This window comes from Orcinus orca, chromosome 17, assembly GCF_937001465.1.
Source record: "Orcinus orca chromosome 17, mOrcOrc1.1, whole genome shotgun sequence".
Taxonomy (NCBI): Eukaryota; Metazoa; Chordata; class Mammalia; order Artiodactyla; family Delphinidae; genus Orcinus; species Orcinus orca.
The window spans coordinates 18,075,220-18,205,397 of NC_064575.1; the positions used below are offsets into that span (position 1 = coordinate 18,075,220).

Here is a 130,178-nt window from a genome sequence, read left to right on the forward strand (position 1 = left end):
CATCACCACTCTCTATACCCCAAACTTTTTCATCATCCTCAGGGTCAATTCTGTAACCATTAAACAGTAACTCCCCTTTCTACCTCCCCCAGTCACTGGTAACGTGTCTCTGTCTCTGTGAATGGCTTATTTTGGGTACCCCACATAAATGGAATCATGCAGTAGTTGTCCTTCTGTGTCTAGTTTATTTCACTAGACCATGATTTTTCAAGGTTCATCCACTTTGAGGCATGTATCAAAATTCTGTTCCTTTCTGTGGCTGACTAGTATCCCTTGTGTGTATATACCACATTTTGTTTATCCATGAATCTGTTGCTAGACAGATTGTTTCTACCTTTTGGCTATTGTGAATAACGCTGTTAAGGACGTTGGTTTATAGATGTCTCTTTGAGTTCCTGCTTTCAACCCTTTGGGATATATACCTAGGATTGGAGTTGCTAGGTCATAAGGTAGCTCTATGCTTTACTTTCTCAGAAACCACAAACTTTTCCACAGTGGCCACACCATTTTATATTCTCCTCAGCAATGCATGAAGTTTCTAACTTCTCACGTTCTCACCAACACTTGTTATTTTCCATTAAAAAAAAAATTATAGCCATCCTAGTAGGCGCAGGTGTGAAGTGAGGTGTGCATTTTCCTAATGAGTTAATGATGTTGAGTATTTTTTCATGTTCTTATTGATCACTTGTATATCTTCTTTGGAGAAGTGTGTATTCGGATCTGTTGCACATTTTTAAATTGGGTTATTTGTCTTCTAATTGTTGAGTTGTAAGAGTTCTTTATCTTTCTGGATAGAAGTCACTTGGAAAACGTATAAAAAATGTATAATTTGCAAATATTTTCTCCCATCCTGTGGTTTTTTTCCACTTTCTTGATGGTGTCCTTGACGCACAAAAATTTTAAATTTTGATGAAGTCCAAGTTATTTAGTTTTTCTTTTGTTGCTTGTGGTTTTGGTATCATATTTAAGAAACCATTGCTTAATCCAAGATCATTAAAATTTATTCTGTTTTATTCTAAAAGATTAGAGTTTTAGCTCTTATATTAAGTCTCTAATTCATTTTGAGTTAATTTTTATATATGATGTGAGGTTGGGGTGAAACATTTTAAAAATCATCTTTATAAAACAAGAAGTTCTTCATTACATTTAAATGGTGTACATCCTCCCTTAGCTTTAGCTCATTTTCCTTCAGTAGAGAGTTCTTCATTCATTCACGTATTCAACTAATATTTATTGAGCAACTGCTTTGTGCCAGGCTCCAGTATAGAAGAATGCAAAGGGGAATAAGAACTAGTCTCTATTTTCAATGAGCTAACAGTGGAGAAGGGACACAGACAAGGCAACCAACAATTATTGGATGCTATGGCAATAGGAGGGGCACTTAATTTATCTTGAGAAGGTCGGGGGAATGTTTCTCTGGAGAAATTATGATTGACTTGAGCATTGAAGAATGAGGTCAAGCTTGTCAGGGGGAGAAGTGCAGGGGGAGAGAGATGACGTTCCAGGTAGAGTGAAAGCACATGTAAAGAAAGCCATGGAGCCCATGAGGAACTGTGGTACGTGTGTAGACAGGAACATGAGGTTGTTATTATGTGAAGTACCATATGAGGGGTCTGTATTACAATTCTGGCAGCAAAACACAAAGGTGAGTAGACGTTGTTCCTGGAGGCCTTTGTTATTATCCAGATAAGAAGTTATGAGAGGCTCAACTCTCATAATAAGAGGCAGTGGAAATGAAGCAAGAGGTAGATTCAAGGAATATTTCAGAATATGGAACTGATGAGAGTTGATGATGGACGAGATTTGTCAGTGAAAAGGAAGAGAGGCTTAGCATTATAGCTCTGGGAAACTGGGGAGACAGGGGTGCAGTTAATTCACTGAAATGATGAATTTAGTTAGGGACCTAAGTATGGATTGTAAACATCTGCCACATTTTAAGTAAACTTGGGCCAGGTCCAAAGCTTTCAGAAGGCTTCAAAGATGCTTAAGTGTTCTACTCTTCCTTCAAAGCCCAGTTCACTTTCTTCAATTTGAGCTCTCGAATAAGGAGTTTCTTATACCATTGCTAACACATTACTGGATCAGGCTCATGTTCCTTTCCCTCCCTCCCTCCCTCCCTCTTCCCCTAATTCCCTTCCTTTTCCAGTACTCTTTTGCAAGTTTGTATCGAGCTAGCCTATTGCAGGCAGGGGAAAGAAAGAACCCAGGACTTTCCAGCACTGCTTTTTTGCTCCCTCTGCATGTTGGGGAGCGCATCAGATCCCAGTGGGTACAAAGGAATTTGCTTTCCTGATGGTTCCCTTGGTAAGAGCACTGCATGGGACAAGCAGATGCCTCATAAGGAGGAAAAGCTGTTGTTGGAATAGGAAATGTGGATAATTGGCGTGCTTCCTTCATCTGCCAATGCTGCCCTGAAAACGAGCCTCCACGGAGCACAGCTTTTCCGCAGTGCAGCTGTGGCTCCCAGCACGCAGAGTCTGTTCTTTGGGAATTAGAAACACATTGATCGGAGCTGTAAAAGCTGATGGCTAAAAACAGTCCAATTGCATATGTCATCTGAGAGTTCAGTCGATGGGGCCGTCAGGGTGGTGAGCGAGCCAGCTTTTTGCCGCTGCTTTTGCTTTGCTGTGAACCCACTTTTCAATGGCAAGATTATGGGCACCTGTGCTTCATCCTCAGGCCCGAGAAACCCAGGGGAGCAGGAAGTCAGTGCAGGTTGGTCTCCTTTGCTAGGGTGCAAGCTGCTGGAAGTCAGGGGAGTGGAATTTAATTTTGTATTTCCCGTAGCACCTAGCAGTATTCTTCCAGGAGAAGAGGTAGGTCACGTCATTCCCCCAAGTGCCTTCTGGGAAGGCTGCAGCTTGGCTACATCCTTTGACCCTCTCTTTCCCGGCTCACCCTCAGGTGAGCTTGCGGGACTTGGAGCAGGCCTTTGGGCCACCACTTTCCCGGGATCTCTAGAGACAGCGGACAGAGGACTGCCTTCTCCCTGGTATATGGGGAGGGCTGAGGGACTAGTTGAAGAGGGGAGAACCTGCTTCGCCTTGGGGTCTGGGACAAACACTGACATTTCATAGCTGCCCAGGAGTGTCAAGTTGGAGCACTCCTGCCTACAGGAGTTCTCTCACCTGGAGGTCCTGATGACCCCGTTGGGAACACCCCCTCCACGAGCCTCAGGTGAGTGGTACTGATTGGCCGGCTTGTTTACCGAAGGCCCACCTTCAGCCCTTACTTGGTTTGCTCGTGTACCAGAGCCCACAACGGCCTGACTCGTCTGCTTGCAGGGCTGGGGTCGGGGTGTGGGACACAAAATCAGGAACAGGCCGAGAAAGAACCACAACCACTGGATACAAAAGCCAAGGTGGCTCTGTCCAAAGCGAAGCTCTTTCCACAGACAAGGTAAGAAAGAACTTTAACCAAAAAGAATCATGAAAATTCTTAAGGAGATAAAATTAGACCTTTCAAAAGGCTTTCTGGAACTAAAGAACTCTGGGTTTTGAAGACATTTCATTCAATAGGTGTATTTCGAGCTCTTATTACTGTTTTACAAACCTTATGCCGAGTGCTACGAGGAATACCGTGATGACCGAGATTATCCCTTTGCTCAGGGAGTTTACAGTCTATTGAAGAAAAAGTTATATGTAACTAGACATGGTGCAAAGGAGGGTGACGTGAGAGCTTATATGAAGTAGGAATGAAGTGTTTTTGCACATAGAAGGAGCCGTTAGTTCTAAATGGCAGGTGAGAGAAGCTTCGCGGAGGAAGCACTTTTCCAGCTGGGCGGTGGGAGATGGAAGGGGCTCAGCCTGGGGGAAGGGCGGGCAGGCAGCTCAGTGAATGCAGGGCTCTGGGAGCACCGAGGCCGAGGGGTGTCATGGAGATGAGGTTGGAAGATGGTGAGGAGTCCCATCAGAGGGTCTTGGACGCCACATTAAGAAATTTGAGGGCCATGGTGGTGGACGAACCAAGCAAGACTTGGGCCACCCCCGAGGGGTTTCGCAGGGGTAGAAACAGCGTGAAGGACCCGGACTTGGGCTCAGGCCGCACTCAGGGTTCAAGGCCTGTTGTCTCCCTCTCACCTGGTGGCCCTTCTGTTCTGGCATTGCTGATGTAAAAAGAGACATGTCCTGAGAACTAAGAATCATATATATAAAGTGTGTTTGGTACATCGTGGCCTCTCGGTGTAGGTCTGCTGCCTTAATAAACAACCCAGGGAGAGGCTTGGCTATGATAGAGCCAGGTTATAGTCGGCGTATTTGAGGCTGAAAGTAGCTTGTCTGAGTTGCCTGAGCCAGTCAGAATTCCAGTCCAGATCTGAGCCCAGAGCTCACATTCTGCCCCTTGAATAGCACTGCTCCGTGCAGACAGATGGCCGGCGCAGAGGGGTTTATAACCCGTGTGTGTTGCTGTCTTCGAGGAGTTTACCATCTGGCCTCTTTTAACACGGGAAGTTGGCCCTCGAAGCAGAAGCTGCCTCAGGGCTGTGGTGATGGGGGGGCTTTCCTGGAGGCAGCCGACCTCCTCGTGGACTTGGCTGAAGAGAGAGAGTTCCAGGGTGGTGGGTGCGCTGAGGTGCTGCCCGGAACCCGCTTTAGGAAGGAGGGACTTACTCCTTCAGCTGTTGCACGTGCTACAGGAAGATGGCCCTCAGCTGTCACCCTCTGGGGATTGCTTCAGCTGAAGAGAACTGCCTCACTCACTCAGGGTCCCATCTCCTTCCAGAGGAAGTCCCTGCGCAGTGACTGACCAAGGCCGGGTGATAGACCTGTCCTCTTCCCCAACCTGGGGCAACTTGGAAGGTTAGCTCAGCCCCCGAGCTCTCTGTAGGGTCCTCCTTGGGGCTGCATCACAGCTCAGCCTCTCCCTCTCCTGCTTCTCCTTTCCTGGTCCTTCCACAGGTGCTGACCCTAGAGCATCCCTAGCAGACATCTGCCTGCTAATCCTTGTCTCCGCTGGCTTCTTGGAGAACCCCATCTGTGACATCTGGGTTCAGATGATAACTTGTAGCTTTGGGCTGTAGCTGAGTCTACATGATTCAGACGTTCCCTGGGTGCTGTGTGGTGAGAGGGCAGAGATCAACGTAGAAGGTTGATGGGTCCCAAGAGCCCACCAGTGTGTGCTCTTCTAGGACCTGGGGCCTGTCCCTGACCCCCACCTTCTATCTACCCCCTTAAAGTTCTTGTCTGGGATGGACACATTCCTTAATGCCTGGTGGGACAGAGCTGAGTGTGTGTGGGTGGTAGACAGTGGCTGGTGGGGATGCTCAGGGGCACGGGAGGAGCGTCCAGTGGGGGAGGTACCATCTTCTAAATGCCTTTGCAGCTGCTCTGTCGCATGGAGAGAGGAGCAGAGCGTGGAGAGGATAGTTGGCAGGGACTGGCTGAGAATGGGGTTCCGTGTTGAGTGGGAAGGGAAATTCAAGCCTGGGGAGGACACCTAAGTGGTCTCAGTCTTTCTAACCTGTGCCCACTTTTTGATGGATGTAAAAAAATACCTGCTCGAAAAGATCACTAATATGCAGAATAGAGAACCCAGCATCTGCAAATCTCCAACCAGGAGAGTTCCATTGGGATTGATTTTCTGTCGTTTGAATGATGAAAGAAGCCTTATGCGTACAAAATTCTAAGTTGTAAAACGGAGACTCCGCCTCGGAAGCGCTGTCTTAGTAGAGCATAGCAGCCTGAGGTTGTGTCGATATGAAGCCGGAACGTCTGATGGGCTGGGGCTGTGGGTGCCCCATTGATGCTGAGCAGCTCCTGGAACTCAGGGACCCCAGGAACCCTCTTGCACACTAGTGACAGGAGGGCACATGCCTGACAAAATCTCTCCAGGCTGCCTGTCTTGCCTGTGGCTGTACACACACACACACACTTTCCAGTGAGTTTTCTGAGTGGCTCTCTGCTCCTTCTCTGGCCAAGTTCTCACGGCCAAGTGTCGGCCAGTTGGAAAGTCAAGACCCAGCAGGGGACTGGCTCCCATATACCATCCTCTGACAATTCTTCTTCAGATGCCGAGAACCTTGTATCGAAAGGGTCTGGCCTGGTTCCATGAATGCACAGGGGCTTGTTTCCCCGTCTCCTCTCATTTTCAGGGCAGTGAAGGAGCTGGTGTACATTCTCTAATAAGGAGGTCACAGGCTCAGAGCTAAGTTGGAGAAAGCTTTGGCTTTTGTACCTCTGGCGAGTCCTAGCAGCAGCGATAGAAAGGGCAGACTGGGGGCAGAGAGGCCGGTTCGGATGCTCTTGTCATCCATCCGACCAGCCAGTGGTCATGAAGAGCCGAGCTGGAAGGGTGGCAATGAGACTGGGAGAGAGGATCATTGAGACGAGCCGGAGGCAGAGTGGGGGGAGCTAACAGCAGCTCCAACAGAGAGAAGTCCGGTTTTAGCCCCGAGGGAATGGTGGCTGATAAAGCTGTGAAAAGAAACTAGGAAGTTAGTTCTCACAAACCCGATGAGACAGTCTTCAAAAATAGACCTGGTTTCAAATTCTAGCTCTGTTCCTACTAGCTGTGTGCAGACCATTGCGTAGACAAGTCTGATTTGTTGTCGGTTTTTCCTTTGTAAAATCTAGGATGACAATGACCACTTCATAGAGTTTTTTGTTGCAAAGAATAAATGGAGTGAGAAAATACCACGAAGCCTTTACAGTAGGCCAGCACACATCACACTCCGATGGTAGCGACTGGATAGAGTCTGATTAGCACAACTTACGAGGCGGTAGCAGGGAGGTCATCCTGTAGAGGAGAGAGGACAGTTAGGGAGGTCATCCTGTAGAGGAGAGAGGACAGTTCTAGCTGAGCTGGTTGGGGAAGGGAAGACCCGTGGAGGACTCGAGAATTTACACTGGTGTTTCTTGAGGCCTTTGATATTAAAGGGGTTCCACTTTCCCAAGCACAGAAATGAATTGATTTAGGAAACAGTCTCTTATTTTTCAGAGTAGATACAAATGACAAGCATGAATACTGTTGATAATCTCTTTCATACTTTCGTAAGGTTGAAATTTTTTTCTTTTACTTTCATTATAAGAAAAGCTGAGATTTTTTTAAACATATTTATTGGAGTATAATTGCTTTACAGTGGTGTGTTAGTTTCTGCTTTATAACAAAGTGAATCCGTTATACATATACATATGTCCCCATATTTCTTCCCTCTTGCATCTCCCTCCCTCCCACCCTCCTTATCCCACCCCTCTAGGTGGTCACAAAGCACCAAGCTGATCTCCCTGTGCCATGCGGCTGCTTCCCACTAGCTATCTATTTTACATTTGCTAGTGTATATATGTTCATGCCACTCTCTCGCTTTGTCCCAGCTTACCCTTCCCCCATCTCCGTGTCCTCTAGTTTTTCTAGTAGGTCTCTGTCTGTATTCCCGTCTTGCCCCTAGGTTCTTCATGACCATTTTCTTTTTTTTTTAGATTCCATATATATGTGTTAGCATACGGTATTTGTTTTTCTCTTTCTGACTTACTTCACTCTGTAAGACAGTCTCTAGGTCCATCCACCTCACTACAAATACCTCAGTTTCGTTCCCTTTTATGGCTGAGTAATATTCCATTGTATATATGTGCCACGTCTTCTTCATCCATTCATCTGTTGATGGACACTTAGGTTGCTTCCATGTCCTGGCTATTGTAAATAGAGCTTCAGTGAACATTGTGGTACATGATTCTTTTTGAATTACGGTTTTCTCAGGGTGTATGCCCAGTAGTGGGATTGCTGGGTCGTATAGTTCTATTTTTAGTTTTTTAAGGAACCTCCATACTGTTCTCCATAGTGGCTGTATCAATTTACATTCCTACCAACAGTGCAAGAGGGTTCCCTTTTCTCCACACCCTCTCCAGCATTTATTGTTTGTAGATTTTTTGATGATGGCCATTCTGACTGCTTTGAGATGATATCTCATTGTAGTTTTGATTTGCATTTCTCTAATGATTAATGATGTTGAGCATTCTTTCATGTGTCTGTTGGCAATCTGTATATCTTCTTTGGAGAAATGTCTATTTAGGTCTTCTGCCCATTTTTGGATTGGGTTGTTTGTGTTTTTAATATTGAGCTGCATGAGCTGCTTGTAAATTTTGGGGATTAATCCTTTGTCAGTTGCTTCATTTGCAAATATTTTCTCCCATTCTGAGAGCTGTCTTTTCGTATTGTTTATGGTTTCCTTTGCTGTGCAAAAGCTTTTAAGTTTCATTAGGTCCCATTTGTTTATTTTTGTTTTTATTTCCATTTCTCTAGGAGGTGGGTCTAAAAGGATCTTGCTGTGATTTATGTCACAGAGTGTTCTGCCTGTGTTTTCCTCTAAGAGTTTGATGGTGTCTGGCCTTACATTTAGGTCTTTGATCCATTTTGAGTATATTTTTGTGTATGATGTTAGGGAGGGTTCTAATTTCATTCTTTTACATGTAGCTGTCCAGTTTTCCCAGCACCACTTATTGAAGAGGTTGTCTTTTCTCCATTATATATTCCTGCCTCCTTTATCAGAGATAAGGTGACCATGTGTGCGTGGGTTTGTCTCTGGATTTTCTATCCTGTTCCATTGATCTATATTTCTTTTTGTATGCCAGTACCATACTATCTTGATTACTGTAGCTTTGTAGTATAGTCTGAAGTCAGGGAGCCTGATTCCTCCGGCTCTGTTTTTCTTTCTCAAGATTGCTTTGGCTATTCGGGGTCTTTTGTGTTTCCATACAGATTGTGAAATTTTTGTTCTAGTTCTGTGAAAAATGCCAGTGGTAGTTTGATAGGGATTGCATTGAATCTGTAGATTGCTTTGGGCAGTATAGTCATTTTCACAATGTTGATTCTTCCAATCCAAGAACATGGTATATCTCTCCATCTCTTTATATCATCTTTAATTTCTTTCATCAGTGTCTTATAATTTTCTGCATACAGGTCTTTTGTCTCCTTAGGTAGGTTTATTCCTAGATATTTTATTCTTTTTGTTGCAGTGGTACATGGGAGTGTTTTCTTAATTTCACTTTCAGATTTTTCATCATTAGTATATAGGAATGCAAGAGATTTCTGTGCATTCATTTTGTATCCTGCTACTTTACCAAATTCATTGATGAGCTCTAGTAGGTTTCTGGTAGCACCTTTAGGATTCTCTATTTATAGTATCATGTCATCTGCAAACAGTGACAGCTTTACTTCTTCTTTTCCGATTTGGATTCCTTTTATTTCTTTTTCTTCACTGATTGCTGTCACTAAAACTTCCAAAACTATGTTGAATAATGGTGGTGAGAGTGGGCAACCTTGTCTTGTTCCTGATCTTAGTGGAAATGGTTTCAGTTTTTCACTATTGAGGACGATGTTGCCTGTGGGTTTGTCATATATGGCCTTTATTAGGTTGAGGAAAGTTCCCTCTGTGCTTACTTTCTGGAGGGTTTTTATCATAAATGGGTGTTGAATTTTGTCGAAAGCTTTCTCTGCATCTATTGAGATGATCATATGGTTTTTCTCCTTCAGTTTGTTGATATGGTGTATCATGCTGATTGATTTGCATATATTGAAGAATCCTTGCATTCCTGGGATAGACCCCACTTGATCGTAGTGTATGATCCTTTAATGTGTTGGATTCTGTTTGCTAGTATTTTGTTGAGGATTTTTGCATCTATGTTCATCAGTGATATTGGCCTGTAGTTTTCTTTCTTTGCGACGTCTTTGTCTGGTTTTGGTATCAGAGTGATGGTGGCCTCGTAGAATGAGTTTGGGAGTGTTCCTCCCTCTGTTATATTTTGGAAGAGTTTGAGAAGGATAGGTGTTAGTTTTTCTCTAAATGTTTGATAGAATTCTCCTGTGAAGCCATCTGGTCCTGGGCTTTTGTTTGCTGGAAGATTTTTAATCACAGTTTCAATTTCAGTGCTTGTGATTGGTCTGTTCATATTTTCCATTTCTTCCTGGTTCAGTCTCAGAAGTTTTGCTTTTCTAAGAATTTGCCCATTTCTTACAGGTTGTCCATTTTATTGGCATAGAGTTGCTTGTAGTAATCTCTCATGATCCTTTGTATTTCTGCAGTGTCAGTTGTTACTTCTCCTTTATCATTTCTAATCTATTGATCTGAGTTTCTCCCTTTTTTTCTTGATAAGTCTGGCTATGGTTTATCAATTTTGTTTATCTTCTCAAAGAACCAGCTTTTAGTTTTATTGATCTTTGCTATCGTTTCTTTCATTTCTTTTTCATTTCTTTCTGATCTGATCTTTATTATTTCTTTCCTTCTGCTAACTTTGGGGTTTTTTTGCAGCTGAGATTTTTATTTAGCTATTTATTGATTTATAATTGACGTATAACTTTAGTTTCAGGTGTACAATATCATGATTTGATGTTTGTATGTATTGTGAAATGATCACCACAATATGTCTAGTTAACATTCATCACCATTAATAGGTACAATTTTTGTTTTTCTTCTGAGAACTTTTAAGATTTGTTCTTTGCAACTTTCAAATGTACTATAAGATAGTATTCTTAACTGTAGTCACCATGCTGGACATAATATTCCCCATGACTTATTTACTTTATAGCTGGAAATTTGTGCTTTTTGACCCTGTTCATTCATTTTGTCCACCTCCACCCCCACCTCTGGTAACCACGAATCTGGTCTGTTTCTATGAGGCTTTTGTTTTTGTCTGTAAGATTCCACATATAAGTGAGAGCATAAGGTATTTGTCTTTGTCTGGCTTATTTCACTGAGCATAATGCTCTCAAGGTCCATCCGTGATGGTTGCAAATAGTGAGATTTCATTCTTTTTTTTACGGCTGAATAATATTCCACTGTATGTATACGTGTATGTATATAGATACCACATCTCTTTATCCATTCATCTGTTGGCAGACAGTTTATTTCCATGTCTTGGCTATTGTAAACAATGCTGCACTTAACATAGGGATGCATATATCTTTGAATTAGTGTTTTTGTTTTCTTTGAATAAATACCCAGATGTGGAATTGGTAGTTTTATTTTTAATTTTTTGAGAAACCTCCATATTTTTTTCCATAGTGGCTGCACCAATTTACATTCCCCACAATACTTCCCAAGGATTCCCTTTTCTCTACATCCTTGTCGACACTTGTTATTTCTTATCTTTTTGGTAATAGCCATTCTAACAAGTGTGAGGTGATATATCACTGTGGTTTTGATTTGCTTTTCCCTGGTGATTAGTGATATAGAGCATCTTTTCATATACCTGTTGACCATCTGTATGTCATCTTTGGAAAAATGTTGAGATCCTATGCCCATGTTTTAATCAGATTTTTTTTTTTGCTATTGTGTTGAATTGATATATCTATATATTTTCCATATTAGCCCCTTATCAGATATATGATTTGCAAATATTTTTTCTTATCCAGTAGGTTGCCTTTCACTTTGTTGATGGTCTCTTTTGCTGTGCAGAAGCTTTTTAATTGTATGTAGTCCCACTTGTTTATTTTTGCTTTAGGTTTAATTTTTGCCTTTGCTTTTGGTGCCAAAATCAAAAGACCATTGCCAAGACTGATGTCAAGGAGATTACCACCTATGTTTTCTCCCAAGAGTTTTATGATTTCAGGTCTTACATTCAAGTCTTTAATCCATTTTGAGTTAATTTTTGTGGATGGTGTAAGATAGTGGTCTAGTTTCATGCATTTGCATGTGGCTGTCCAGTTTTCCAAACATCATTTATTGAAGAAACTGCTCTTTCCTCATTGTATATTCTTGGCTTCTTTGTCTCAAATTAATTGACCGTATATGCATGGGTTTATTTCTGGGCTCTCTATTCTGTTGCATTTATCTATGTTGCTGATTTTATGCCATAAAATGCTATTTTGATTACTATAGCTTTATAATATACTTTGAAATCAAGGGGTGTGATGCCTCCAGCTTTGTTTTTCTTTCTCAACATTGCTTTGGCTATTTGGGGTCTTTTGTGGTTCCATACAAATTTGGGGATTGTTTATTTCTGTGAAAAATGCCATAAGAATTTTGATAGAGATTGCATTGAACCTTTAGATCGCTTTGGGTACTGTGGACATTTTAACATTAATTCTTCCAATCCATAAACACAGAATACCTTTCCATTTATTTGCATCTTCTTCAGTTTCTTTCATCAATGTCTTAGAGTTTTCAGTGTACAGCTCTTTCACCTCCTTGCTTAAATTTATTCCTAGGAATTTTGTTCTTTTTCATGTAATTGTAAATGAGATTGTTTTCTTAATTTCTCTTTCTGAGAGTGTATAGAAGTGCAACAGATTTTTGTATATTGATTTTTGTACCTTGCAACTTTACTGAATTAATTTTTTCTAACATTTTTTTGGTGGAATCTTTAGGGTTTTCCATATATAGTATGTCATCTGCAAACAGTGATAATTTTACTTATACCTTTCCAGTTTGGGTGCCTTTTATTCCTTTTCCTTGCCTAATTGCTATGGCTGGGACTTCCAATACTATGTTGATTAAAAGTGGCAAGAAGTGGGCATTCTTGCCTTGTTCCTGATCTTAGAGGAAAGGCTTTCAGCTTTTCACCATTGAGTATGATGTTAGCTGTGGGCCTCTCATATATTGCCTTGTATTATATTATGGTGAGGTACATTCTTGCTATATCCACTTTGTTAAGAGTTTTACCAAAATGGATGTTGAATTTTGTCATAAGCTTTTTCTGTATCTATTGTGATGATCATATGATTTTTATCCTTTATTTTGTTAATGTGGTATATCACAGTGATTGATTTGTGGATGTTGAATCATCCTTGCATCCCTGGAATAAATCCCACTTGCTCATGGCATATGATCCTTTAAATGTATCATTGAATTCTGTTTGCTAATATTTTGTTGAGGATTTTTGTGCCTATGTTCATCAGAGATACTGGCCTATAAATTTCTTTTCTTCTGGTGTCCTTGTCTGGTTTTGGTATCGGTAATCCTGGCCTCTTAAAATGAATTTGGAAGTGTTCCCTCATCTCCTATTTTTTGGAAGAGTTTGAGAAGGATTGGTATTAATGCTTCTTTGAATGTTTGATAGAATTCCCCTGTGAAGCTATCTGACCCTGGGCTTCTGTTTGTTGAAGTTTTTCATTACTGATTCAATCTTGTTACTAATAATCAGTCTATTCAAGTTTTCTAATTTGACATGATTCAGCCTTGGTAGGTTGTATATTTCTAGGAATTTATCCATGTCTTCTAGGATGTCAAATTTGTTGGCGTGTAATTTTCATGGTTGCCATATAAATTTCATCTTTTATGATCCTTTGTATTTCTGTGGTATCAGTGGTTTCCTCCTTCACTTCTGATTTTGAGTCCTCTTTCTTGGTGAGTGTAACTAAACCTTTGTCAACTTTATCTTTTCCTATATGTAAGGTTGAAATTATTTTTTGCTACCATTTTAATAGTAGCTGAGATTTTTTAATGGGGATTAAATGATAATAAAAATTTACTGTTTACTTAACAAGAAAAGTTCAACAGTGTTATTAAGGATCCAAGCTCTTTCCAACTTTCTGCTCCCCTGTTCTTGTTGAGTTTTTGTTCTTATGCTTGTTCCCTCATGATTGCAATATGGTTGCCATAGCAAATAACATCACATCTACACCCAAGACAGAACAAAAGTGCATGTTGCAGCACCATTGAGTTCTCTGCTATGTATCTTTTTTTATCAGGAAAGCAAAAAGTTTTCCAGAAGATTCAGCAGAGTTTCACTGGCCAGAATTAGATCACATGGCCACCTCCAAGGATTAAAAAAGCCCAAGAAAGCAAAAATTTGGCAAGGAGGAACAAGATTGCCTGATAATCATTCCCTACCCTAGTGGAAGATTTTTAAATTTTTTATTTTGTGTTACACGGGCCTCTCACTGTTGTGGCCTCTCCCGTTGCGGAGCACAGGCTCCGGACGCGCAGGCCCAGTGGCCATGGCTCATGGGCCCAGCCGCTCCGCGGCATGTGGGATCTTCCCGGACCGGGGCACGAACCCGTGTCCCCTGCATCGGCAGGCGGACTCTCAACCACTGCGCCACCAGGGAAGCCCGGGAGATTTTTTAAGCAGCTGAGTTTTTGGAATAAGGTTTTTGGCAACTTAGAATTCTGGTTTATCCAGTGATTTATTATTTAACTGTAGATCAGTAGATATGTTCATGGGTAGGTAGGTAGTCTCTCTGTTTTCTAGGGGATAAGAGAAATGAAAGACCATTTTAGAAGAAGAGATGTTTTTGCCTTTTTGGTATCCTAGGGCCTGCAGAAGCCTAATTCCCTTTTTTTTCATTCCTTTTTTTCTCTTTTTAAATTTCAGTAAATAAATAGTAGCGCTCTCTATATAATGATTAAAAATGACTGGTGGACTTTAAATTTAAATTGCTTTTTGTTGTTGCTTTTTAAATTTATCTGTGAGTGCAGCAGTGGGCTCAATTGCTCAGGAAGCTGAAACAACAGGAAGGTGGACAAAGAAGCCAATTCCACCTCGTGCAGGAAGGGGCTTGTGCAGTAGTGATTAGCAGCTGCCCCTTTACTGCCCTTGGACTCGGTGGCAAAGCCTAGGCTCCTCCTTATAAAGAAAAACTGTCTTGACCCTTCATGGAAGATAGCTTAAGCATTCACAGATATTTATAGTAGTTTAGTCACCAAATTCCTTGTTATAGAATCGATTTAAATATTGTGCATTTGATGTGATATTCAGGGACCTCAGACTCAGTGATAAAACAAGTTATTATGGTAACTTGAAACACCTTTGTATTAAACCTCAAATTAGTGAAATTAATGACAAAGTAGTTATTGTTTTGAAGGGAGGCAAATTTTAAATATCTCAATTAAAAAATCTTCTGAAGATGGATCGTGGCAATGGATGTACAATGATGTGAATATACATAATGGCACTAAATTGTATACTTAAAATGGTAAACTTAGGTATATTTTGCCACAATAAAAAAAAATTCTGAACGTAGTCTTGTTGAGGAACCTACTCTAATGAATAGGTAGAATAATTTGTAAAGAGAAGAGCAAATAATTGCATATCAGTGGATGTTTTCCCTTTACGCTCAGTACGTATCTTGATCGCAAAGCGTTCTCTTGCACTTTGGACCTGTACACCCAATGGCGTTCTCTCCATTTGGCCTGTCTCACCAAACGCCTCCGATCTCAAACTGAATTCAGTGTCTTCAGTTTACCTGTGCACACCTGTTCCTCCTCCCACCTTCCCTGTCTTAGTTAAGGGGCCTAAGAAGCACCCAACTGCTCCAGCCTGAAACCTGGGTGTCGTTCTTGAATCCACATTTTCCCTCAACCTCCACACCCAATCAGACACCACTTCGAGTTAATTCTATCTCCTCAGTGTTGCTGTAATCTGTCCATTTCTTTTCACCTCCACAGTTGCCACTCTAAGGTAAATAAGGAATCAGGAACTCTTCTCTCCAAATGAGCTCCCAGCATCCATTCTGCCATCCGCTTATCTTAATGTCTGAAAAACGTTCAAGGTGTTAAGAAACACTTAAAAAAATCATTTTATTGTGGTAAGACCACTTAACGTAAGATCTGCTCTCTTAATAGATTTTAAGTGTAAAATAGAGTATCGTTATCTACAGATAGAATGTTGTACAGCAGATCTCTAGAATGTCTTGCTTTACTGAAACTTCATACCTGTTGATTAGAAATCATTTTCTTAACCAATAGATGATCTGTTGGTTTTCTTGGAAACATCATCAAATTGCTTAGCAAACTTTACAAAGGCACTCAGCCATAGTTTTTGCCAAATGGAAATGAGTGACATCTAAACTTCTAAAACTATCTAAAACTTCTTATTCTTCCACAAAATATTCACCCTCCCCCCCCATTTAGCATAGTAATATTAACACTGTAAGACAAAAAAAAAGGGGGGGAGTGATATCTTCAGGGCAAGTTGTGGAAGATGGCTCTCTTACACTAGTCTGTGAGTTGCCCAAGTGGGCAAGGTGATTTCAGTTTTACTAATTCACTTATCAGTCTTACTGGACATATATGTGTACCAGGCACTGTTGGGGCAGAGACATGGGACAAATTCCCCACCCATGAGGAGCGCACAGCCTAGTAGTAGAGACAGATTTGAAAACCAGATGATTTATGCAATGCAGTGCTAAGAGTCAAGCAAGGTGGTCTGGAGTTATTGAGGAGGGACATTCCATGGAACCCGGGAAAGCTTCCTAGAGCTGGAAAGTAAAGAAGATCTGGACTTGAGATCCAGTGCTGCCTCCAAATCCAGCCCTTTTTCCATTTCAGCTAAGAATGTAATCGATGTGGCAGGCACGGGATTTAAAAAATCTCATTATTTTCATTTGCATTTCCCTGGCTGTCCGTCAGGTTGAGCATCTTTTTATGTTTATTGACAGCGTATATTCTCCCTTCTGCGTATTGTCTATTTTTGCCATTTGTGGAAAATCCTAATGTTGAAAATAAACTCAGAGGCAGATAGGGGGCTTGTCTGACGCTGATTGTAGGACTGATTTCTTAAGTCCTACACACATCTCCTGACAAAAAATAAGGATCAGGATGTTTTCCTAACCACCCCACCCCCCACCCCCCGCTTCCTGCCAATATCTGTCTTCTCTCTGATAACTCAGCTTCCTCTTCTAGCCTGGTGGTCTCTGAGGAAGGTCGGCTGGACATGACGGAATCTGTAAGTGCAGACACTGTCATCATCTTTAACTGCGTAGTTTTATTCTTCTGTTAAGACGAGGGGAGAAAGTCTACACAGATGGACAGAGGGAGTTATGTGTAGGTTTGCAAATGTGAGCACTGTCTGATAAAACGGAAGTTTCTGAGTGTGCAAATCTTAGAGAATGAGGTCCAATTTCGTATCTGGTTTGAGAGATATATCTATAGATAAACTACTACATGGATCTGAGAATGACTCTCATTCATGTAACAGAAAATGCCTGAGACGTCAGTGTTTCATCCCAACTAATCCTGATGACTCAACCTCCAATGTTGTCTTGCCTGATGGCAGCCAGAAGGGCTCTCCACCTGCGCCCTGTGTTCTAATCTCTCGGTGGCCAGAGGAGAGAGCCGCTGAGATGTAGGGGAAGGGATATCCAGGACTTGGAGCCAGAGGCACCTGGCTGGGAGTCTTGGCTCTGCTCTCTATCAGCTGTGTTTTGTTAAACAATTCTCTCCACCCCTCTGGGCCTTGGTTTTCTCGTATGCAAAATGGGGAGAGCGCTTCGTAGTTCCCAGAGTTGTTTTACGGATCAAATAACATGATTGCTATACACACATTAGGTACGCATGTATTCTTTTTCACTCTTCTGTCTTCTCTTTGCCACAAGCCAAGGGCCTTGGCTGTAGTCGGTGCTTGACACATGTGTAGTGCTTGATTCCATACAGCAGTGGTTCTCAAAGTATGGTCCCCTGGTCAGCAGCATCTGCATCACTTGGGAACACGTTAGAAATGCAGAAACCCTGACCTACTCAATCAGAAACTGCTGTGGGACTCAGCAGCGTTTGACATCCAGGTGATTCTAATGCTCGTTCAAGTTTAAGAACCACTGCAAGTCTCCTTCCTGCTGTGGTAAATATGGAATGAGATTTGGTGAGAGGGGAAAAAAAGTGTTTAATGATATAAAAGCTATTTAAAGTCCCAGAAGGTGACTTTCATCTAATGTGAGGTTTTCCTTAAAATAGTGAATACAGTGTTTCAAGAAGGAGAACTGTTTCCTGCTACCCTTTGGAGAAAAGCAACCACCTTTAGCTTAATGCAGGGTTTGAGATAAGCTATCTGGACGTGGCTATCCACCGGCTTAGAGCAGATACCTTCTTACCCTCTTTTCCGTTCTTTTTCTATAAATATTAATGACAGAACTTATAAACTAATGGATGCTACACTAACTACTGAGCTCTGGGAGATCTGACATGATGCTGTTTTTGCCATGCTATTATTTCTGATTAAATATATTTTAATTTAAAGGCACAGCCACTTGCCTATGTTCATAACGACAGAGATTAAACATAATAGCAGGGCCCATTAACACACTTCTGGGTATCAGTGAAAATCTTGACGCTCTACATGGATCAGGAAGCTGGCTCCTACAGCTAAGAGTGTCATCACTCCGGCAAGCCTTTGTCAAGCTTGTTTCTAGTACGCCTTAACTGTATCTTTTATTATAAAGTTTCTGTGATTAACAGACACTAATGAATAGTTGTACCTAGTGTATATAACGAGTGTTCCGTATTATTAAATATTCCTAAGCTTCTTAGGAGAAACGCATCAATACTCACCAGTAAACCTTCTGATGATCATTATAAGCTTTGATTTTTAACTGTCTGCCCTTTGCTTTTCATAAGGAACTCATTTAAATGATTTAAAGTACAACTGATTCTCTATGCAGATACATTCCTTTGGGCAGGACCTGATACTTAATAGCCAAAGAATTTCATTTCAGTGAATGTAAACAAACATGAATTGAGTAATCATGAACAATAAAGAAAATAATTTAGGTGATACACACAAACTTTATTTTACACTTGATGAAGCATAGTTTTCTTTTGGAGAATTGCAAAATGGGGCAGAAGGTAGGAAGCTTTTATTGGATAAAGAATAAAGAACAAGGAAAAGAGAAATTGAACATATCTAATTGGCTGGAGCCGCAGAGTCAACTTTGGGGTGAGAAGGTCTAGGTTGGCTTGGTGTTTGGGGGTTGATTGGCTGACTGTATATATTGAGTTTCTGGTTAGGCGGAGCAGGGACTAGAAAGTTATCTACGTTTTGGTTTGCTGAACTGGTACCCTTGGCAAGAAAAGAGTCCATCTTGGGCCTAGGAGTTTATTAATGAAGGAAGAAGTAAACATTGCTAAGAAAGGTGAAAGTGTTAAGTGTAATCGTACCTGCTATATGTTGAGAGTCTACCAGGTGCCTCTCCTAACCTCCTAACCTCTTCTAACCTCTCCTGACTGAAGTTACCTATTTTGATTCTTACAAAAACACTATGAGGCAGATATTATTGTTCCCATTTTAGAGACACCAAAACTATCCTTAGAGGGTCCCAAAATGGACATGAGATGTTTGGTGTTGGCATATCCTATGAATATGGGGATGACTCAAAACGAAGTGTCGCTGGTTTCATAAAACTGCATCTGAGAAAGTGATGTGCCTGCTTTTGAGGCCTTCTTGTGCTTCTCTATTTGAATTAACATCCTCAGTTAAGTTGACCTGTTTGTCAAACTGCACTGGTGCGTTGTGTGTGTCTAAGCTTGCCCCTGGTGTGGGGAGCCTGATAAGGAGCCAGGCTACGATTAGGTGAGATGGAGAGCTGGGGACTCCCGGGGCACAGGGCATTGGGCAATGTACTGAACACACAGGTAGCGTGAAAACTCCTGAGGGCCTGAAGCAGGGCAGCAAATAGGTTTCGAGTACTTCCTTTATAATTTACTCAGGTAGTCTTTGGAAGTCAACACAAATACAGGTAAATTTATAGAGTAAACCAATAAAAACTTAAACATATAGTCTTCTAGGATCTATTCTGGTTAGTAATACTCTTTTGTGAAGGAAAAAATGGACATGATTATTAGAAAAAAATGGAAAGGTAATTCAATGCACAAAAATTCTAATAAAAGAAAGCCAAATTGCAAAGTAAGGAAATATTCTTAGTGCACGATGAGAAATTAAAAAAAAATTAACAATTCCTCACATTACTTGTTGTATCCTGACAAAACCAGCTGGATGTAGTTAACACCAAACTTTTATTTGAAGCACAAATATGTTTCATTCTTTAGTGCTTTCTCGTGTTGAGATTATTTCCCAAATTCTTGCTTGGTTTCAGTGGATTGATGAGTAACGACAGACTTAAGTGATACTTGTTTATCCTTTTGAATATTGTATGGATTTGTAGGTAACCTCTCCTAACTTTTATTTGGCTCAATTATCCGATTTAAAACTGCTTTTCAAATGCCACGTCTAGTTCTTAGGTGATGGGGTCCACCACCCCTTAGCTCCACAATGATGCTACATTTGAGCATCTTCTTGGCCTTTATCACCTTCAGAAACAGCTACCTGATTTCTAGGTATTTGCTCTAGCGGTCAGAGCGATTGTTAAAACATGCCTAGAACATGAGAAGATTAGATGACTTTGTGGCTTCTCACTTTTGCCTCCACTTTTACTGAATTAGGGACGTGATACTTAATCAGATTCTTTTCTTTCAAATATGTGCAGTAAGTGGCAGGAATGTGATACATATAGTCTTAAACTAAAGCCCTCTTCCACTGCTTTCCCTGAAGCAAATATCGTCATGAATTCCACTGAATGTTCAGTATTGTTCTTGATAATTTCCTGAATGAGTTTGCTTGGGACAAGGATGCAGACAAGGAAAGACTTGTACCTCAACGTTGTAGTCATCTTCCACTGATTTTATCTCTGCCTCCACACCCTCTCTCCAAAATTCTTTTCAAAGATGGATAATACTCTTCACCACAGTAAGCAAACAGCCTTATCAATCACTAGCTGACCAAATCTCTGGCCCTCACTTTCTGTGTTAATTCTACTAATAGTTTACCTAAATGAGACTGGGATTCGAGAGAATACCAAGGCAATTCTATGGAACACTAAGATAAAGTATTCAAAAGAACATCATGATATACATCTAAATCTTTTAGGCCTTCTATGTGCAGTTTCTGGGTTAATCCTGGAGATCAGGTTCAAACACAACCCATCCCAAGTTCATTTGTAAAATGCCTCTTACTCCAAAATACCAAGCAAGATAGCACTTAAGAACTAAACGTTTATTAATAATATTTAGTATTTTTTAAGGTTCAAAAATCAACATCTTATTGAAATACCTAACTAAAAGTTATGAAACTTAAATATACTTAACATTTAGGATTTTAAGTACCTTATTCAGAACTTTTGATAAAGTCTGTTATAGTTACATCAACTGAGTAGCATTCAGGAACTTACGGAAATGGGCTCATTCAACCCACACTGTTACCTTGAATTTCATCGTATTTTCTGCCTTTTCATGGCTGATCAGTATGACAGTCTGGCATAATGCTAGTCAATATAGGAAATGAAAAAGCACAGCATTTAGAGTCATATCTGGGACTCTGATACAAAAATTCGTAACTTTTTGGCTACATGACCTTGGGCAAGTCATTTACCTGCAGGAAATCGTTCACAGGGACCTTGTAAGACTCTAATGAGACGAGAAAGTTCTTTGTGTAAAGCAAATGTCTTGCATCCTACTATATTAAAAATCACATTTTAGTGTAGAGACGGAGCTCTGTAAGTGTGGCCTTCGATTTTCCCAGTGAGAGAGACTCAATGACTACCACTAAAGAACATCGTATGACCTATGGCATAATTAACCTTTATAAAGAGGCCTTTAGTGGGATCTTACTATATATTTTTTAATGTGTTGGAGACACAGGAATTAAAATTTCCCCTAGTTCTTCCAATTAGTAAAGGCTAACATGTACGAAGCAGTTCCTATGTGCCAGGTACTGTACTAAGCACTTAAGGTAAATGAGCTCATCTCCTCCTCCGATGAGGTCAGTGCTGTGGTTCTACCCATTTTACAGATGAGGAAACCAGGGACACAGATTAGAGAAGAATTCCTCCATCAATCATGACCACAGCCAAAACTTCACCCATATTCACTGCATTCTATATACGCTGATATTTTCTCCTACTCCCATATGTCAGACCCCTGTAGAGGCTATGACAGAATCCTAAGTCCTTTCTGGTACTTTGGGGGTAAGAAGGACATGCTGGACATAGATAATTGATACACCTGGGATCACTGAACATGGCCTGATGGATCCTTACACTGTCCGGGCAGAATACGCCACGTCCACAGCTGCCTATGAAGTTGGAGAGAAGAGCCTACACTGCTTTGCAAAGCCTTGGGGGGGGGCTGCGAGTGCACAGGTTGAGCCCAGGGAGCTGCTCACCACGACTCTTGGAATAGCTATTGTACGAAAAGGGCACGCAGAATATTTTCCAGATCTCCCAACCACACGGTCTTCACCCTGGCTTTGGCTCCAGCCACCGAAACCCGTGGTTTGGACACGAATCTGGAGTCAATAATCTTTCTAGCATCCTGTGCTTCTCCCGCCTGCTCCAAAGTAGTCTGTCCTGTGTTCTGTTCCCTTAGGATTTGCTAGGAGATGAATCACGTGAGTTGATAAATCCGTTAACACCTAGAGGCGATAACTGGGCATTGCTTACGTGGGGGTCTTCGATACCTCAGCCCTCAACAGGAGTGGCTAACTTGGGAATTCAAAAGCGCTGTGGCAGCTCCGTGGGAAGCTGTTCTGGAGAAGGTCCGTTTATTGTACTTCACAGGCTGCCTGCTGATGCGTGGAGCCAGCCGAGGCCAGCACCGAGGATGGCTTCAAAGGCTGCAGGTTCTAGTGGCAGCAAGTTTATTCAGCTGCACTTTGGACTTAAGCAGCAGAGGCCAGAGCAACATAGTAATTTCTTTGGGCCACAATGGTCAGAAAACTGTAACTGAAAAGTGCCCACGCAGGAGAGACTTACTTCATCTTTAAGTTTTCCTTAAAAACAGGAGCAGACTCAAAACCCGGGATAAGGCACTAACACAATTAACGAAGGCAGTAAAGCAGAGCGATGAATCTTACTTTGCAAAATGATTCCAAAGGCCTAAGATGAAAGAGACGAAGAAAAAATGGTGCAGCGTAAGACCTTCTGCCAGGTGGGTTCTTTGAGCACTGCGCCCCCCCCCATTTCTATTATTAATTTCTCAGCAGATCTTTCTTTCACCACCATCACCAGCCAAAAATTCCACATAACTCAAGACAGTAATTTACTCATAAAGGAAACACACCTGCAACTTTATTAATAACCAACTTTTTTTTTTTATTAGAGCAGATACAGTTGTGAAAACTGTACATTATACATTTTGGTTTCAAGGATTATAAATAACGGAACTCGCAGGTAGGGAGTTCTTTTTCACAGCAAGAAACTTTAAATAAACAAAGTCATGTTTTATTAAGTACATTGGCAGACTTCATGTGCTGTCCAAAATGTAGAGTACAGTATAACAACCCATTAGAAAGAGCCTTTCATGTAAAATACAGCTGTGCACATTTTAGAAAAATACCAACAATTTGAGCTTTGTTTTTAAAAAAGCTTATAAATCATACATACATTTATAAATGGAACCAACATGCTCACTTTATAAACGTATCCTTTATTATCTGTTACCCATTATTTTCCAAAGCATTACACATTCGAAATAAACACTTAAGATTAAATATTTTATTTAATTTTTTAAAAAAATCAGCTTTCCCAGCATCAAGAGCGATGGGGTGAGGAAGGAGCAGTGAGAATATTGAGACTGACACAGGAACTGAAACGTTTCTTGGGGAAAAACGTATACTTCCTAAATTTAAAAGTCAAAGCAAAATGTAAAAAATAAATAAATATACAAGTTGTAATTTTCATTTGCTCTCTTTCTGCTTTCTTCTTTTTTCCATATTGGTCACACCCAGGATTCTCAACATATTGTACTTCTGCAAAAAACACCACTGCGTTACCGCCCTGCAGGTGACAAAGCATTCAGTCCACACCTGTGCTAATATGGGAATTGTCTCTTCTGCGTCGGAACAGTAGCAGATAAGGTAAAAAGAATCTGATTAAACCATGCAGATCGTGAAAATGTTTAGGAAGAGCTCCCTCTCCTCAGTAACGTCTTACCAAGATTGGACAGATAACTTACCTCCCCTGATTTTCTTTTTAAATAAGTATTTTTATAAAGACCACGTAGTTTCTCTAAATAAGCATGCTTCTGAGTAATAAAGAATAAATTATAAAACAGCAAAAAAATCAGATTATGTCAGAATAACAAAGGACTGCAAAAGACAGATACTTAAAAATTGTCTAAGCCTTTAAAATGTGAAATACAATTACAAAAGGACTTTGAAAAACATGAAAGGCGTAAAATTGAGAAGCACTGATTTTAACAAAGCTTTATGCTCTACCTGAACGTATTCAACAAAAATTTAAGTTTGGGGAAAAAAAAAAAAAAGAGCAGTTATTAATAGCATCTTGCTTAACTTTCATGGGAATTAATATAGCTACTGACAAGATTTTATTTGGTTGGCAAAGTACGTCAGCAATGAAACTGAATCCTTTAAACACCGATTACTGCAATCCATGCAACATTTTGACTCTACTTCTTAGAATTCTCTTGTCTTTCACCTTTTAAAATATAGCACCTCCTAAGTGCGTAAATAATTCATCTCAGTAGTGTTAAAAATGTTTAAAGTTAAATTATTTTTAGGTAGGTGTAATGCCTTTCAAATTGCTAACTTTTAAATAGCCTTTTACAGGTTTAGGAAGACTAAACGACACGAAGAATGATGTATTGCTATCAAAATAAACACATTTTCTCTAGCATTCTGTTGTTTCTTTTCCTTGAGATGCGACACATGTGCTTCAGCCAGCCGGGACCGCATGTTGAAGATGACTATACATCGGATTTAAATAAACAGCAGAAATGAACATAATCGTGCACAAGCCAACGAAACCTTCTCTCCCGGGACGTTCCAGGAGATGAGAAAGCAGCAGGTCATGGCATAAGACTGGTGAGTGATGCGGCTACCTACTTCTTCTAATGAGACAGGAGTGAATGCTGGAACCACGGCCACAGCAACACAATCCTCCGACCGCATTCCTCGGGCAGTCGTTTGTTTCCCCAGCTCCCTACTAGAATCGTCAGATGGTAAAATAGTAAGGCAGCTGTTGACTTCCATCAAAAAAAAAAAAAAAAATGCAGCTCCATACATTTCCAGTTTAGTCACACTCTGCTAGGACAGATGGAGTAGCCAATGCCAGGAACTTCGCCGGATGGGGCTGCTTCAGCAGATTTTAAAAAAGAATGATTATTAAGTTTTGCTCTCCAACATGGCTGCTTGCTTCAGCTCCCAGAGGACCCCAAAGCATTCCCAGGGGGACCGAACGGGTCCTCCGGCTGAATTTCCCCAGTTTCATCGCTCTCTCCTCTCTCTCTCTCTGGTGATCCCATCCTAATTCCAAGCCTCCTTCCCTGTGTCTGAGTCTGACTGCGGTGTGCCATTTAAAGGGCTGATGACACCACCGCAGAGAACTGTGGGCTAACACCACTAGTTGTCATGACTTCACTGAAGGGTCAAAACAGTTACATCATTGAGTAACTATGTTGAATCGCATTCAGGCACAGCCACAATTAAAGTGAAGGACAATACGTAGTTGTTAAAAAAAAAAAAATTTGAATATGGGGAAAAAATGTTATATATTGTGATTTTATAGAGAAATGAAGGCTGTTCTTACCTTTTCCTAATTCCAATCAAGTTAGAAAGTGAACAAAAAGAATGGCCAACCCGATATTCAACAGCATGACGAGGACAATCATGATTGAATTAGGGCCCTGGAGACGAAATAGAACAAAACAAGTGTCACTTTTCCATGTTAACGGCAGTAGATAAGTTAGCTCACAAAACCAATTACGAAAAATATTTAAAAAGACCCAACACAGTTGCAGTAAATAAGGTATGAAGAATGACAGCAGTTCCAAAAGGTATAAACTAAAAATAGCTAAGCTGTATTTAAATGGAGCCGTCTCTCAACTTTCACTTAAAGATGAATCCAGTCTTGATTAAAGCTAAAAAATGACTTAAAAAGTAATCGACTTCACCTCGAAACACTGGGCAACAGTCTGGGTGAGACACAGCTCACCATAAAGGGTTTAAAAACTGATGGGAATTAGATACGCATTTTTGTTAAGGTGTATGTAAGTCGTCGGATAAAGAAGAATCATTTCCTCATAAAGGCAGTTAGAAGGGGAGAGTGAAATCTGCAGACAATGAGGCTGCTCTGGAAAAGTTCAGGAAAAACTCAAAATGAGGTTCTTTGACTCTTGCTTTTCCTGGGTTTCTTTTTGGATACTATCCCTTCCTTAAGGTGAAAGCTGCAAGCGGGAAATTGAGCCCTCTCAGAAGTTACCGTGCAGGTCTAATTTTTAATTCCTCTGCTTAAAGCCACAACGTTTCAGAAATCAGGTTACTTTTTAACAAATCAGAGTCCTATTTTGCCAAATACTGCTATAAATAAATACCACATAGCCCAAGGTACCCAAAATTTACTTTTTTTTTTTTTTAAAAAAAACAAAGAAACCTTATATGACCCATCTTTTTAGATCTGCCTGTGCTTGGCCATCTTTATTACAAAGATGCGATCTTGGTATTTACTATTAAAAGTGTCTAATTCTTAAGTAGCATTAAAAGTGTTCTAAAAAGTGTTCTAAAACTTGCCATATAAGAGAGGTTGGGTAGGTAGTTTTATTCTCATTCTACAGATGAGGAAACAGTTTACTATATTTGACTATCCAATGAGACTACAGTGAAACTGGGTCAGAGCCCTCATATGTCGTATTGATGTGATTTTTTTTGCGGGGAGGGGTGGGTAAGTGAGCAAGGGAGACCGGAACTGCCGCTGGTCCAGTGCTTATCTCGCAGGACCTAGGGCTCGAGTCTCATATCCTTCAAGGACATCTCCTTTCTGGATGAGGTCACAGCCTCCTTGGTAGAGGTCAGGGTACCCTGTTCTTTACCCTAATGCTTCACACTTTACTGTCGTTTCTTGTTAACTGTCATCTTTCCCCCTAGACTGAGTTCCACAGGGGCACTGCCTTGTTTACCACTCTATACCCACACATAAGGGCTGCCCAACTCATCCAGGCAACCAATATTTAATGAAAACCAATCTTTTGGTACTTTTCCAAGTGCTGTGGAGGTGGTGGTTGAACTGATATATTCACTGTATTAAATGAGGAACAGGGTGATTAATAAAATCAGGGTGAGAGAGAGGAGGAATAAAAATGGGTGCCCTTGATGTAGGGACTGTTAGGAAGAAGAAAAAGCCTAGTTCCTAAACCCCAAGTAAATGGGAGGAAAACAAACACTTAATTCTTCACGGTGACTATCAGTTCCATTTTACAAAGCTCCGAGAGGGTAAATGTCTTGCCCAAGGTTACTCAAGCCAGTTTGAACAAATTAATTAGAACTGGGATTAAACTTTAGTCTGTTCACTTCAGAGCTACATGTTCTTTTTATCTCTATTAAACCCACAGGCCTTAGTTTAAAAATAATTTCCCATCAACTTCTTTAAAATGGCATTTTCATCTACATCCTATGATACTGTAGTATCAGAAAAACATCAAATCTTGATAATGACCAGTGGTTCTTTTAGTAGAGTTGTGTTCTCAACCTATGTAACTCCTCAATCATGGTTAACTTAGAACATATCAATAATGTAGGAAACTCTTATAACTCAGAAAATAATTGAGATGATCTTTCAACATCATTACTCAGCATGGAGATTAAGGAAATGCTGTTACTACACAAACTGGTTAGATCTTGCCATGAATGTGTTAAGAATTTTGGGATCGTCTCAACTCTTTTGGGTTAGTGGATTTCTTTTCGTAATTCCTAAAGACAGTGATATGAAAGAAGATGAGGAAAAGTAACAGGGTCAGAGCAATACAATGTGGAGTTCAGTGACTTACACGGACGCTAGGAAAGCGGAATAATGGAGTACCTTCAGTAAAGCTACTTTCAAAGACTTAAGGTGTGCCTGGACCTTTAACTCCCATTTCATAAATCCTTATAAGGTTCTATGAATTTCTAACCTTTTTGAATTGGTTAGTATTTTGGGCTTGTGTGTGTGTATATATTTATATACCTAACACTATTGAACATGTATTTCTCGTATATATTCTAATATACAAATACATGTATATTTCTCCTACTAGTATAGCTCCATTATATAAAGCTATTTTTAAAGATGACTCAGTGAAGATGAGGGTAAACCAGCAATAAAAGACTCAAACAGCAACCAGGTAAAAAATAAGTTCTGGGATGCTATGTTTAATAGGCAGATACCAAGACGTCAGTGACCTCTGTGCTCTTCAGATACCTGGGCTGGGTACAGGGTGGAAAGCTTTAAGGTGAAGTCTCATAAATATGACTGTGGTGGCCAGTTGTAGCTTAAAATAGCAAAATGAAAAAAAAAATCAGTCTTGATTTTCAAGACGGACTGGGACAGGTGTAATAAAAGAAGCTGTGGCAGGGCAAAGTGCGAGTCTTGTTTGGAAGAAACTTTCAGGCAGTTAGAAAATAAAGTGCAGGAAGTCAAAATATGGAAAGACGTTGTAACTCAAAATTTTTTTCTTCAAGATACTATCGCTCATTTAAAATTGTGAAGAATTTTCTGAAGAGTTAGTATAGTTTATGTTAAACCTCAAACTTCTCCAAAAACATGGAAAAAGCAAAGTTTAATTATATGTATTTATGGAATGTGTGTGTGTGTGTGTGTGTTTCAAACCTGATCTAACAGGGATAGGGATGCCTTAGGTTTTCAGAAGAAAGGTCGGGTAAATCTCAAACTCTGAGGCTGATCGGTGTAATTGCTAAGAGAAAAGTGCAGGTAGTTTTCAGGAGTTGAGATTCCTAAGGAGAAGACTCCTCACTAGTCTATTTGATGATAAGGTTCTAACGATACCTCCACTGCCTCCTAGCCTAGCTGCCACACCACAAAATCCTACAAAAAATCCTGGCATCCCATAGAATTGAGTCCACAGGAGTCAGACTGAAGGGACGGTGCAGAGTGATCCTTGCCAGGGCTTCCCCTCCCCTAAGTGTCAGCCTGTGTCCCAGAAGAGTCTCTGGATTTCTAGGAGATCAATATCTAGGGTGATCCTGAGGGTGGGTCAAAACCTACTGGAATATTTATGAACTATTTATGCTCCAACTAGTGTTAAGGCAAACTCAGTAACAGTCAATGCTCTTTGAATACTTACTTTGTGCTAGGCACTGTGCTGAGAACTTTATAAAGTATCAACTCATTTAATCTTTACCACAACCCTTGATACAGGTACAGATGAAAAAAATCAAGTCACGGAGCAGTCAAGAAACTTGCCTAAGGTCATCGAGCTGGTAAGTAACACAGCTGGGATGTGAACCTGTGAAGTCTGGCGCCAGCGGCCACACCGCTAGCCACTAGCCTACCCTGTCTCAGTAAGCTGGCTGACTGAAATTGTGCAGGTTGTTTGGTCAGCCACCTTACACGTGGTGATGCTGACTCAAGGTGGATCTCTCACAAAGATGGATTCAGTCTGCTTCCCCTCAAATGTCTGCTTTAGTGTGAACTCTGCCATGAATTTCCACGTTATTTGTAAACTTCTAACTTACACAGTGTCTTTTTACCTCGAAATTGTATGCAGTGCTCTTTTGTTTTAAAGGCCATTCACTGCCTACCTTTAGGATGATTTTGTCACTTCCTAACTCTCTGTGAAGAAAACAGTTATAAGGGGTGCGAGAGGCAGCTTTATGTTATTAAGGAAGAGAAGGTTAATTGTGAAACTCTCCGCACGAAGGTGCCAACTCAGTCCTGCCTTGCAGCTCCCGACAGAGGTGCAGAGCTGCTGGCCTCCGTTCTCTCTTGGGGTGTTTAGGGGAACCCTAGAGACCGGCCTGCAGAGCTGCACGATGCTTGGCCAACTCCCAGAATCTGACTGTTTTGCACATTCGTTAAGACAGGTTCTGTTTCTAAACAAGAAGGCTGTGAATTTACCAAATATACCTATTAGTAACATTTTACAGAAAGACTACTAGGTAACTCATCTAATATGAGGAACACTGGGGCACACGCTTCCCCTTGGGGAGTTCTGGAAATCAACTGAACCCCACTACTGGGTACCCAAAGGTATAAACGGTAATAGCCTTGCATTGCCTGAATCTCCCCTTTGTAAATCAGGCAAACCAATACTAATACGTAGGTGAGGCTTTTTAACCTATGGCTATAAATGCTGAAAGCCAAATAAGAAGTGAGTTATCACACTTAACAAATTCAGTAGTTATGATATTAGCACAGACAGTTATAATATCAGGATACTGACATACCAGTGTTAAAATATTTTAAAAGATGAATGCTCACTGAACCGTCTCAAAGTTATTGTTTTGAAAACCATTTATCTATATGGAGGTTGACTGTCAGAAAGTTAACCTGATTTATTCATATTTAGATAATTAAAATGGTGAGAATTTTTAAAAGGTGGGAACCTGTGTTGATAGATATTAGCAAAATAAACCTAAGAAATTTCAAATCTAAGTTAATTAAAAAGTGAATTTCAATGTCTAACCCTATGAGTAGATAGAACAGTAAGAAAAATTTTTTCTTAAAGGTAAGAAACTGATGGATGTATTGTTGGCCAAAATATTAATCCACACCTTTATGCAAATATGCTTCTGAAATTACTAGTAAATACTGGGTCAGCTATGGCTTCCTCCCTAAATTACAGTCTTTTCCAAAGGCATATGACTAGGTCAACATATCAGTCAGCTTTTTATCAAAAATTACTTAGCTTCAGATTTTATAAATTCTACAGAATCTGATAAAATACTAATTCCTTTTATCATTAACAAACCTCATGGAATGAGGATGTGGGTATTTATCAATAACTGAAAGCTTTCTGGTTGAATAACAAAAACCTTAAATGCTCCAGACTCATAATAAAACTAGCATCTACCAGAAAACTGAAATTTTAGGAGAACTGACACTCGGAGGAGTTAAAGACCAAAGTGATTTTCTTAAACAGTTGAAAAATTTCACTTCTCATATGGGAAAGAAAAAGTTCTAGCTGCAAAGCCTGGCCATTAAATAAAATCCACACTATTTATGAGAATAATTCATAATAGCTAGAAAAGATGTTCTTTTGTCTAAAGATGCTGACCATTGTGGGTGCAGAGTCAAAAGGCAGGTTAAGGACTTAGCAAATGGCAGTGGAGCCCTCCTTCTGGTTAGAGCACAGGCACAGGGGGCAGGTGGGCTGTGGTTCCTTCCCAGCCCTCAGAATTAGCTATTGTTATGGACTGCATATTTGGATCTATCCCCTGCCCCCAAATTCATCCACTGAAGCCCTAACCCCCAATGTGATGGTATTTGGAGGTGGAACCTTTGGGAGAGAATCAGCTCATGAGGGTGGAGCCCTCAGGATGGGATTAGTGCCCTTCCAAGAAGAGACGCCAGAGAGCTTGTTTCCTCTCAGTCCCGTGAGGACACAGGGAGAAAGACGGCCTGTGTTCTATCGACCAGGAAGTAAGTAAGTGGCTTCTCACCAGACACTGAATCTGCTGGTGCCTTGATCTTGGGACTCCTGAGCCTTCAGAACTGTGAGAAATAAATGTTTGCTGTTTAGACCACCCAGTCTAGGGTAGTTTTGTTATAGCAGCCAGAGCTAATAAGACAGCTACCATGTAGTCCTTTTTTTTTTTGGTGGTGCCTCACAGCTTGTGGGATCTTAGTTCCCTGACCAGGGATCAAACCCCGGCCCTCGGCAATGAAAGTGAAGCAGGACAGAAGGGGGCAGGGCACAACCTTTAAAAGAATGATATAGCCATAGTACATGACAAAGACTGGTTAGAACCAACTAGGTCCAAGATGGCAGAAGATCTGACTTCCAGAAGACCTTAAGCCTCATTACATGCTCATTGTAATGTATCACCATATGCTAAATGACACATCCACCAGCGCCACGACAGTTCCGAGGCCAACCATAAAAGGTCAAAAAGTGGGCGGTGACCCAATTTCTGGAAATCCCCGGCCCTTCCCCCAAAGTTGGAATAATCCACTCATTAGCCTATGAAATTACCAGCCCATAAAAATGAACCACCCCATATTTCGAAGCCTCTTGCCTTCCAAGATGGCCCACACTCTGTCTGTGGAGTGTGTTTTTCTCTAAATAAATCTATCACTTTGTCTCCGAATTCTTTCACAACGAAGAAAGAACCTTAAATCCACCGGGAACAAAAGTGCAGAGTCCTAACCACTGGACCGCCAGGGAGTTCAACAGCTACCATGAAGCTCACCAAGAAGTGCTGGTAAAGGCTTGTAAAAGTGGAGCTGCAACAAGCTAGTCACGTCAGCCTACCTGCATGAAGCCTGAGGGTTGGCCGAGTGAGCACAGAGGAATTTCTGCCCGAGAGCCCACTGTGGCTCAAGCTACCAGTGCTAGGCTCTACTCTACACAGCCCGGTGCGCCCAGGGACTTTTGCTAAGCGTAGGTGCAAATCGTCATCATCAAGGCGCAGATGCCCCACGCTGCCACCCGAAAGAACCAAAAGGAGCAGAAGTGAGAGAAAAACACGTCTCGCACGACTTACCGAATTGGCTTCTTTTTCCAAAGAAGGGCACGAATCGTTGCTTGCTGGGTTCTTTGGTATAGCAAGTTCAGACTTCTTAGCTTTTGGCTCAGCTTTGCTTTCTTTGGCAACTGGTTTTGTCACAGATTTAGGGGGACTCCACCTGTTGGGCGATGGCTTGTGCACCAGCGCCGAGGAAGACTGGCTTGGCCCTTCCTCTTCTTCCACGTCCTCCGGGGGGTACTGGGGGGCGTTCAGTTTCACGTAGTAGCCGTGATACTGAGAGTGCAGCTCCCCGTTACTGGGGTTAGGGACGTGGTGACGGCCAGAGTACCTGGAGTGGGGCACAGCCGCTCCCACCTCCTTCGTGGGAGCCTTGGAGGTCAAGGGCTTATTGATGGTGGCCGTCACCTGTTCCTCGGCTGCACTCCTTTTGTCTTGGTTGAGTCTGGCCCCTGAGCTGGGATTCTGCTTCTTCACGGGCTTTGGGGAGGGAGAGCCGCCTTGTTTGGGACTTGCCTCGGGAGACGCTGGGGGTGTCGTGCCTTTGCGATAAAAATGAGGAGATTCCTTTGGTGTAGGTGGCTTTTCCGGGACCTTTTCTTCTGGGTTTTCTTTAGCATCTACACCTTCCTGAAATCTCTGTTTGACATAATCTGGACCTGGGGAGAAAGGGGACGACACGAGGGAAGGTGATAAAAAATAATAAGGCATAAAGGCTTGTTCCTCATGGCTACTCATATATTATTTTGCTAAATCAGCTTAGCCTTTTCTCTTTTTGTTTTAAACATATTTATTAGGCTTTGACTAAGCATAAGGACGTTTCATTCCCTGGGAGAAAAGATTATTTACTGATTAAAAGTTTTTAAGTTAATATATACCATTATGTACACTATTGTGATAGCCACAAAAGTTAAACAGTCCTGATTTTTGCTGCTGGTAGAATACAGAGGCAGAATTCATATGGCTAGAGCACTGGAGACAGCACCATAATTAATCTGAACGTTCCAATTTACATGGTATAACTAAAATACAGAGTATACACTCATATACAGAAATAAACTGACTCGTATGTTTAATATGTAATATATTAGAACACTTAAATATATTAATGTTTAATAAAGTCTCTACACTGTCGGTGGAGAACATGCAGATAACATATTTTTAATGACCCTTCATCAAAGGAGCATTTAAACTGCCTAGTTAGGAACAACTTCTGAGCTTTAGGTTACACTTTATAAGATGACTTACTCGGAGTCCCTTCACAGCCTGGGTTTGCATCAGCAGCGTTTCTGCAGGCATCAAAGTCAAGACAAGGCAGTTGTCTTTGGCTCTGTAGTCTCAGGATTTTTTTTTCTTTTTCTGAGTACTTTAGAATTGTGTAACAATCATATGTTATTTTCATAAATAGAAGAAAATTTCACTTAAAAAAAAGGGACCCTGGTGCCATTGTTATTTTATGGGTAGATGTTGGGGGGAGTGGGGATGTAAGGAGAATGTGCATCACAAGATGGTACTGGCAGTGAGCGCTTATTTAAGGAGGCCAGTGGTCCAGAAAAGGGCCTTTCTGGGGCCCTCAGAGACATGCTCCAAGGCAGTGCCCTTCTTTCTAGGCACTTTGCCCCTCAGCCCCTCCCCAGTAACCGGGTCCTGTGCATCCTTTGGCCGCCACTTCACCCATCAGCCATTTTTCATCACAGCAAGTCAAGGTCACACAGTCCAGCTGGCCCTCTTCTCTGCAAAGGGGCAGGAGCTGACAGTGTCATCTCTGGAGTACCCAAGGAAGAAATCACCCACCAACTTGCTTACAGGAGCTGACCAGCTCTTGTCAACTCCAGAGCACTGCATCTGTTCGCTTCCCTTCCTGTCTCTACTCCCACCTCTCAGCCCAGAGGGGCTGAAGAACAATTATCCTTAAAATTGTTAAAAGTACATACTGCCTCCATCAGCAGATGAATGGATAAAGAAGAGGTTTTATATACACACACGTGGAATACTACTCAGACATAAAAGAGAGCGCAAGTTTCCCATGTGCAGCAACATGGACGGACTTGGAGGGCATTATGCTAAGTGAAGTAAGTCAGAGAGAGACAAATACTGTGTGGTGTCACTTATGGAATCTAAACGATACAACCAACTAGGAAACATAACAAAAGCAGCAGACTCACAGATATACAGAGAACAAACTAGTGGGTACCAGTGGGGAGGGAGGGAGGGGCACTATAAGGTGGGGGAGTAGAAGAACTACTGGGTGTAGGATAGGCTCAAGGATGTATTGTACAACAAGGGGGGTACAGCCAATATCCTGTAATAACTGTAAATAGAAAATAACCTTTAAAAATTGTGTAAAAATAGGGCTTCCCTGGTGGCACAGTGGTTGACAGTCCGCCTGCCGATGCAGGGGACGCGGGTTCGTGCCCCGGTCCGGGAAGATCCCACATGCCGCGGAGCGGCTGGGCCCGTGAGCCATGGCCGCTGAGCCTGCGCGTCCGGAGCCTGTGCTCCGCAACGGGAGAGGCCACAGCAGTGAGAGGCTCGCGTACCGCAAAAAAAAAAAAAAAAAAAAAAAGAAAATTGTGTAAAAATAAAAAATTTCAAAAAGATAAATAAAAAAATTACATTACTACCGACTTGTAATTGCTCTTCCCATGTTGTGAGACTACCATTTATTATACAAGGCACTTTCCAAAATGTAAAGCCTCACCGAAATCTTAGGAAGCAGGCAATAGTCTGATTTCACTGATACGGAAACAGCTGTAGCAGCTGAAAAACCCAAAGTCACACAGCTCCTGTGTATCCTTAAGATAAAATATAATGCAACATGGAATACACTAAGCCCAGAAATGAGAATCCCCAAGGACCCACATTTATAGCTTGTACTCAGGGCCAAAAGCATAAGAGCATTATCTCATATTCCATCCTCCAGAAGACAAAGCCAAACAGGGTTCAAATTTCCCAAACAGGTCAACACCACCAACAACTGAGATTTCCTTTTCTAAACTTGGTTAAGTACCCCCTTTAAAAAAGTCGGCAATTTTCTTTTACATCCTCCATTAAAAACGGCAGTATGAATTCTTGGCAGAGATGTATCTCACTTGAGTGAAGAAAAAGAGGCAACTGCAATTATTCAAAAGGTGCTGTCTTTGTTTCTGGATTCTTCCTTGGTGTTGTGACTGGGACATACTACCAAGAGGAAGAAGCATCGGCAGCACCAGAAAGCGACATTCTTCATCAACAGGCTTGCCCCTACTTTCAAAAACCCATGAAGAACATTTATACTGGCCTTTCATGGAGAAGCCCCTCCTCTGCACCTCTGCAGTGTACCGTTTACATATTTTCCTCCCACCCCTCTACCCCAGATTTCATCAGAACTTGGTTTCATTTGTGCTTCTCTGTTATCCAACTTTAGAGCATTACTGAAATACCCATCTAGGCATGGTAGTAAGTGTTCCGTGCAAAGGTAATTAATAGTCAAGACTCTTGGAGCCAATCATGTTTCATTTAAGCCGCCTAACTCTGAAACACAAATTAGGAAGTACTTTTAATGTCTTCAGTCTAAGGGGTCAGTGCAAAAGTTAATTTTGCAAATCCTTCTCTCTTGAGATTAAGTCATATTAAAAGCTAATGTTTAAATACACACAACAGAAAAGAACGGGAAAAAATAATCTCTGGCAAACATGACTAGTTATGCACTCTTGATGTTGGAAGGAGAAGACAGTCACTGAACCACGAGAAGTAAAGCTGTCACAAAGCCTATGTGCTCCATTTTGAAAAGGTGAGACCCTAACAGAGACGCTTACAAGTTCAGGATTTATCTGGGTAACCACTGGTCTCACCTGCGTTTACTGCAGAAAGCAGACGAGAAGCTGAAATGGGAGCTGCTCTGACAGATCCCAGCAAGCACCAGCTGCCAGCAAGGGATGAGACTCTGCTGAAACGCTAACAGCGGCAAGAGATCGTTTATTTGGGAGGAAACTCAGGCAATTCAGTAAGAGCGGGTCCAAGAAAAATAATTTTTTAAAAAGTGATATGCTTTAGTTATCTGGAAAAAGAACAAAGACTTACAAATACCTGAAGACAAAGCACAGTTTCAAACGCTCTTTGTAAAGAGTAAGTAGAACTCTGCCTACCTCTTAATTTATGCTATCATTAATAGGCCAAGCAGAGAATGATTTGGCCACTGGAGGATTTTGTAGTAACCGACTTACGAAGCTTTATTTTGGATTCCATTGAATGTATTTATTATGTTTATGAACTCTCAAATACCGGTCTAACCACTCCTTTAGATCTTTAGAAATCTCATGCATTGCTCCTTTGCACAGTTTTCCTGTCTTAAATGTCTTAGGAAAGGCATTTCTTGTGCCCTATCTCCTAAGACATGGTTTTCAGGCGTATTCAATTCAGTTTTATTTACAGGGCTTCTGATGATATTCAAAACCTGTTGAGCTCAAAGAATTTACCAGCACCACCTTTCAGATGAAAAAATCCCCCCCAGCTTTATTATGCGTTAAAAATTGGCTGGATAAGGGAATAAAGGCACTCCAAAGCAGTCAGTCCACATTTGCTGCCCATCAGAGGTACCTGGGGTGCGATTCCCAGAGAATTTAATAAGTATGAATCGAAGCCTAGAAATCTTGATGTTTAACAAATGCTCCAGGTAACTCTCATGTACCCAGTATTGGCATTTAAAAGCATGGCAAATTTGGGATTGACATGTAAACACTGCTATATTTAAAACAGAAAACCAGGGACTTCCCTGGTGGTGCAGTGGTCAAGAATCCACCTGCCAATGCAGGGGACATGGGTTCAATCCCTGGTCCAGGAAGATCCCACATGATGCAGAGCAACTAAGCCCATGCGCTCTACTACTGAGCCTTCGCTCTAGAGCCCACACGCCACAACTACTGAAGCCCGTGTGCTCCAGGACCCGAGTGCTGCAACTACTGAGCTCGTGTGCTGCAACTACTGAAGCCTGCATGCCTAGAGCCTGTGCTCCGCAACAAGAGAAGCCACTGCAATGAGATGCCTGTGCACCGCAACAAAGAGTAGCCCCCGCTCACCACAACTAGAGAAAGCCTGCGCACAGCAACGAAGACCCAACGCAGCCAAAGATAAATAATAAAAAAATAAAAATTAAAATAAATAAAATAAAATAGATAACCAACAAGAACCTACTGTATAGCACAAGGAACTCCGCTCAGTATTCTGTAATAACCTAAATGGGTAAAGAATTTGAAAAAGAATAGATCCGTGTATATGTATAACTGAATCACTCTGCTGTACACCTGAAACTAACATTGTTAATCAACTATACTCCAATATAAAATAAAAATTAAAATAAATGAAAAAAAAGCACCTGGGCGAGACCTTGAAATAAAGACTTCTGACTCAAAAAAAAAATTAATTAAAAAAAAAAATTAAAGTGTGGCAAAAAGTATGTTGACTAGAGGTAGACCCAACTCCAGCCTCCCTTACCTGCATCCAGCTGGAAGTGGTTCCAGCATGGCGTAGTCAACTGGGGACTGGCCAGCTACCTGAGGATACACACTTAGATTTTACGGAGTAAGATTAAGTGCTTTTAAAACAAGATATTTAGTATAACGCAGAGGGCAAAAGTTTTTCCTGGACAAGTTTCTTGGAAGGCACACGGTGTGACTACTACTTGTCTGTGTAGTAATGTGCGTCAGTGTTGCAATGCCAAGCAGCATAAAGTTGATGAGATGCAGCAGTTCATTAAAAAGACTAGTCAGAATATCACCAAGGAGGGAAATTATGAGAAGTGTTGATAGCTGTCGCAGTCAGCATTTTTGTCTGTTTTTACAGACAGTATTTCTAAATCCTAAGGGATTTTTTTTCTCCCCTGGGGATTTAGTATTGGGACAATGTCAGAGACGGGTCACCTGCTCACTGACATGCCGCACAACACGAAACAACAACACTGAGCACGTGTCATGCCCACACAGAAAGGTTACACGTCACGGCTGGCATGAACGGCGGATGGAAACAGCAGGGCGTTCAGCTAGTTCTTCATAGGTGAGCCTCAGGGAAACGGCTGTGGGCAGAGGAAGCACCACGGAGACTCCTCCAAACAAATGTCTACCAGGGCAGTGCTGATGCCAAATGCTTTGTAGCAACATCAGAAGTCATTAAATAGATAGCAGGATTTTTCTGCGGAGACTGCCAATCAGTAAAAGAAGACCAGACTGAAAGATTTTTAAAAAAATTATATAACCGATAGCAGGATCCCTTTTATATTCTATGTGGAAAGAATGCTACATTCCCACAGGACTTTAGAGTCCCATCGGTAACAATACCGCAACTTCTGAGAACACAGCCACAGCCCTGTTGTCCGCAAGCCGTGGGACACCCAGCCCAGGGCCCCTTGCACATGGTGGGCTTTCAATACACATGTGTGTGGAACGGGATACACTGGAATGCCTAAGTGGTAAGAATAACCAGCAAACCCATGCATTATTAATTTCACGTCAACTAGTGGATTATTCAGTTTTCCTTTTTTTTTGGATTATTCAGTTTTCCTTTTTCTATGAACAAAAATTTATTCAGAATTTTGGGTCTGGAAAGTGAGTTTAGAAGGCATCTATTCCAGGATGCTTCTGTCTTCTTAACCAAAAGTATTACATATTAATGACAGGCACGGACAATTCTTAAGACTTCTAATCCATACCAGAAGTGTGCGCTTAGTTATCACTGTCTCAAAATAATCTAGACTAAAAGACTTCACTTTAAGTAATCAACACACTGTGTGTGTGTGTGTGTCACACCCTGTTTGTCTCCCTGCTCCTCACAAATTCATATGTTGAAGCCCTAACCCCCAATGTGATGTTATTGGAGGTGTGGCCTTTGGGAGATAGCTTAGATTAGTTCACGAGGGTGAGACTCTCACGATGGGCTTAATGCTCTTATGAAAAGAGGGAGAGACACCAGAGTTCTCTCTCTCCAGGTGCATGCACTGGGGAAAGGCCATCTGTGAGCCAGGAAGGTGGGCATCACCAGAACCCAACCATGCTGGCACCCTGATCTTGGACTTCCAGCCTGCAGAACCACGAAAAATAAATGTCTATTGTGTAAGCCACCCCGTCCATGGTACTTTGTTTTAGCAGCCCAAGCTGACTAATACACACGCTTAAACACAGAAAGACAAAGCTCGTTGAGGGTGCTGCCTAGGCCACCTGGCAAGAGGGCCCTACGTAATACATTTGCCACATTCTCTTTTTTTAACCCATGACCAGTGACCCCCACAACGGACAAACATCACTGGAAATTAAAAACAAAATAAACATCTTTATGGAAAGGTAATTGAAACAGTGGGGAAATGAGCCATACATAGGGTTTCCCAATCATTCTCCACCATGTCCAACTCCCCACTACCTGCTCAGTGATCCTCCAAAGTCTCACCTCAGCTTTCCGGGCTTAAAAACCTGATTTCATCAGCACTTTGAAGTAGAGCCATCCCTTGGGGCAGACTCACATCACCAAAGCTCACAAGACTGATGGTTGACACCAGAAGACCAATTCATCAGTTCACAATGAGCAAGGTAAATGTCACGGAGGCCTGAGACCTGCACTGATTACCACCAGTGCGTGCTCTCCCTGTTGGCAGACCTCCACGAGAAGCTCAACGAAAATCAGAAGGTTAGTGGTGGATGTGGAATCAAGACGGAGGCATGAGATGAATCAAGTAGCTAATGGCATCATGCTGAGCTAACCTGATGCACCCATTTCTTCACTCGGATGATCTCGCCAGGAAGGCCACACACAGCTGGCAACGGTTCCCTGCATCCCTCCCTATCGCAGAAACGTCCTTGCCAATGCAACTGCAGTACTCCAAGGTTTTGGGCCATGGGTTTGCTCTCCTTTAGATAGCATTTGGATGGGCACTGCCTAGTTTTGCCTCCGTGACTCTTTCTTCTATGCTACTTTGGGGGGTGACCGAGTCTTTAGAGGTTTCAATACACTCAATCAGGTTACAAGGAAATCTTGCTATGCTACAGCCGTGCTGTCACTTACGATCACTTTATACACTTCTGTGCAGTCTCATGGGCTCATTTTAATGCCCGGAGGGCAACCTCATTTCTAAGTTCTTGGGGGACAACTCACTGTGTCACTCATACTCATGGCAATTTAGGTTTCTGGGTACTATGCAATCATCGACATACACATTCATACACATCCATTGGTACGCTTTGTCTTATATGTTACGACTTGGCCCTTTGAGTGATAAAGCCATTCTACATGGCTACGTTTTTTCTGTAGTTTTAAACTAAACTATAGAATAATACAGTTTTGAACTAAAAGTAGAAGACTGAACTAAGATGGGAAATATCTGAAAATACCGCCAGCTCCTGAAAAGAGGTAACTTACTATGAAAGTGTTCGAAATATAAGCTATGACAGACATCCTTCTTTCCCCAGGGTAAGGAAGTGTTGGCTGCGGGTCAAAGGGGATTGCAGCCGCTGCCCTTAGCTCCTGTCTCAAACAGACCCCTTGTCATCTCGTGCCGCTGTGATATATTCATTACTGACAGCTTGCTTATATGAAGCTGTTTTAGCTAAGAAAGGGTGGAATTACATTTTCCCACAATATGTTTTCCCCCCTCAAATGCTTTCACATCATAAAAAGCTTTTAAAACCATTTAGCCTGGAAAACTGAGATGACCTCCCGTATCATTTACCTCTTGTTAACACCTAATAGCAAGCTACAGCGACCCTATTCCCCAACAGAATTAACAACAGAATCAAGAAATGACCATCTGCAGACAACAGCAAGTTTGTTTGCTTCCAAAGCAGCTCGAGCCCAGGGCTGCTATGTGACGCTGCACCGTCTCCTGACTGCTGAGCTGCTCCCAGAAGCTTCACTGCTGGGAAGGAAAAAGATGATCCCTCCTGGGTGGCTGAATCGCCTCCCCAGCTCTCACACCCTAGGACAGGTAGCTGCTAACGTGTGTGAGTTTCCAGAAGAGTGTTTATTCCTGCTGCAAAAAATGGAAAATTTCCCTTTCCTAATAAAATACACGTACATATTATTCAATGATTTAAATCCCACCCAGAGGTTTAGAAAGGATGCACACAAAAGAAGAGACCCATTATCACTGGTCCCCTCCCTTGGAGCTGAACTAGTACAGAAGTCGCTCTGTGGTAACTCAAATCAACTCAGCAACCGGACTGGGCCCCTCCCTAAGCTCTCCTCCTAAAAACTGAGTCTTGTTAACATGGCCTTTTACTGTCTTCATTCTTTGCAGAAAAAAAAAAAAAAAGAAAAATCCTGTCATTTCCTTCTCATTCTCCCATCCTTTATTATAGCCCCGTTCCTAGCTTTTAGAATACAGGGACACTTGGTCTTCTATTCACTGTGACTTACCTTGTTCATGTAGTCACACTAATGCCCTGTGGGTTCCAATATTATGTCACCTTCACTGGAACCAAACAGGTATTGGACACGTGTGTTGTGCAGGGTGCTACTTATCCAGCTTGATTAACAGAAACCAATATGAAAAAACTCTTTACCAAGACAATATAAATTTCGAAACTTAGAACATTTCTTTTAGTCTCTCTTGCCCAGAAATCTGTTGATCCTGCAAATCAACAGGAAGATGCTGTTTCTAAAACAATGGAGAAACATATATAAAAAGGTGGCGACTGCCATTTTGTTAACACCAGTATATTAAAGGGATGGAAGCAGTCTACTAGGAGACCACTAAGAAGTGAGGTTAACTATTGAAACCCACTGTAAATATTTGTTTACTGCTATTCTATAACATCAGAGCCAGATGATCTGGAATGATTTTCTCCTCTTAATCTGTGCAGATTCATCTGTCTTTAAGTGGTATATTTCTTTACGTCCTAACCAAATTCCTTTGAGGTGTATTAAAAAAAAAAAAAAAGCCGCAGTACTTACTGGCTCTTCTCTTATTGCTAACGTGACGGTTCCAGGTGCTTCTGATTTTGAGGTATCTGTTTTAGCACCTGAGATGGTCCCCAACACACTAACACAATTTCTTAACTACTTCTCTTTTAGATTCCTGTCTTGTTTACTGCTATCAGCTCAAAGTCTGTTGCTGGAGGGTGGGCAGAGGCACCGGGGAAGAAGCCAGATCTCCAGCGCTAACACTCGGGCTCCAGGCACGTGTTACTCTAAGCTCCCACTTGTTTTGTAGTATTGCTGAAATTCATGGGGCACAGACCTTTGGATTAAAAGGAAAAGAAGGGAAAAAGGAAACCAGAGGCAATGCTCCTACCCCTCCCATCACAGGTCACCTGTCCTACCTGGCTGGTAGAAGTCAGGTGACAGCTCTCTGGCCACAGCTCTCGCGATGTCACACTCCTGGCGGGCGGCCAGAGCAGCCTGGTCGGCGGCGTCAGCTTTGGCTCTTGCGTGCGCGGTCCTACAGGAGCACAAAGGGCGCGTCAGCAGGGGCGGCACCTAGTTAATTACACAGGACGGGCAAACGGTCTACGGGGCAGGCAGGGCCTGGAAAGAAATGCTAACCGTGATCCTCGCCCCACATCTGCAACAGAAAGTTGTGAGACATCATACTGTTGTGAGACATCAATGAAAATCAAGCGGATGAAATCACCTGTGAATTGCCTCCATCTTTCTTTCAAGGTTAATGGAAGTATAACCAGTTGTACGAAAGTATAACAAGTTCTGCGCAGCTTAAGGCAAAGCCTGGTGTTCAAGACTCAGAGGATGAAATCCCCCGTTGACTTTGGTTGGCGTTCCCCCTCCCCGCCCCCCGACCATGGAGAGTAGAATTAGAGCATGTGAATTAACGCAGGGCTCATGATGTGTATGGTAGAATCAATACAAGGATTTGATTAAGAAAGATCTGCCCAGTGGTGTGCTGGCAAAGTAGCTCTCTGGGGGAAAAAACAGTAAAACTGATTTGTAGCACTGACTGATTTCCGTGGTGTCCACGCTCCCAACGTGGCCAAGTCACACTAGCAGCGTGACTCTGCTGAATGTGTAGTTGGGAACAGACGCACACCATGGGCTCCCCCCAGCCTGCAGGAGCAGGCCCAGTGGTCTGCGGGAAGAATGTGCTCAGGAGGCTTCCAAGGAGTCCATTTAGTTGTTCTTTAAGCATGTTTCTTGTGTGAAACCGAAAGCAGGCGGAGAGGTGGAGCGGGAAAGAGGAAGGGGATCTCTTTCTGTCTTCCACCTTCTCCCCGGCCCGTCCTCACCCACTGAAACCGCTTATCTTTCTAGAGGACAAGGGCTAGGGAGAGGGCAGCAGGGATAAGAATGGGGCTCCTTATGGCAAGGCAGGGGGACTGATGTCTGCCTGCCCAGGAAGAGGACATTTGGAGGCTGAGACTTTGGGTCATCCTCTTCCAAAGGAGGAGATCTTATCCAGCTAGTATTTAGACAATTTTCATGGGCATCTGCTTCTTATAATTTTGTGGACTATTTTCTTTTATTAGCGCTAGGCAGGGCTATAGATAACTAGTGGTAAAAGCTTAAGGGGAGTCTAAAAGAGGTGTGCCTGCAGGCCTTTCAGAGACAGCAGGAGAGGAAGTTGGGAAATGGCATCATGCCCTAGCTGGTCTTAGGAGGGAAAACCCAGGTGGCATCTGGAGGAGGCCAGCAGACGGGATTCCTGGAACTAGACTGCAGGCAGAAAAGACGGGGAAAAAGGGGTCTGACCTGAGACTGTGGGGCTAACTGGGGGAGATCCTATTTCACTCCTACTTAGGACCCAGCTGAGCCTGGAGGACTGATGTACTAGAATATAAATGTAAGGGAGATTTTTTACTTTGGGCATTTTTTTTTTTTTTTAAAAAAGACCTGTGACCTATCATTTGCTTGATAGCTTATTATGTTTTTTTTTAATTTATTTAATTTATTTATTTTTGGCTGCATTAGGTCTTCGTTGCTCTGCGCGGGCTTTCCCTAGCTGCGGTGAGTGGAGGTTACTCTTCGTTGCGGTGCACGGGCTTCTCATTGCGGTGGCTTCTCTTGTTGTGGAGAACGGGCTCTAGGCTCGCAGGCTGAGTAATTGTGGCTCGTGGGTTCTAGAGCGCAGGCTCAGTAGTTGTGGCACACGAGCTTAGCTGCTCCGCGGCATGTGGGATCTTCCCGGACCAGGGCTCGAACCCGTGCCCCCTGCACTGGCAGGCGGATTCTCAACCACTGAGCCACCAGGGAAACCCTACTTTGGGCATTTTTTAATTTTTAATTTTTGGTTCTCTACTATACTCCCAAGGCACAGAACAATGCCTGGAACATAGTATTTACTGAGGGCCCACTTTATAAATAAAGGAATGGTAAATAAATAAAGGAATGTCCTTTGGAACAGCTGGGTAGTTACTTAAAAATAAATGGATTGACAAAACCACAGAGACAGTAAAAAGACCAGTGATTGCCAAGGGTTCAAGGTGAAAGTGGGTGAGCGATGAACAGGTAGATCTAAAGGGATATTTAGGGGAGTGAAACTATGCTGGATAATCCTCTACTGGGGGATACATGACATCATGCTTTTGTCAAAACCCACTGAACTGTACAACACAAAGAGTGAACCCTACTGTCAAGTATGGACTTTATAGTTAATACTCACGTTCCACATTGGTTCATCAGTTGTACCAAATGTACCCACTAATGCAAGATGTTAATAACAAGGATTAACTTGGTGTGGGCAAAGGATGTATATGGAAACTGTACTTTCTCCTCAATTTTTCTGTAAACTTAAAACCGCTCTAAAAAAATAAAGTCTATTAATTAAAAATGAATGAATCAAATTCTGATCATCAAAATGGTCACTTACGAATCTTGGAGGACGTTGAGGATGTTTTAGATGATCTCTGTCTACAGGGCAGGGAGTACAGAGGCAAAATCAAGGGGATAAGGGCCTCCCTGGTGGCGCAGTGGTTGAGAGTCTGCCTGCTGATGCAGGGGACACGGGTTCGTGCCCCGGTCCGGGAAGATCCCACATGCCGCGGAGCGGCTGGGCCCATAAGCCATGGCCGCTGAGCCTGCGCGTCCGGAGCCTGTGCTCCGCAGCTGGAGAGGCCACAGCAGTGAGAGGCCCGCTTACCGCAAAAAAAAAAAAAAAAAAAAAAAAATCAAGGGGATAAGAACATATTCCTAAAAAACCCGGCTGTGGTAACCCATGCAAGGGAGCCATCACTGATGACACTTTAGTCCCACGTGTTGTGCTGAGACTCAAAGGATGCCCTCTCTTATGTCCTTTCAGTTTCTCAGAATCTCAGCTCTTTTTTTTCCCAGAATTATTTTCCATTTTATCTGCTATTCTTAGCTAGAGCCTAATTATGTCTAGGTACCATAATTAATGAAGCCACAAGAGTACAGTTATCCTACCCTATAATAAAACCTGATAGCCCTTCGATGATAAACTTACAAAACTCAAGGACCATTTATTCCGAAACAATCACAACCCACCACCACGGAGTGGAATAAAATGGTAGTAGTATTTCCACCACTTTGACAACGCGCTAAACTGGAGAACAGACAAATGTAGATGAACCTTTCTGCAAATATATTTTGGAAGCACAGCATCAGTGAAGCCTTAACCCTTTACTTTTTTCCTTGTTCTTTCCTGTAAGACCAGACGAGGAGGGGGGACTTTTCCATCTAGCACCCCTCCCCATGTCAGTGCTCCCGCATGGCTGGCACGATGGTCAAAACCACATTCAAGCCTGAAACTAGGTATCTGCTCAGGATATTTTGGTAGCCCTGGACCTGATAACAAGAAGTAGAAGAGAACAGGAAGCCATCTGAGTTTGCTGTCATCAAAAGTGTTGTGCGGGGCTTCCCTGGTGGCGCAGTGGTTGGGAGTGCGCCTGCCGATGCAGGGGACGCGGGTTCGTGCCCCGGTCCGGGAAGATCCCACGTGCCGCGGAGCGGCTGGGCCCGTGAGCCATGGCCGCTGAGCCTGCGCGTCCGGAGCCTGTGCTCCGCAACGGGAGAGGCCACAACAGTGAGAGGCCCGCGTACAGCAAAAAAACAAAAAAAAACAAAAAGTGTTGTGTGGCCAGCCCATTAAAACATCTTGATTTTGCCCAGGGAAAAATCTGGGCTTGACCCTGGTCCACGTTATTCATGTGCTCCAATCCCAGGCTCAGTTCTGGAGCAACACACGACCCCGTTACTCACCCAACGGGTAAGACGTGCCATTGTTCATGGCTTAGGGGGAGGGAGGTTTGGGCTAGTCATTCTGGGGAGACCGGTGGAAAAAACTCCAAGTGGATGCCTGGCTGCTACATGTAGCTGGTCACATGGAAAACATACACGCCAACAAGGAGCATGCCTGCGTGCCCAAGAAGCCTTTCATTTGTTCCAAAGACTGCTGACATCCATAAATCTTCAGACCCTCAGGAATCTCCAAATACCATTATTATCTTCTATACTTTCTCACATAAAAGGCAGCAAAAAGTAAGTGAAAAGCAACATCTTTCAGTTAGGCATCAGTGGTAGACTTTCTTTTAGGGTCCTATTACAAATAAACCAAAATTTTGTAGAGAGTTACTATTTTGGGGTAAAGAGATACAGAGAGGCCTGGGCAACTGGCTAAGCTGGTACAGCAGGTAGGTGACCCCCTCCTGGACATCAGCCCTGCAAAGGTCACTCGGCAACAGCTGAAACAGTAAATGTGGAATTTCTTTTTTTTTTTTTAATTAATTTATTTTATTTATTTATTTTTGGCTGCGTTGGGTCTTCGTTGCTGTGCGTGGGCTTTCTCTAGTTGCAGCAAGCGGGGGCTACTCTTTGTTGAGGTGCGTGGGCAATGACTTCTCTTATTGCAGAGCACGGGCTCTAGGTGCGTGGGCTTCAGTAGTTGTGGCACGCAGGTTCAGTAGTTATGGCTCGTGAGCTCTAGAGCACAGGCTCTGTACTTGTGGCTCACGGGCTTAGTTGCTCCGCGGCATGTGGGATCTTCCCGGACCAGGGCTCGAACCCGTGTCCCCTGCATTGGCAGGCAGATTCTTAACCACTGCACCACCAGGGAAGCCCAATGTGGAATTTCTGAATGGCAGGCATCACCTGTACTTAAGAACTTAACTACAACTTGTTTCTTTCCAATCAGTAATTTGATGAGAATCTGAGTTTCTTTTCTCTGTAGTGACTAAAATGGTGTTTCACGAACTCTCAAGTCACCTTACTCAGAACAAAATGGTCTGGCTTTCCCAGTTTTTCTTAAACATAACAGTGCTTTTAAAAAAAAGAAGCATATAAACAATACACTGCAAACGCCCAGCACATAGGCCTACTACTAATAAGGTAGATGCAAGTCCCTTAGACGTCTGTCCCAACTTCTTTCAATCTTTTATATACCTGTTCACTGACATAGCTGATAAAGATTTTCATCTAGAATGGACAAGGATTTTGCTAAAGGTAAAACTGTATACAATACTTACACTTTTCTATTTCTACTTCTTACATATTTTCTTCCCAACAAAAAACTGCTTCAAAAAATACGCTGATTTTTGATGTCTTCTAAAATGTGTTACTTACTAAGTCAAAGTTAAGTTTCCTGACCTGACTCTGAAAATTTGATGGCAGAGGCTGTCATCTAGTTGGTTCAGGAGCTGTACATGTGATTTGCTTTGATACCCCTTTATGTAAAGAAAATTCTTAGCAACATTTAAAAACGAGCAATTGGACTTCCCGGGTGGTGCAGTGGTTAAGAATCCGCCTGCCAATGCAGGGGACATGGGTTTGAGCCCTGGTCCGGGAAGATCCCACATGCCGCGGAGCAACTAAGCCCATGTGCCACAACTATTGAGCCTGCACTCTAGAACCCACGAGCCAAAACTACTGAGCCCGAGAACCACAACTACTGAGCCCGAGAACCACAACTACTGAGCCCGCGAGCCACAATTACAGAGCCTGCGTGCCATAACTACTGAAGCCCACGCACCTAGAGCCTGTGCTCCGCAACAAGAGAAGCCACAGAAATGAGAAGCCCGCGCACCACAATGAAGAGTAGCCCCCGCTCGCCGCAACTAGAGGAAGCCTGCGCGCAGCAATGAAGACCCAATGCAGGCAAAAAAAAAAAAAAAAAAGAGCAATTGTACGTAAGACTCCAAACATCAGTGAACGGCAACCCCATTCGTCCAGTTGCTCAAGCCCAGACCCTATGAGTCATCCTGGTTGCCTCCCTTTCTCTCACACACCACATCCACGGTCAGCAAGGCAGCCGGCAAGACCTTCAAAATACACACCCGACCCCGCGTGTCTCCTTCTTATCACCGCTCCTGCCCAGGTCACATCTCACCGGGTTCCTGCAAAGGCTGAACTGATCTCCCTGCTTCTGTCCTTGCAGCCTGCCATTCTGTTTCCCTTCTGGTACTCTGGAAATTGCCTGACACTAACCAAAATCCTTTCCTGGGTTACGGCATCATGTGCAAGAAAATGCCAAAAAAATGACCTTAGTTAGCCTTCCTTTTGGACTGTGACATTATTCACTTATGAGAGACCTAGACTGGCAAAACCCAATCATCTTGTGTACAGTGGGAGCCCTTTTAAAGAAGAAATCAGTCTGTTAAGCAAGGAATACTCTCGATATGAACAAGAACTAGGTGTCTCCACAGCTCTCAGCTAAAAAGCAAAGGCATAATGTCTGAGTTCCTGTACCGGAAAGAAACTGGTCTCTCAGTATCGATCTGCTTCTCTGGTCAGACCAACCCCACGAGACTCAGCATACACTCCTCCTGCTAAGGTACAAACGGCCCCCTTAGCTGCTTCTCCGGACTTCTAACTGTCCATCTCTCACACACATACCTATTCATTGGCACAGCTGAAGATGATTTTAATCTGCAATGGGCAGTGGTTCAGCTAAAGCTCAGTAAATGTGGTTTAGGAAGACTACTTCTTGTGGGTCCAATCTTTACGTTTATTAGTTCTTGAATGTTAATTTTCTTCCTACGTTGCTTTTTTGTTTTGTAAAAGACAGGGCCTGGAATAATAACTTCAAGACTGTGTTCTTAGGTCCTGGTTAAAAACAAGTTACAGCTTCAGCAAATAGTTGTCTTTTTTTGCCAGGGTGGTCCATTGCTTCCTTTTCTAAAAGCATTATCAAGTTATTTAGATATAAAGTGTAAATTTAGGGGCATGGTATCCCCACTGAAATCTGGTATTTGACCTTTCAAGGGCCCAAACTCTTGCAGAGGTATGACGACACAGGCTTTGAAAGTGTGGGTAGCCAGAGACCAGGCTGAGGCCAGTCTAGTCACAGATGATTCTTGTCTATGAGATCAGAAATTAAACCACATTACTTTAGCAATCTTAGAGATGCCTTCTTAGAATCATAATTCATACCATGCCCTTGGCCTTTTTTCAAGGGGAGATAGGAGGATGAACCATGATATCCAGGATAGGATATGAACCAAGATTCATGTGAAGAATATGAAATGCTGTCCATTATGTGTATCACTGTCATGTTCATAAAGATCTGGGCAATACATTCCTCAAAGTTTAGTGTCAGGAAAAATCTGGTCTATGATGATATACTGGCGTGCTTCCTTGCACAATGAGAGCTACAATGAGAACTACGTTATCTATTGTTTCTCTTTTTGTTACAGCTACCGGGATACCTGGAGTATAATTATCCTCAATCGTATGTGCATGGTTCTCTTCTCTACAGACATGGCTTTAACATTCCCTGGGCAGAGATGCTACTATGTATGTGACTTATAATGCCCTGAAAATCCTTTTTGGAAACTGGCAGGATATTGAAAAAAATTACTTGTTATACTAAGTTTTCTGAACTTCAGCCCTTCATAGTGTGTGAATGCTTACGGACATACATGATAACTTGGGGACATCAGAGCCTACTATGCAGCTTCCTTTACAGAATTTTTTTCTATATTCAGAACATTTTCAAGCTTGGAAAATAAGTCCTCGTTCTTAAGTACTTTACAGGCTTTATTCCCTAACATTTTATCAAACTTAATAAGCTTAAAGGCTATATTCTCTGGATAGGCTGGGTCAAAAGCACATTTCTAATCCTCGGCTGGAATATGCCAAATAATTGGCTATCTTCTACTTTATCCTGAGTTTTATAAAACTTATCTAAAATTTACCTTGCCATATAATTTATGTATTTAGAAAAACCTGATGTAAAAACAAATTTAAGGAACGTTTTATTCTTGAAATAATTTTTAGAGAAAAGTCCTTTTAATGAGGGTTATTCTACAGGTCAAAAACATTACCACTAAATAAGACTAAAATTTCATTTTATGGGAGAAAATATTTGCTGATCATATATCTGATAATGGGTTAGTATTCAGATTATATAAAGAACTCTTACAACTTAATAAGAACAACAACAACAATTAAAAAATAGGCAAAGGGGGCTTCCCTGGTGGCGCAGTGGTTGAGAGTCTGCCTGCTGATGCTGGGGACACGGGTTCGTGCCCGGGTCCGGGAAGATCCCACATGCCACGGAGCGGCTGGGCCCGTAAGCCATGGCCGCTGGGCCTGCGCGTCCAGAGCCTGTGCTCCACGACGGGAGAGGCCACAACAGTGAGAGGCCCGCATACGGCAAAAAAAAAAAAAAAAAAAAAAAAAAAAGGCAAAGAATCTGAATAGACATTTCTACAAAGGAGATATAAATGGCCAATAAGCACATGAAAAGGCGTTCAACATCACTAACCATAAGGGAAATACAAATCAAAACCATAATGAGATGCTACCTCACACCCACTAGGATGGCTACCATGAAAAAAAGCACCCAGAGAAGCAGCCGCATAGCACAGGGAGATCAGCTCAGCGCTTTGTGACCACCTAGAAGGGTGGGATAGGGAGGGTGGGAGGGAGACGCAAGAGGGAGGAGATATGGGGATATATGTATAGCTGATTCACTTTGTTGTACAGCAGAAGCTAACACACCATTGTAAAGAAATTATGCTCAAATAAAGATGTTAGAAAAAAAAGAAACCACCCAGAAAGTAGTAAGTGTTGGCAAGGATGTGGACAACTTGTAAACCTTGTGCACTGCTGGTGGGGATGCAAAATGGTACAGCTGCTGTAGAAAACAGTATGGTGATCCCCGCAGAATTAAAAACAGAATTACCATATGATCCACCAATTCAACCCCTAGGTATATACCCCTAAAATTGAAAGCAGGGTTTCAGAGAGATATCTGTACCATCATGTTCATAGTGGCATTATTCACAATAGCCCAAAAGCAGAAACAACCCAAGCGTCCATCAATGAAAGAATGGATAAACAAAATGTGGCATAAACATACATGGAATGTTATTGAGCCTTGAAAAGGAAGGAAATTCTGATGCATGCTACATCATGGACGAACCTTATGCTAAGTGAAGTAAGCCTGTCACAAAAGGACAAACATTGTATGATTCCATTCATAGGAGGAACCTAGAACAGTCAAATTCCTAGAGTCAGAAAGTAGAAGGGTGGTTGTCAGAGGCTGGGAGGAGGGAGAACAGAGAGTTGTTATTTAATGGGTATAGAGTTTTAGTTCTGCAAGATGAAAAAGTTCTGGAGATTGGCTGCACAACTACGTGAATGCACTTAACACGACGGAACTGTACACTTAAAAATGGTTTAGGATGGCAAATTTTGTTATGTCTATTTTACAATTAAAAATTAAAAAAAAAAAATCACCCATGAACAAGTATTTCTAGAACATTCTATGTGTCCAGAGGAAGTGAGGAGAAAAGACCAAAGGTTGGGCTCTCAGACGAGAAATTGCTTCACTAATCCCAGCCAGGGTAAGCTAAGTCTAGTGAGGGGAATGGCGGTAAGAAAAGGAAGAGCCGAAGGACACTTTAAGGAAAAAAGTGTCAGAACTTTGAAACACGAGGGCAGCCTCCACATCTGTTTTTCCAGCTCTTAACATAAAGCCTGGCCCAGAGGCTGTCCTCAACAAATATTGGTGGAATAAATACATAGGTAAGAAGGAGAGAAACATAAAAGCTAACCCCAAGGTTGCTAACTTGGTGTCCAGGTGAATGGCTTTGCTACAGAGAGAAATTGTACAGGTGGGAAGGAGAGACAGTTTGAAGGTGATGACAAGCTCAGTTTTAGACAAGTAGGATTTTACACGACACAAGCATTGCAATTTGGAAATACAGGGCTGCAGTGCGAAGTTAAGGGTCAAGGTTAGCAACAGGAATGTGGGCACCGTGATCACAGACGATGAGCTCACAGAAGATCGATGAGCCCATCAAATACATAAGTTCTTGGATACATTGTTCTTGGATAAATCCTGTGCTCCTCTTAGGAGTTAAGCGGGCCAGATCTGAATTTGTCTCTTCTCTAGGGGAGCTGCACTGATCGGCTGACTTTGGGGCAGTTAGAATTAACAAGTGCAGTTAAGAGTCTGAGAGAGGGATCGTTTGTCAATCCTGTGATGTGCTGGAGAAAGTGAGGGCTGAGAAGAGGCTGCTGAATTTGATGAGAACCTCCGGGAGGGCAGTTCTAACAAGAAGGCCACTGTAGAAGCCAGACTGAAGGGGGTCGGTGAGGAAGGAACAGAGGAAATACAGGAAGCAGGTGTGGGCCACATGCTGGTGATTTCTGACCCAGAAAGGAAGGAGGAAATTTGGACAGTAACCGGGAGGATTAGCTGGGCCAAGGGAAAAAGACACTTTACTTGTATCGGTGAGAGCTGATCCTGTTGGAAGGTGGGAAGAAGGATGCTCAGAGAACAGAAGAAAATGAAGGAGCTTTGAGAAGGGAACAACCATTGGAGTCGGGTCCTAGATGAAGCAAAAGAAAGGAAACAGGAAAAAAACATAAAGGACAGTGATGGGTTGATCCAATGTTTTAAAATTATTTAAAGGATTCTAAGCTTGAAAGAGACAGAGAGTACTTTGGGCTTTGGAAACCAGACAGACCTGGGTTTACACCCCAGTTTATCACATCCTGGCTGGGTCACTTTTGCCTCAGTTTCCTTACCTGTAAAATGGGGATGATATTACCTTGTATAGATGCTCTGGATCAGAAGTGATTTATATGAAGTACTGAGTACTAATGAGAGAGTATTTAGTTGACAAATGGCCATTATTAGTCCTTGGCTGAAATTTAGGGCTGGTAGGGAAAATCTGGGTGCTTAAAGAGGTGAGGATTTGGAATCAGCACTGCACAAAAGTTCTAAGGGATGGAAGAAAGGGAAACTGGAATTGCTGAACAGCACTGGGAAGACCTGATCTCAGGCCAACATGATTCAGCATCTTCCTCTGGCAGGGGTCTCTTTTCTGAGAGAAGCAAAGAAGGAAGAAGGGGCCACTGATGCAGGGTAGAGATCTGAGCAAGGAGGATGGAAATGTACCCATCACAGAGCTTTGGGTAGGAGGAAGGGCACATAGCCAGTGATAGACGCTGGACCAGATGAAATACAAAGGGTTAAGTTAGGATCCAGTGAACAATGTGAAGTGAATCTGATGACTGTAAAGTCATATAAACACAGACTATTATTACAGTTATTACAGTTTTAGGTGCTTTTTAATTGCTTGAAATAAGGCTTCTTTCCGATGGCAAATTTCATAGAAATGGCCTATTCTGACTAAATCTGGCTTACTACTAAAGGGTGTATCTTTAGTTCAAGTTATCAGCCAGCAGCCTTTTGGTAACAAAAAGCAGGTCAAATTATTTCAAAATGGATGCATATACTATAAAACGAAATGAGATGTAATCACGGCTACATTTCTTTTTAGTGCTGTAACAGAAACACCTGGAGGTGCCTAAAAAGAACTTTACAACCTTCGGGATCTGGGTTGTGATGAGAATTGACGAGAATTGTCAGGTCAAGGCTGTTTTTATTTCCATGTCAGTGCTGTTATGCTTTCTGTCCTTTACCAATGGTCACTGTGGCGAAAGATTAAAGTATGACTAAGAGCAATATAAGACTACCTAGTGGTCGAAACACATGATGGCAACCAGCAGTGATCAGCTGAGGGACTGATGGACTCCAGTGACTGGGTCACGGACAGACCTAACTTCCGTTTTACTGCAGCAAATGCCCAGTGGATGTGCACTTGGTGGTGCTCAAACAATCCCATTTCATAAATGCTTAAACATTAAAACAAAGAAGCAGACATCCTTCATGCCTTTAAAATGACATAAACCACGGAGAACTCCTAGTTGAAACAGTCTCTTAGGCAGTAAAATATCCATTTTGTAAATTACCTAAAATGGCTCTCCTAAGATCCCAAATCCACCAGTTACCACTTCGCTTTGATCTGTCTAGACCTGCCAAGACAGTGAACAACAAAGGCATCCATTCCTCTCCTGGGCATGCGATGCTGAATGGTATGAACGTGAACTTGCTTGGGACTGGCTTCCGCAAAGCCATTCTGCATCTGAAGCTTTATCATATTCAACATACGTTGAGTTGTTGGGTTTATAACAGGACTGCTTTGCGAGGAAAGCCAAGATAGTAGGGGTACAGTTATTCTCTCAGCAAACCAGTTTTATTCACTTCATGTTTCCTTGTAGGAACTGTAATTCAGTGACTCCACTCATTTCACACCTGGTCCGTGACAATGACTCGTTCCATAGTTCAATTAAGAAGTCCTTGACTGCTTTCACTTTAAATCTTTAGTCTTTTGCTGCAACAGATATTGGGGACACCGATATAACGAGCACAAAGGATTTGCTCTGATTTACGTTAACCTTCTGGATTTGAGGAAGGGACTCTTGAAAGTTCTGCTTTACCAGACAAATTAAAAAGCACAATTAGAGCTAGACAAGCCTCAGAGAGTCTACGAGGCCCCTCCCCTGGGGTCAGAGAAGTACTATCCCTTCTGTAGGGATTTAAGACTCAGAGAAACCAAGGAACATATTCAGTCACACAGCAATTCAGTGGGATGAACGGGCAGAAGCCAGGTCTCCTAACCTTTAGGGCAAAGCTGGCTAACGATGCTGTCTACCGTCTGCAGATTTTGTTTTAGCAAATGTTCTGTGATTTATTTCATCTTCTAGTTATAAACTTTTCTTTCTGCTATAAATATTCCTTCATAACCATAGTTCTGTCTTCTTATATTCATGCTTTCACCTTATTGAGTCTGCTGCCCTCCTTATTTCTCTATTCAGTTATCTTTAATATTAATAGACTTTTAACTTCCACTGAAAAATGCAAATGTTGGGCTTTCTTTTCCTACATATTTTTAAAACCAGTTTTGGCTGACTTTCAAATGAAATACAGCTTAGAAAACATCTTACTAAAGACTATAGGGAAGATGTGGTTTTCATCAAGGTTATTCTTTCGCGGGAACATTTTAGGTGGTGTTAAAAATACTGCAGATTCATCTAAATCATAGTTGCCTTCCCCAAATCACCAAATTAGTAATTAACGCCTCCAAGTTTAAAAGGAAATATCAGAAGATCATCCAGTTCTTCCTGAATTCTTAAAAAGTTGTCTTCTTTTTCCTCATGAGAATCTTAAAAAATTTCTTGTGATTTTTCTCTGTTTTTACGCATTTGCTGTGTTAAACTGAGAACAGAAAATGTTCACCCCATACTCAATGTGTAAGATAATAGCTTACCCAAGGACGCTGAGAAAAATGGAGGCTGAGACAAATATATAAGCCAGGATGACTGGTTTTCTGTTTAGTACGTTTAAATAACACTTGGTACAATTTGGAGGGGGGGGCAAAGGCAGTTTTGAAGATGAACACACGTATGTTGAGATAAAAATGTGTGCTTCTCCTTCGTTAGAGATGGTGCTGGAAATGCAAGGCAGAATTCAAATAAAATAAGTAAAAGAATCATGTTAAATTCCTGCTCAAATAATAGGAGTCTTCTCTTTCAGTTCCGATAGACTGCCAATGACCTGCTTCAATACTATTATACATCCTTATGGCACCTATAATATTCCAATACTTGGAATATTCTTGACCAGGAGTCTGTTGCTGGCTTGAGTTTCTATTCTAGAAACACTCTGATGAACTTTTAACCTTTATTTTTTTTCAGAGTGGAATTAATTGCCTCGGGGGCCTGGGATGCAATGCCACGCCCGTCGCTGGGATGGATAAACTCCTGCTGCAGCCACTGGGGAATGTGGGGTGTGCCTTCCTGGACTCCATTCCTTAGTGACAAATGCATTGACCCAAACGGAACTACCCCTTACCAGTCTGAGATTCAGACCAACTCCAAAGAATGTCAAGAAGAATTCCAGGCACAGAGGGAATGCTGCACATCCCAAGAACAAGGCAGAAATTCAGGCTCTGATTGGCGCTTAGGAAGGGGTTTCCTTTGAGGCCCAAGAATTCAAAATCTACTGACTACCATCTTGTAATGGGGAAAGCAGACTGAACTCTGGAGGGACAGGAAGAGTTACCTGCCGAACCCCAAAGTCTGCCCACCGCCTGGTTGAAAGTTGCCCAGTGTTAGCATAAAGGTCCAGGGCCTTCCCTGCTGCTTTGCTGGTCTCTGACAGCTGCTCTAAAGGTCTCCAGGTTTACCTTGCAGCATGGGCTATACTTCCCAAGTTAGATTACCTGCATGTGCTAAGTTTCAGGCAATGGCAGGAGTACTGGAGGTAGTTCTTTTTTCCCTTTCAATAGAATCACAGTATCTACTGGAATGACAACAGACTTGATAACAAAAGGATGTGCCCTTGTCGTATGGCTGCTTGCGAGTAGCAATGTTAAAAATCCACTTGTACTGAAGGCAGAGAACCTCAGAGCCATGAGAAGCTCTGGAGGATTCTGGTGGAAACGTGTAACATATATTTATAATTGGACCAATTATATACATAATTATAGATATATAATTGCACTATTATAATTGCAGTCCCAAATGGACTGCAATGGACACAGTGGAGAATGATACTTCCCATTCTTCACTCTGCTCTGGAATGAATGAGATGGGGCACAGAAAGCCCTCTTTATAGCTTCATATGGAGTCCCTTTGGGTTGACCAGTTACCCTGAAAACGTACAGGCCATCAAACAGAGGAGAAGCCTATGAGAGCCAATCATCAAGTCCAAAACAAGCCCATTCTGAAGAGGCCTCCATTCCTTTTGGAGGATGTGGGAACCCCTCCACCCTGCAGACAGGGCTTCTCCCAAGGAAGAACTGGAATGCCCTGGAAAATGGCATTTGTTCCACAGAGTGGGAGGTTAAGGAGCCTCTTTCCACGCAAGACAAGGAAGTTGGAAGCTGGTGAGTGGCTTGCTGCTCCACATCTCTGCTGTTAGGAGCTTTTACTGATATTATTAACGTCCTGCTGTCCCTTGTCTTTCTACTGACGTGTCCCTGCGGATTTCAGATCACTTGTGAATTTGTGTTCTCTAAAATAACCACCCCTGGCCTGTCTCCTTTCACTGCTGTCCAAATTGTCATTTCATGATCAACTCCTAATGTCTGCTACCTCAAAAAAAACCTCAATGTACTTAGTGATTGACAAACGTCCAGAAATACTTTCAAATTATTTGCTACTCCGGGCAGCACACATAAGTCTACTTAATTCTAAGTCCCATGGTCATTTTTCTTCCCCTACTTACTATATTTATATTGCCCACATCACCATCCTGCTCTGACCTCTCTGTAATTCTGGGGGTGAAATTCAAGCTTTTTTTCCCTTAAATTTCTCTCTGGCAGATGATCACTGTTGGCATCAGTTAATTGTAAATACGGAACTTCTCCGCAATGTTTTTCTGAGACATCACAGCCACAGCCACTCAAATGACTACGCCTGCATGGAAAAGTGAAATTAAAAAGGTTCTCACGCTGGTCTGAGAGAGGCCTCTGTCACACCCTGAGCTCTGAGACACTACAGTAAATCACTGTAAGTAACACATTTTAATATGATAAATAACTTCTTGCGATTTAATTGTTAAAATACCTTTTCCGGGAATCCAAATTGGAAAAGAAGAAGTAAAACTGTCACTGTTTGCAGATGACATGATACTATACATAGAGAATCCTAACGATGCTACCAGGAAACAACTAGAGCTAATCAATGAATTTGGTAAAGTAGCAGGATACAAAATTAATGCACAGAAATCTCTTGCATTCCCATACATTAATGATAAAAATTCTGAAAGAGAAATTAAGGAAACACTCCAATTTACCATTGCAACAAAAAGAATAAAATATCTAGGAATAAACCTACCTAAGGAGACAAAAGACCTGTATATAGAAAACTATAAGACACTGATGAAAGAAATTAAAGATGATACAAAGAGGTGGAGAGATATACCATGTTCTTGGATTGGAAGAATCAACATTGTGAAAATGACTCTACTACCCAAAGCAATCTACAGATTCAATGCAATCCCTATCAAACTACCAATGGCATTTTTCACAGAACTAGAACAAAAAACTGCACAATCTGTATGGAAACACAAAAGACCCTGAATAGCCAAAGCAATCTTGAGAAAGAAAAACAGAGCCGGAGGAATCAGGCTCCCTGACTTCAGACTATACTACAAAGCTACAGTAATCAAGACAATATGGTACTGGCACAAAAACAGAAATTTGGCTCAATGGAACAGGACAGAAAGCCCAGCAATAAAACCACGCACATATGGTCACCTTAGCTTTGATAAAGGAGGCAAGAACATACAATGGAGAAAAGACAGTCTCTTCAATAAGTGGTGCTGGGAAAACTGGACAGCTACATGTAAAAGAATGAAATTAGAACACTTCCTAACACCATACACAAAAATAAGCTCAGAATGGATTAAAGACCTAAATGTAAGGCCAGACACTGTAAAACTCTTAAAGGAAAACATAGGCAGAACACTGAATGACATAAATCACAGCAAGATCCTTTTTGACCCACCTCCTACAGAAATGGAAATAAAAACAAAAATAAACAAATGGGACCTAATGAAACTTAAAAGCTTTTGCACAGCAAAGGAAACCATAAACAAGACAAAAAGACAACCCTCAGAATGGGAGAAAATATTTGCAAGTGAAGCAACTGACAAAGGATTAATCTCCAAAATATACAAGCAGCTCATGCAGCTCAATATCCAAAAAAACCCCAGACAACCCAATCCAAAAATGGGCAGAAGACCTAAATAGACGTTTCTCTAAAGAAGATATACAGATTGCCAACAAACACATGAAAGGATGCTCAACACCACTAATCATTAGAGAAATGCAAATCAAAACTGCAAGGAGGTATCACCTCACACCGGTCAGAATAGCCATCATCAAAAAATCTAGAATGAATAAATGCTGGAGAGGGTATGGAGAAAAGGGAACCCTTTTGCACTGTTGGTGGGAATGTAAATTGATACAGCCACTATGGAGAACAGTATGGAGGTTCATTAAAAGACTAAAAATAGAACTACCATACAACTCAGCAATATATATCCTGAGAAAACCATAATTCAAAAAGAGACATGTACCACAATGTTTATTACAGCACTATTTACAATAGCCAGGACATGGGAGCAACCTAAGTGTCCGTCGGCAGATGAATGGATAAAGAAGATGTGGTCCATACATACAATGGAATATTAGTCAGCCATAAAAAGAAATGAAATTGAGTTATTTGTAGTGAGGTGGATGGACCTAGAGTCTGTCATACAGAGTGAAGTAAGTCAGAAAGAGAAAAACAAATATTGTATGCTAACACATATATATGGAATCTAAAAAAAAAAGGTTCTGATGAACATAGGGGCAGGACAGGATAAAGATGCAGACGTAGAGAATGGACTTGAGGACACGGGGAGGGCGAAGGGTAAGCTGGGACAAAGTGAGAGAGTGGCAAGGACATATATACACTACCAAATGTAAAATAGCTAGCTAGTGGGAAGCAGCCGCATAGCACAGGGAGATCAGCTGGACACTTTGTGACCACCTAGAGGGGTGGGATAGGGAGGGTGGGAGGGAGACGCAAGAGGGAGGAGATATGAGGGTATATGTATACGTATAGCTGACTCACTTTGTTATACAGCAGGTACTAACACACCATTGTAAAGCAATTATACGCCAACAAAGATGTTAAAAAAATAAATAAAATAAAATACCTTTTCCATGGCGCCAGCATGATTTCAGAAACCAGCTCATAGACCTTGGTTCTCAAAGTCTGAAATTTAAATGCTATCAGATGACGAATCTCTCACATCATTAAAATTTTCTAAAGTAGCACTAAATGTCTGCTTGGTAGGTTTAATATGACAGTGAATTTTGGGGGAAGAATACATTAATATACATAAATACATAATATATACACATTTTAGTATGTGTATATTACATGTGATTTGAAATATATATCTGCACCAACAAACGTTAACCACTGTTGAGTGTGTTTTTTTTGCTTGTTCTCATTTGGGGCCAATACTTAACTATCCTATAATAAAATGTTTTTTTGGTTTTGTTGAATCCCAGGGAACATGACAGCTGGAATCAAGAAAATCTAAAAATCAACGAACCAAACAAAAAATTTCAGGAATGAATACTTTAACTGAAATGGTAGCTAAAACTCTTGTACCGACTACTGTCACTGTTCTGGCAACTAGTAAAGTCAGGGCTGTTCATATTTTTAAATGATAATTTCATCATGTGCAGCGCCAGGCTCAAATAAGGCTTTGTTATAGGGTTATTATGTAATTCAATTCATGGGTTCAAAATGTCTCCTATGCCTGGAAAGCCTAATTGCAATGGTACTGTCCTTGACTTCTGACGAGAAATCACTGAAGGGGAATTCAGGGACCAGATTTAATTTTAAAATAATAATAATATAGCACATTTGAAGTAGCCTTCTAAGTGGCTGAGCGTTTTAACCAGTCTTCTCTTTTGCACTCTGGGCATTTACGCTGACCTGAAATTTAAGTTATGAAGTAGGATCCCAGGGTGTCCTATCCGCCGTTGTTATCTGAGCCTGTACAGTCCATCTCAAAAGCCCGTTTTCCCATCCCTTAGCCATCTCTTGGCAAACAGCCCTGCTCCCTGCCATTTGCCACTTGTGCTGGGCTATTTTAATTCTGGACAAGCTGCGGTAGTAGGCTATATTTAAATTGGCCTGCTCTGTGAAGAAACACGGCAAATTCACATGGCATCTCTTCCCTTTTTGACATAATCCAATTGTGCTTTGGCTTTGCACAAGCTGCGTGAGCTTCTGTGTCATACATGCTGGCTTAGCTCCCATTCCCGGCCTCCCGGGTGTTTACCACCCAAAAGGTGCAGTGGGGGAGGGCTTCTGGCAGGGAGGAGACATGGCAGGGACCCAGGGAGCAGTCACCAAAAACTCTAACTGAGACACACGAACAACAATGAAAGGAAAAGGAAAGATGCCCCCAGCTCCTCTGGCTGCGTGTGACTGGAATATCTGCAGAGTAATTTCTCAAAGGCCGATCTGCAGATATGAATTTTTGTAAAACAAAATGCATCTACTGAGAGAGCCTTAAGAGAAACGGCACGCCCATAAAAAGCCAGCTTTCTCAGGTTTCTGAGCTTTTAGATAAAGTGGACGTTCTTAGAAACACCCGGATTCTAACCGGTCCCTCTGACTGGCCTCACCTCCGTCCCCTGCCATTGGTTTATACCCTTCTGTGCTAGACAGAAGGCGTACGTCCTTACTGGAGTCATGCTCGTGCTTCAGAGAAGACGAATAGGCCGGAAATATCCCCTTAAAATCATTAAAAGTTAAATAAAATGTAAAATACGGTTTTCTAGAGAACTGCACCTGAGGTCTTGTAAACTTTCAGAGTTCAAAGCTAGCCGAAAGCCAAAATCTATTATGAAGAATCTGAAGACAGTTAACTTTCAAGGGAATATTTTACAAGTCCGAGACTTTTGCCTTGAGACCTTAACGTACCAATGCTGTACGGACATACTCCTTTTGCTGGCAGTGGAATTAAAATCCAGACTAATTATAAGATCCTCTTCATCTAGCCGATCCAGGGAGCTGAAGTACAGAAACCAGGATTTCTGCCTATTTACTTTTGTGATATTTTCTTTGACTACTTGGGCCATTAGACTTCACCTGCGGTCAGCCAGGATTCTACTTGAATTTTTGCTGAATAAACTTGACTACCCAAGCAGGTGGTAAATAAGAGACTTCTGTTTTCTGGAGTGAGCAAGAAACCGTCTGAGAAATGTCATGTTAAAAAAGCATTCACCCACACAGACTTATGAATTAATACAAAACCATTTTTAAATGTCCCTAACAAAGGAGGGGCCCTAGTAGACTATTTGGTTACACGTAGTCAGGGCTACAAGCTTTCAAATTTATCTACGTAGTAGCAAAACAGAGATGAAGAAAATGGATCAAAACAGAGATGCCTGTTTTTACTAGAAGGCACACAAGTGTTACTATCATTATGCTCTGAATATCATGGAAACACAACTCAAAATAAATCCCATATTACCCTTACTGCTCTAAGCTTTAGGAGAGCTAATTCCCAATTTCGACAGATAGAATGCCATTTTCTTTCCCAAAGGCATTCCCCCAGGCTCCCTGGTATTCTTTCAGGTAATAAAATAACCTAAGGTCTTCTTAGTGTTTTTTTCTTTTCCTAAAATATTGTCCAAGCTCATTCTTAAAGGCAACATGACAATGAAAAAAAATGTGAGGGACTCTTCCATCACAACTACACACAACTATTTAGAATAAATCATGCAGTTATGAGACTGGATCAAGGACCTGCTATGGAAATGCTGCCAACGGGAGTATAATTTTGGCTACATCACAACAGAGAACGGGAGTATAATGTCCCTAAAGGACCCTCGAATCCTTTAATGTCGCTGCTCCAACAGTCATTAGGACTTTCCTCCCATAACCAGCATCCCCTGCTCTGAGAACAGAGGGAAGGAAAGGTCTTGATAAGACATCTTCTTAGGTCAGGATCAAGGTAGGAGAGACCAATTCTGGCCTTAAAAAATTAGTTTAAATGATTATTAGCACTTTTGAAGACCTATTTTTAATAACTTCCTAATTATTAGTTCAACTTTTATTATAGTATGTGCTTCTCTGTGATAATTACCAACTAAAAGACACACATATAGATCACACATACTCCAAGATTACAATACCAGTACATTATTTCTAGGAACGACAGAGTAGAGGGGAAGTTAAGGGAAATTCTATCACATTTCTTAAGGAACCTGGGAGAGGAACGACCATTAAGCAAATAAAACCACAGGTGGTAGGAGCTGAAAATAAAGGGGCACAGGCCAACGTCTGGGTTTCGGAGGACAAGGACGGGTGAATAAATGGGACAGGTCCCAGAAGTTTATACCGGCGGTGGGCATGCTTCACACAGCCTGAACAACAGGCTAAAAAACTGAGGCTGGGAAGGTGTGAGCAGGGTGGTGACCTGTGAACTCTGCCCTCTGTGGCCTGGAGGTCAGCCCCTGCCTTTGGTCATTACACAATATGACAGGACAACAAAGGAGAGGTGCAGGTTCCTCTTAGTCAATTCAATGACTTGTAATCCATAGAGTGTCACCACTGGGAAAATCCAAATATCTGGGATATATTTATTGCATTAAGCCAGCAAGTACTGATGATGATGATAATTACTGTTGACATTTACTGAGTGATTTTTTTATACGCCAGGTTCAGCTTGCATTATCTGTTCTAAAAACTTTATGTGCAATAGGTCCTGCAACCTACCCTGGGTTACCAGCTGGTGAACGGTGGGAGCTAATCTGAAATGAAGGCAAGAATTGTGCACACACCCCTCGTCCCAATCCTAGTCAGGCTGTAGACTTTCCGTATGGTGGTCTTTTCATTCTCTCCATGAACGCCTGGTTTTTCTCATCATCTGAATTACTAAAAGATGAACATTCTCTTCCAGATATGACTAAATTAACATATACATTTCTCTTTTGCATGAGTTGATCATTGTATATAATAACCTTTTAGCGATAAACAATTCTCGGTTTAAACAAAAGTATAATCAACACTGTCAAGCAACAAGTTGCTTATGACTGCACTAGCTTTCCCTGTGATTTTGCTCCAAGATAAGGGATTTTTTGTCCTATCAACATCTCCCTCAGACCTTGGTAAGACGCTGAGGTGTTGCTGTCTTTCACTGGGGTTTCAGTGGGTGACACATCCCAAACCCTCGTAGTGGTGGCATATGAAGCCCTCTGCCTGCTGGGCCACCCTGAGGCCACCATGCCATCCATCCTGGTCTCTGTTGTCTCCCTTCATCTGGAGGCTCTGACTGTTCCCTCCCTACTACTGCCCTCGATGTGTCCTTAGGTGTCACAGCATTTTTGACTTTTGTTGGCCTTGAAAGCCCGATACCTCAATCCACGGCATATTGTTACAACTACAGCATAAATGTAATCCTTGGATTAGATTAGCATAATGGAAACTGCACGGTCTCCCTGGACTTGCTCTATAAATGTAGACACATTATTTAGGATTCACAGACTTCGAAAGTGCCAAACTAAAAATATCTCTTACATCATACTGGAACGCACTCAAAGTTGAGTTTCTTGCTGTTTGTCTAATCCCTTCCTATAGTGGTTACAAGCATGAGGTTTAGAATCAGACTGCGTGGATGTGAATTAGCTCTTAGCACTCGCCGGCCTGTAACTCAGGGCAAGTGACCTAGCCTTGTGACACCTTTGTTTCTTCGTATGTTAATTGGGAATAGTGGTAGAACCAACCTTGCAGAGTTATCATGAGGATTACAGATGATACATGTAAAGCCCTAAAAACAGATGATACAGATACAGCTGGGCATAGAATACTCAACATCATTATAGACACTATCTATCCATTTAGTTAACTGAATAACTTAAACAGATATGAGGTTTCTAAATAAGCAACACCTTCAAATGGTTCAATAAAATATAAAAATCAGCAAGGAAAGTCTCCCTCTTCCCTTGTTCCTTACTCACTCTGGTACTAACCCAGCACAGCTAACCAGTGTTGCTGCTTTTTATAAAGATTTTTTCAGGGTTTCTTTAAGGAATACAAGTTCCTGTTTTCTCCACAACAGGAAGCAATATATACGACATTTCTGTACCTTCATGAAATGCAGCCAGAAAACCATGACCAAACCAAGCATTAGGTATCATACTGTGCCAAGTTACTGCACCCTTGACCTTCAAGAGGGACGACAGTGAGTGTAGCTACCCAGGGGAAGCAGGGGTGCTGGGGGGGTTCCAGTCAGAAGACCTGTATCTGTGTCCTGGTCCCAGCATTTGCAAGCTGTGCAAACCTGAGCAGCGAGTATACTTAAAAGTCCAGAAGGCACAGAATTGGTTGTCAACGCGTGTGCTGTGGGACTATGAGATATGAAAACTTGAAGACTCACACAGACACACACACACAGCATTACCACCAGTTAGAAGCTACCAAAGCCCATAAGGCCACTCTTTCCACTCTAGAAACACCAGCGGGTGAACGTGGAGAATGTGACATCTCTACTCCTGACCCGGTAACCTGGCTGGCCAGGTGATGTTCCTTGTCTAGGGTCACAAAGGTCTACATTTCCTTGAGGAACAAAGAGCTGGCATGGCCTGCGCTCTGTGCCTTAGATCTGCCTTGTCCAACTTTTTCAGTGTGGATCCGGTTTCTCTGAGAGCTGTTCTAAAATTGCGTCAACAATAGTTTTTACCTGACACTAGGCGTTAAGGTCTGGAGATGAACGAGAGGTAAACTGGGAAGGAGAAGAGATGACCCCGAAGACTCTAGTGGTTTTCACGTCCTTAGAAGCAGCTAAACGTGTTCGGTCCTCTGAAAGCATGGCTGACGGGCCCAAGCCCTGAGATCCGGGTTCTATGCTGATTCCTTACTACTTATGACCAGAGGCCTCTCACCTCCCTGTGATATTTTAGCTTCCTCATCAATAAAACGAAGGGGTTAGAATGAGAATTCTAATTCATTCTCATAACAAAATGTTACATATTTTCCCCACCCATATGAAATCAGATAAGTGTGCCTATGATCTGGTTTGCAACGGCCCATTTCCACCTCCTCGGCTTCCCCCTGCTTCCTACGGACAGCCCTTCCATAAAACCTGAGAACTCCAAGGTCTGAAGCTACAGCCGGAAGACCCCTGGGAAAGTAAGAGTTCTAAAGTTCCTTTCAACTTGAATATTCAATAACTGTGGTAGCTATACGTTTATTTCTAGGGAAATTTGCTTACTATATGTAAGTAAAATCTAGGCCTCTCTTTATTGGTTTTTAAATTTTTTTTTTAGAGTGATAATAGTCTTCCTACTAAATCTAAATTATTTTTCTTTGGTAAATAAAGTTAGAGGTATCAGATTAAATAAGACTGGCAAATGTACCTTCTAACTAAAACTTTCCTATAACGTGAATGACAACGCGCCCTAAACAATGGCCTGCATACAGCAACCATGTGGACAGTGAGAAATGAAGTTGTATGTCTTTGACAACAACGCAGATCCGAAACCCTAGCAACAGAGGTTTATACCTATGATCATAAAGCCTAAACGTCCTCAAGGATTCATGGCTGATTATTTTGTAAGTGAATCTCTAATGCTAGCCACAGTCTTCAAACATCCTGTAATCTTCTAACTAAACCTGGAATTATTAATCATGATATCAACATACGTTGCAAAATCTGGAAACTAAGAAAGACCTCAGAGATCATTCAGTTCTAACTAATTTGTGCAGACCGGGCAGCTCAGGCCTAGAGCAGTTAAGCTGACATCACACTCACATGCGCGCACGCGCACACACCCACACACACTCTCAGGTCCACAACAGAGATGTCTGCATTATATGACCCCAGCCTCCCCAGGGCCAGCACCCATGGTGACAGCATGGCAGGAGGCATAAGAACAGCACCATACAGGAAGCAAAGTACAAATATTCCTAATGAGCTGGGCAGAAGGTATCACTCCACCAGCCATTAGCTGGAGAAACTTGGGGGACGTGCCATCGTCCTGGGACTCAGGACGCATTGTGGGCCGGGACGGCTCTTTTAAATGTGATTGCCAAGAACTGGGCTACTCTTCAGCAAAGCAGAATGTTAGATGCTGCCTAAATATTTTTTTTTTTAGTTAATTATACTATTACTGCATTCACTTTTCTTACTAGTGATGAAATGGATGGGAGGAAGGAGAGGGAGGGAAGCAACAGCCCAGAGAAAGGCGGGCGGACAGGGAAAGCGAGGAGAGGAAGAGAGAGATGGCGGTGCCCTGACTGCTGTGGGTTCAACACAGCAAAGGGCGACGAAGCAGCAAATATTCCAGAGTTATGCTTTACGCTGACAAACTACCTCAAGTCCCCGAGAGAAACATGAAAATTAAAATTTTAATATTTATAGACTACCGTATTGTGTGTGTTGATGTGCACACACACACACAAATAATGATAATAAACGTACAGTACTGCCCTGCAACCACTAAACATCCATATTCCAGGAACTTTATGAAACACTTTATGAACAAAATGATTGTGCTGGACTCTCCCTACAATCCTTCAAGGTTATTATTCTATTATGTACAAGGAATCGTGCTCCGATAGGTGGTGGTCTATTCAAAGTAGACGGAAAACAGCAGAATCAGAACTGAACCCAGGTATGTTTAATGAAAAAGCCCGTCTTCTTTCCTCGAGAAAATAATTAAAATGTTGTGTGTGTGTGTGTGGGGGGGGTAAATGCCAGTGTGTGATAACTGTTTGCTTATTATACTGGTTTTTGTATTTAAGTCACACATAATCCTGATAAAATGAACTTTCAGTAAGTTGATCATTCAGATAAAGATTCTTGTCAATTCTGCGAGCTACAGACAAAACTAAAACGGGAAATTAAACAGCATCCCTAAACCAACTCTCCTTACCATTGTCCTCCCAGGATCAGAATGTTACCAGTGGTCACTTGGGCGTGTAAGGCTTGCCTTAATATAGTAGGAGCAGAACCCCTACTGATCCTTCAGTGAGCCAATCTGGTCAAGAGAGCCGAAAATACTAAGTGGACAGATGTGTTTATCCAATTATTTCAGGCGAACAGACCCAGCCTTAGTACCCAACACGCTGACATAGCCCCATTCTTCTTTGGCAGCAAGTGTTCACGGACGACCATTCTGTTTTTATGACTTTCTTTGTAACAGGTGCTCAGTGTTCTGATTACCGGAATTCAAGTGTCTAGGCCCGGCTCCCCACACCAGATCCACTCCTATGTGTCCTGTGTGGTTAGTAGGACCTACCCCAACTCTGACCTAACTCAGCCCACAATTATCCCCTCATATTCCTACTTCGATGCTCTTAGGCCATGGGAAGTCTTCCTAAACACTGTTGGATTTCACGCACCTACACCCTGTCCTTTTCCTTTTTTTTTTTTTTTTTTTTTTGTGGTACGGGGCCTCTCACTGTTGTGGCCTCTCCTGTTGCGGAGCACAGGCTCCGGACGCGCAGGCTCAGCGGCCACGGTTCACGGGCCCAGCCGCTCCGCGGCATGTGGGATCTTCCCGGACCGGGGCACGAACCTGTGTCCCCTGCATTGGCAGGCGGACTCTCAACCACTGTGCCACCAGGGAAGCCCTGTCCTTTTCTTATAACCCCTGATGCTGCCACTGCCAGCCTCAGCCTTCCCAGGGGTGCCCGGCAATAGCCATCTTTGACCTCGTGACGGACTGGAAGACGGGGAGAGGCGACACAGAGATGACCAAGCTAGCTCTTAGAAACCCTCCGAAACATGCCTGTGAAGCTGTCTAACCCGAGCGGAGGTGAGGACACTTTCCCAAAGTTCCACAATTACCCCTTACGGAAGGCTCACTATGCGTCAGGTGTTAACACAAGATCCATCTCATACGTTAGCTCATTTAATCCTTTTGATGTCCCTCTGGGAGAGCTCCACAATGAATCCTATTTCTACTGATGAAGAAACCAGGGCTGAGAGAAGTTAACTAACTTGCCCAAGGCGGAGTCAAGACTTTGCCTGGTTCCAAAGCACGTGTTCTTCCCACATTGCAGGACCTTATATTACAGCGTGGATAAGACCAGTCCTTCTTACTAGGCTGGAATCTTCCTCCAAGTTTTGCCTGTCAAAGACCCAAACTATTATTAGGGAAGATGTGTGAATATTTTAGTCTAAAACAGAAGACCCAGAGGCTGTCTGCCCAGCCACGCAAGGCATTCCACTCTCTATCAGGAAGTTTTAATTTTTTCTGTGTCATTAGGCCAGAGATGCCAAGAATATTCATGCTGTGGTGGGTACCAGCAGTACTCTAAACTGTAGAAAAAGATTTTAAATGAAAACCTTTAGAATGGATACACGTGAATTTAAACAGGTAGCACAATATTTTACTGGAAGCACGTTACTGAACTGTATCTTGGTTTTTTAAAAAGATAGTTGAACGCAATGTTGATTATAGCACTGCTAGTGATATGGGGCGTTTGAGGCAACCTAAGAGTCCACCACTAAGCGAATGGTCAGTGAACCACGGTACATGCACACTTTGGAATACCGTGCAGCTGAGAACCCACAGCCCAGGTGTACATATGGCCACAAGGATAAATCTTAACACGCTGTCTTGAGGGGCAAAAAATATAAACAGAACTAAAACAATTATACAGGAATGTTATTAATCTATTAATAATTATAAAGAAAAGGAGCTGTGTGACTTGGTGCCATTCATATAAACTAAAAAAATATAGAAAATGACACTCTTCCCTTTATACAGAATCAATGAGACATAATAAACATCTATTACTGAGTGCTTCTAGAGTGGAAGGGGACAGGCCTGGGTAAACAGACAAAGGGGACGAGGGGGGCCTTGCATACAGAAGGCCAGGACCTGAGGAATGTGACTACTTCAACCTTCTACACTAAGGGGTTCAGCAAAGGTGGGGGGGGGACAGGGAGGGGTGGGAGGAGGGGAAGGTAGGAGAGGCAAGAGGGAAGACAGAGAAGGAGACAGTCAGAGGGTGGACACAAGTTATGAACCCAGCTCAGAGCTTTGCTTCCACAGGGTCGTTGTAATCTCGTAGTTCTATTTCGTGGTGGTCTAATACTCCGTCCTCAGTTCTGGGAACGTTCCCCGCGCTCACGTGCACGCGGTCACCACCCCCCCCAACCCCATCCCTGTACAACCAAGCCTGGCCTGGACCCAGTCTGCAGGCTGGGATACTAACGTAAACTGAAAATGGCAATTGTTGGCATGAGAACTGAACCCTTGGACCGATGCCTATAAAAAATGCTCCGTTTTCTTTTTATAAATACACAGACTGGCAGAGTATAAACACCGCAATGCGCAGAGAGCCAGGAAATGAAGAGAGGGGTGGGCTCACAACTGGATGTGACTGAAAGTTCCCTTCCCTGCCCTCCCCCTGCACGCACTGAATCCAGCCGTGGCCGTGACCACACCCCTCCTTCCCTGGGACCCCAGCCTTGGAGAGTCCGCCTGTCTCTTAACCTCAGGCCGGGTGGGGAGGCGCTGGGGGTGGTGGGGGGGAAAAGCCGTCAGGAGCCAGGAATGGTGAATGAACTCCTAAACAAACTCTCCACTGACACATCACTAAAAATAAGTATGCTTACATGCGTGACACATTTTTGGAACGGTACACTGAACTCTCTCTTTTCTCCTCTCTAGGGACTTAACGTTTCATACTCATCTTTATAGGAAGTAAAACGCAGGTACAAGAACTCTGAGCGTGGTAGGTAGGAGCTGCTGATGTCTGTGATCAATGCACAATTGCCAGAGCTGCAGGGAACGGCTGGGCACGTGTATCAGCTGCTAGCCTGCATCCCGGTCAAACGCTGATAAGGCTCACTTGGGCATTGCCTTATTTAGTCAGGCTTCTGTGCCCAAACACTGGTGCACAGTGACAAGTGCACATGCTATTACCAGTCTTTCTCCTCTTGGTCACTGGTGCTGACACACCAATTACAAAAAGTGTCTCCATTACTTAGACAGCCTCTTGCCTTTCCCAGCAGGTAACGGTATCACAAATAAGCCTGAACACGTCTACCGGGCAAAGAATTCCCATAAGCAACACCGAAAATTAAACTCTAATTCTTAAGGCTTTCCACCCCCTTTACCCCAACACTGAACAAATTATAATGTTATACATTAACACTCTATTGGCTAAACTGCTTATTTTTTTGTAGTGTTGTAATATGATTACTCTATTTGGTAAACTGCCTTTTTTCATAAACTAGTATTATTACTATTTCTAACTATATTATTTTTAAAAAGAAGCACAGTGTTGTAAACAGCCTAATATTAGAAGTCAATAATTTGACCGAGACCTTATTGTGCTCTTAACTGCACCAATATATATGAATCTTGTATGTCTATGTACACATATACGTGTATGTACATAAACCACTATATGTATTTAAATTATCTTCTGCAAGAAATCTAGCATATGAGCAGTTTTAATTACTTAGAGAATGAGGAAGCTCTTCATGTATTGATAAGGAATGAATTCCAATACGTGCTGTTAATTTAAAAAAGCACAGAGTACAAAATAGTGTGGATTCCAGTTATAATCCTATATATACAATTCCTAGACCTAAAAACCTTTAAAAACCGTAATTTTCTTTTTGTAAGTTTAGTGCCAAAACTTATTTGACAGTAACACCTGAATGCAACTGACATGAGTTGCATTTATGGTTCTTACGGCTATTTACGGTTCTTATTTATCCCACCTGGTATGAATATTCAGTTTCCCTGGAGAATTCATTTCTTTTATTATTCAGCGCTGCTCAGACCCCCTGGGGGGTGTTATGCTATATGCACCATATTGCTTTTCTAAAATCCAATAAGCTGAATTCTAAAATGAATCTGCACCCAAAAGGCTTTGGAAAGCAGTTATGGACTTGGGGTATGTAACCATCTGCGTCAAAGGGAATAAAGTGTGTATCTGGATGTATGAATATCAGAAAAATTTTATGAAGTCCTAATAACACTGGTTGTCTTTCGGGAGAGAGATTTACTACTCAGCCTATTCCACTTTGTAACTTTAGAAGTTTGAACCATGAGCGTGTATCACGCGTTCACAAAATAAAGAAAAATTAAAAAAATTTTAAACCACAAATGATAAGCATACCACGAGAGCCCGATCTACTTAAAATCCATCCTGTTAACAAGTCTGACAGGCAACGCTTCACACCCACTGTCAGTGGGTCCCTTTGACGAAACTCCCTCAGTCACCGTGAAGTCTGGTTTCTTTCGACTCTCATCTTGAGCACATCCAGGTCTTTCCAGTGCATTCCCCTCTTCCTCTAAATACTGTTTGCCTTTTGCTTCTTAAATGAAACCTTTGCCTCCCTAACCCGCCTGTGGTTACTTCAATTATGTCTGTAACTCTCTAAAACTCATGTAGTTGGCCAGATATATGCTTACTTATTGGTCCTATTTTTTCTATTATACTGGAATCTCATGAAAGTAGGGATAAAATATCTGGCTTTAAAAACTCTACTTGCGGGGCTTCCCTGGTGGCGCAGTGGTTAAGAATCTGCCTGCCAATGCAGGGGACACGGGTTCGAGCCATGGTCCAGGAAGATTCCACATGCTGCGGAGCAACTAAGCCCGTGTGCCACAACTACTGAGCTCACGTGCTGCAACTACTGAAGCCCGCGCACCTAGAGCCCGTGCTCTGCAGCAAGAGAAGCCACCACAATGAGAAGCCCGCGCACCACAACGAAGAGTAGCCCCCGCTCGCCGCAAATAGAGAAAACCTGCAAAGACCCAAAACAGGCAAAAATAAATAAATGAATCAATCTAAAAAAAACGAAAAACAAAAAAACTTTACTTGGCACAGTTTTTCTTACATGGATGGTCAATTATACTGTGTGTATATCTGGTCTTCCTAATGAGCCTTCTAGGGCCTGCTCATATAGTGATAAATATTAGCTAAACTGAATTAAGCCTAGAAAAGAAAAATTACTTCCCAGGAAAGCTTTAAAATGAAAATAAAATGGAAGAAACAATCAAGGCAGGCTTTTGAAGACTCAAATACCACTTGTAATGACAATTAGAGGTAGAACCCTGGGCTGACAGGGAACCATTCTGAATTTACAACTTCCAAATGCTGACACATGCCCTGATGGTGGAGAAAACTCAGTTACGTTTTGATGCTCCTGCATACAGAAGAAATGATCTAACAAGAAATGCTCTGAGTTACAGAAGCAAGTTATCTACTAATTGTGATGAGTCCTGAAGACCTAAACTAAGAGTCAGAATCTTTAAAAATCATTGACTTCTAAATTTAGAAAAAACCCAAATCCTTATCTTAGAATCCCTGAAATCACTTCAAAATGATTTTTGAAAAGGTCACTAAATTGCATTAGTACACATATTCATTTTAACAATTAGTCCAGTTTCTCCTTTTTCAAGACTTAGCAGAGACTTTTGAAGAAGAGTAAAATTCCATCCAGTGAAGTGAAACTTGCCTCTATACAGTTCATCCAAGTCTACAGCTTTGGCACTGGTAACAAACCTTTGCATTCAAAACCATTCGAGGGACTTCCCTGGTGACGCAGTGGTTAAGAATCCGCCTGCCAACGCAGGGGACACGGGTTCAAGCCCTGGTCCGGGAGGATCCCACATGCCACAGAGCAACTAAGCCCGTGCTCCACAGCTACTGAGACTGAGCTCTAGAGCCCGCGAGCCGCAACTACTGAGCCCATGTGCCACAACTACTGAAGCCCGCGCGCCTAGAGCCTGTGCTCCGCAACAAGAGAAGCCACCACAATGAGAAGCCCGTGCACTGCAACGAAGAGTAGCCCCTGCTCGCCGCAACTAGAGAAAACCTGTGCACAGCAACGAAGACCCAACGCAGCCAAAAATAAATAACTAAATTTATTTAAAAAAAAAAAAAACATTTGAAACCTCCACTCCAAATAGAAACCATATTTTCTCTCCTTTTTATTCTCGTAAATTATTCCTACTACAGAAATTCACTTTTTTTTTTGGCCATGCCCCACGGCTTATGGGATCATAGTTCCCCGACCAGGGATTGAACCTGGGCCCGTGGCAGTGAAGGCTCCGAGTCCTAAGCACTGGACTGCCAGGGAATTCCCAAGAAATTCACTTTTAAACCATGTCTGTGTAATCACAAAATAAAGACAGAATGCCTAAACAGTTCTCAATACAAATGTGTACTTGTTGTGACTAATAATCACTGAACTTTTTTCTTTAAGCCAGAAAAAACTTGGTCAGAATTCTAAGTCACCATTCTCACTTTACAGATGAAAAAACCAAGTCCAGAGAAGTCCCAGTTTATTGGATGTGTTCGATCTGCTGTGCGCTTCGAGCTATGCAATTATCAAGAAGAACTGGCTGGACATTTTTAAAGAAACAAGTACGTACCTATAGCCTGTTAAGTACTGAAACAGAGGTCTGCACCCAATGCCAAGGGCGGAGAGAGGAAGATGGAGGGAGCTAAAGAAGGCAGGCCCGGGGGGCATGGGGGGGAGGGGGGCACTTCCGCAGGGACAGGTTTCATCGTCCCCCCCCTCCTCCGTGGGTCCGCTAAGCCTCCTGCCACCCTCCCTGGCAGAATTTCAGCTGCACCAGCACTTCTGCCCGCTAATCGGCTGTTTACTTCTCTGGCTTGCCCAGAGGGCAAGGGCCGCCTCTGAAAACCCATTTCTTGACCATACGTAAGGTCAGCACGGAGTAGGCTCTTGGTCAGCACCCATCACATGAACTGGATCTACACATGACCTTGCGGTAAAAATGGGCCAATCCAGAAGGACGGTGGATGCTGACTTTGAGTGGACAAGCAGGAAAAGTGGGAAACAGGAGAAGGCAGATGTGAACAGAAGGCAAGAAAAAGCAAGAGCTAGAAGGCCAGAGATAGTTAAAGGAACATGTGAGCGCTCAAGGGGATGCTTTATGAGGAAGGCAACACAAAAAGAAAGTTAAGCCCGTGGACGATTTCTCAACGGAGATGAATGTGTGCTTCATTCTTAGTTAACACTAAATAAACAGGTCAGGAAACGAGACACTCCTTAGGTTATTTGAACAATCTTTTTCCCCCACATTTCCGATAAGACCTAGTAAATATTTCAGCTGTGCAGAGCTGACCTGGCCTTGAAAAATGACTTTCAAACTATGCACTTCTTTTGTGCACGGAGTGAAAATGTTACCTAAGAGTTTGCTGCTTGGCAAACACAGACTCACTCAGTGAAGGCAGTGTTATGAGATACCGGAAAGGAGGCTGCTGTGTAAACTGTGAAAGACACCAACAAACCAACCCAAAGAAATCCATCTATTCTAAAACCACAGGATCCATTAAACCAAGCTACCTTCAATAAGGAGGAAACAGATTTTCTATAGAAACCTTATTAGAGAAGATGGTGTATTTGTTTAGTTAGATCCGATTGTCATGTCTTTCCAGGTTTAAAATGATAAATGACCACCAGGGCCTAACATAACCGGAGTCATGGCAATGGGCGTGTGTATCTATCACAAGTATGCCACTAGCTAGAGCACGGCCCTCTTTAAAGAAAGATGCTAACACACAGTTGCTTAGCAAGAATAAGATGGTCTAGCAGATTTATAATGGTAATTAAAGCTTTGATTTTTAAAAGAGGTGATAACCCCAAAGGTATTTCATTGAAAAGTGCACAGTAATCACAAACCTTCAGTAGCACACCAGGAATCAGGTACATTACAAGATGTTCCCCATTGGGCTACTGTTGCCCTCACACCTGCTTTTGTGCCCTTTTCTCATGCTCTTTGCTCTGCTTAGAACACATTCCCCCCCCACCAGCCATTTCTGCTGCCCAAATCCTTCTAGTAGTTCAAGACCAAACTCTAACCCTCTCCCCATAAAGCCTTTCCTGATGCTCAAAAAGGATGAATCACTTTGCTCTTTTAAACTTTACCCAGAACTGAAGATTCTGAAAACCTGATTCTATCCGGGCACTTACTCTTCACCTTGGATCACGGTGACCTGTCACGTTCCACCACGAGGCTCTAAGCAGCTGGAGATCCAGCATTATCTCGGGCTCACTTGCAAACTCCTAGCAGCGCTCCCTCACAGAAGCACCAACAGTATTCACTGAGATAAAGGGGGGCGGGGTCTGGGTCTTCCACGAATTTTCACAATACGAGTGGCATGTGGGTCTGTACTAACGTCTCCCTATTTTTTACTTTATTCTTCTGATGTCATTTTGCAAATGGCAAATTTACCCAACTTCATGTGGAGAGAAGCATGGTTTCAGTTGTTTCCCTAAAGCCTAAGCAGACACACTTGGAGAATACAGTGAAGACGTTTTAATAATCTTACAATAGACATCGCACACTCTTTTTTCTTTGATTAAATGGAGAAGTAGTATAGGAGAATTTTCTATCCAACTTTAAAGTTATTTTCTCATACTTTCAAGTCTGGCTGTTTCTTCTAAAGAAGTTGACTGAAGCAATATGAGGTGGGAATACAGAAATGCAGGGAAGTAGGTGGGCCACTGTGTTGAAGAGAGAAGTCCAATCAAATCCTGTTTATTAGCAAGGCTCTGAGACCAGGACAAAGACACAGGTGTTTAGCTTAAGGCTGTTTAAACTTCCATGGCAGACAAAACACAATGGTGAATCAGGCTGGTCTCAAAACAGAAACCTGCATCACAAAATCTGTCTTTATGGCCACGGTTTGCACATACCCTGGGGCAGCCTTCAGGCACCTCACCCAGAGGCCTGGCCATGTACACAACAGGCTGGGGTCTTTCTTCACATTTGTGTGTGATGTATTAGGAGAAAATCATTCGTCCTATTCTAGAACTGAGTGAGAATCTCCACAGCCCTCCTTCTCAGAGACCTATGACTGCCAACGCACTCCTACTCACCCAGTAACTGAACGCGTCTATAATACTTGAACTTCTTTAAGACCCTGGATAGTGCCTCAAAAGGCATCATATCCTCGTTGGATATGCCCGACGAGGCAGCAAGAGAACAACTTTACCAAGAACCTCTCTCTGCGCCCCATGATAAGAGCCCACACCTGCTTAGCACTTGCTGGTGCCAGACACCGTTCCAAACGCTTAATACATAACAACTCATGGGAGTACTCACTCCAACCCCATGAGGAGGCATCATTAATCATCACACCCACTTCACAGATGAGGAAACTAAGGCTTGGAGAGGTGAAATTGTTCGCTTGGGGCCACTCAGCTGAAAAGTGACAAAGCCAAACTTGTAGTTGCTCTGGGCTCTTCACTGCTATACCATGTTACAGAAAGATTTCAAAAGAATTCCCTAAACTTCTCTGGGCGAAAATCAGGCTGTCATGTCAAAGATTTATGTGAACTGCTTCCCCCTTTCTCCTGTCTGAAGTTCTCTGTGACACAGCCAGATCACATTCACCTCTTCCTCCATCTTCCGACAATGATAATTAAGAGTTGACCTACGAGCCTCTCTTCCCAGGACCAGACTGACCAAAAAGAGGGGATGGCATTTTCTCAGAGCTCAAACTATGGTTCAGAGCCAGGCACACACGACCATCCCCGACATATTTCTGCCAGAAATAGGACAGTTGGGACCCAACCGTTGGAAGACAGTGGGCAGTGGGGTGTGGCAGTAGACGCCCGCCCCCCAGCAGTGGCTGGCAGCCCCTGGGAGACACGGGGACTCTCTTGCAGAGCACAGAAGGGTGGTCCCCCACTGCAGGCAGGGGTTGCGCTCGCCTCTCTGCTTTTTCAAATCAGGCTTCCCAGGCACAATGCAGGCCTCACTCTGGTCTGTCCTGGGGGAGGGATGGGGACGGCAACCTGCCGATGTGAGGGAGCTTCTCTGACTGTGGGAGTTGGTGGAGCCACCGGAACCAACAGCAATGAAACAGGTGCAGCCGAATGGCTGGAAGGGGAATCTGGGGACGGGCTCCAGAGCCCAGGGCCTCACCCGTGAGATGACCTCTTAGCACTGGAGAGAAAGTCCTCAGCACTGGCTCTTTCTGTACCTCTCTCAGGCCGATCATAGAAGCCTACCTTACTCACCTCTCCAGCTTCAGTTCTAAGGGAAGCATCTGAACGCCGTCCAGGTACACAGGAGAAGAGCCAAGGTGAAGTCGGCCACAGGGAATGAAACAGGGCCGGGAGCGGGCCTGGGCGGACCTGCCCTGATTTGCACACCACCGAGCCCAAGTAAGCCAAAGTGAACAGCAGGCAAAGACTCTACACCAACCTCCCTTTTCCCAAGAATTCCTCCTCTTCCTTGGAACAAACCTCCTACCTGGTGATGCTCCCACACATTGCCTCAACCTCCACGTAGCTCTTATTTAATTTCCAGCCGCCTTGCTAGTTGCTTTCATGCCCATCTCTCTGTCACTTGGTTATAAATTTCCGGGAGGATGGGTCCCTATCGTTCTCATTTTGATTTCTCCCAGGGCACCAACCTTCCTCCCTTGCTCTACACAGAGCATACATTCGGGAGAGGGTGGAAATGATTACAAAATTGACTCTAGGCACTTCCCTGGTGGTGCAGTGGTTAAGAATCCACCTGCCAATGCAGGGGACACGGGTTCGAGCCCTGGTCTGGGAAGATTCCACATGCCGTGGAGCAACTAAGCCAGTGTGCCACAACTACTGAGCCTGCGCACCACAACTACTGAGCCCACGTGCCACAACCACCGAGCCCGCGTGCCACAACTACTGAAGACCTCGCGCCTAGAGCCCATGCTCCGCAACAAGAGAAGCCACCGCAATGAGAAGCCCGCGCACCGCAACGAAGAGTAGCCCCTGCTCGCCGCAACTAGAGAAAGCCCGCGTGCAGCAACGAAGACCCGACGCAACCAAAATAAATAAATTAATTAAAAAAAATTGACTCTAACATGAGAAAGTTATCATCCACTTTCCACTTCAATTAATTACCTTGTTTAACCCTCATGACAATCTCCTGAGGCGCTATCACATTCCCGACGTGCAGCTGAAGCGGCATGAGGCCTGGACAGCTCGAACCACTTGCTTAGGACACATCATTGGCAGCTCCAGGACCTGAATCCAGACTGGGGCTGCAGTGTCTGTTCTTAGCCACTAACAGTTTAGACGGCCTCTCTGTGCCCTGGAACCACGTGGATATAAATGACAATAGAGGTTTTTTGCAGGGAAGAAACAAAAGAGAGCTCTTCAGCCTCCACGCTTTTGCCCTTGTGGTTCCCTCTGCTTGGAAAGCCCTTCTTCCCCTTTCTCTCCCTGGAAAAGCCAACTTGTCTTCTCAAGAGCTGTCCGTCGAAGTCCCTTGTGGTTCCCCCGGGGGGTTTAAAGACCCTCTGTTGGGCTCTTACGCATACTGTCCTTTGCTATATCGCACCAGGTAATACTTGCTGGTTTTCTCCTCAACCTCCTGCCCTAGTATATGAGCTCTCTGAGGGCAAGGGCTGTCTTTTCACAACACTCCACGTCGAAGTATTCAACAACTATTGGCTGTATCAGTTTATGTAGCTGAGCCCTAGGAAATCAGCCTCATGAACCATAAAGACCTTTTAGTAATGAATGATCATTTCTATTAAACTGAACAATTTTTATGCAGTAATCTCAGTACAGAGATTTTAAAGATACATATATGTAGTACTGAGCTGATACAGGAGCTGTCAGAAACCTGATTAGATTTCAGCCTTGTACTGTGGATTCTAAATCTCTAAGGAAGAATACCAACCTAAAGACGACAAATCAATCAAAACCAAGTATTTAGAGCGCCAACATCATCTTGACTGACACCTGTGCTTGGTTCCATGCAAGGTATAAAAACTGAATTGTTCTTATTGGCTATCCAGTATATATTAATGAGCATCAAAGAGGCCTCTGAAGTCTAAAAAAGACCTACTCATGATGATCATTTTCTTTCCAGGCGTGCAGTATAAGTAAACATTTCATTCATTTCATTTGTGCTGAATTATTAGGAAGAACTTTCAGTAATTCTGTATGGCTTTATAGCTCATGAGTTCAGTGTTTATTAATTCAGACTTCTAAAGATTATTTAGAATTTAAGTGAGCAGAATTTCATACTAATCAGAGATGAAATGGATGGGCGAAAGGAGGAAAAGAAAAACTAGGAGAAAAAACCCCTGAAAATGTCATGAGAGAATCCAGTTCTGCACAGACTCGCTTCAGTTCCTAAAGGTCCTTACACCTATTTAGTGCAGGACCTGTAAATATACCAATTTGCCTAAAAACTTCATTTTTTTTTTTTCTGCAAAGATATCCCTTCTTAATCTCCATGACTTGAAAGCTTAAACTTTTACATCTCTGGCTAATTCACAGTCCTCATAGAGACAAAAATTATAAAGCATGATTCAACGTAATCCATGGTGTTGAAAGAGCAACTTACATGTGAAGAGTTAATGATATAAACAGCTTTACATTTTGATTCACTTAAGAAGCAGTCATCATGTAGTTAAAAATACTTTTTCTTTTCATATTTTCCTGTTTTAAAGGCAAGAAAAACCTTGACAGACTAGAAGCAGTAACCAGCTTTTTCTTTTTTTTTTTTTGCGGTACGCGGGCCTCTCACTGTTGTGGCCTCTCCCGTTGAGGAGCACAGGCTCCGACGCGCAGGCTCAGTGGCCATGGCTCACGGGCCCAGCCGCTCCGCGGCATGTAGGATCCTCCCGGACCGGGGCACGAACCTGTGTCCCCTGCATCGGCAGGCGGACTCTCAACCACTGCGCCACCAGGGAAGCCCCCAGCTTCTTCTTAATGGAAAAATCAGACTGCTCGACAGAGACCCCTGCACCTGATCAAGCACTCCCACACCTGCCCGTTTTCCAGTAGGAGTGGTGTTTTCTCAGGTGGTTGGTCAGATCCTGCTAAGAAGGCCCTCAGCCAGCAGAAGCTGGCTAAGGATTTGCACGAAGCCTGGACTGGGCTCCTGGACATGCTAGCCCTTGGAGACCAGGTGGATTTTCTATTACAAGCCAGAGAGGAGATCAAACAGAACAAACCTGCAATGAGTTAGAGTGGGGAGGGCAGAGAAAGAAAAGACGTAGATGGTATCACGGAACATCACAAGCACAAAATAGACCCCTAGCACCCCCACTGGTTTTGATCCTAAGCTGAACCCAAGTGTTCTTCCTGGGATTCCTAACTCACTCACTGTCCTACCTACTCCATGTAGGGGAAATGTCTACTAATGTCCTTCTAGAGGTACACAGTGGATGATACGGTTTGGGGCCTGAAATCAACCACTGCAGAGTTTTCACACTCTTTAACTAGTAAGGCATGTTATCTTCATGCAAGTCACGTCCTTATTCCCTTCATTTTGTACACATTTTTTCTGTAATGCAGGTCACCTTTTAATATAGTTTTAGAAACACTTCCGAATATAACTATCACTTTAATCAGGAAAAATACCTGAAACATGTATGTTAATTAGCCATTAGTACATTGTTTAAAAGAATTTTTTTTTTGAATCCTTGGTTTACTTCATTGGGTTTATAAAGGTATAAACCTACTGATTTTTCCATTTGAGTATTTTGTACTAAATGTAGTTTTCCCAGTAAACCTGTTGACAAAAATATTTTAAATAGGGAAAAAATGAAAGGTACCTTTTCTAAGCATCTTAGGCGAAGAAAGTCATGGATGTTAATTTCATTCTCTTATGTGGACTTAGTTGAAGCCACTAGGCAGCATGAAGAGTTAATGAAAGCTATGACTAGAGTATGGCTAATCAACTAGATAGGGTGATGGCTTGTCTCTTAATAGAGTAAAAAAAAACGGATTTGCTAATTTGATTTCAGACAGTGGAATTATGCAAATAGAGATGTTAGCTATAACCACAACCAAACCTTGTTCATCATCTTGTCTTAGTTTATCTTACCTTAGTATAAAATAATTCCCTGCTTCTTTCCACATACAGGCCACTATCTCTTACTCTCCTTTATCAATTTCTCTACGCCAGCCCTCTCTACTCATTTTCCTAATAACTCCTTATTATAAGTGACAATGCATATCTTTCTTTGATGTTTTCATTTCCTTTGGAAGCTCTTAAATGCACAAGGCTTCGAAGTACCATTCTTACAGGAATCTCATCTCTCCGCTTTTCTTCCTCCTTGAGGGGCCATAAACTGAAAGCTCCTCCCCAAAGCGTCTCCATCATCATTCACGGTCTGCTTGTGCTCTTAGCTACCTATGCTCAGACCCTCAGAGCCTGAACTCCCTTGTACACAACTACCTGTACACGAGATGAGTTCCCCTTTATAAAGTTCAAGAATCCAGTCCTTTATGCCTGGATTGACTTATTCATGTCCTGACGGTGCTGTCCTAACTTCTGCTGCTTGAAATCCACCTTGCGCACAGGGCAGCTAAAATCATTCTCCTCACATGTTGTTTTGCTCATGTCACTCACTTCTTCCGAACTCTGAAACAGCTTCCACTTGTGTGTTGCGTAACACCTGATTAGTGCTTTTAGGATCCTTTAATAGTCAGCACCCCTTATCTAATTGTCCTCCTCTCCCGACATGACTCAGCTGTGCTCTACACCACTGCAAAGCACAACATTGCGAAGCTTAGATTACACACGCCAGTGGGTGGTGCAAAATCCAGAAGGGGTTTGAGTACATTTTTGTACACACATTTGTAAGATTCCTCAAAAGGGGATGGAGCTCCGGAGTCTGAATCTGACAGCAGGGGGTCTGTCCAGCGTCTCCAGCCTCCTCCTTTCCTAGTATTTTTATTCTTTTCTACAAACCAACAGCATTAATTTTCAGGGATTTCAGAGCAGCTTCAAGACTGCCCTCCCCAGCTTTACCAGTTTTCTGGGTCATTGTTCCTGGCGGTAGGATGAGGGTGAGAGGGAAGCGCTTGCCCATGAAAGAGCCTTGTTTTCAGGTTTTACTAGCAATGGGAGTCATTAGGGAACATCAACACAGAACATCAGATGATTAACAAGGCTATGAAACTAAAAGAAAGATCTACTCCAGCAAGCCACAAGGACAATATTGTCCACAGATAATGAGCACTGGCGATACTCACTGCCTTTAAGCGGTTTTTCTTTCTCTTCAGGCTGTGAGTCATCAGATATGCTATTCTTCCCCCCACCTAGCAAAATCTCCGTTTGCCTCTGTGACAAATCATGCCTTTGCTTCCCTTTAAAATGTTGCCGAAGACTCAGATTCCTTATGAAATCACTCCAGACCAATTCCACCTGGCATCAGACACGCCCGTTACACCAAGAACCCCTCTTTATTCACGCCCTCTAATTTTCCTCCCTTTTCTCATTAACTGGGCATTTCTTTAGGGCCAGTATTGCTCTACATACATGTTCACGCAGACACCATTTATGGGAGGGATGGTTGGGACTTGTTTTGTTTTCTTTCTTTTGTTGGCTTATGCCTTCTACTTCCCTGGAAATATCTTTAAGGTCTTATTACTAGGCACCGAACAAGTGGAAGCCCTGTAACGATGACAAATATAGCAACCGTAATTTAAAGAAAACTTTTAAACAATAAAGTTTAGTGACTGAACTTTAACGCCGCACCGTTAATGCATTACTGAAGACTCCAAAGCAAAAAAAAGGGAAAAACCTTTCAATAAGCTCTTCTTCCCCTTGTTTTCATTTATGGAATTATTGACTGCTCACTCTAGTACCGCATTTTAATCATTCCAACAACGAGTGGAAAGTTATTCTGATTTAGTGAGGAGTAAGAAGAATAGCATAATTTTGAAAAGAGCTTTCACTGTCAAGTTTATCCACTAACATTTAAAAAAAAAAAACCAAAACCCAAAATATTACTACGATATGTGGCCACGTAAAAAGTCTTTGGACCTGTTTTATGAACAATTTATTTCTTTTTAATACCTATAAGACTGACCATTTAGACATTTTAATCTTCTTCAAAACTTGTATGGAACGGGGGCAGGGGGCTAACAGTTGACTGAATGTATTACTCTGTGCTATTATTTAACCACTTCTATGAGTACAAGTTACCTCCCACCAGCTCAAAGCTTGTGTGTCCGCGGGCAGAGGGGCACGGGGTCAGGCTCACGCTTCCTCTCCCCCTTCAGGGCTAGTGCAGGTCTAAGTGTGTGAGCATCTAACAATGCCTCTGACTTGATCAACACTGACTGGTATGTCAGGGGTCATTCAAAACCGTTTTGATTTTGGTTCGATGTTCCTCGCTACAAGCCTGCTTCTAACAGTTTACACGGTAGGTCATTTCCCCTTTCAGCCCACCATCTTCTGATTGCAGACAAGTCTAGAGTTGGAAGAGTAAAACGTCAGTGGTGTTTCACTGAGTGATTTACTCACGGAGTAGTTTCTGTACGAGGCATCGTTGGTAGAGCTACGTGAAGTCAAGGTTCAAAAACAGGCAAAGGAGGTGAATTCACAGGATGGCAGAGACCCAGACCGGGGCTTTCTGTGACTGCCTGGTCCAGTTTTTCCCACTTCCTCACTCCCATTGCATCGGTAAGAAAAAGAGACCTGAAACGATTACTTGTTCAATATGTCAGAAATAAATCACCCATATTCTGGGAATGAACGAAACGTTTTGCTAACCTGATTTAGGGGCATTAGAGTATCAGACACACAATGTCCTAGATCTGCCTCTGCTCCTTACCTTACCCACCACTTCCAATCCATCAATTTCTGCTCGTTTTATCCCTTGCTTCTCTACCACCCCAGCCTTCGACTGGGTCTCTGTCATCTCCACAGACCAGGCCTCCAGTCTTGGCCCCATTTAAATCCATCCCAAAGGCAGATGGTTTCCTGATCAAATTCCTTCAAAGACTCCCCAAGGCCAGCAGTGGAAAACCCAGCTCCCAAACCTTCACCACCTCGTTTCCCATCGTATCTCAATGTAGCAAACTTCAGCGCGCCTGAGAGTAACCTGGGAAGTTTGCGAAATGCAGACCTCCGGGCCTCAGCCCTAGGTGGAGGACCAGGAAATTTTCAGCAGCCCGCCGGGATCTGCCCTCGGGTGGATGGGGCACGCCTGGGGAGTGCTGCCCTCCAGTCCCACTGCTTGCAGGAACTCACCCCATGCACGTTCACTCCACTCTGGCCTCCCAGGATGTTCCTTTGGTCCGGAGCATCCTTGCCACCGTCTGCTTGCTGCCTAACCTCCACAGCACAGGCTCAGCCCCACTCCCGTAAGCCCCACGCGCATTTGGTGTTCCTCTTCCTCTAGGCACGCTCACAGGTTTACCTCAGCATTTACGATACTATATGGACAGTATCGGTTTATGTTTGTCTCCTGCACAAGGTTTGTGGCTGTTGAATGAATAATGTCTGTTAAAGGAAACAGTGGCAAATGAAGTATATGACTAAATAATTCTGCTTCCAGACAGATCTTCCTTTAGGAACCGAGACAGGATGTGGGTCAAAGAAAAAAAAAAAAATCCTACCCCAATTCTCAAAATCCTGTGGAGGTTAAAGCCTTGGGCTCCAATGGTTATGCTGTCTGGGATCCTCCCTCGATAGGTCATCTACTTGTTTTGTGACCTTTCTATACCTCAGTTTCCTACCTACTCACAGAGTTGCCATGGGGATTAGGTGAGATGACAGATAACAAGCTCACAGCACACGTCCAGGCACCAGGTAACCACTCAAAACATGTCTGTCTGCACGTGGCTAAAAGGCAGTGCCCCAATTGCTCTCCTCAGAGCAAAAGGGGAAGGGCGCTTGCACTGATGCATGCTATACACGGGGGAACCGTTTAGAGTGTCTACACTGCTTCCATATCTGGAAACACTGCCAAAAAATTCACTACCTGCTAAACAGCTTCCTTTGGCGTTTCTCTATCCAAAGGCTGCTAGTGAGATTCCTGCTACCGTCAAAAATCATCTTACAGACTCTATGCAGAAATCTTAATTTAAATTAAAAAATGTGATTTAAATGAAAATAATTTAAGTATTTTAACAGTTTAATATTTTTTAAAGAAAGCACAGTTATCTTCCCTTCCCCATTATAAAATTCTTCTGTACTTTACATTCTTCCGTTACTTTACATTCCTATTGTTAGGGGTGACATTACATATCTGAAGAGACATTTTATTAAGTTTTCTTAATTTAGTCCGGGCCCGCTGTGCATCTTGAGAGTGGGCACAAGAGACTAACGGGTTAGGCAAAGGAAAGGGGCCTGGCAGGGAGGGCCATTCCAGGCAGAGGGAGCTGCCTGTGCAAAGAGCACGGGAAGCGGTCTGCAACAAACCACCCAGGCTGGGTTACATGCTTCCAGGTGGGCCCCTCCAGCCTGCAGCCCTGCCTCGCTCCCAGCTCCTGTCCTGCTGCACAGGAACCCGCCAGCCTATCTGGTCTTACCAACACGTTTTGTTTCTTATTCATCTCTGTATTCCTAGGGCCTAGTGCCATGTTTGGACAGAGCTGGCACTAAATAAACGTTTGCCAAATGATGTTTCTTTAGCATAATAATTTCTGATAGTGATATTTTGTTCCCGTGCGTTGCCAAGAGAGAAACAGGCCAACAGATCTATCTTGCTCGCTGGGTAGGTCCCTTGAGCACCAATCTTAGAAAGTATAATTTCACAAATTCAAGAAGGGACGTTCTGATACCTGAATTGCATTGTCATAAGGCAACAGATTCCCAAGCACTTGACGTGAGAACTGCTTTATTGGTAACTCTTAAAAAACAGCTGTGTCTAGTATCATGGACAGGAATTCCTCTTTCGTGGCAGGGCTCCTAAATGCCACTGTTCCTCAGGGTTACTGTCTGAGCTCTTTACATACAGTACACATCTTTCTGAGTTCCAGGCCCACGGCCCCTTTTGTCTTTTGGGCATCTCAAAATTTAAGAAGTCAAAAATCCGGGCTCCCCTGGTGGCGCAGTGGTTGAGAGTCCGCCTGCCGATGCAGGGGACACGGGTTCGTGCCCCGGTCCGGGAAGACCCCACATGCCGCGGAGCGGCTGGGCCCGTGAGCCATGGCCGCTGAGCCTGCGCTCCGCAGCAGGAGAGGCCACAACAGTGAGAGGCCCGCGTACCGCAAAAAAACAAAACAAACAAACAAAAATCCAAACTCATCTTCCTCTTTAAACCTGTACCTTCCTCCCTGGTCCCTTGTTTCAATAAACAGGACCAGCACCCTTCTAGCTGTCCAGGCCAGAAACCCGAGTCACTGACTCTTCTGGTTCACCACACCATCAACTAAGTCCTACTGAGTCTGCCTGGGAGGCTCTCGCCCATACATTCACTTCTTCCCCACCTCCACTGCCACTGCTTAGCTCACTCCATGGGCTCTTACCTAGATTACTGGTCAGCCGATTACTACTTAACCTGTCTCCAGTTTTATTGCCTGCCCCCTTCCACTTGCCAATCTCTATACCACCTGCAAACAGAGTGATCTTTCTAATACTTGATCATGTAATTCTGCTGCCTGAAACTATCAACAGGTCTCCTCTGTCTTCGGGATAACGCCTGAATTCCTTACAGGTCAGTGAGCCCCCTGCTTACTTCTCCACTTCATCTCTCAACAACCGCCACCTAGCGCCCTCTTTTCCAGCCATACCAAACATTTTACAGCCTCCCAAATACACGAGTGCCACTGTCCTCTGCACCATCCTCCACCTTCTTCTGGAAAACATCCACCCATCCTTTGGTTCCCAGCTTGCTACCACTTGCAGAATCTCGCCTCCAGCCCCGGCCTATGATTAAGCTCCTCCTGTGTGCTACCTAAACTCACAGCAAGGTGCCTATCATCCAATAGGTAACTGCTTTTTCAATCTGTACCAACCAGATGCTATGACAGAAAGGACTAGGTCCTAATCATAATTTTACATTTACATAGTATGTAATCGGTGAGTGACTGGAATTAATATTTCACTGAGATAAGAAGCAAACCTTATAAAAGGGGCTGTCTTTTCTGGGAATCCAAGCCAGACTGTTAACTAACTTGTTAACAGACGACAGATAAGGGCTAAAGGTACCGCACTGTCAGGGCATTTGCATCTTTGCAAGGGAGCCTGTCAGTCCATAGCTCAACTGATTCTGAAATCACTGGGATGAGCCGGAGGGGGTGTGAACAAGTGACTAGGGCTGGTGGAGGGTGGGTGGAGCCCCATCATCTGACACCCCACCATCCTCGCTCTTGAACCCTAAACTTTAACTTCTCAACAAGTTTTGACTAAGAGGCTCCCCCTATGAATCTCAGACCTTTCCCCAATAGATGGAAGTATACGTATGAAATCTTGAAATCCTAATTCCAAAAAGCTCCCTCACCAATGTAAAAAAAAAAAAAAAAAAAAAATGAAACTGAGAGGGACACTTGGACCAAGCAACTGAGCTCAAAATTTGATTGACTTGATACCTGTAAAATTTAGCAAAACATTTTACCTCATTTAAAAGTTTTTAGATGCTAACGAAAAAATATAACAAAATGATTTGTTAATCTCTGGCACAACGGATCATTTTTAAAATACTAGAAAGTGAATTAAAAATTAATTGTATTGTACTTGGCTTGAATAAGTTTCTTTTGGCGCACAGGGAAATCCTAAGAAGATTTGACTTCAAAGAGCTGTACTATTTTCGAGGCAATCTTGATTCCTTACACATTAATTAAATTTCTGATAAAGCAGCTTATTCTGAATTGAGCATATTATACAAATACATGTGAAACACCCACTGAAACAGAAGGGCAAAATGATTAAAAGCTGATTTGGTTGTACTCCCAAGAGGCCATTGGACTAAGGCTGAGTGACTTACATAAATACCTTTGGCATTTGTTGGATCCTGTTCCTAAACACAATGTTCATATTTCATCTATAATAAGAAAAGCATCTCAAAGATTTGCAAGGCATTAGTCTTGCAAGCGTCCAGTTTGGTGTCTTGAGTAAAGTGAGATTGGTAGAGTCAGCTTAATCCATGATGGAAAGTTGTGAGCAGGGTGCCTGACAGCTGCTGCTCGCAGGCGCCTCCCCGCTAGGTTAGCATGCGCACAGAACCCTGCCACTGGCCCCAAAGCAGAGCTTCTCCAGAGCAAAGCCAGCGTTCCTATGGAGCACACGGGATGGGGCCTGAACCCAATCACACCTCCGCCTTTCCGGAAAACAGTTTTAGCAGGGTGGTTTCCACTTCATCGAAGCTGTAGTGAAAAGTAACTGCTGCCTTAATGCCCCACATTGACGACATCAGGAAGGTGTCCTATTTCACAGCTAAATGAGATGGAATCTGCCGAAATTTGGACTGTCTGGAGCAAACTCAGATTTCTGCAGTTAAAACCGGGTCAACGTGGGTCCCCCAAGCCTAGGTTATCATCGCCCTGGACTGTTTTTTTCCCTCCAGTCTTCACAGCCGGTTTCCACCAAGCAGGTCTCTGCAGAATTGACTTTGACTTCACGTGCCACCCGTGCCACTCCTACCACGTACGGCATCTTCTCCTCGCCCTCCCTGTTCCAAGCGGAGAGCCACGCCTACACGGTTCAGGGTTTAAAAAGGAATGCTTCTAATGGCCCTAGAGCCTGGATAACTGTGTGGTTCTCCCATGGTGATATCATGGTGGCCCAAGACTGAGTTTCATTAAATCTGTATTGCTTGGACCTACCTGTTAATCACTAAGACTCAGGCTCACCTCAATGCCTCAGGGTTTCTGAATGGGCCTGGCCCTGGGAGGGCTGGCTGAAGAATTTTTTTAAAGAAATATATTTAGAAACGAGATGGCCTAAGAATGTTTTATAAGGTGCTCGTGATACAATGTGTTCCCATTTCATGTGTTAATGACCTGTTAAGCCACCAGGTGATATAACATCAGAGCTGAAGGAGAAGGAAGAGCAGAGCAAGGGCTTTCTCCGTCTTCCCAGTTTGGCCTCTGGACGAGCATTATAGCCAAGCTCTGCCCCCTGCTTAGGGGCAGGACAGGGCTGACGCCTAGGTTATCTTTGTGGTTTCAGCTGTTCTCTCCACACACCCACAGAATTCTCAGTGACTGCTCGGCCCCTTAAGAAGTCCTGGGCCCCGGGATAGGAAGAAGCATGTCTTTCTTTCAACAGCCTGGAGAAGAAGGTGCGGAAATTAGAGCGGGTGCCTCACTTGCTCCCATGGGAAATGGGCAATCTTTGGTAAAAACGACAAACATGTACTTCAAACTTTGATGTGCAATACAGAAACCACAACACACGTAAAGGGTAATGGTGACCGACACTAATATATCCAAACAATATGAAGATGAAGTCTTTGTTATCCTCCACTGTCTTCAGGATCAGGACCCCAGCCTAGCTTGACAGAAACACACGGGGCCATTTCCTTACTCATTTTCTCTTCAGTCTTAAAAAATGTAATTGCCTGTTGACAATATACTGACTCCACACCGACTGCGGCTGGGAAAGGGGTGAGTCTGGACACACACGTCTGCACACAGGTGGTCAAGTCTGGTGGACTCAACTCCGTTCCTTTGGCTTAGCCCTATTTCCGCTTCCCAAGCCTTCCTTCCCTTCCTGCTTCCATCTTTACCTCCATCTCAGGCTGGCTTCTTGGTCTTCTATCAACCTTCACTTTGGGGAATGGTACTTGTAGGATCGACACGTTTTCTAAAACATTAACTAGATGTAGGGATTTACAGGTTAAAGTCCCATGACACTCACTCTTTCATTCAACCCTTAAAACAACCCTCCTGTGAAGAAAAAGGCAAACGTCAGCCCCCACACACAGAAGCTTTTCCGCACCTCAAGGCCTGAGTGCTTTAACCAAGACTCTGGGATCTGCTCATAGGCTGGTGAGAGCAGGTGGAAAAGGGCGACAGGCAGCAAAGGCAGATATGGAAGAACACGGGAGACACAACTGAAAAAAAATAACTGATGCTCTTCTCAGCCATACATTCCCACATTTTAGGTGATGTGCCCCTAAAATTTCTTTACTTATTTAACAGTCTCTTCATTAAAGTGACTTATGAGGCATTACAAGGAGTCCGCCTTCCTATGAAAAATCACTTACGCTAATAGTTGAAAATTAACCAGAGCCCCAGTAGAAGGAACAAAAACATTCATGGAAAAGGTAACCTAAAATTGTTTTTAAAGATGTGATACAGCCTCTAATATTACAGAAAAGAAATAAAGATAAAATATAAACTATAATAGTATCGATTTTCAAAAGAGAAAGAGAAACCTTTTATCCAACAGAATTTAAGGACCTCAACTTCCCTGCCCTTTACAATAACTCGGCAGATTGAGCTTCTACCTAAAATTGGTGCTAATACGTTTAATTTGGATCCGTAAAGTGCACTGGCTCATGGCTGACTTTGGGCTTTAATAGGTGTGAATGTAGTCAAGTAATCTTGTGAGGGACTGTTCCACTGAATGTTATTATTTGAGCTAAAGAAAAATGACCAAAAAAAAAAAATGGCTGGACAAGAAAACCTTTCAAAAGGAAATAGACAGCTGAATATTCAGCAAACAGATTTTTAAAAAGACAATAAGCTCTTATGGTCTGCCTTATCACAAATTTTGGTGATGTCAACTAAGTAGGATAGGCCAATGTTATTGTAGTTAGTAAAAGATGACTTCCTGGAAATTTCTTATCGGACACTCACAGGTATCACTGGACCAGCTCATGACGAATGGAATTAACATTTTGGCTTAACTAGAAGCTGTTATTCCCTGGCTATGCTTTAGTTCTGACACTTTAATGATGTTGACCTAATTAGGGAAAAGGGCACCTGTAACACATACTTTTGCATTTTCTGCACTTCCTTGACTACTGCCAGGTTACAGGGTGATGAACTGTGAGAGCTAGGTTTCCTGTCTGAGAACTGCGGTTTAAAAATGTCTGGCAAAATGGAATTAGAAACACTGGCAGTGTACGTACCCAAAGTAGTGAGGATGTGATTCACTCATTCATCAAATAGTTACTAGAGCTCTTATAAAAGTGCCCTGATCTCAACTAGCTGCTGGTAATACAAAAGTGAGCCCAGCTGCCTTCGGGGCCTGGCTCTCCAATCTAAGCTGGAGAAAGAGATATTACACAAACATACTGAAATACAATGACGATTTAGACCAACGGGGGGATTTGGACTGAGGGGGTGGGGTGGGAGGGGCAGGGGTGGGGAAACCCTCTGTGAAGAAGAGGCTCTATGTCTAAACCAGAGTGGGGAGCAGCCCGAGGGGCTGGCCAGGGGAGCCAGGCCTGGGTACCAGCCAGAGGGAGGGATGAGCAAAGACTCCCCTGAAGGAAAGCTGTAGTGGCTGAGTCATTCTGGGCATGGAGGAAAGGGGGAGAGTGGCATGAAATTGTAATGTACCTTTTTAAAAGAGAAGTATGGGAAATATATTTTTCCTGTAGGGTTAAAAAAAAAAACCCTGTCATTTTAATATGTAAGTCCAAAACTGGCAAACAGGGAATCCAGTCTCTGGTTCTGCAAACGGACAGAGCAAGCTCACCAGACCCCTTGACGCTGAAGTTCTCCACGTGCTATCTGGCTGCTTCCGTCCCCCAAGCACAGCAGGGCTGGGCAGGGGACAGCACATTCCCTGTCTAGTGCTGCCGTTACCACCTGAAGTGGCACTAACGGTGGGGGAGAGGTTGGGAGCAGACAGCTCCACCCCACTTGTCAGCCTGACCCACCACTGACACTTCACAGTGGTCCTGGGGGATTCCCAGCCCATCACCCGACTAGCTGCAGTGAGGCTGGCCACAGAGTTAGTGAGTAAGGGTCACTATCCCACTCCGCTCTATCCTCCCTTCTTAGTTTTCTTTCTTCTAATCTGATAACAACGAAGCAAGTATAAACAAATACCTGTGGTTCTCAGATGCTTTAGGCCAGAGCTCTCCCATCCTTTTCAACACACCTCTTCCACCCTTTAGCATAACTACTCCTTCTAAGGCCCAGATTCTACAAAGCTCTTCCTCTGTCTACACCCCTCCCTAAATTATCTATTCGTTTCCATGGAAGTGTGGTTCTCAAAGGGTCACTTAACTGCCTCAACCAAATGCCTCACCTTAAAATCCCTCCTTAAAATATTTTTCTCAAGGAACAGTCATTTGAACATCTGTCTTAAGGAATTATTGGAGACAAGAGTTAGCAGAGTAAAAAATGACGAAATGAGAAAAATGACTGAAATGACAGGGACAGTGGGGTGACCTTGGGCAGAGCCTCGGTCTCTGCCTCTGAAAATGAGGAGCTTGAAATGTTCAGAGCTGCTCCCCTTTCTCTTGCACATTTCTTAAAAAACAAGGTGGAGACATTTTCTCAATCCCATGTGATGATTTTTACTCTCTGGGCCAAGACAAGAGGAGAACAAAACATTTTTAAAAAATCTTATTAACATAAAATCATATAAACTTTTGGAATTAGAACAGACACCTAAAGAAAGGTTATAGGAGTTGGCAAATTATTAGCATCCCTTAAAGTTTTAACTCTTTTTTTAAAATTTTTATAAAGTTTTAACTCTTTGAGTGCTAGCCAAACTAGCTAGGAAACTTTCAGTAACTACTGATTCTACTGCATTATTTCTACCATCTGCTGCCTCTTCTCTGTCATCCTCATATTCCCTGATCTATAAGAATTAAACAGGGGTCCATAATAAGCCTTCAGAAATAAGCCTCCTGTGTTTACTGGGAAGATACACCACTCCGTCTGCAATGAAGTAAAGGAAAGAGCCACAGATCTACCATGTTTTCCTGAATCTTTCGGCCGAAGATGGCTGGTTCCATGTCTCCTGATTTCCTTGAGGAGCCGTTTTCACAGAAGGTAATTATTTTCCCTCAAAGCTAGGCTTTGTTTCCAGATAACATAAGGTGACGGTACAAAAGCGGATCCAGGGCTTCCCTGGTGGCGCAGTGGTTGAGAGTCCGCCTGCCGATGCAGGGGACGCGGATTCGTGCCCCGGTCCGGGAAGATCCCACGTGCCGCGGAGCGGCTGGGCCCGTGAGCCATGGCCGCTGAGCCTGCGCGTCCGGAGCCTGTGCTCTGCAATGGGACAGGCCACAACAGTGAGAAGCCCGTGTACAGCAAAAAAAAAAAAAAAAAAAAAAAAGCAGATCCATTTCCCTGGGATTTCAGAAACAAAGATCTCTGTAGCATAAAAAATAACAGTGATACAATAATAACACTATCAGGGAGGCAATCTGAAGTGGTCAATAACCATTAACAGATCATCTCCCTTTGTTGCTAATGTTGAACTAGTGATTTCAACAGTGGCCGCTGCCAGGAGTCTTACTTCCTAGTTCTTATTCTGCCATCACTGGGGCAGGGGAAGGGGAAGAGTGTCTTTATTTCTTAAACTCTTGATATTTTTAAAAGCAAAAACCATTAATAACAACTGCTAGAAGGGTCAGGAAGGACTGAGCAAGTTGCAAAACTCTGTATCTGAAGTAGTCATTAAAGCAAGGAATCTGGAAAGACACCAAACCAGTGAAAGTGAAATATAAAAGGTTAATCGGGCGTTAAAAATTTTTTTTGCCTATCATGTCATCAAAACAGTGTTTTTTTCCTTGTGGTAAGAACACTTAACATGAGATCTACCCCGTTAAAACGTTAAGCACACACTACAGTATCGTTAACTACAGGCACAATGTTGTAGAGAGCTCTAGAACGATTCAACTTGTTTAACTGCAGCTTTATACCTTGGAACAGCAACTTCCAATTTCTCCCTCCCTTCAGCCCCTGGCAACCACCATTTTACTGTTTCTATGCGTTTGACCATTACAGATCTCGCCCATAAGTGGAATCATGCAATATATTTGTCCTCTGACTGGCTTACATCACTAAGCATAATGAACTGAGCATTCTGTAAACAGCTAAGTGAAATCTTTATGAAGGCGTTAACTAGCTAGAAGTACAAGCTCTTAAGCTAAATGTCTGTTAATTATAAACTATTATAACACACTACTCCCAAACTACATAATACCACCCCAAAAGACTTTCGACAGAGAGACTGTGCCTAGAACTTGGATAAGAGTTTTACGATACCGGTAAAATCAGAGATCTCTGCATCACAGCTTTTCGTTATGTAGGTTCCTCCAATTTAATCATAAAAGTCAATAATTAAAGCAAGCATAAGAAAGGTATTTGCTAGAATGTCCCGCACAGGTTTATCTTCCACCTGCCAAGACTGAATTACCTCTAGTATTATCACTAGGTGAAAACAAAAGGGAAGAATCCAAGAGCACATTTCAAATTAGAGACCAGGGCCTAATGAATAGTATATCAATTTGCTCTCAAAGTTATCAGAGGGCCATGGAAGCTGGCAAGGTTAGATGTGCCAAGTATTCTATCTACAAACAAAGTAAAAAGCAAGTAGATGCAATGCCTGGTGATCAGAGAAAACCATGATCTACAATAAAAGATGCTCAGCAGATAGGAGAGACCGTTCTTGAAAGTTTGCGCCAATTAACGAGCAATATTAACTTTAAAATTGGGTTAGTTTGGGATAAACACGGAAATCTTGAACACTTTAATATCATATATATCTAAAAATAATACAAAAACCAAGACCGCCTCCACTTTCCAATTAGAGTTTCAGACACTCAGAAGTAAACAGCAGCCATAAAATAGGGGCATTTAAAAAAAAAAGAATTTCAGGGCTTCCCTGGTGGCGCAGTGGTTGGGAACCTGCCTGCCAATGCAGGGGACACAGGTTCGAGCCCTGGTCTGGGAAGATCCCACATGCCGCGGAGCAACTAGGCCCGTGAGCCACAACTACTGAGCCTGCGCGTCTGGAGCCTGTGCTCCGCAACAAGAGAGGCCGCGATAGTGAGAGGCCCGCGCACCGCGATGAAGAGTGGCCCCCGCTTGCCACAACTGGAGAAAGCCCTCGCACAGAAACAAAGACCCAGCACAGCCATAAATAAATTAATTAATTAAAAAAAAAAAAGAATTTCAGAAGTCTAGAAGTATTAAGTTGAACAATATGAAATCGCCATTTTTTGTACATCTAAAAGTTTGAACATCAGAATTTTCACATGGTTCCACCAAAGAAAAGGGAGGGCTCATTAATTTAATGGTAAGAATAAAAACCTGAAGACATGCTAAGAGTTCGTGGTTTCACAAGGAGGTTTACTTCAATGCGAGGATAGTACTGAAGCAGGACAAGGGTTTTTAATATTCTACAATAAACGTTACGTCTCAAATCACACGAAACTAGGGCCAGTCAGTACCTGCTCAAATGAGCCTAAGAATAAAATTTTCCACGTATAACCGTCCCACTTCCTTTTTTGACTAACATATGACATCCAACCCTAGTAAAATTCTCTTCCCAGTCGGTTTCTCCATGCCCTGGTTGGATGCCTGAACCTGGCTATCATGGGTAGAACTTCAGGGGCGTGCCCACATACACCTCACTTCTCAATCTACTATTCACCACTGTGTCCTACTCACTCCAGCCCTCCTCTGCCGCTCTTTCTTTTAACCTTGGCACACTGACAGTCCCATCTGTCTTTGTCAGGCTCTCCCCACCCCCTTCCTTTCAATATACCAGTGATCTAGTCTTTCTTGCATAGAATGGGGGGATTCTGCTGAGCCTCGGTCACTCTGCCTTTCCCATGTAGGTAAGCTTTGCTGTTCAAAGAATGTCTGCTGGATTCTGTCATGTAGCTTTACATTTCTGCCTTATCTGAATCCTGGTGAGTTTCTCAAAACCAATCTCACCTATAAGGCATCAATAAACAGAATTTGAATGTTATAAATTAGGATAATTTTCTAAGGCGGAGTTGTACACACCTCCAACTTTAATATTAGAATAAAGGGACTCACCTACACTAGGTGGGTTTCCAGGTGGATGGTATTTTCTTTCCAGCACACAAAAGCACTGTGCTCCCTCTGAAGTATTTCAGGGGTACTTTTCTTTCTTAAAAAAAGTAACTTTCTGGACTCTGGGAAATGTACACAGGCTCTGAGTCAACTCCATCACGTTCAGTATTAGGGAAGTAATTTATATGAGGAAGGGAACCGCAATGTGCCTTCGACATTTTTTGAGGGCGGAAACTTTCAGAAGAGTGCAGGTACGTTTCTGACTCATTCTATTGGGCTTTATCATTTTCCACCTTTGATTCCGGCAGTTGTAGAACCTATTTGGTGATGTCACCAAAGGACTGACAAACATATTATTTGATATTCCACTGTTGTGAAGGACCCGGGCAGAACCACCCATGCTGTGCGTACATACCTTGAATTTGCTATTTCCACTTTGGTTCTCGCCATGGCGGCTGCCCTTTGCGCGCCTTCGATCGCTCTGTCCACCTTCTCCCTAGTTTTTGTATTTCTTATTGGTATAAGCTGCTTCCTTATTCCACGGACGAGAATATTATTTTTGTATTTTCCCTCTTCCTTAGAGCCGTCGGGAAACACGGTGCAGCCATACCCGTGCCTCTTGTTATTTGCCCACTCGCCTTCATACTTCATGCCGTTGGAGCGCTCGCTGATGCCGAAGCCGGTGCGCTTGTCATTCTTCCACTCGCCCATGTAGGTTTCCGTGGTGGTGGCGTCCACATGGTCTTCCACGGGGCAGAAATCACAATCTACGTCGCCGAAGCTGATGGTGGAGTTGGCGTCGCTGGAGCTGATTCGGCTCATGGCCGCGTCGCTGCGGACCGAGCTGCGCTTGCTGGAGATGGAGGACTTGGATTCGGACTTGCGCAGTTTCATGCTTCCCAAGAGGGAGCCGCGGCGGAAGAGGCCGCCCTTCTTCTTGCCCGCGAGCTCGGCGTCTGCATGGAAGTTGAGCACGAAGCCCCCGCGGCTGCCGGCCGGGCTGTCGGCGGCTGCCGCGGCGTCGTGGAGCACGCTGCCGTTGCTCTGCTCGCTGCGCAGCGAGGCCAGCGACGTGCGCAGCGGCGAGCGGATCACCGTGGCCATGCCGTAGGGCACGCTCTGGCGCACGCCGTAGCCGTGTCGCATGCCGCCGGCCCACTGGCCCTGGTAGGTACCTTCGAGAGACCGCAAGAGAGCACAGCGTAAGTCTGGGGCCGAGGGGGCGCTGGCACCTGCGAGCGCGGGGCGCCAACGGCTAGAGCCCTGTGCGCAGGCCCGGCGGCCCAAGGTTTAATCTCGCACATTGCCAAGTCAACTCTTAGGGATGCTTTTAAAATTCCATTTGTGAATCCCGTCCCTGAGATGTTGTGCCTAGACCTTTTCTGTAATTGTATGTAGGCTTTTTGTATACAGCTGTGGTGGCTAAAAAGCGTGCACTGTTTACCTTTGGGAAAACTGAGATAAGGCCAGAGGAAAACTTCCACACTTAGCATTACGGAATTCATCTCAGGGCAAAGGCGTGCTTGACAGTGTCCACTAAAACTTTGTTGACACCAGATCACTTTTTCAATGAATATTATGCCTTTTCAGGAAAAGGATAATCTCTAATCGAAAGCATTTGTTTTCAGTAAGTTTTTCTATTAAATAAATTAGCAGAGACGTTTAAAAATTAATCTGGAGCAGCTTTTTAAATAACCTTAGGAGGAACTGAATGTTAAGATTAGGGAACTTAGAATTTTCTCTTCTACATCAAGTTCATTTCCTTTTAATTAAAGGAAAATTTTAAATTAAAATATCCCCCAAAAGAAGCTATGTAGAAATTTTAAGATGTAATCACTTCTTTATTATTCCTAACTCACAATATCACAGAACACCAATCATGATAACAGTCTGTCTTGACTTCTTTCAGTTTCTGATTATACCGAGCTACCTTGCCATTTTATATTGCCGTGAAAAGATTTCTATTGCGTGGCATACAGTTATTTTTAAAATACCGAGAAGTGCTGCTTATAGTTTTATATCATTGTGTTAACAAGGGGCTGATTACTGCACTTAAAAGTTAAAGTCATAATGGCTCCAAAGTCAAAAGTTTTGACTAATTTCAAGACTACCGTCGCTTTCTGTTCATTCTGATATATTTTTGGTATATAAATAGACAGTAGCAGGGAGACAATGAAATATGAAGTGGGTCTGGTACTGTGAATGTCATATTCTGGGTAGGTCTTAACATCTTAACCTGACACCTAAGAACTTCTGAGGAGGTGGGCATAAACCCCAAAGGATAAGATAGTCAAATAGAACATTTCAGATCAAGAAGCTTTCTACTGAATATTAGCCATCTCCAAACAGGGAAGGAAACTGAATTATTTCCTTAATAATTATTTCTTTAACAGGGAAGGAAACTGAATTATTAGGAAATTGCAACCTACTTTCCCTTTTCCTGATAGATAAAATTTTAAGTTCTAAGATAAAAGTTATACAACCTGACTTACACGCACTAAAACTACCTTATTTTTAAATACTTTGTTTAAATAAGCAAGGAATGCTATAACTGTATCCTTCTACATAATGACAAGTTAATTTTGCTAGAACAACTTCCAACATACTGTTTGATATCAAGAAGTATTTACACTTTTAAAATGCAACCATACTGTCTTAGGAATTCCTAACACTGAAGGGAAATTAACAGCTAGTTTCCTTAAACTGCTATCTCCAAAAAGTATTTAGAATTTCCAACGACGTATTGCTTGAAAACTCTAAGTGGTTTAAGGCAACAGCAATAATTAGAAAGTTTAGGGTGTTGCTTAACTGTCCAGTTGAGAAGCAGAACAATGGCATTGGCTATATTCCCGTCCTATTCTGTTGAGGAACAGTATATGGAAGAATTCCTCCACAGAATTGCTAGAAACCAATTTACAGTCAAAGTGTTAGTGGCTCATCTGAAATTTAAGACAGGTTTAGTTTAGTCAATGAACCTAGCAAAAAAAGGGCCTCTAGTTCTTTATGAAGCAGGTGGTTTCCACCTGCTCCCTGCTGCTCAAATAAAGTTCTAATTAGTTCCCCGCAATCCCTTAAATATAGATGCATAGTTCACACGTTTAAAAATTATTTTCATGGGTTTGAAGTTATGTGCTATGATTCTGTGTCTGGGAGCTGATTTTCTAGATATGGCCATTTTCACTAAATAAGCTTGTAGTGGAAGGCATCCAGTTCAGAAAGAATACCAGTCAAATTTAGACTTTATTATGCCAAACTTAAATCTACATGCTGTGAATGGGTATGTGCATGTGCAAGTATGCATATAATTAACAAAACAATGTGTCTTCCTAGATATTTTCAATAGCTTCATGACAGGTGAAAAAAGGAACCACAGCAGGATCAGAATTTGCACCAAATATTCTGGGCACCTAGACTTGGATTTCATGAGCATGGTACTAATTTATTCTTAATATTCAGGGGGTTTCTATTTCAGTAACACTTCACACACAAATCACTAATAAAATAAACTGAGTGATACTTGTCAATGGAATTATGGCTTCCTTCCTCTAGTTTAATGCCACCACAAAATACATGGAATCAGATTTTCCCTAGGTCTGAAAGGGTAGCTAGGGATGGACTTGTGGTGCAGAGGCAAAAAGTAAAAATAGGGGAAGTGATATGTCCTGTTTTGGCCAAAATCTTTGTATGAAATAAGTTGTAGCAATACACTTCAATTTAGACCCCCATTTTATGATTCAGGACTTTCTAATTAACTGATTGGCATACGAAAGAAAAACACAGAGTAGGAATTCAATAGTGATTTTTAAGAGTTTTTTCTCCCCTTCCTAATTGGTAGCATATTAGATTTGTTTTTGGTAGAAAAAGAGAACCACAGTCCTACAGTGATGCCAAATTTTGAGGTTTTTAAAAAATTCTTTTAAAAGTTAGTTTTAAAACAAGATGCTGATTATCTACCCTCATCCTAGACACTTATTTGAGCTTCCACAACACATACATAGAGGACCTTTACTGTGCTACATATATATATTGATGGCTAGGTATAGTGAATACTCTAAACCAAGAGATTTTGTTTAATGAGTCGTAACTTTGAAAGAAGACATTTATTTTTAGCCTTCCAAATACTGTGGTAAAAGAACTATCCATGGCCTTCTTGAAAGGTTATAAAATAATGCACACATTTGAAAGATAAGTTTTGTATTCCAACTTTCGAGCATGGAATTTAGTTATATTGTAGACCCGGGGTCTCCAATAAAATCCAATCACAAGCTAACATGTTTGTAAGGCTGTCAACCTAAGGCACTCTATGCCCATTCAGAACATTTAAGGGCCCTAATTACTGTGGAACTTGAAACTCATGCAGCCCATATACAAGTATTTAAGTCCCCCCCCCCTTTAATCCATGAGAACCATATCCTTCATTTATACTGTAGGATGAAAAGATGTCCTTTTTAGCAAATCCTACCATTCTGCCGTTTTGCATTTGAAACACGGCCCAACTGTTCTGAGTAAGTGAAGTGTACAAATTGTATAAGCTTTTATATAAGCAGTGACCTGACTGGGGTTGCCGTGGGCTGGAGAAACTTTTAACTGGATCCCTTTAATATCCTCCAACTCTGAGCTGCAGAATTCTGAAATGTGACCTTGCTTCCTACAACCCTCTTCAACTAACTGATTATGTTTAATATAAGAAAATTTATTTTGCCAAAGCATAAGACATGCATGCTTCTCAATTTATTACAAAAGGAAATTCATCAGATTTTGATACCTGTTTCAATAATATGTTTCCTGGTTGAAAAAAAAAAGGGAACTCTGCCCTCTTATATACAAAATTTCTTTTGCAAATATTGTTTAAATATTAAAACAAGGTGAATTTTGCTCACAGCCAGCATACCATTTCGGTCATACACCTTAGTGCAAACCGGCGATTTCGTACTGCCATTCTCAGGAGGAAAGTAGCTGTTAACTTAGCAACTATACCTTTCAATTGTATTTTTTAAAACGTAGACTCCATTGTTCATTTCTAAAGTGTTTTCCTCATAATTTGTCCAGCTATCTGCAGCTCAACAATGAGTACCTTCTTTTGATGGAAAACCAATACTTCAAGAAACCGAATGAAAAACAGAAAGAAAACCCCACATCCTCCGAATCCCACCTGCATCAGGTGGCCTCTCCACTCCCATAACTAGGATGTTTCCAAAAGCACCTCAGATAAGGAACAATTCCCCAACATCCTAGTTAATGGGGTTCTGGCTTCTATCTTTAGGCTACTAGAGGACCAGAAGCGAAATACGACTCCACGTGAAACCAATCCCAGGAGCGGTCCGCAGCGACCGCCAGCCTCACAAGCCCAGGGCGTTCGCTCTAACTCCACGGGAGTGGTGATTTCAAACCCGCCCGGGAGAGGGAGGGATCAGGAACGTAATGTGACGGGCTCAAGTGACAGCGTCCCCTCTCCAGCCCAACCCTCCCGGGCGCGCTCCCTCCCGGTGGCAGCGCGGCGCCGGCCAGGTATATTCACGCCTTGCTCCCCAGGGTGTGCACACACCGCCCGCTCCAAGAACCGGGTCAGATCCAACCCTTGCGCACCAGTCGCGTCCCACTGCACCCTCCCGGGAAGAGCGGGCGCGGGAAGAGGGTGGGAGGCTTCCCCAGGTGTTTTGGCGGGTTTCCGGACACGTGCGCCTCGCGTCCTCCCCGCTTCCCCGCAGTCTGGGCAAAGCCCACCGCACTAGCTCGCGGAGCAGCCGAGCCGCCAGCGACGCCGCTCACCTCCGTCCCCGTAGGTCTCCACGCCGTACCCGTCCTGCAGCCCGTTACTCCAGGTACCCTCGTAGCGAGCGGGGGTGCACAGGCTCTGCCGAACCCCGTAGCGCCCCTTGAAGCCATGTGACCACTCCCCCCGGTACATCCACTTGCCCTTCGTCTCCACCCCCAGCCCGTGCCGCTTGCCCTGCGCCCAGTAGCCCTGGTAGGTGTTGCCGCTGGGCCAGGTGTAGCCTCCGACCACCTCGAAGCCGTGCGACCAGGAGCCCGAGTACTCGCCCTGGCCCTTGGGCCCCGTGCAGATGCCATGCCCGTGCGCCTTGCCCTCCTCCCAGCCGCCGCAGTAGGTGCCGCCATCGTCGAAGTCGAACCTTCCGCCCGTCATTCGGGGGGCAGCCCCGGCGCGCTCCCCGCGGGGGCACGGACGCGGGCAGAGCTGGGCACGGCAGGGTGTAGCTCGGGGGTGGAGGCCCGGCGGGCGAGCTCACGACAGCGCCCCGGGCAGCTCGCGCCGCCGCTCGGCTCCAGTCCGACGCCGCCCCCGTCCTCCCCTCTTCTCTCGCCGCTGCCGCCGCCGCCGCCGCCGCCGCCGCCGCCACAGCCGCCTTCCTCCTCCTCCTCCTCCTTCGCCGCCGCCGCCGCCGCCCTGGCCAGCGCCGCGCGCGAGAGGACAGCCCGGGCTCCGGAGCGGACCTTCAGCGGCTCCCACCCGCCCACGTGAGCCGGGCGCCGCCCCGCGACCGCCCCTCTTCCCCTCCCCGGGCGCCGAGGCCCGGCCCCGCGGCGCTCCCGCACCGCCCCCCCCCCGGGCCCTGCCCCCAGCCCCGGGAGCCGCCGCTTCCCCGGCGAGCGGGCTGGTTTGGGACCGGCCGGCGCGCTTGTGTTCTCGCAGCGGGATGCGGGTGGGAGGGCGATTGTGCCCGGGGCCGCGCGCGAGTCCCCGCCTGCCTGGAGGAGGAGGCGAGGCCGCGTGTGTGGAGGCAGCTCGCGGGCGGCGGAGGCCCAGGTGTTTGTGCTTGGGGTTTATCAATGTGGTGACGCGCCCATAAGTGCGGCCACGTGTGTGTTGAGGGAAAACTCATATGCGTGTTTGTCTGCATGGGGTTCGTAGTTGCATTTTTTCGGCCTTCCAATTTGTGTACTGTTGCGTTTGTCATGCTCAGCTGTCACCGTGAATTAACATCCCCCAGATACATGTATGCATGTGAGATAAGTCTGCCACAGCCTAGATCTAATTGTGCAGAATGTTCTTTTACACCTACCCATTTCAAAGCACATGTGTTTGCATTTATTTAATGAATATACAGGGGGAGAGCAATGCAATTTGAGAAAGCACAGAATAAACTGGTGAGTTTTTTTGTTTGTAATAATGAAGAGGGTGTTTTTAACCTGTCTTTGCAGGGATATAGGGTATTTGCTTCTACCTCAGAGCCTGCTCCCTCTAATGCCTCATTTATTCTTCTAACAACCCTAGAAATTCTTCAGCCCGGAGCTGTGTACCCAAAGGGCAGACGGCTCAGTCTGTGTATGTTGTATAAGTGTCTGGAATGTACACCTGGTACCTCTCCACTGGCATCCACAGTTTAAGAAAGTAAATAGAAGCTTTCAAGGAGGAATATGGTAAGTAAAACACTGCTCTAAACTTACAAAGAGTCCCTGACCTACAAAACTGGAGACAGGTGTCAGCTGATCTACTTTCCAGCTGCAACACTGCTTTGTTGAATTCACTTTAGACAACTCTTTTAAACTTTTAAACCTCTATTTCACCATCTTCCAAATGGGAATGACAAGATTTACCTTTCACTTTCAATGTTAGATAATAACTGAATATACTGTGGGTGCAGTGTAAAGCCAAACATCAGAGATTTGTTAATAGGCAAGTTGCTAAGTCAGTATTGCCTCTGGGGAAAGCAGGCACTGGTTTCAACCTTACCCTTAAAATACCCATGGGAGACACTTCTCTGTGGTTCATAGCCAGGGGTCTTGGGTTAGCTTCTCAAGGACACTGCTTTGCAGAGCATTCCTGGTATTCCTTAGGCTGAGAGGCTTTTGGATGACATAGTAAGCACCAGAGGCTGCCAAAAGTTCTCTCACTAGGTTTTGATAATCAGATAAAAATATAAGGACAGGTGTCAGGGAAGGCAGCAGGGAAAACGGAGACTAAACTGCACAGAAAAGGAACTGAAACTGACCTTGATTGTCTCTAGCTCAGGACTGGAGCTGGCCTTTCCTGCTTATCTGGCTGAAATACTGAAAGAAAAATCTCAGTTTACACAGAACCAAATCACCAAAGAGAATTAGAAACCCTTATCCATGGCGCTGCCTGCGGAGCTGCCAGGAATAGTGCTTACCCTAGTGGCCTGAAATAATTATGCACCTTGCTCAGCATCTTGTCCTGGGCTGGGGATTGATTTAGGCCACTGGGAAAAGGAAGGCCCAGGATTTTGCAGCTGAGCCATAATTCCATTTTTCTGGATCAGGAGCTCGTGTAGACGGTCACATTTCCATCTGTTTTGGGGTTCTTTTTGATACGTGAAACTGTGGGATTGCTCAGGCCAACATATTTTTTTCTCATTTTGAACTGGATTTCTTCATAGAGTAACTTTTGTTTCTCTGCCTTTTTATTTTCGACCCACCCATGTGTGTTAGGATCTACATATATGAACATTTAAGGGCTAAACTTGTGTTTGCAAGCATGGTGGAAACATTTAACGCTTTTTTACTTTTCCTAATTAGCTGTCAGGCAAATGATGGACTTTCTGGAATACACAGCACAGAGTAAGTAAGTTTCTGGATCTATAATGGGTGTGTAGTCCATCCATGGTAGATGGACAAAGGGCGTTGGTGCAAACACATCTGGGAAGAATATGGAGATCTGGGGACAGTAAAAGATATGCTCATTTATCCCTTAATCTTTTACTCTTGCTATCCCTAATAGATGTCTTCCTTGGAAGGACCCTTCATTAAAAGAAAGAATCCACCACCAGGTGTCTGCTATTACATTTCTACTCATCAGTCCTAACTCGACTCTGCCACTGACTCTCTTCACAGGGGAAAATTAGTATTGAATTTTTGGTAGTTCACGGAGAGATTTTTGGCAAAAAAATCATACGTACAAAGCATACGACCCATGCTTCCATTTACCTGCTGTCATCCCGGTGCAGTGTTTCCCCAGTCTGACTGATATGTTCATTAACGTCAGTGTTCAGGTTCAATGGCAACGGTTGGAGAAGACAAGGGAACGAGAACCAGGAAGAGGAAGAGGTGCTGAGGACGGTGGCACAGCACGTAGGAGGTAGTGGAATAACGCTGCAGTTTACTAGTTGGGGTTAGTAATGTCCTCATTGAGTTGAATTTAGCTTTAAGAGGAGATTAGTAAGAAGAGAATATGAATGTTGGTTTGACAGGTGGGGTGCGGGAGGCCATTAAAGCCCAGGGGCCAGCAGCCACGCGAGCGCTTGGTTTTTCTCCACGGTTTAAAATGCGGCCTTGTAGATTTCCATTCTAGAAAATTTTGTAACAAAAAGTAAGCCACTTGAGTGTGAATGTCTAGTAACAACATGTTGGGGAGGATGTTTTGCTTAGAATTTTATCTTTTTTTAATAGAAGATGTGTTTAAAATTTTATTGGTGATTTCATTTATTTACATATTAGAATTAGTTACTGAGAATTTTTAATAAAACTACAAATGACAGAAAGCTCATCTGGAGGTGTATGTTGTCCGAAGTGTGCTTATTGATTCAAAGTGTGTACAAAAGCAAGTAGAATTTAAATGACTTGATTTATTATATAAGTCAAAATGAGTTTTACTACTATTATATACAGGACGGATAAACAACAAAGTCCTACTGTATAGCACAGGGAACTATATCAATATCCCATGATAAACCATAATGGAAAAGAATATGAAAAAGAATATATATGTATAACTGAATCCCTTTGCTGTACAGCAGAAATTGACACAAATTGTAAATCAACTGTACTTCAGTAAAATTTCAAAAAGAGTATTATTAGCATATCTGTGATAAAAGATTCATAAAAATTTTAAAAACTTGCCCACAATAAATAAAAAGTTAAGAAATATGGCCATAAGCTTTGCAGATACCATGAAGTCAGAAGAGGAAGCGACTTACGAAATTAATGAGCTTCACAACTTTGAAGGAAATTACGGTATGCCAGATTATGTGCCAAGTTCTTTACGTGCATTAATTCATTCAAATCTCTTAATAACCCATGCTAATAGTACTAGTGTTATAACCATTTTACAGAAGAAGAAAATAAGCTTTAAAACAGTTAAGTGTCCAAGATCATTCGAGGTAGAAATGGTTGAGCTGGAATTTAAACCAAGTCTGTCTGATTCTCTTAATTACCACTCTTTATTAGAGTGAGGGTGAGAACTTCCAAATGGAGGAAGGAAGCAGGCTGGGTGGAGAGCAAGAAGGGGTGGTGAAGATGACTTTTATTTATTTTTTAGAATAGCTGCCCAGGTGACGGTGATGCTACTGGCTAGAATTAAAGAAATGGAGGAAGAAGAGTAAATTATAGAGGTTGGGAAGATAGGTTCATATAGGAAAAGATGATCCAGAAATATATCTCAGAGATGTTCAATAGGCAGTTGGGGGCTTCCCTGGTGGCGCAGTGGTGGAGAGTCCGCCTGCCAATGCAGGGGACATGGGTTCGTGCCCCGGTCCGGGAGGATCCCACGTGCAGCGGAGCGGCTGGGCCCGTGAGCCATGGCCGCTGAGCCTGCGCGTCCGGAGCCTGTGCTCCGCAACGGGAGAGGCCACAGCAGTGAGAGGCCCGCGTACCGCAAAAAAAAAAAAAAAAAAAAAAAAAAAAAAAAAAGGCAGTTGGTAATGCAGGTCAAGGACTAAAAATAAATTAGTTGATAAGTAAATATAGTTGTCCTCAGTGTCTGTGGAAGATTGGTTCCAGGACTGCCCCTCCCAATACCAAAACCCACGATGTTCAAGTCCCTTACAGAAAATGGCACAGTATTTGTACATAACGTAGGTACATCCTCCCATATTCTTGCAATCCTATCTAGATTCACCTATAATAACTAATACAATGCAAATGCTATGTAAACAGTTGCCAGCACGTGGCAAGTTCAAGCTTTGCTTTTTGAAACTTTCTGGAATTCTTTTTTTTTTCAAATATTTTCAATCTGCGGCTGGTTGAATCTGTGGATGTTGAATCTGATGCAGCATAAGGAAGGCCAACTGTAATCCCTGAGTTTCTCTTCTGACAGGTCTCTTTCAGTCGCCCTTCCCTTTGAGACTTGTACCATTCATGCTGGCCCACTCTGTAGGAAGCCAGCAACTGGCTCTGTGCTGTATTTTTCAGAAAATCCATCTTCTCTAGGTCACTCCCCTTGTTTATCTAGGACCAAAGGCTTAGCTGCTCTCCCCCTACCTGCTGTTGCCTGCCATTGTCCCCAGCAGCCTCATCCTGGCCTCACCATCCGTCGTGTTCCTCAGCATCGTGGCCTTTATCTTAAAGTCCTCAGACATAGCGTGGTCCTTACTTTGACCCATACGTAGGCCAACACTGAAAACTAGAACTTGACAATCTCCCTCTTTGACAACACTCGCTGGTCTTTCCCATTCACTGAACAAGCCATGGACTCTTAGCCAAGTCTCCACTCCTTTGATGCCCTTCACTTCCTCCTGGCCCTGCCCTATCCTGCCTGAAGGCCCTAATGCATCCTTTCCTCAGCATTGTCCTTTCTATAGTGACCTCCTAGTTCATCTGCCTGCCCAGCCCCCGAGCCTAAGCCACAGTTTCTCATCCCCTGCTCCTAGGAAGCCCCTTCTGGAGAGAATCACATTTACCAGTTGTCATTGCAAGTCATGGGTGTCAAGCCTCAGGCAAGCCCTCCAACACTGCGTGGCCTATCTCTTCCCAGGCAACTTCCAGAAGCCCATCACCATCCCTGAGCCCCTCTTTCTTTCCTACTTGTCTTCTCTCTCATGGAGGAAAAGAGCTAACCCCTGGGAACACCTTCCTTCTCTTCAGATTGGTTCTCATTTTCTTCCTTTCTTCACGACCTCATCCCAGAGGAAAAGATGTCCCTTTTCCTCTCCACGTTCTGGGTCAATTCCTTTTCTCTTGGATATACTTTAATTTCTTTTCTTCCCTCCAACAGAGGTGCTCGTGTGTCCTCTATGTTAAAACAGCCCTCATTTCCTGGTCCCGCTTTCACCTCAAGTCTCCTGTCTGTTCTGGAAACTGCAAACTTCCCTGAATGAGTAGGTTACGTTCAAGTTTTTCCTCCCCACCTCTCATTCTCATGCCACTCGATTTGGGTTCTATCCTCACCAGTCTAGTGAAGCCTGTTTAGCCATTAGGGACCTCCTAGTTGACAGATACAATGGCATCTCTTCAATTCCTATCCTGCTAGGAGTGGCAGCTGCCAGTCTGATATTTGTGAACACTTAACCTCCCTCAGCTTCTGTAAGACCCATATCTCTCAGCTTATCTCTCCTCTCCCTCTTCCTCTCCTACCACTTTAGCTGTCTCATTCCCTGTGTATTTTTCCTCTTATCCCTTTCTAATCTCCTTAGGCTATCTTTTGTTTCCAAAACATTAGCTTCATCGTAGCCAAATTTCCTGTAATTACTGGATACTTGTTGGCTTATTTTATACAACTAGGCAATCCTGCCCTAGGGCCCAAGAGTCTAATTTAGAAATAGTCTAATTCTGATATAAAAACACCAGCTGAGCCTTATTTAAGTCTCAAGGGCAGTTCTTTGGTTTCTTCCCATGACTTGTCCCTTGTGGCTCTCTGCCTGCTCTTTTTAATGAGCAGTGGTCCCCTAGACTTAGCATATGTGTCCAATGATGAGGCTCACGGGGGCTTTCAGAAAAGTTCTAACAATGAAAAAGGTGAATGACAGGTTAAAGGGAGACTTAAAAGAGATAGTAAGCTTGAAGACACAGAGTAGACTGTTTCACGTACTAGGTCTGTGCATTGAAGACCTAGTACCTGAAGCAAACCGTAAAATGTATTTCTATGTGTGTGTATGTGTGTGTGTACGTATATCTATGCACTTGTATATACGATGACTCCGTTAGGTTTGGAGACAGAGAAGTAGCTCAGACCTTGCTCTTAAGGGTATAAAACATAGCTAAAGAGGCAGGAGATAAAAACGAAAAATAATAAAACTGCAAGGGAGACAACTATAAGTAGTAAACAAGCACCAAGTGTGATAAGGGTTCAGAGGATAGAGTAGTTTTGTGGGCTGCTATAGTTGAAACGATTCTCAGGAATCATGGGCGTACTGTTTAGCTTTGTGGATAATGTAGAAGGTGCATCCTTCCAGATATCTCTAAAGGGATGGTCTTCTTAAGAGACACTGTACAGAGGGAAGGAATGAGGGGAATTCATGACTGTGACTGGGAGAATAGAGGAGACCTCCTGGAAAAGAGGTCCCTGGAATTGAAGGAGAAAAGAGGATGAGTTCATCTCTCTCATGCAACAGTGAAAATCATAATGCTTTATTCTGAAAATATGGATGAAAGGCAACTCAGAATTTGAAATAACACAAATTGGGGGTGGGGGCAAGGGACTATAAAAACATACTTGGGAGTGTTGCTATTAAGATGGTAAAAGTTGTGAAAATTGATGGGATAACCATTTCCTAAAAAGGTTGAATAGAGAAGGGCAGTACATCAACATCCATTCATGATAAAGACTCTACTCTTTCCAAAGTGGGTATAGAGGGAACGTATCTCAACGTAATAAAAGCTATTTATAACAAACCCACAGCCAACATAATACTCAATGGTGAAAAGTTAAAAACCTTCTCACTAAAATCTGGAACAAGATAAGGATGCCCACTCTCACCACCTCTATTTGACATAGTATTAAAAGTCCTAGCCAGAGCAATCAGATGATAAAAAGAAATTAAGTGTACCTGAATTGGAAGGGAAGGAGTAAATTGTCATATGCAGAATACATGACACTATACATAGAAAACCCTGAAGACTCCACACAAAAACTACTAGAAGTAATAAATGAATTCAGCAAGGTAGCAGGATACAAGATAAACATACAGAAATTGGTTGCATTTCTTTACACTAACAATGAAATATCAGGAAGGGAAAGTAAAAAAAAAAAAAAATCTCTTTTAGAATTGCATCAAAAAAATAAAATACTCAGGAATAAACCTGACCAAGGAGGTGAAAGACATATATGCTGAGAACTAGAAAACATTGATAAAGGACATTGAAGATGATTTAAAGAAATGGAAGGAGATCGCATGCTCTTGGATTGGAAGAATTAGTATTGTTAAAATGGCCTTACTACCCAAAGCAATCTACAGATTTAATGTGATCCCAATCAAATTACCCATGACATTTCTCACAGAACTAGAACAAATAATCCTAAAATTTATATGGAATCACAAAAGACCCAGCCAAATTGCCAAAGCAGTCCTGAGGAAAAAGTACAAAGCTGGAGGCATTACACTCTGAGACATCAGACAATAATACCACAAAGCTACATTGATCAAAACAGCATGGTATTGGCACAAAAACAGACATATGGATCAATGGACCAGAATAGAGAGCCCAGAAATAAACCCCCACACCTAAGGTCAATTAATCTTCGACAAAGGAAGCAAGAATATACAATGGAGAAAAGACAGTCTCTTCAGCAACTGGTACTGGGAAAACTGGAGAGCTACATGTAAATCAATGAAGTTAAAACACTCCCTCACACCATGCACAAAAATAAACTCAAAATGGCTTAAAGACTTAAATATAAGACAAGGACACTATAAAACTTCTAGAAGAGAACATAGGCAAAAGATTCTCTGACATAAGTTGTAGCAATGTTTTCTTAGGTCAGTTTCCTAAGACAGCACTAGAAATAAAAGCAAAAATAAACAAATGGGACCTAATCAAACTTAAAAGCTTTTGCACAGCAAAGGAAACCATAAAGTGAAGAGACAACCTATGCACTGGGAGAAAGTCTTTGCAAATGATACGACCAACAAGGGCTTAGTTTCCAAAATATACAAATAGTTCATATAACTCAATAACAAAAACCCAAACAGCCCAATCAAAATATGGGCAGAAGATCTAAATAGACATTTCTTGAAAGAGGGCACACAGATGGCCGATAGACACATGAAAAGATGCTCCACATTGCTAATTATTAGAGAAATGCAAATCAAAAACACAATGAGGTATCACCTCACACTGGTCAGAATGGCCGTCATTAAAAAAGTCCACAAATGATAAAAATGCTGGAGAGGGTGTAGAGAAAAAGGAACCCTCCTACACCGTTGGTGGGAATGTAAATTGGTGCAGCCGCGATGGAGAACAGTATGGAGGTTCCTTAAAAAACTAAAAATGGAGTTACCATGTGATCCAGCAATCCAACTCCTGGGCATATATCCAGACAAAACTAAAATTCAAAAAGATACATGCACCCCAATGTTCATAGCAGCACTATTTACAATAGACAAGACATGGAAGCAACCTAAATGTCCATCAACAGGTGAATGCATAAGGAAGATGTGGCACATATATACAATGGAATATTACTCAGCCATAAAAAAGAATGAAATAATGCCATTTGCAGCAACATGGATGGACCTAGGGATTATCATACTGAATGAAGTAAGTCAGACAGAGAAAGACAAATATCATATATCACTTATATGTGGAATCTAAAATATGATGCAAATGGACTTGTTTACAAAACGGAAACACAGACATAGAAACAAACTTCCCTAAGGGGAAAGGGGGGGAGGGGTAAGTTAGGAGATTGGATTAACATATACACACTACTATATATAAAATAAACAAGAAGGTCCTACTGCAAAGCACAGGAAAATATATTCAATATCTTGAAATAACATAATTAAAAAGAATATGAAAAAGAATACATATATATGTATAACGGAATCACTTTGCTGTACACCGGAATCTAGCACAACATTGTAAATCAACTATAGCTCAATAAAAAGTGTTTTTTTAACCAAAAGGGAGGTGCACAATATTGCTGAAAGCACAACTAAGGAGTAAGGAGTTGCCAAGTGACCGATAGCTGAAGGAGAGAAAAAAACAAATCCATTATTAGGCAGTAAAGAAACGCAAATTATAATTGGGGAATGAATGGTACCAAGAGATCTGGAATGGGATTTGAAACAATGGCCAATAATAGGAAAGGCTTCCCTCTAACTGAGCGACATTGGGGACTGTTGTATCCTTGCCAAGCGCTGCAGTCCCAATCCACATATCACCTCAGCACACACATCTTAGAGCCCTGGGGGATTCTTCAGATACTGACTGCATTCCAAATACAGCTTAAATTCCTCTTCCTTTCCTTAAACACACTCTAGAATGTTTGTTATCGCTTGCATCTCATTTACTACTTTCACATAGCAAGTGCTTTTTAAAGCTTACTGAGAAGGAGAAACACCCCATGGGGAGGCTGCAGGGGTGCACTGCTGAGATCTCCCTCCAAGAGAACCTGGGGCGAGGAGGGTACTTGGCGGATAGCCTCCAGCTGCGGCGACTTCAGATCTGTGGTGGTGTTTGCAGTCAAGGCCATGCTCTACCCTGGGACATCCCGTCCAAAGTAAAAGGCAAATCGCTGCATCTCGTGGCCTCTGATATACAACAACAACAACAAAAAGCAGAGGACCCAGTAGGCCTCTTGGATTCTGGAAGCAACACCACACTTAGAAACTGCTCCAGCCTCTATGCTGAGCGACATGGATGGAAGGCTGGCAGCTTTGAGAGGGCTCAGAGCTGGAAAGAGTTTTGCAGGAGGCCCAGGCAAGCAGCCCTGCCTCTTGGGCCATATGATCAGGCAGATCTTTTGCTGCTGGCGTCTGGTGTCAGTGGTGAGAAAAGATATGATAGGAAGATTGTGGCAGGCCCCAGTGGAAGAATCACAGTGCAGGTCTGTGGAGATCTGAAGCAAGGCCATAGCGTCTGCAGAAGAGAATATAGAGCTTCTGAGGATCAGTTCCTTGACTTTGGCAAAAAAAAAAAAACACACGACTGCTTGACCATGGGACCCCAAATGACTGTTACTTTAGAATTTCCTATGATGAGCTGGGTCCTGTAGAACCCGCCAAAACAAAGTTGTACAGACCCAGAAGCAGTCTATTGTAAGATGAACATGGTATATCCAGGGTCAAGCCGAGCAGAACCAGAGGACACAAGTAAGCTGCAAGAACAGGTGGTCCAGAGCCCCATGTCCCCTAGAATTGCACTAGCACCCCTTCCCCAGCTCTTACCAATGGGAAGATTACCAGCTAAAGAGGAAGAAAAGCCTGTACTTGGTTTATGGATGGACAGGCTATTATGTGGATGAATCTGAAAATGAGTGGAGGCTGCATTACAGCCACACTCAGGAGTGGTCTTGAAAGTATGCAGAGAGGGAAAATCTTTCCAAGGGGCAGAGCTGTGAGTGGTGAACCTGGTCATCTATTTTATGTGAAAGGTGGGAAAATATGTAGATTTCTGGGCAATGGCCAACAGCCTGGCCATCTGGTCAGAGGCCTGGAAGGGAAAGGACTGGAAGATGGGAGACATGGAGGTTCAGAGTAGACGCATGTGGATGAACCTATGGGAACGTGTAAAGAGTTTTGTGCTACATGTCAATGACCTCCATGGAAGGGGCACCAAAAACCCAGGACTCTACCTAGACTGTCTCCAGCCAATAGCTGAGCACAGTGGGATTGCTGGAGCTGATCCATGCCTTCTCAACACAGGCCTCCTCTGACAGGTTAAGTTTTCTGTGCTCCCCATTGACCTGGCTGGAACTTTCTTAGAGCTATTCTGCACTCTGTGTTTCCTCTACCCAACCCTCCTTCCTTCCCTCCTTCCTTTCACAGGTTTCAGACCTGCATTGTGACCCAAAGGCCACCGCGATGAAAAGCCCGCGCACGGCAACGAGGAGTGGCCCTCGCTCGCTGCCACTAGAGAAAGCCCACACACAGCAATGAAGACCCAGTGCAGCCGAAAAAGAAAAAAGAAAAAGAAAAAAGAAATACATTAGGATCTCTGGGGAACGTATGTGATGGGGCCTCTCTCAGAGATTTTGCCAGGGGAGGGTTAAACCTGGACAAGCACCTTTTGAAAATGCTCGACAAGGGATTCTTACCTGCACTCTGATGAAGTATTTGTACTAAAGGAATATTTAGTATGGATCTGAGGTGTGGAAACGAGGCATAATTTAGCCTAGGCTGTAACATGCAGGAAGGAAATTGGTGGTGCGTCAAACATGGCGGGACTGACAACAGTATATAGCTGGCAGTTTCTAAATGTCCACTCTGTCACACTCAGGTAGAGAGGCTATGAATTATTCAATCAGTTGGTGAGTTAGAAATCACTCAGGCCATCTAGATCACCCAGACTGTCTTTTTCCAACTGCGAGACTAAGTTTTAGGGGGTCCTTAAGTTTATCAGGTCCACTCACTGCTGTACATGAGTTACCAGGGAAGTGCCCCTAATATATTTCTGATGAAGAATCATTTCTGTAGGGTGACTTCCAAAAATCCCCTGATGACAAACACTAGGGGCACTTGTTATATATATGCATGCCCAGGTTATTCCCATGGTGAATTCTGATTCAGTGGGTTTGAGTTGGGGCTCAGGGATCTGTGATTTTAATAAATACTCTGAGTCTTCAGGGAAACATTACTGTAGGGCTGTGTAGCCTCAGGTAGGCTAACTTAGATTCCATAAACTGATAAAATAATTTCAAAGTTGCCTGATACTAGTGATCCTAATATTTCTTTCTCACATGAATTCTCTCTCAAAGTGCTTTAATAATTATAAACTGTATCCTTCTCATCATTTAAAAGTCAAAATTCAGGGCTTCCCTGGTGGCACGGTGGTTGAGAGTCCGCCTGCCGATGCAGGGGACACGGGTTCGTGCCCCGGTCTGGGAGGATCCCACATGCCGTGGAGCGGCTGGGCCCGTGAGCCATGGCCGCTGAGCCTGTGCGTCCGGAGCCTGTGTTCCGCAACGGGAAAGGCCACAGCAGTGAGAGGCCCGCGCACCGCAAAAAAAAAAAAAAAAAAGTCAAAATTCAAAAGTGCTGTGTAAGAGCATGCTTGCTAAGGATAAGTGTACAATAGATAGTGAATACTTATGCAATAAAAGAAGCTGTTAATGAGGTGACCTTGAAATCCAGAACTTAATAGAAATCTGATAACTCTAGACCAAATCAGTTGGTGGACTTGTTAAGTCTCCATTCCTTCCTCAGTGTCTCTGGAGTGTGAACTCAGGGAGTTGTGCTGTCTTTCGAGATCACTGGCCTTGAGAGGTCTATCTCTTTCACCCATCTTGGATAAGTGACAGGGCATAGGGCCTGAGTTTAGGGTTACCACACGGCAAAGTACCACTAGCCCCAGCTCCTGAGGTTTTCAGTAGTTTAGAATTGTAGCCTTGATCCTGCTGGCAAATTAGTCCAGTGTCCTGGACTAGCTGGGCACTATGGCGGCCAGGCACACAGGCCTGCCCCCTGCTGCCGATTAGGGGCACCTGGATTAGCTGCTTTTCTTGTCCATCACTCCTGGGAGTTTACAGCAGTATTGAGATAGGAGGGGCTTAGAGTTGAATACATAGCAGGAGAATGTATCCATGATCCTGGGACGACTACTTCTAGATTTTTAAAAATAATGTCAGATAAATGACATTAACGCTCTACTATTCTGAGTAAATGCTTGTTGACTGCTGAATTATATACATCTTAAGAGCTATTCCGTCCAAGAAGTAACTAAAATAATCTGTAGCCTTTAGAGTCACTTTCATATTGATAATGGCATATGTCTTGTCTTTGACTGGTGTCTGAGGAAACTATATGCAAGTGCTTTTTCAGTTTGTGAGTCTCTTTCATCTCAAAGGCCACGTTATTTTTCCTAAAATTTATCATTTCTTTGGAATGCACCAGGTGAATGTAATCCAATAATTAAAAGACTTTAAAATGTTAGGAAAGGTCTATTCTCCCTCTTTATAGCTATTTTAGTGATAAGAATGTGGTCTTCAGGATTTCCTTTTGTCCACTGACTCAACATATATATAGCGAGTGTCTTCTAAATGGAATGCCCTATAACGAGTATGAAGTCATTAATGACCTGCCCTCATGGAATTTACAGATTACTACAGGGGATAGATAATAAATCAATATATCATTGCAAATTGCTGTGCTATAGAAGAAAAATTAGTGCTATAAAAAAGGATGTCAAGGGACACTTTTGTTTAGATTGCAAGGTCAGGAAAGGCCTCCCCATCCATCCAGCCAGCCAGCCAACTACCCATGCATCCATCCATTTATCCATCCATCCATCCATCCATCATTCTAAGAGTTATGTCTTTCTCTGTCTGACTTATTTCACTAAGAATAATACTCTCTAGGTCCATCCATATTGTGCAAATGGCAGAATTTCATTCTTTTGATTTGCATTTCCTTGATGATTAGCGATGTTGAGCATCTTTTCATGTGCCTGTTAACCATCTGCATTTCCTCTTTGGAAAAATGTCTATTCAGTTCTTCTCCCCATGTTTTAACTGGGTTGTTTGATTTTTTGATGTTGAGTTGTATGGGCTGTTTATATATATTTGATAGTAATCCCTTATTGGTCATATTATTTGCAAACATTTTCTCCTATTCAGTAGATTGTCTTTTTGTTTTGTCAATGATTTTCTTTGCTGTGCAAAAGCTTTTAAGCAAATTAGGCCCCATTTGTTTACTTTTGCTTTTATTTCCTTTACTTGAGGAGACAGATCCCTCCAAAATATTGCTGTGATTTACATCAAAGAGTGTTCTGCCTATGTTTTCCTCAGGGAGTTTTATAGTGTTCAGTCTTATATTCAGGTCTTTAATCCATTTTGAGTTTATTTTTGTATATAGTGTTAGAGAATGTTCTAATTGCATTCTTTTACATGTAGCTGTCCAGTTTTCTCCACACCACTTATTTAAGAGAGTGTCTTTTCTACATTGTATACTCTTGCCTCCTTTGTCATAGAATAATTGACCATAGGTGTGTGGGTTTATTTCTGGGCTCTCTATTCTGTTGCATTGACCTATGTGTCTGTTTTTGTGCCAGTACCATGCTGTTTTGATTATTGTAGCTTTGTAGTATAGTCTGAAGTCAGGGAGTGTGATACTTCAAGCTCTGTTCTTTTTTCTAAAGATTGCTTTGGCAATTCGGGGTCTTTTGTGGTTCCATATGAACTTTCGGATTATTTACAATAAAGTGACAGGTAAGCTAAGCTCTGAAGGATGAGTAGGAGATGCCCTGGAAAGTAAGGAGGAGATCAGCTGGAGAAGAGGAAACAACTCTGAGGTAGAAACAGCTTGGCACATAGAAGTAACTGAAAACAGGACAGTGTGTTTGGATTTATTGAGCAAGGGAGAGGATCTTGGTAAGAGGTGATGGTGGGGAGGGAGGCAGGCACCAGGATGTGGTTGTGTTCTTATTCTAAGAGCTCATAAGAAATGATGACTGTCTAGGCACTTCCCCCATAGCTGGGGGTAGGGCAGAGAAATGAAATGAGGAAGAAGTGTAGTATTGGAAAGAAAATATAAAAAGGGTGTTAAATACCAGCCCCTCCTGATTGATTCTGATACACACCCTGAAGCAAGATATGACCCCCTCTGCTACAGAATAGTGTTTTTCAAACTTGAAAAATGCACAGATAGCTTTTGAAGAAAAACAAACATTTATCCAGACTTCTTGCCCATGGTGGGTTCAATCATTTTATAAATATTTAAGTATACATTCTTTGTATATATGCACTTAAATATATAAACCATCAGATAAGGTATATCTCTGTATGCTTATAATTTATTTACAACATAAAACCAACATAAATTGAAAACCGGTAATTTTGAAATTAACAACCTGAATTTAGTGTGACATGATGTTTTGATGAAATAAAATTGCTGCTTGCATTTAAAAAAGTTATGGCACTGCCCACGGAGGCACAGCTTCTCCTGATTCAGCAAATGCATCCTGCTGGATGCCACTGAGGACTCCTCTATAGGATTTCTTAGGAAGTCTTTCTTTGTACAGAGTGCTGGTATAACATTTGCCTATTGCTTGGTGGATATACATCATTTACGTATTAGATCTGCCTCTCTTCTCATTAGTCAGAAACAATTAAAGTAGAAAGACTCAATGGCAAAGTCTGCTTGAACATAAACACAGGATTAGCCACCAAAATCAAGTGACACTCCACAGAGATGAAAACCCTAGAGGAAATTACCAGACCCCTTAGAGTACATAGGTGAACTCCCGTAAGTGTGTGGACTTTTGTTTGGAAAATAGTTCTAAATATGAGAGCAGATTATTCCCAGAGACTTCCTAGAGGAGAAAAAAGGGCACTATTCCTTCTCCCATAGAGCCATGGAGACAGGATAAATTGTTCCTTCTAACATTCTAAAAAGGGATCACTGGAATCTAAGGTTTGGTAGGGTCAGGAGGGATCATTAAGATTTGAGTGAAAGGAGAGACCAGCTTGGGTGTGGTCACAAGTCCCTGTGGTTCCTGCTATGGTACTCAGGACAGACAAGATTAGAAAGAGATGACTGAGATGCCTCTGCCTCCCAGATGTTTCTGGTCAATTGGCTGAAAAAGGCTTATAGCACTAGCCTCCCAAGTCAGGTGCACAGACCTATGGGGTGTGGGAAGAAAATATTAAGAGCCCTGGGAGACCTGAGCCCTGATCTCAGGCATATAAAGGGCAGCTCTCAAAGAAGTGTGAGTGGGGGCTCGTAAAACTGAGAGCTCTCAACAGTTTGTATAATTTACCAAACACGAAGAGCAGCCAGGAAAAGAAGTGTGCATTTTCTGATAAGGTAGACTATCATGTCGTCTATCATTGTAAGTTGATCAGGTTAATCTATATGAAATGTCAACTAAAGTTAAGTTTTACTGTTCCAAGGTGTCACTAGTCTTCCATCCATCAATAATATCCATTACTTCAGGGAGAGGGGTGGGCAAGGTACAGAGGACTAAACTGGAAACTTCCAGCTTGAAAACAAATTTTACGTAAGAAAAGGTATACGAGATGCCAAGGCAAATATTTGTAAGATTCAGGCTTTGCTAAGAAAAAGAAATGATTTGTCGGGTTCCCCAAAGCCATCAGTTGGAGACTTAACACAGGGTTTTTACGGTGGAACATGGATTAGAGAGGATGTAGGCTATGACATCAGAGCAGTTTAGAGGGGTCTGGGAGAGGATGAGTGGGAATAAAAGTTCCCAGACATATTCCCAGATACACAGAGAATCTGAGGGCGGAAGGACTGCATATTCTACTTCCCTCTTGGACATCTGGGGAGAAGGGTGGCAACACCTCATCAAACAGTTGGAAGCAACACAGGACAGCCACGTTAGGATAGAGGGGATGGAGTGGATATTTGGGCAGGCGGCCTGAGATGGCGGTGCAGTGGACATTGATGTGCTGCCCAGATACCCCTCCTGGGTCAGGTACTCGTTCCCCGGCTGCTGTGAGTCCTGGCGGCCGACGCCTTGCAGCTGAGTCCATCTCCAAGCATCACCCTTCACCAAAGAAGCCCTCCTAGCCCAAAGAAGCCCTCCTAGCCCAAGGTCAAAAGAACTCCCTAAGGCAGCATATATCCAATGACTGGTCCATTGTTGGGGATAGAAAGGTCTAGACCCCTTGCCTCTATTGGAACAACTCTGAAATGCCCTCCCACTTCCAGAGCTCCCAGTACTATCAGCTTCTTTGCAAATGCATGGCAGTAGTAACTTCTCTCTCTAGAGCTCACCCAGCTTCCCTCATTCCCTTACAAGTGTTGTTCTGGAGAACATTTGCCAATAAACCTTTTATAGGCGCATCTCAAAGGCGGTTTTCTGGGGAACATTAGCTACAACAGGCCTCCTAGGTCTCACTAGCTCTGGGGCTTGAAATACGGAGGAAGCGAGAGATGAGTTCTCCTGACTTGATATCGTTGAGGATTTTGAGCAGGTGGACTGCTCGTGGGTTTCCTTGGTGTGGTGAGAGGTAAGGCTTTGGATGGGTGTTACAAAGGCAGGGACTGGTTGGGAAGGTGTGGTTGAATTTCAGAGGATCAGTCAGAGCAAAGACAGAGTCAGCATAGCGGGGGAGGGTTGGATGGCCACATGCTGCCCATGCCTGATGCTGGAAGGACTGGCCAGCTCTGAAACCTTCAGCACATGCAGAAAGGCCAGGGTTCAAGTTTCGAAGATCCAGCTGGACAAGACATCTCAGGGGAGACTATTGAGGACCAGGGGATTATTTTCAAACCCCCTCTCTTGAGGTCAGGTGAATTGTAAACCACCAGAAAATTAGATCCATTCCCCACCCTCCCTACCACCACCAGAGGGAAAGAGAAGCGTGACTGAATATTTCCCCCAAAGAGATCTGTATTATATTAGAGTGGCTGAGTTACCCTGAAAGGGACGAAATTAAGAGTTTTTCCACTATCAGTGGAAATGAGTCTCTAGAGCTGTTAATTTTGGTCCTAGAGAAATAAAACAGTTCCATTGTTACACATCTGAGGTGTGATGGTACAGAAATATGCAACCGAAAAGAGGGAAGAAAGACCAAAACCGTACCAGGGCAAAAAAGCCATCGTTGTGATATGTACTTATATATATCACTTTCTTAACAGGAAGAACTAGGCCTTGTTGTAAGGCCCTTTACTGAAATACTTCTATAGTTTACGGACATTTCAGGTGAAAATCAGCTGAGCTGCCAGCTGAGAGTGCACTTTAAATATCCCCCTGGATACTGGAAACGTATTTCCCAGGCAGACAGCCAGAAACCTCTGAGTCTGCAGCACAATTGCCTATAGTGATTTTGAGAGTGAACAGTTTGAAGATCAACTACAGTTGAGGCAAAGGAAGCATGCTGGAGGGAGGTTAAACGTCCCTGCTTGAAGATGGCAGCAAGCCTCCTGTTCTCAGTCTTTTCGTTTCTCTAACTGTGTTTACATATATTGTTTCCCCAGTTAATTCTCACAATACCCTGGGAGGAGGTTCCTGTTATCGTCCTAATTTTGCAGAGGAAAGGGAGGCTTATAGAAGTCCCACAGCTGGCTAGCTGGGACAAACCCCGGCAGTGGGCTCCAGAGCCCATGCGCCCACCTCTGCAACCCACTGCCTCCTCTAGAATGTTCTGCTGCCTTGTATGTTACAGAGTGGAATTGCAGCAGGGCTCATGGAATCTGAAGTCACTTTTGCAAAGCTAGAGACATACTGCTGCCAAGCGCAGACGATCCGCCAGGTGAGCGCGAACGCGGAGTGATTACAAGCTACGGCGAAGATCTGACCACTCGGTAACGCACAGGGGTCCGTGGTAGAGTCAGAATCCCTCTCACGTGGTGCACCGTGTAACGCATGTGGTAATTAGTTATTTATGTATCTAAGTTCTTCATTTAGAAAGTCTGTATACAGTTACTTTCTAGGAGCCGTGTCACCTGTGTCCTGCACCATTGTATCCTTAATAGGAGTTTCTGGGGCTTGTCATTTAGTCCCTTTCGCGTCACAAAAGAGGAGTGTCTTAGTAAGGAAGAGTATGAAGCAAGCGAAAAGCTTCAAGTGTTCTGGTAACATTTGGACACTCCCAACACTCAACAGTGGAAAACTCAACATTTGCCAAATTTCCAAGCCGTGTTTATCAGCCAGATTGTCACCGCCGCCCTGCCCCCTGCCCGTCCATGTTTTCTTTCCTTAGCAAAGATACCACCAGTAGCAGTGTATGATAATAGTGGGGTGCTAACAGTACACATTTAAAATACAGGACCACAGAACGTATAGCTTTTCAAGCCATAAGCGAATAGATTTGGGAATACTGCAGAACTTCTCGTTTTAACTTTCCTCCTGATAGAATCTATTTGTATCACTGGTTTTAGCCTTGCAGACTTGGAGGGCGTGGTGAAAGATGAACGGGCAGTGCTCAGCCACAAGGGGAGAAAAACGTCACCCAGCCCCCAGAATAGCAACAGCAATAAATATGGTCATGTCGCTCTTCTGCTGAGGACGAAACGACAGACAGGATCACATTTGTGGCACCCAACGCCTGCTGGCTAGGGGAGGCTGGCTCAGGGGCTTGGAGGAAACCTGCACAAAAGTTGATGCTGACGGAGCGGCTTCATTTTGGAGCTGTGACTTAGCACGCAAAGAAGGGGGGCACAAATCCCACCGCAGAGCGAAGGCACCCTTCTGGCCACATGGGGGTCCATTCTAAATCGGCTTTCCTGACAGCTGGCTCAGGGCTCTGCAGAGCTGAGCCCAAAACTTCCCTGCATGTCTGCCTGAGAACTTGCTGTTATCTGCAGCTGCCACAGACAGCCATCAAGGCACATGCGTAAGGAGGAAGGTGAAAAAGAGGGCTCTCGTTGGTCATCAGTTTAAAGCGGGGCCCATAGGATTTCAGCCCCTTCATTGTACAGAATCAGCACCTCTGCTCCGGGAGGTCTTGGAGGAAGTGGCATCTCCCTCCCTTCAAACCTCCTCAAGTCTCCCTTTGCAGACGAGCCCCCCTGGGCTCTCACCATTTCTGTGATTCCGAGTGCTTCATCTTCCTGTGTCCCTTTTCGGACACATTTCAATTTCATATAATTTACGGCCATGTCTCTGGGTGGTTGTGGATTTACCATCTTTACATTCTTTTGCCACGTGGAATTGGCCAAATTGGGCTTTTACATTTTCATACCTTGCATACAGCAGTCGTCTTCTAGGCTGAAATCAGTTTAAGCTAATATATGTGTACCTGATTTTTTTCCATGTTTCGAAAACCAAAGCATCACCTGAATTTGACCAGTTTTCCTTTTTCTGCTAAAGTTCCCTGCTCTAAAAGGATATAATTTCTTATAAAGCCCAGCTCCTTCTCTCTAGATCTCTGTGGTTCACTTGGTCTCTCTAGCCAGTTCCCAATGTCACACAGGGGGTCACTGGAAACAGGTTCACTGTGGCCACGTGTCACCTGTCTTCCTCATGTAGCTTTAACAGGCACAGATTCGATTCCACGCTTTCAGTTACATGCTTAGGATTTAAATGAATCTTTTCTCCATGGATCACAGTATTGCTTTCATTCAGAAAATACAGCACATAAAAAATGAAAGGAAATGTTGCTTTGGACTTTCGTATCTGAATATAAACTTCAGCACTGTGTTTTACTGTCACTATTATGCTTCTTTAGGATCTTATTAAGACCAACAAGATAAATGAAGTAGTTTTCATAGCACTAGCTCTCGTGTTTGTTCTCGACATCCCTGGTGGCGTTGGGTGGTTAAGAAGAAAAATCATGCCAGAGTGTTGAAGTTGGTGCCAAAGGAACAGAGATGACTGTTTGGTGCCTGGTATCTGCTGCTGCCCAGAACCTTATCTTGTCCTATTTATACATTCACAAAGCAAAATCTGACTTAGAACAATCCTTGAAACATTAGCATTTTCTTTCTTTAAAGCTTATGATTCTGAATTTTAATGCCATTTTTCTCATGTGGCCAGGGACAATGCAGGCATAAATTAACTTCTCTGCTTATTATTTAGTGACTAAAAGAACACAAAAGCAAGGACATTGGAAGAAGAAATTCCAATGCATTATTAAATATTCTAATTTGAATTACCAGGCTAAATGCCAAATGATCTTAAATCCCTGGAAAGATTCCTTTAAACATAAAAAGAAAGTGATAAAAGAAGGTGTCCTGGAAAACTACTTGGATCATTTATTGGGAAACAGGAAGAAAAAGGTATCCTCCACCGAGAGAATGGCAATTCTGTGGTTATGATGAACGGGTGATTGGTACATAAGCATACTGTAAATTAGTAGGAAAACATTAACTTTAGGAGACATAACTAATCAAAAGCTGCAGTTTCAGACATAAGCAATAAGTATTCTCTGTGGAATACACTTTTTTCACATCTAAATATCCTAGAGGCTTTCATCAAACATTTATGAATAGATCTCTTTATTATTGTAACATGAATGAAAGAAATGTTAGGCTATTATTCATATACCAGTAGAGCATACTGAGAAGCGACTCCTTTTTTTCCTCCTTAATTTCTTTTGTCCCCATAAGTGATATTCGCATAATATTAATGTAATCACCAAAGTATTCTTTTAGTGACGTACTCCAGTGAGCACAGCCTGAAGTCCAGAAATGAACATGTGGGGCTAAGCCCCCGTTTTGACACTTACTTATTAGTGTGAGTTTGGGAAATTTCCTGACCTCTCTGTGCCTCAATATCTCATCTATAAGACAGGGATGATATATCTCCCTGCCTTAAGGGATTTTGCAAGTGTTAAAACAGAATCCACATATCAAGTCTTCAAAATAGTTCCTGGTACACAGTAAACGCTTCAAAAAATATTAGCAACCGTGTAGTGCAAATGCGTCCTTGTTTTAACTGTATACTGGTCCATATTCATGACTTTATTCTGAAATGTCCACCATTCATGTATTTATTCTGAAATGTACACCAGTCGAGATGGGTAAGAGTGGGTGGACAGATATGTCAAATCCTTTCCACCAGAAATACGGCTCAAAGTGAATTCTCTACTAAAAAATAAAGAGTTTAGTGCACCGTCAACATTAGTAGTGATTCTTCGAGAAACTAGGACATTAATAAAATTACTATAAGTTTACAGTAACCTCACAGTGAGAGCCTCCTGAATTAGTAAGTTGCACTTGGTATTAAATATGACTCTTTGCTCTGGGATGCATTTTGGAGTTTCAGAAGCAAGTCTGGGCCATTCTAAGGTTATTGAGGCTTTTGCCTAGAAGCCTGCAGAGAGTAAGCTACATTTTCTGAGGAGAAAGCGAAGGAGTCTTGGCATCTTGCGCCTGTAAACTCTAACTGGTGGCTTGGCACCAGGGGGTTTTACCCGGCTATTTTGTGGAAGTGGTTCCAAATTATTTAACCTTTTCTTCCAGATACCATAAGTCAGCCTTTGGCTTTCATGCACTATTCTGCTCTACCAATTTTACAGATGTGGCAAACTAGGGACTGAGAGTTGAGATGGTTCATCAGTTATACACTAAATTGATAGTTCTCAGACTTAACGTGCGTCAGAAAGACCTGGAGGGCTTTTAAAAACACCACGGCTGGGCTCCACCTTCAGAGTAGAATGTGCATTTCTAACAAGTTCCCAGGTGATATTGATCTGCTTGTCAGGGGACCACACTTTGAGAAGCACAGTGATAAGTATAGAAGGCAAGTTGATTAGAGCCCTGGTAAACTAGTTGAAACCATCGCAATTGTTTTAAACAAATCAGTGTATTGATATTTGAGGAGCTATGTTTTGTCTTATTCAATTGGATAATTAGTTTTGTAGATGCTTGAGAATATCAGATAACAGGAATTGTTCACATTGGAGGTAAAAATTCTCAAAAGTAATTTCTAAATAAGGACCTCTCCCCTTTTTTCTTATGTATATACCAGTTACAAATCTTATGCAATTCACGTGGGTCAGATAACCGGCCTGCGTCAGGCAGAGCAGGTCAAATAGCTTCTGGGTCCTTAGTATTAATGTTGCTGTTATCAGGAGAAGTGGAGATATTCTGTGTTGTTTTGTTTTGTTTTACATATGTATAAGATGTTTTTCCCTAATTTTGGAAAATTTGGTTTTGAAATAGATAGCTTAATTAGTTAAATATATTCTCTGGAGAATATCACCATTTCTGTTTTCTAATTTGTCAAGGGAAAAAAAAAAAAAGGCAGGGGATTGATTATTCTTAAAAAGATAGAGACCTCTTGTGGTCATTCATAAAAGTACTTAAAAAACCCAGAAACCTAGAGTATTTCAATTTCTCAAAAGGTTTCAAGATCTCTGGCTTAGTTGACATGCATTAAAAAAATACAAAAAAATATGAATTACCAAATACCTGTCAAAATAGATAATATAAGTAATAGGACTTTATGTAATGATAACTCATAAACATATACATCATTCAGCTATAACAGATCTATATGATAAATTAAAAGTTGACAGAAGCATAAGACATAAAGGAAAGTGCACAAATCATAATTGTTTAGCTCGGAGAATTTTCCCAAACTAGCTATATCTGTGTATCCAGCATATCTGGTAGATTTTAACCATAATTACAGGTAAGTTGACTCAGGCTCAGAGAGCGTATGTGATCTGTTATTTCACAATATCAATCAAATCCATTTTAACTTCATTCACTCAGAAACACTTAAATGAATAAAGAATTTCAATAAAAATGAACATAAAAAACAGTCAAGTTAATGAGCCATGATCCACAGTCCAGGTTTGTAAGTATCACATTTTGTCAAATAATATTACCTTTACACATAGAATTTCTAGAGCAGTGGGCTAAATAGGCTATAATTTATTATTACTATTGTTGTTGTTGTCATTGTTTGCTGTTGCTCTTGTTGTTGGTGGTGTTTATCTACTCTTTTCCTCAATTAATAAGCAGTTTTGGAACATCTTTTATGTACCAAGCACTATTTTTTTTAACATCTTTATTGGAGTATAAGTGTTTTACAATGGTGTGTTAGTTTCTGCTTTAAAACAAAGTGAATCAGTTATACATATGTTCCCATATCTCTTCCCTCTTGCGTCTCCCTCCCTCCCACCCTCCCTATCCCACCCCTCTAGGTGGTCACAGAGCACCGAGCTGATCTCCCTGCGCTATGAGGCTGCTTCCCACTAGCTATCTGTTTTACGTTTGGTAGTGTATATATGTCCATGCCTCTCTCTCACTTTGCCAAGCACTATTTTGGATTCTTGGGGATACTAAAATGAATAATATGGGGTCTTTGACCTCAAGAGGCTCAGAGTCTAATGTACAAGAAAGACGTATAAGCAGTAGTTTGATATGGTAGTTTGTGTTCCAATAGAAGTATCTATGTGGACTACTTTTTAAGAAAGTGGCTATATTTTCCCTAGGCTGTGTAAAGCTTGAAAGTCCACAACTTTGTCTCTTTGGTGTAAAGCTAGCAGTGTTGTAGAAAGTAATACTTGACTAGTAGTCAGAAAAGTCATATTTGGGGCTTTCCTGGTGGCGCAGTGGTTGGGAGTCCACCTGCCGATGAAGGGGACACGGGTTCGCACCCCGGTCCGGGAAGATCCCACATGCCGCGGAGCGGCTGGGCCCGTGAGCCATGGCCGCTGAGCCTGCGCGTCCGGAGCCTGTGCTCCGCAACTGGAGAGAGGCCACAACAGTGAGAGGCCCGCGTACCGCAGGAAAAAAAAAAAAAAAAGTCATGTTTGAATGTAGCTCTTTTACTTACTAGCTCTAGGATTTTGGACCAGTCACTCAGTCATGATGGACGGTAGTTACCTCACAGGCTATCATGAGGATCAGATGAGACCGTAAGAAAGTGGTCAGTGAGTTTTAGATGTGAAAATTCTACATTATGCCTTTTGCTTATACGGTACTATTAATATTAAACACTAATGCAATAATCGATTCATTCAGTGTTTACTGGCTCATGGTTCTGCTGCTGGGAGGATGTGCTAGAGAAAATGCTCAGTGTTTAACAGTGGGCAGATAGATGTGTGCACATTTGTTTTCTTCCTAAAAAGAGTGAAGAGACTGAAAAGGAAATAAGGATAGTGGGGTCTGAGAAATGGGGAAGGAAAGAGAACTGAAGCTGGTTGGGACAGGAAAAGGTACCAAAAGGAGATGAACATACAAACTTAAGCACGAATTTACCCCCAGTTCTCCTGATCATCGTCACCGTCAAGACAATTTTTTGAATACTAAATAACATACATACATTCAATGGTGTGCTGGTAAATATTTAACAACCAACTCTCCAGAAAAAACCCAAAACACACGGTAGATAGCACTGGTCAATTTCCATAGTGTAAACACTCCTGCCACAGCCAATTTTAAGCTACTAACATGATATCACTGAACAGGGAGATAGGAAGAGATGCACCCACCCCTATATATGATTTCCATCCTACAAATGTAATAGACATAAATAAACTCAAGAGTATAGATAATGGTAAACATAGCAAAATAATTTGAAAGTGATGTTTTGAGTATTTGCTAGCTTTATTTTAAAAATAACTTCTTAAATGCAATTTAATTTTATTTAATTTTTAATAATGGCTGTGTTGAATATCCAGCTTGCAAAATTTCTGCAAATTTAACCATCAGCACTCTCGAGGCAGTGTGAGCCAGTGGCAGCAGTGGGTAGATTGGTAATTGCTCTAGTACGGTACCAGTTAGGGTTACGATCATCACCTCTTCTGGGAAGCCTATCTATGTTAGGTGCCTTTCTCTATAATCCCGTCATAATCTCTTACATATCAAAGCAATTACCACACTGTGTTGAAATCTCATTTTTCTACCTCCACACTTGAGTTCCCAGTGACTGTGACTTTTAACTTCCTATGTTCTTCAGCTAGGACTGTTCCTGGGACAGGTAGAGCTCAACAAAAGCATACTGAAGAAATAAATTGACCTGGCTCTGGCTCCTGTTGTCCCGGAGCCTGCAATCTAATGTGACTGATGTACAAAGACACATCACTACAGAATACACACAAAATTTAGTAGAAGCTCTGAATAAACATGTGAATGAATAATAAGGCTTTTATATCACATAAGAGTGGCTTTTATGAGGGTGGAAAATAACAGAGATTACGGATCAATCGAAGTAGATATAGCAGTTCTATTTTTATCCCTATCGTGATTTCAAAACAAAACAAAACACCAACGTGTTTCCTTATCTCATCTATTTAATAACATTCTAATGTTCAAATATTTAAGAAGTAAAAGTGGCACATATTCATTATAGAAAAATTACAGAATATAGAAGCATAAAGAAATAAAGGCCACCTATATTTTACAAGGTTGATGTATTAGGGAGGATAGGTTAAGATAATAGCACCCGAAAAGCACCAAATAACAGTGTCTTAAACAAGATGCTTTATCTCTTTTTCAGGTAGAAGTTTGCAGGTTTGCAGACTGAGGTTCATGTGGTGATTCTGCTTCCCAATGTCCCAAGGACAGCTCAGGGCTCGCCATCCCTGGGGTGTGGCCCCATTCGTCAAAATGCAAGTCAGCATCCAGCCTCCTGGTAGCAGGATGGAGGATGGGATGAAGAAGAGGCACAAGGCCAACTGCCTCCTCCTTCAGGAAGATTCCCAGGATTTGCCCTTTGGCATGTCCATTACATCCCATTTGTTAGAAAATAGTCACATGCCACATTTATCTACAACGGAGCCTGGGAAATGCAGTTTTTCTTCTCAGCAGCCATGTGCTTGGCTAGAATTTCTATCACCACTGAAGAAGGGGAAAATAGATATTGAGGACCAGAATTTGCTGCAGTTATTTCCTTAGTTAAATTGCAAAGAGAGGAGTTAATAGAAGTTGTGCCCACTTTCAAGGTTATTGATGCATATTGATAATTTTCCTTTCAGAAGCTCTGTATGCATTTGTACTTCCAAGGACATATATGAATACTTAATGTTAAACACCAATTCAGTAATCAGTCAATTCATTGATTCCTATATGGCTTGGCTGCTGGGAATATGTGATGGAGAAAGTGCTCAGTGTTTGATAGACCCGGGCTTTATTGTCAGGACTCTTTCAGCTGCAAGTGACAGAGGACCTAACAAGAATATTGGATTTATTCAGATATTGAGGTGATCGAGCACATTAAGGAAAGGGAATGGATAGTATACATTGGAATCTGAAGTTAGAGAATTAAAAATGAAGTTCTTGTGAAGAGGAATGGGAGAGGAGGATTATACAGTAGTTGTAAATATTCTGTGTCCTAAAGAGAGAGCAGCAAGTGTGATATGATGCCCTGTTAAAGTCACGGAGGGGCTTTTCCACATATACTTTCATCAACTGCTGTTTTTCAGGCAATGTGCTAAGTGCTTTATACACAGTCCCTCACCGAATGCCCATGTCAATCATATATTTTTATATGCCTATATGTTG

At 42.8% G+C, this 130,178-nt stretch overlaps 1 protein-coding gene across 3 annotated transcripts; it reads right to left on the bottom strand.

Annotated features, from left to right (window-relative positions):
- Positions 1-20,504: 20,504 nt before the first annotated feature.
- Positions 20,505-102,936, bottom strand: JPH1 (junctophilin 1). 3 transcript variants are annotated; one of them, XM_049700366.1, is made up of 6 exons: positions 102,289-102,936; positions 96,935-97,694; positions 42,392-42,510; positions 32,130-32,770; positions 25,243-25,339; positions 20,505-22,572 (listed from the first exon to the last, which is right to left on the bottom strand). In XM_049700366.1, exons 1-5 carry the CDS (start codon positions 102,665-102,667, stop codon positions 25,259-25,261), a joined length of 1,980 nt encoding a protein of 659 aa, XP_049556323.1. In that variant the 5' UTR covers positions 102,668-102,936; the 3' UTR covers positions 20,505-22,572; positions 25,243-25,258. The 3 variants fall into 3 exon arrangements, with proteins under 3 accessions (XP_049556323.1, XP_049556322.1, XP_033262985.2); XM_049700365.1 differs by lacking the exon at positions 20,505-22,572 and adding an exon at positions 23,939-24,789 and having other exon boundaries at positions 102,289-102,935; XM_033407094.2 differs by lacking the exon at positions 20,505-22,572 and adding an exon at positions 23,939-24,786 and having other exon boundaries at positions 102,289-102,892.
- Positions 102,937-130,178: the final 27,242 nt, after the last annotated feature.

Bases quoted from the DNA above. Each gene is read 5' to 3' on its own strand.
- JPH1 (XM_049700366.1), bottom strand. From the start codon at position 102,667: ATGACGGGCGGAAGGTTCGACTTCGACGATGGCGGCACCTACTGCGGC. The intron at 32,771-42,391 runs GTAGGACAGGTG...CTTTCTCCCCAG, and splicing joins ACCTGACTTCTACCAGCCAG to GTCCAGATTATGTCAAACAG. The intron at 25,340-32,129 runs GTAAGTCGTGCG...TTTCGTCTCCAG, and splicing joins TGGAAAAAGAAGCCAATTCG to GGCCCTAATTCAATCATGAT.